The 116,015-nt window shown below is 37.8% G+C and overlaps 13 protein-coding genes and 1 non-coding gene across 20 annotated transcripts in view; 6 read left to right on the plus strand and 8 right to left on the minus strand.

Annotated features, from left to right (window-relative positions):
- LOC121888456 (microsomal triglyceride transfer protein) overlaps positions 1-6,529 on the minus strand; it is a 16,719-nt gene extending 10,190 nt beyond the window's left edge. Inside the window, exons 1-6 of one of the 3 annotated variants that reach the window (XM_042399984.1) lie at positions 6,236-6,529; positions 5,671-5,745; positions 3,318-3,517; positions 2,901-3,044; positions 215-322; positions 10-126 (exon numbers count right to left, since the gene is read on the minus strand). In XM_042399984.1, the coding sequence (XP_042255918.1) occupies positions 10-126; positions 215-322; positions 2,901-3,044; positions 3,318-3,517; positions 5,671-5,731 (630 nt within the window). In that variant the 5' untranslated portion in view covers positions 5,732-5,745; positions 6,236-6,529. Of the gene's footprint in view, positions 1-9; positions 127-214; positions 323-2,900; positions 3,045-3,317; positions 3,518-5,670; positions 6,039-6,235 lie in introns of those variants that run through there. The other 2 variants (XM_042399974.1, XM_042399964.1) reach the window with 2 other exon arrangements.
- Positions 6,530-11,084: 4,555 nt separating this feature from the next.
- LOC121885245 (tetraspanin-5) lies at positions 11,085-26,854 on the minus strand. The gene is made up of 10 exons (XM_042394521.1): positions 26,428-26,854; positions 21,108-21,158; positions 19,668-19,814; positions 19,384-19,554; positions 19,116-19,241; positions 15,452-15,499; positions 14,621-14,737; positions 14,469-14,530; positions 13,054-13,106; positions 11,085-12,938 (listed from the first exon to the last, which is right to left on the minus strand). Exons 1-9 carry the CDS (start codon positions 26,509-26,511, stop codon positions 13,094-13,096), a joined length of 819 nt encoding a protein of 272 aa, XP_042250455.1. The 5' UTR covers positions 26,512-26,854; the 3' UTR covers positions 11,085-12,938; positions 13,054-13,093.
- A 2,687-nt stretch (positions 26,855-29,541) lies between these two features.
- On the minus strand, positions 29,542-45,913 carry acer2 (alkaline ceramidase 2). Its single transcript, XM_042394243.1, has 6 exons — positions 45,554-45,913; positions 45,061-45,175; positions 41,460-41,601; positions 40,762-40,899; positions 31,368-31,505; positions 29,542-30,684 (listed from the first exon to the last, which is right to left on the minus strand). The coding sequence occupies exons 1-6, from the start codon at positions 45,665-45,667 to the stop codon at positions 30,498-30,500; spliced, it is 834 nt and encodes a 277-aa protein (XP_042250177.1). The 5' UTR covers positions 45,668-45,913; the 3' UTR covers positions 29,542-30,497.
- A 2,476-nt stretch (positions 45,914-48,389) lies between these two features.
- Positions 48,390-53,681, plus strand: rps6 (ribosomal protein S6). The gene is made up of 6 exons (XM_042398081.1): positions 48,390-48,496; positions 49,127-49,258; positions 49,999-50,209; positions 50,776-50,922; positions 53,016-53,173; positions 53,549-53,681. Exons 1-6 carry the CDS (start codon positions 48,491-48,493, stop codon positions 53,642-53,644), a joined length of 750 nt encoding a protein of 249 aa, XP_042254015.1. The 5' UTR covers positions 48,390-48,490; the 3' UTR covers positions 53,645-53,681.
- An 826-nt stretch (positions 53,682-54,507) lies between these two features.
- Positions 54,508-58,293, minus strand: LOC121908072 (perilipin-2-like). Of its 2 annotated transcripts, none has more exons than XM_042427773.1 (7): positions 58,202-58,293; positions 58,059-58,089; positions 57,526-57,730; positions 56,513-56,595; positions 56,121-56,370; positions 55,903-56,036; positions 54,508-54,958 (listed from the first exon to the last, which is right to left on the minus strand). In XM_042427773.1, the coding sequence occupies exons 2-7, from the start codon at positions 58,077-58,079 to the stop codon at positions 54,626-54,628; spliced, it is 1,026 nt and encodes a 341-aa protein (XP_042283707.1). In that variant the 5' UTR covers positions 58,080-58,089; positions 58,202-58,293; the 3' UTR covers positions 54,508-54,625. The 2 variants fall into 2 exon arrangements, with proteins under 2 accessions (XP_042283707.1, XP_042283699.1); XM_042427765.1 differs by having other exon boundaries at positions 55,867-56,036.
- A 99-nt stretch (positions 58,294-58,392) lies between these two features.
- LOC121908055 (WD40 repeat-containing protein SMU1-like) lies at positions 58,393-71,156 on the plus strand. The gene is made up of 12 exons (XM_042427742.1): positions 58,393-59,906; positions 61,163-61,373; positions 61,457-61,609; positions 61,694-61,810; positions 62,709-62,831; positions 63,408-63,527; positions 63,684-63,800; positions 64,689-64,816; positions 67,245-67,371; positions 68,321-68,482; positions 68,854-69,006; positions 69,270-71,156. Exons 1-12 carry the CDS (start codon positions 59,881-59,883, stop codon positions 69,366-69,368), a joined length of 1,536 nt encoding a protein of 511 aa, XP_042283676.1. The 5' UTR covers positions 58,393-59,880; the 3' UTR covers positions 69,369-71,156.
- Positions 71,157-71,253: 97 nt separating this feature from the next.
- Positions 71,254-79,904, minus strand: dnaja1 (DnaJ heat shock protein family (Hsp40) member A1). The gene is made up of 9 exons (XM_042427754.1): positions 79,806-79,904; positions 76,479-76,630; positions 76,124-76,313; positions 75,372-75,476; positions 74,903-75,130; positions 74,679-74,793; positions 74,225-74,340; positions 73,285-73,385; positions 71,254-73,178 (listed from the first exon to the last, which is right to left on the minus strand). The coding sequence occupies exons 2-9, from the start codon at positions 76,608-76,610 to the stop codon at positions 72,942-72,944; spliced, it is 1,224 nt and encodes a 407-aa protein (XP_042283688.1). The 5' UTR covers positions 76,611-76,630; positions 79,806-79,904; the 3' UTR covers positions 71,254-72,941.
- Positions 79,905-79,923: 19 nt separating this feature from the next.
- aptx (aprataxin) lies at positions 79,924-84,730 on the plus strand. The gene is made up of 7 exons (XM_042427782.1): positions 79,924-80,139; positions 81,584-81,630; positions 81,831-82,115; positions 82,273-82,332; positions 82,433-82,659; positions 83,656-83,759; positions 84,143-84,730. The coding sequence occupies exons 1-7, from the start codon at positions 80,010-80,012 to the stop codon at positions 84,295-84,297; spliced, it is 1,008 nt and encodes a 335-aa protein (XP_042283716.1). The 5' UTR covers positions 79,924-80,009; the 3' UTR covers positions 84,298-84,730.
- A 1,160-nt stretch (positions 84,731-85,890) lies between these two features.
- On the minus strand, positions 85,891-85,964 carry trnai-aau. The gene has a single exon. It is a non-coding gene; the product is annotated as a tRNA-Ile (tRNA).
- An 11-nt stretch (positions 85,965-85,975) lies between these two features.
- On the minus strand, positions 85,976-89,676 carry scpp1 (secretory calcium-binding phosphoprotein 1). The gene is made up of 9 exons (XM_042394454.1): positions 89,542-89,676; positions 89,118-89,172; positions 88,610-88,657; positions 88,179-88,232; positions 88,023-88,049; positions 87,851-87,892; positions 87,483-87,515; positions 87,317-87,376; positions 85,976-87,220 (listed from the first exon to the last, which is right to left on the minus strand). The coding sequence occupies exons 2-9, from the start codon at positions 89,169-89,171 to the stop codon at positions 86,648-86,650; spliced, it is 891 nt and encodes a 296-aa protein (XP_042250388.1). The 5' UTR covers position 89,172; positions 89,542-89,676; the 3' UTR covers positions 85,976-86,647.
- Positions 89,677-92,917: 3,241 nt separating this feature from the next.
- Positions 92,918-101,290, plus strand: sparcl1 (SPARC-like 1). The gene is made up of 11 exons (XM_042398119.1): positions 92,918-93,068; positions 94,092-94,147; positions 94,340-94,405; positions 94,503-95,681; positions 96,290-96,398; positions 96,753-96,874; positions 96,962-97,082; positions 97,184-97,320; positions 97,762-97,910; positions 98,796-98,944; positions 99,415-101,290. The coding sequence occupies exons 1-11, from the start codon at positions 92,933-92,935 to the stop codon at positions 99,441-99,443; spliced, it is 2,253 nt and encodes a 750-aa protein (XP_042254053.1). The 5' UTR covers positions 92,918-92,932; the 3' UTR covers positions 99,444-101,290.
- Positions 101,291-102,698: 1,408 nt separating this feature from the next.
- On the plus strand, positions 102,699-104,852 carry scpp9 (secretory calcium-binding phosphoprotein 9). Its single transcript, XM_042397014.1, has 9 exons — positions 102,699-102,725; positions 102,888-102,940; positions 103,057-103,071; positions 103,165-103,401; positions 103,900-103,968; positions 104,076-104,138; positions 104,253-104,309; positions 104,408-104,458; positions 104,619-104,852. Exons 2-9 carry the CDS (start codon positions 102,896-102,898, stop codon positions 104,673-104,675), a joined length of 594 nt encoding a protein of 197 aa, XP_042252948.1. The 5' UTR covers positions 102,699-102,725; positions 102,888-102,895; the 3' UTR covers positions 104,676-104,852.
- Positions 104,853-106,034: 1,182 nt separating this feature from the next.
- Positions 106,035-110,681, plus strand: odam (odontogenic, ameloblast associated). Of its 4 annotated transcripts, none has more exons than XM_042394217.1 (11): positions 106,035-106,346; positions 107,243-107,322; positions 107,485-107,550; positions 107,637-107,672; positions 107,772-107,819; positions 108,003-108,251; positions 108,362-108,418; positions 108,510-108,641; positions 110,084-110,116; positions 110,242-110,325; positions 110,467-110,681. In XM_042394217.1, exons 1-11 carry the CDS (start codon positions 106,229-106,231, stop codon positions 110,500-110,502), a joined length of 939 nt encoding a protein of 312 aa, XP_042250151.1. In that variant the 5' UTR covers positions 106,035-106,228; the 3' UTR covers positions 110,503-110,681. The 4 variants fall into 4 exon arrangements, with proteins under 4 accessions (XP_042250151.1, XP_042250154.1, XP_042250155.1 ...); XM_042394220.1 differs by having other exon boundaries at positions 110,087-110,116; XM_042394221.1 differs by having other exon boundaries at positions 108,069-108,251.
- A 54-nt stretch (positions 110,682-110,735) lies between these two features.
- Positions 110,736-114,953, minus strand: LOC121885251. Its single transcript, XM_042394530.1, has 15 exons — positions 114,903-114,953; positions 114,721-114,789; positions 114,564-114,638; positions 114,337-114,465; positions 112,811-112,936; positions 112,284-112,313; positions 112,173-112,193; positions 112,031-112,057; positions 111,911-111,937; positions 111,785-111,814; positions 111,660-111,686; positions 111,531-111,566; positions 111,373-111,408; positions 110,958-111,020; positions 110,736-110,866 (listed from the first exon to the last, which is right to left on the minus strand). Exons 1-14 carry the CDS (start codon positions 114,951-114,953, stop codon positions 110,967-110,969), a joined length of 738 nt encoding a protein of 245 aa, XP_042250464.1. The 3' UTR covers positions 110,736-110,866; positions 110,958-110,966.
- Positions 114,954-116,015: the final 1,062 nt, after the last annotated feature.

The raw sequence follows: 116,015 nt of genomic DNA on the forward strand, positions 1-116,015 counted from the left end.
TTGACTAACCTGACTGTGTGTGGTGAATCCAGTCTCAGCAGTCTTACATGTCTCCAGCATCTTGGTTCTTGTCACTTGACCCTTTACTGCCTGGTACTCGATTGTGCACCTTCCAGACACGTCATTCTGTTTCCAGACATGAGTCAAGTTTGTTATCATTACTTAAATGCATTAAAATCAACAACTGTGATGGGATATTTATCATGTAATTTACCTCTATAACCTTCCCAGTGTTGAGCTGTACTTGCAGTAAGCTGGCCACCCCTCTTTTCATGTTCTTGATGGTTGCAGGCTCTGCCCGGTATGAATAAAATGCTTTCACCTACAGTAGACATGTAAAAAGAAAGAAATATGTTTAATAGAGTTGCATGCTTCAAACAATGGATGGCAAGAAACTCTGACTAGCGGATAAAGCAGCTACTTGAGGCAGGCAGCCAACAGTACGTGCCGCAGCTCACAATGGCTTTCATCAGGGTGTCACTTTTCCTTTGCACACTTGTGTACACAAACATGTGCATGACATCAGAAACTATTTACATCACATACAGAATTAAAATGTATTCTTTGAAGTGCAGGTCAAAAACAAAACAGAAATATTTTGCTATTAGCACATTGGAATTAAAAATAGTCAACCTCCATAAATTGCCTCCAAATATTTTACACCAACCAACTGTGAGGATGGATCAGTGATATGTTTGCCTACATTCCTGTTATCCTATTAGAGTAATGGAACCAAAGCTCACGTGATTTTAAGGAATATCATCAATGATATAAAAAGTTTTCCAACGGGGCTTCAGTTTGAATCAATAATGGACTCGATGTCCCGGTCATGAGTGCAGAAAGCAGCATATTACATCATCCTACAGTGTCTCCTATACAGTATGTAATTTATTTGTGGCGCCCAACCACAATATCAGATAGGACCACCATAAATAGACGATCCACTGCTACTCTGTGTATTTTTCCTGCCCCAGCTTGCCATCAGTATAAATAACCTTACAACACCAGGGGAGACACAGCTCGATCCTGTTTCACACCATCTAATGCCTCTTTCTTCCAAACTGTACTCCACTAGATTAGCATGAATCCCAAGGAAATGTCTGTGTAATACTTGTCAAGCTTTACCGTAAACTACTTTTAAATCAGTTTTAGTTTCAGTGGGTGTACAACAGTTACACAACACACATACAGTATTTATTATATTACATACAGTCTGATGGATTGAGTGAAACCAATATGAAAAACAACCAAGTTCACTGCAATCATACAGGATATTAAACTACTTTCTAATAAGGCACCTTTTATAAGTTGTTTTTATTTATGGTTAATAAAGCATTTACTATGCTTTATAGATCAATTTTAAGCCATTAATAAGAATACATTTTAGGTTGCCAGATTGTTGAGAATTACTTTCGCTAATGATTATCTGTCCTATTTGGTAATAAAACAATTATAAATGTTTGTAATCCTTTAATAAATGTTTAATATAATTCTAGATTAACCTTCCACCAGAGATTTGACTCAAATTTGACTCAGTCAACTTCAGTGTCCTCTTCTAAATCTCTACTAAATACCTCCTTTTATAGATTTGCTTTAATTTAATCTAATTATTTTATCTTATTTATTCACATATTTTCTCTTATAAATCTATTTATTTAACATGTATTTTATCTGCTCCCATGATTGTTCATATTCTTATTTTGAGAAGTAAAAGAATAAATAAAGATTATTATTATTATTGCCCTTAAATTGTTAATAGGGATTATGGTCCATATCCCTTGCAAAAACACAGTAAGTTGTAATTACAGTCCAATCAGTCAAAGTGTTTTTTTATAACCTGTCAACTCAAAAGTTGTTCCTGTTTATGGTTTGATATAAAGCTTTGGTAAATTATTTCTTGATAATTAGTCATACTAAAATCTTTACTGTGTGTCTGAACAGGTAATCAAAATCACAAAACGTGCTCCTGTAAGCAGTTTTCTTCAGCAGTGTTTAGCCATAAACCAGCGCCAGTTTTAATGAGATACCTTTTATGTCTATTATACTTAATAGTAAACAGTCACAATAAAGTGATTGTAAAGAAGTAGTATGAGCCTTATCCACGTAGTACCCAACCCGCAGCTGTTCTTTAAGTCAGGCTTGCTTGTTCATTCATTAACCCTCTGAACCCGCTGACCTTTGCACGCACACACATCTGTTTGGTATTTCCCCTTCCAGCATCATCACTCCAGCACAATGAAAATAAGCTCATTAATGCTCTCAAGACAACAACAGTGCTGTCAGCAGTGTGCTGGAGGTACACCACTGACTCTTTACATTACTTATGTAAGCGTCTCTCATATGAATGAGATTATAAATCAGCAGAAAGCAATTCACATCATATTCAGGAACTGCTACTGTTGTTACTTAGCTGGAGTAAAAATAAAGCACTTTAAAGTTTATTTTAGAGCTGAAACAATCAGTCGATTGAGCCATTAGTCTTGACAGAAATGCAATCATTTAAATCATTTTTTCAAGAAAACAAGCCAAAAATTCTCTGGTTCCAGCTTCTCAATTGTGGGGGTATACTGCTTTTCTCTGTTTTATATCATTGTAAACTGAATATATTTGGGTTATGGATTGCTTGTCTGACAAAAGAAGCCATTTGAAGATGTCAGCTTGGGCTTTAGGAAATTACGACGGGCATATTTGACTGTTTTCTAACAATTTAAGTAATCAAGAAATGAAAAGAATCAATAATTGTAGCCTTAGTTTAGACCATAATAAAAAGTGCTCATTTTCCTTAAGTATGACAAAAAAAGAACAAGTGTGGCGACTGACCTTAACAATATAAACTGCTAAAAATTATGTGCTGGCTAAAAACCATCAAGGAGTGCAAGTGGTTATGCTAATGCTCGTACCTTTCCATTTTTCAGATGCACCAAGAAAGGTTTCGTCAGAGCCTCTAGTCTGGTTTTCCCCAGGAGACTTTCGGTTGTGGAACCATGGAGGATGTTCTTCTTCTCTGATTGTTTGGACACAGGGTCAACTCTCACATTTGAGATCTATTGATGAGAGACAGGAGACAGGTCAAAGATGTGTGCAGAAGCCACCAGTTGCAGAAAGAAAGCCTCATTTATTAAAAACAGAATGTTCACTAGTCGTTGATCAGGATCTAACTAACTACATTTTAGTGCCATATTCATCAAAACTGTATATTCTAACCTTAACCCAATTGTTCTGTCTAATAACTTATTAAATTGGTTAATTAAAAGATTCATAAAGGCACTAAGTAATAACATCATCCTCTCCCTCCACGTGTGTTTGGACCAGCATACCGCCAGCTGTATCAGTTGGTCATCCTTGCTGCTTGGATCTCTCCAAACTAGGTGGACATCCACATCACTTGAGATCCTGCAGCCGGCACTGCCCACTTTTGACCCCCTGGCCCTGTCCACCAGCACCTCAGTGATGTAGTTGAATTTGTACAGCTGGTTGTTATTCAGCCGGGGTCCCAAAGCAGCACCTGAAGAAACAGCTGGTGAACACACACAAGCAGAGAAAGTGGGAGTGATCTACAAGAAGACTCTCAGCTATGTTCATACTACATACTGTACGTTGAACTAACAATGTCATACCGCTGATGTGCTCATATGTAATGCTTTACATTAAAAAATAAAATGTTTTCCAAAGCATACAACAGCTTTTTAGGCAGACAAATGCATTTTCCTATCTAACTTCTGGTTTCAGTTCATGGCAGTTGAACATAAATATCCAATAGCAGAGGCTTGAAACTTGAGATAGTCAATCCATCACAGGGAACATTCAGTGAAAGTTGTAGTATCATCGCATGATGATACAGTTGTTAGCAGCAATTCTTCTTTATTTGAGCATTTAATGTCCAAAATCCGAGATTTGGCTGCAATGAAGATGTGTTGTCAGCAACATCACGGACATCATGAAGAGGATAATGTGATTTTGGCAGCTTCTTAGCAAACACTCAGATGTCAGAGTTTTCCACTAGCAAAGGGGCACACATCTTAAGAAACTTTTCAAAGCAAACCAGGCTTCTGTTATTAATGACAAAGTAACTTTGCCACGCAGAGATGACTAAATGTTCACTGTGATGAATAAACTCACATCAGACTGGAATTTCAGCTCATTTTAACAAACCAACACGTTGAAACCACTGACTAAATTCTGGGAAAAGGCAGTCAAAATGTTGAAATAAAATAATGTACAAACTCAAACATGCTATTTGTAGTGATTCAGAAAAATAAGTTATATGAACTGTAAGTAATTGATCTTTTCTATAAAATCAGGACGTGTAATAACAGGTACCTTAATAACCTTTCATGTGGTCTATTTAGCTTCCCAAAGACATATGTATCGACATAAAATCATTTCAAACAACTTCCACTGAACTGATCTTTCTTTTCTTTCATTTTTTCATTTCCCCCACAGTGCTGAGGTGATTCAGTCAGCGGCCATTTAACTGGGTGTGTTCAACAGGAGAGGAGATAAAATGCTCTCCTCTGCTCTATTAATGACAGAGTTTCCGTTAGATATGACATTTGGCCACGAGGGAAGACAGACTGACGTGTCAGTATTTGATTTCATCACCGGTCAACTAAAGTAAAAACTCTGGGTCATTGCTGCATGACTGACAACTGACTGCGATATTAGAGGAACATCACAAGCAAAACACCAACCTGCCACCCAAATAATATTTATATATGATGATTTATATAATTATAATTTTTACTCTTTCACCTCTTATCAGCGATGTCACCAAGCAGCACTATGTGAGGCTACTCCATTGACAATGAATAGAAGACTGACATTGTGGGCTCTGTTATATCACCCAGCGTGATTTCCTACCAGGATCAATTCATTTTGTGTCTCAGCGACACAGTGCAAAGGAAGCTTGAAACCTTATGAAAACCCAAATAAACACATGAATCTGTAAAAGAAGTTTGTTATCTGTCAGCAAAGTTTTAGGTGTGAAAATACTCATTTTAACCTTAATCCTACCGACTGGGACAGACCCCTGAGGTTTACTTTTTGTCATATCTCACAGGTGATTTATTCTATCATTCAAAATGTTCACACTTTGTCAATCAGTTTGTTCCCAATGACTTCATATCATTATTTTCTGTTCCTGTTTTAATTTGTGCTTTTTAAAAATACCAATGATTTTGGGGTCCTTGGGGACCACAGTCAAAAGCACCCAATTCTGCCTCTGCAGTTGTAATAGATGGAACTATTTATTGAGTTCATGTTTGCCATGGGTCCTAATTGAAAGTATCACACACTATCAGGGGAGGGAGGTAGGGGCACTCTGACAGTCATTTTGAAGGCTTTGTGGAAAGATTGTACTTGGGATAAAAGCTGCAATTTGTATTAAAGAAAAGTATATATTTTTGTTTGACAGAATATGCAAATGAACTGTAACTTTCCTAAAACAATATTAATCAGTTTTTTTCAGATGACATTAATTACATAACTAATAATGTTTGAGGGTTAAGCTCTTACGTCATTCTTGTCCCATTAAAAGAGGACATACTACATTTCATGCTCCAAATGAACCAAATCAACCATCATTAAGCGATCTACTGGAGGCCCTTGATGGCCCCAAACATCTCAACTATATCTACACACATTAAAATCCACAACAACCAATCAACTCACCTTTGGCAGAAGTTGAGGCACAGGAGGCTGCACAAAGCAAGAACACAACAAGAGTGAACATTGTGTGTCCTCTCTCTGCAGCCATATGGATCAAAACAGACACAAAAACAGGAGTCAGTGGCTGAAGTGACACTAAAGGGCCAAAAAGAAAAGGCAACGCGAGTCCAAGCGCCTCCTATTATGTTTTATCTGAGGGGAGGGCAGACTCCAAACTCCACGCTCAAGTACTAAGTACGAGGTAACCTGCGAATCATTAACCTGAAGAACACAGATTTGTCAGGGACTTCTGCTAGTAGTATTGATAGGTACAACCAGGTGCCCTTTTTTAATACAAAGCGGCTCTAACTGCGTCTGCGCGCGACCATGTGATAGGTTAATCAATGAAATGGAATTATCTGATTGATTCAATTCATCACGCGATAAGTGAGACTTGTCGACTGAATTTTAATGTGAAAAAACAAGCCCCGACATGTCGGTAAACAGCAGGGTAATGTTAATTTGGTAGAAAATGCTCCAAATTAGCACATATCTGAATTAACACATAAGAACATTAAGTTATATTTACCAAACTGTGGCGCAGAGACGTCTTCATGTTAGACACCTTTCACCTCATTTCTTCTCGGGATCAACAGTAGGTACTTTGTGTCTTGGTTTGAGGAAATGGGCAGTCTGTCAGTGAAACCAGCCCCTGGCTCATATTACAGCATCTCAGTGAGCCCAAAAGATTTTGCAAATCTCAGCCGTGAATCAGTCACAAATATGGGATATTTTCGCACAATATAAAATATATGTGGATTAGTTATTTAAGACTGCCCTTTAAGTTGATGTATAAGGTTTTGGACACACAAAAACACTGTTTATTTTCCCAAATGCAGTCTATGTGAATCTATAAATCATTATGTTACAGCTATGTAAGATGTTGCAACCTCAGCCTGTTTAATTAAATTATGGTACATATTATATGGCCGGTGTGTGTATGTGTGTGTGTGTGTGTGTGTGTGTGTGTGTGTGTGTGTGTGTGCGTGCGTGCGTGCGTGTGTGTGGATGAGGGTTAAGGAGGGGGTTAGAGAGACAGACTCTCAGGGGCCATTTTAATCTCAGGGGCCTTTAATCATTTTCGTCAGCAGGGATACTTCACACTCTCTACTGTCTTTATTTGGATGAAATAGATTAAATGATATCTTACTCTTATAGGATTTTACACCATGTCTTATCTGATGACGTGTCTTCATTTTATTGTACAGTAAAAGTGTAAATTAACTTTATGCGTCTTGACATCAGCTTGATGATTAGTTTTTGTTGACTGTGCAATAGACTCAAAACCACTGATCCAGTAATCTTATACATAGTTATAAATTACAACTGTGTGAATACCATGAAGGTTACTAATAACATTTTTCAACAAGCACATATACTTTCATTTTAGCTCACTAATGTTTATCTCTTAGGTAAGCACACAGAACATTTTTAATCACAAGAGAGACAAGTTTGTTTGTGCTCAGACTGACAGGCGACGGTCCAGCTGTGAGCATCATCAGCCCAGATGTACTGAAAATACAGTAAAGGAGATATACAATAGGGTCAAGTCAAGTGAATGGGAAAGTGGTCTCAGGCTTTGGGCCCTACTGTACATAGTTATACATGCTTATAACAAGATATTCAGTCTGTCAAATCTTTTACAGTTAGAAAAAAACAAACAAGGCGGTGAAACACAGCTACTACTGCTGTGACTCTTTCATTGGCAAGAGAAGTATCCAGAGTCTAAGTAAAAGTGATGAATCTGAGTCCTGAGTCGTACTGAAAACAAATACTGTGAGGTCACGTCTGACGTGTCTCTGCCGAAGGTTTGTGTCTTCAGGTTGAGATTGTGTAATCCTTCTCAGAACATACAGTAGACATCATCTCAGCTCATCTTATCTGATGATTCCTTCACTGTCCTGATGTTAGACGTCTCCAACAATTAGGAAGCTGGTCCGTTAGGAGATAATAGTTCTGGATGTCAATATCCAACTTAAGCCAGCAGTCAGGAGTCGCTGCTGGGCTTCTGCAGTATTTGTCACGAATCATCTTCCACAGATAAAGTATCAGGAAGTATGTCATAACCTGTGACACACTGTCTTTTTTATCAATGAAAGAGATGAATAGTTTATCTTTACTTTTAAACTAACTTTTAACTACAAATACTGGAAAAAGACGATATTTCTGGTCATAATTACAGACTACAGTAGAATAACTTCACCAGACTTCATCATTATGTATATCAGCACATGTACATGTACCAAACAATGCAACAGAGTACAAAACAAACAGATTCAATACAAAACAATAAATTCAAAACATATTCACATTCAGTTTGTCAGATAAACACGTACATGATGCCTTTTCCTTCACTGAAGGTGTAAAGAACACAAACAGATGTAGTATACAAGTATGAAATATAAATAAAAAACACTTGAAGACAGTAAGACAGTCAATTGAAAAGACATACAGCATGTATAGATACAGTACACCATCTTTGTGTCCCAACTACTTTAACAAGTAGTGTTGTATGTTCATAAAAATGTAAATGTAAAGCACAGATCAGACTGGGGGACTTTGATTGATTCAGGTGAAGGAGCTCAACAGATATTTATTGTGTAAAAGCTGCTGTTTAGCAGTTATCAAGGGAGTCAAGCTTTCTAACAGCTTCCCTGGTTGTGTGCTAATTAATGAAATCAACTCCTATAGTGTATATCTAGCGTGAAAGCTTGATCATAGCTCGAGGAGTGAACCACAAACAAAACAGAAAATCTTTTTTTGATGTTTTTTTGTCAGAAACACCTCCTGTGTAATATTTGAATAACAAAAGGATCAGATGGATAGAGAGTATTTAGATGCTGACAGACTAAATAACTTATTAGGTGTACTCAAATGAAAAACTAAATTATTTAGTGCTGATGATCAAAACTGGTTTATGAATGGAGGGTAAGTGGATGTGTTTGAGAAAGAAGAGGCTGATCACATCAGTGGGAACGACTCTGTCACTGTACTGTGACTCTGCATCCCAAGAAAAGGCCTGGAAGTGACACTGAGACATCTGATCAAAGGTCAGATCAGAGGTTTGAAATCAATCCCTGATAACACGGCAAACAGATATGCTTATCAAAGCTGAGTATCTTAATTACAAATTATCTGTGATGTGTTGAAAGAAAAGTGTATGTGTGTGTGTGTGTAACCTTCTAATCTGTGTTGGTCTCTCTTAGACGATGAGGTTTACTGAAAGAGAAAAACAGCAATGTGGCTTTTCCACTCTGACTGTAGCCAGAAAACCCCGACTCAGTCTAATCATCAAATTAGGGAAATGAGAACAGTCTGAGATGACAAATGGAAAGCAGAGAGACAATTTCCTGCTCAGAAACTAACCTCAGTTCTATGTATTTCCCATATTATTTTCAACAACTTTTCAAAAAAAATCTTGTTGTTAATCAAATTTTCTGTGGAGCTTAGATTTCATAGTGCATATTCTCTTGAATGGATATCTGATGTTATTCTTGCTAACAACATTTTAACATCTTGTTGTTTAAGTTTCTTTATCTCCTTTCATAATAGCTAAAAGTGGAATAAAATTATATTTTTACTTTTTTTTTCACTGTCACACCAAAACTGGTGAACAACTAAGAAGCTGAAACTTTCTAGAGCAACTAGAGAGAGAGAGAGACAGAGAGAGAGAGCGAGAGAGAGAGAGAGAGAGAACATTTGTGTGTGTGTGTGAGAGAGAGAGAGAGAGTGTGTGTGTGAGAGAGAAAGAGAGAGAGTGTGTGTGTGTGAGAGAGACTGTGTGTGTGTGAGAGAGAGAGAGAGAGAGAGAGAGAGAGAGAGAGACCGTGTGTGTGTGTGTGAGAGAGAGAGAGAGAGAGAGAGACTGTGTGTGTGTGTGTGAGAGAGAGAGAGAGAGAGAGAGAGAGATGGCACCACTTTTGTCCAAACTTTTATGTCCTAACTACCTCATTCTCTCTCTGGCTTTTTGAAGCTGAACAATGAATCAATTAATGCCTTTTGACATGTCGTAGCAGTAATAGCACAGATGTTAATAATAAAATGAATGATGGCTGATGATCAGTGATTAGCTGCTTCAGTTTCAGGGTCCTGATATTGTGCATGTTTTGCTCACTGACAATATGTCATGACTTACTGGGACACTTGAATACAACAGAGACACTTTTAATGATGTTAGCAACACCTGTGCTTTTCCTGCTATGACGAGTCAACATGTCGACTATGAAAAGGCCCATACAGAGGCGATGACATGATTATTATTATTATTATATTATATTGATTTTTACAAATAAACTTATTAAGGTTAATACATGCTTGAGAATTGACTTGAGAATTGACTTGATCATGTAACTGTCAACCATAATGTCATTTAGGACTGCTCCTATTTAAAGCAATTTATTATGTCATCAAGTTTAAAACATGAAGGTCAGGCATGAACAGAACAAGAGGTACTAGAGGGGGATCCATTTGAAATTAAATCCTCTGTTTGCAGGAATTATCAGTAAAAATGGATGTCAAATGTCATCATACACAACATGAAATAAAGGTGAATTGCTTTTCCTCTGTAGAGAAAAGTAAACTATTTTGTTGGCAGAGGTCACTAATATTATTTGCTCAGACTTCCAGTGCAGCAACACTATGAATGATACAGTAATATCTGTTAGAAACAAACACTAGGTGGCGGTATTTAGCAATCTGTCACCTGATGGCAAGACTGTGATGATTAAACTGTGCTTGATCATACAGTATGTGGCCTCAATTTACATTATGGATAAATGTATAGCATGTATTCATTGAATTTGACAGGAAATGTTGCTCTCAGTTTCATTTAATTAATTTGTTTGATATTTTGTCAAATTTTATATTCATAAATTAAAATGTACAAGCAAAAAGCCAAATTTCTTTGAACTGATCATCTATCAAACATTTCATCTATAAATTAATGTACTGACATAAAAAAGCTGTGAAAACATACAATACCTGTAAGCTTTACAAGGTTTTCATGTAAATATTCTTATTTCCTTCTTTCACTATTTTAGTCCTCCTGGTGAATTTATCAACAAAGCTGTATACATGATGTTTGTTTTTTTTACTTGCTGTATATTTGCTATACCTGTTTCAATAAAGCTCTTTGAAAATACAGATTAAACTATGTGTTTCTCAATAACTGCAATTCTGTAAAGCATATTACAAAATAAGCAAAGATGGGTTACTCACTATCAACTAACATCTGTGTTTCACTTCTTCTGTGAGAAAGCTGTATTTAAAAGTAATATTGTTTTTACTTTTAACTGTTAGTAAGCTCAACTAAAACATTAACCAACAGTCTATATATGGTATGTACAGCATGCTCACACAGTGACAAGACAGACACAAAGTATAGAAAGAACCACATTTATTCAGATATATATTTACAACTTGTCACAATCCAGTTATTTACAAGAGCCAGGAGTACACATAAAACAAAAGTAAAGTTATAATCAGGAATCAGGAATATGTAGAAATCACAAGTATGGCACTGAGCGGTAAGAAAAAGTGTGATCAGTCAATATCAACAATCATGGGATGTTTTTAGTGGAAAAAGGGATATTTGACACCATCGCTGCTTTATAACGTAAAAAAATGTAGAAATTAATTGTAGGACATCTTGTGTGAGGATGCTGAGTTCAGTTCATAAAGGCTTCAGAAGATTTGACTGCAAAGGATACTGCAGGTTCACATTGTCTTTAAATGAAATGGCTGCTTTTAATTCCACTAAACAGGTTTTTTTTGTTTGTTTTTTTTAAATATCACGCTAAATTATATGCTTACAGGTAATGTCTAAAAGGAAAAACCTACACATTGTAATCAGTTTGCATTTTAAATAATGCTGGTGATAGGGTCTGTACTCTACTTTCAAGTACTGCATGTATGATAGCTATAAATTATTTCTAAATTCAGTTAAGTGCCTCCAAGAAGTACCAGCATGCCATTCGTTATAAGCCTTGGAAACAGCTTGTATCCTCATTTTCCAGTGAAAACTTACAGGTTAATACAGAAAAAAATTCAAACACAACCAACAAAGGTTCATCATCAATTAGGCATCAAAGAAACACATTGGCAATGATCAAAAAATAGAGGATAATGAATGAATAAACACTGATTGACATTAAGATAATGTGCAAGGAATGAACCAAACAATAGCGTGTGAAAACACATTTTCTGTCAAGCTGCTTTTGGACAAAGTCGAGATGTTTCTGACAATTATGGAGCACCAAGAAGTTACAGATGCCAGTTTTAAAGAAAGTGGCCCCTCCAGTTGCCGTCTGCTTGACTAAAACTAACAGTCCACCATGACAAAAGCTGTGTGGCTGCGACCAGCTTTCATCACTGTTCTATGAAGATTAAAGTGCTTAAGGCTGAGTTTTGATTTAGACGCCATATCTTCAGGTTTCTCCCAATATATTTAGACATTATTTTAATGTCACTGCCAAAACTCATACAAACTGCAACTTTAAAAAGCCCACCACATCCATCATGTGTCTTTATTATACTACATGTTACTATATCCACCTCAGCCCCACAAAACTCTGCAAACAAACTGTATCTGTATGATATAAGTGTGATCTCACAGATAGAAATAAATCTAAAGTTAATTTTTTGTAGCTTTGAGTAGATCCCATTAAACATTTCACAAAGTGCTAACCAGCCAATTCACTCTAAACTAGTGACTATTTTACAAATATTTTTAAAATACTTAACATTAATGAAATACAGTTAGGAGAGCCAAATGTCCTACCAGTAGACAATAGGCATGCAGTGCATTTCCAGAATCACTTGATCTTTGTACACAACCCTTACATGCAGCTTTAAAAACTGCAGTTGTGAGACATATAAAATCGAGGCTCTTTTCTAAATGAAGCACTTACTCTGAGAAAATATCAAATCTACTTTATGACCTTATGGCTGGCTCCTCAGCTACTCCTACCACAGGACTGTGGATATATGTCATGAGCAACTTTACTATCATAGCTGCTTATATTGCAAAGAATTTGCATCTGTTTAATTTCGTATTGTACTGTATGAGGGATGCAATACTTTTCAGAGGTTGTGCTTCATTCAAAAACAGGGCCACAAATAACTCTAAAAATAACTCTAAATTTATTATTTACACAGAAATGAGGCTCTTCATTCTGGACACGTCAGCTGATTAATGTATTTCCCTTCATTGCTGGCGCTCGATCTGAAGAGTCCTGCAGAAAAATGCATTTCAGTATAAAAACGTACAAAATGCATAGAGGAGGGAGAGGGGATCAATGTTAATGATGAAATACTGTAATGTTAATGATGAAATCTATAAGTGCTAACCTGGTACATCCTTCTTGCCTTTGGAGATTCTGTGGTGGTCTTAGGTAAACAAACTGCATAAAACAAGAGACAGATTTAAGAACAGATGTCATTTAAGCTCAAGGCATAAAATGGACAATTATGTAACAAGACTTGCTAGTGGGTTCTGTGATGTTGTGCTAAGGTAGAGTGTGAGTTTCTTGCACAACTTCGTCTGCTTGCAAGGTGAATGGACCCCAAGGAGGGCCAGAAGCCAAAGTACACTGGTCTTGCAATAAAAGTGTTCTTAATACTACAAATGTTGCTCGATTTTTATATCCCTTAAACCTGCATTAGCTGACACAAGTTGTGAACACAACACTATCATATCATAACCTTTTAAGTTGATATGGTGAATGTCTTAGTGAACAGTTGCTTATTTATACATTGAACAATTATGGTGCAACATTATCAATCATTTGGAGTTGTTTTTCTGTCCACCTGATGAATGTAGATCCAATATTCACTCTTCATTACCTCTGCTTTTGGTCTCTATCAACTCCTCGAGGAAATTTACATTTACAGAACTTTAGCTGCTAAATGCTCCACTATGTTCACCAGGTAGTTGCTAACTGTGACTGTTTGCCACTTGGTGCTAAGCAGAAGTGTACAATGGGTTTTTAGAGCTTTTTCTCTAAAAACAGCTGCCTAAAAACAACACCATGAGAGCCCTGAGAGTGAACCAAAACAGTAAAGTTGCAGCCTTACAGCTAAACAATGAGCTGAAACTCGCTATAAATCTTTGTAAAGCCGAAGAGAGCCGCAGAGTCTGGTGATAATTCTCTCACTATGAGGGACACCTCTGACATTACACATTGTCATTTGATACATTGTTAATATAAAAAATATCAATTATAGCCACTTTAAGAATGTTCATAGGCACAGTAGTGCTTTGTGCTAATGTCAGCAGCTAACATGCTCACAATGACAATGCTAATATGCTGATGTTTAGCAGGTATAATGTTTACCATGGTCTTAACATAGTTATATCTTAGTTTAGCATGTTTGCATGCTAACATTTGCTATTTAGCAGCACAAAACACAAAGTTCAGCTGAAGCTGATTTGACTGTAATTAGTTTTGCAGATGTTTGTGCATACACAAAACAACTGTATACATTGAAATGTTGACCTGCTGATGGCACAAGATAAAAAAAAAGTCAGGGGATCACCAGTTATTGAAAGTTATTTCAATCATATAGTGAACATTTATGTTTGGACCAAATTTAATGTGAATTTATCTAATTATTCCAATCCAGTTGCTGAGACATTTCAGTCCAAAAAAAGTTGAAACCATGCAGATAAAGTTATCTTATCAGTTTCATTATCACTGATTATTAAGAAATACTGTTCCTCCCTAATGAAGTTGTGTTTGGATTAACAAACAGTCACCACCTACCAACTCTCTCTAACTGCTTCAATGTCGCTCACGAGATTCTGCGCTAAACAGATGCCAAAAATCTAAAAGAAACAAGAAAAATTGTACGTTAGGCAAATGAAAGGTTGACGGAGATTGGACAATAAAATAAAACTGCTCACATTGTTCCTCACCTGTAGTAATGCAATCCCAATAAAGATGCCTGCAACCACTGTCAGGTTGTCTTGAAGCCACTTCTCAAACTGTGGGACACATCCTTTAATGTAGATGAAAGTCCTTTGCTCAGAGTCCTGGAAGCGCAAACAAAAGACACATTTAACATTATAAGATTGGATTTTTCTGGTTTATAGTTTGCTATTTCTTTACATTTTTATTAATCTTTCAGTCACTGTACTGGATGTAGTCATGCTGAGAATCACTTGGTTCTACAACAAATGTCTCCACAGTTATTTTTAATGGGAGCACATGATTTTCCTTTTCATGTTGTGTTCTCCTCAGAAACTCTTCGTGATAAAATCTCTCTGAACTTATGTGACCCGGTTGTTAACACACACTCAGCTCACTGTTTTCCTGCTCTGGCCCTTGTTAAAACTGCTTCACTTTGGCTTCTTCTTCACTTTTAAAGTCAAGAAAACAAACACAGCCTTTTCCTTACATTATGCTACTATGGAGTAAGACCAAAGCTAATGATGGGGGAGGGGTTTCAATACCCATTGCATTGCTGCAGCATGAGTAATACAGCACGGCCCAAAAAGTACTGATGGGGAGCCAGCTGCAGTATTTTGAAGAGTGAGGAGTTGGGAAACATACTGAAAGAAGAATATTTTATCCAGGGTGGAGTACCTGCTGACTTCATGCAAAGTAAATGAGTCAAATAAATCTGACTGAGGCAAACTAAGTAAGAGCAATTCACAGTTTCTACTCCCCAAACTGTGTTTTTGTTACACAACAACATCTTACTTTTAGATGAGGATCTCTGTTGTAAGTTTCTGTAAAGAACTTACCGTTTTTGCTCGGATGTCGTATCCACACTGAGTGTTTATGACATCCTCCTGGGAAGAGAAGATGGTTCATATTTATACATTTTTCAAAAGTTAAAGGCATTTGCTTGAACAATTGTGGTTGGTTAATTGTTTATAAACTTTTGTCACTTTTTATCACTGTTGTGATCATTAAATTCTACCTTAAGTTCACCAAGAGCACTGCTGTCCTGTGCTTCAGTTAACTGAACCTGCATAAAGCTGCATATAATCATCAGATCAAAGTCACAAAATTGAGGACTTGAGACTTGACTTAAGTGTTGACCGGGTAAAATCCTGTAACAATAGAAAACAAAAAGGACAGCGGCAGGCCTTGCAGAACCACAAAGCTTGAATATTTAATTACTAGTCCTATGCACTGAAAGGTCTTTGTCAGCTACGTCAAAAACACCATTATATATTCTTTTTTTCTTTTTATTGTCAACAAATCCCATGAAAAGACCAAAACTAAAAATGAATTGATACTACTAATAAGTAGCCAAAGACTTCCAATGTTGTCCCAAAAACAGGAAAAGGAGTCAATGTGCTGTTTATATTCTATTCATTCCAATTTGAGAAACGTTTGCAAAACACTACAGTGCCCCCCTAGTTCAAAAACTTTCATAGCCTTCTTTAAACATGAAACTAAATATTTGTGACCATTTTTTAAGATTTTGTCTACAGTAGGAACCAATGGACTTGGGGCTGAGTGCCACAAACAGGACGGGGACGTCAAAAAGTATTGAGAGATAGACTAACACGTTGTTGGTTTTGGTATTTTTGTGGGATTTGTTGACAGTAAGAAACACAGAATAATTTCAGCCTCATCCTTTAAATGTGGTGTCAGTTTAACTGTACACATTCAGACACCTAAAAGACTTGCATCTGCAAATTTCTTATGAGGGCTTGTGACATGAATTTGCCTCAAGTGAAGTCAAGTCAATTTTATTTGTATAGCACATTTCATACACAGTTAAGCTCAATGTGCTTTGCAGTACAACACAGAAAACATTAAACAAATGAAATAGAAAACACACATAAAATACTCTACATAAATAAAATAACCTTTCAGCCACCAATACAACACACACACACATACATACAGTTTTTTTATAACCGCTGTCCTATTTCTACTGCAGCACTCACACATGGACTACAGCAGGCACACACAAAGGCACACACACACACACACGCCCACACACACACAGTAATGTGTTGTATTTTCCTAGTCCCAGTTAGCACTCTGGCTGCAGCATTCTGAATGAGCTGGAGCCTACTATTGTCTTCTTGGGAAGTCCTGCAGAAAGGGCATTACAGTAATCTAATCTGCTGGAGATTAATGCATGGGACAATTTGTCAAGAGTAAGACCAAGAGAGGAGGCTCCTAAGTTTGGAAATGTTTTTTAAATGGTAGAAAGCGGTCTTCGTAAAAGTGGTGATGCGATGCTGGAAGTTAAGATTGGCATCAAAAATAACACCCAGGTTTCTGACATGCTCACTTAGAGAAAATGATGATAACATGGATATGATATCCTGCTTTTGTACTTTTGGGTTTTCTTTGAAGTAAGTGGCAAACTCCTTACGTTTACCTGAAGAGAGGAGTTCAGCAAAGAATTGATCTGGTGGGATTTATCAGTTTATCAATTGTGGAGAACAAAAAGCGAACTTTATTTCTATTGTCATTTATCATTTGTGAGAGGTAATGCTGTCTTTTTTGTTATAGCAGTTAAGTGTACTTTTTATAGATTTCATAATCTACCTGCAGCTTGGTCTTTCGCCATTTACATTCAGCCCTTCAGTAGGATACTGTCAATGATCTGACTTACAACAGAGTTGAAGTTGTCCATCATATCATCACATGGTGACATGGTGGGCAGTGTATGCTTTGTGTATTCATAAATAAAATTATCTGAAGTATTGTCATGGATAAAACGCTTCTTTATGAATCTAACTACATTGTCATGTCTGAGATCGCAACATCCAGAATGGCAGTAACTGTTACATCAAGGCCTTTAAAGATAACCAGGTTGAGGGTGTGTCCTTGTTTATGTATGGGCCCCATAACATGCGGTGAAAGTCAAATGTTTCTAACACATTAAGAAAGTGTTTTTGTGTCTGAGTTAGTGGGATTGTCAATATGAATACTGAAGTCACCAGAGATGATAATGCAGTCATAGTCAATGGAAATTTTTGACAGCAGCTCAGCAAATTCATCTAGAAAACCTTTTTTGAGCTTAGGGGGGGTGATACACTGTAAGTAGCAAGGTAGGAAATACAGATTTAACAACCATAGCTAGACATTCAAAAGTTGAAAGATCACCAAGAACTATTTTACAGTTTAAGTTTCAGTATAGAGAGCAGCTATCCCCCCGCCCTTTCTATTACTTCTTGTGCAATGTGAAAATTTAAAATTAGCAGGTACTGTTTCAATCAGCTCTGTTACCTGTCTTGTCAAGCCATTCTCTCAGTGAGCCAAATGCAGTCAAGTTTATTTGCACATATGATGTCATTAACAAGGAAAGTTGTGTTATCTAAAGATCTCACATTGAGCAGTGCCATTTTCAAGGCTTAGGTGTAGCAGGTTTAATATGAATAAGATTTTTTAGGAGTGCCATGATGGTTTACAGATTGTATAGATTTTACAATCTGCCTGCTGTTGATCCTGACTGGGATTAACCCAGGCAGAGAACAATCTGACTGACTGGCAGATTCAAAAGAGTACGATTTAAGAAGCCAGACTGGCCCCTTGAGTGGTTAGAGCAATCTATTGTGTCCATGCAATGGAGATGAATAATACAGTTACCTTGTGGGGCTCTGGTGGGCATTTTTCTAGGTCATCCAAGAGGGCAAAGTTCATGTTTGCAGAGAGCATGCCTGGATGAAGGTCATCATGTTTATAGTAATCACTATGATTCCAGGATTTAAGACTTTACTTGAGACTGACTTTGACAAGACCTGAGTCTTGACTTGAACCAAAATACTTAGCTTGCCTCTGTGTAGAACTCAAAGACTGAAAAAGTGTGGTTTTTTTGAACAAAGTCTGATGTTTATCAAATTCTGAGAATCCAGCCTTCAGTGCAAGTCATACCACTGGGAACATCATGCAGTATTTCACTGGAATTTCTTAACTACAGTATGATATAAGTTATTCATTCTTGCTCTGAAAGAGGATGACCAGAACAGCATGTCCTAGGGTCAGCAAATAAAAAGGTCTCTTGTGCAACTTGCATTGCAGTGAAGCAGCTGTTTTTCTGAAGCAGAGTGCTGTCACTGCTTTGCACAGAGTGCAGCAGTTAGAGCATTTTTCTGCCAAAAACGCCTTGGTCAAGATAACTCCTCCCAGCCGCATTCAAACTGTGCTGTGCTGGCAGAGTCTGAGAGGTCTAAGCACAGAGGCCTCAACGTCCTGTTGGAAGCCAGCCATGATAGTTGACAGCAGCAGCCAGCCTTCTGGAGGACACAGATAACCGAGCTATCTGTCACTGGGAGGACCTTCACGACCTCCCCACCAGCTACCAGAAGTTTAAAGGTTTCAAGATCCATCCTCAAGTAACCTACGCATTTTGAATTTCAGCTCTTGTTGTGTTTTAACATGAATGGGAATGAATTGGCTGTAAATCAAATGTGGCGTGTTTTTGGGAAGACATACCGCTGGATCTTTGGTGCAGCAAGAAAAGGGCACTCCACATTTCTCACGACTCGGGTTTGAATCAGTGCAGTTGAAGTAGATGTTCAAATTCCAGTCGTCAGCTCCAAAAGCTCCACAACACTCCCACTACAAGGATAAACAGATAACAAATCCTCACATACTGTATGTGTCAACAAAATTCCACAGAAATGAGCAACTATGATCCTCCCAAAGTAAAAAATACACTAGAGTGAAATGAGTGGTGTGGATGAAAAAACATAATTCTCACATATTCCTGAGTGAAGTCTATCAGGTTCTGAAGATCAATGTCATCTCTGTAGGCTCGAATGTTGTTGTTAATGAAAAAATTGAGCTGGTCTTTGATCCAGTCTTTGAAGACAAAAGCCAAGACTCCTGCAGTCAGCTCCAGGAAGAAGATGATACCCAGGAACACGGAGAACTGAAAATACAAAAAACATTCACAGTTCTTTGTTATTATGAGACCAAGGAAGACTGAAAAATCTCTGAGAACAGCTTTCTTATTCCCTCACAATGTTTGGTTAGGAAACCTACAAATTTGAGTAGGAAAGAGTTTTCTCGCAGCGCTCCAATGCAACCAGCGAATCCGAGGATGAACATTACACCGCCCACCACGAGGAAGAGCCACACAGGGTCAAAGCCCCCCAGGTCTGTGATGGACGAGATGTTGGACAGAACACCCTGGTGAAGAAGCATAACGAGGCAAGAGTGAGGGGTTAGAGGCTTGAAGTCTGAAAATCTGTCCACAGATTTTAGGTAAATGTGTGTAGAACAGAGAGAAAATAAACAATAAGATAACATTTTGAAGCACAGTAAAAAGGAAAATAAAATGATAGATAAATAGACAAAAATATAATAGAACAGAAATACAGCTGTAGTGCAGAAAAACATTTGAGATCATCAGGAAGTTGGTTCCATCTGTCTGCAGCTTTATAGCTAAAAGCAGTTTTACTCTGTTTGGTTCTGGCTCAAGGCACTATCAGCTGACTGCTTCCTAAAGATCTTTAGGGTAGGGTTCATATCCTTCAAGCAGATCAGAAATGTATTTTAGGTCGAGGTTGATAAGTCATTTATAACCCACAGAGTTTAGGTCAGTTTGAAGGGACATAACATGCACATTTCCAGGGCTATATTTATATTCTGGGCCTCTAATGGAATATCTTTGCAAATCTGATCTGAAATATGCGAGTGGATAATGTGAACAAGCAATGGAACAACCTTAGCAATAGAAAGGCTACAGAACGGACGGCCATTTGTGGGCATGCATGAACGATCTGATGTCACTTCGATGGGGAGGTAACTTTGCAAACTGAGTGTTCAGACCAGGTTGAAGCCCTGGCTTTTGACTTGAAGGAAAATTTTTTAAATACGTTTACCTGAAGTTTTGGAACTTCTGTTTAACATAGACATCCAACATCATAACAGTATATAAACGACAGAAAATCACAAGAAGCACGTTATGTCCCCTTTAAGTGAGTTATTTGAATAAGCAAAAATGCCAAATATTCTCTGGTTTCAGCTTCTCAAATGTGAAGATTTGCACTTTTCTCTGTTTTAGATTATTATAAACTGGGTATTTTTGTGTTTTGGACTGTTGGTCGGACAAAACAAGACAATTGAAAACATTGCATTGGGCTTTAGGAAATTGTGATTGCTATCTTCAGTGAAACTGAAAATATTTTAGAACTCACTAGACTTTCTGTCCCCCCCACCCCCAGCACTCAAAGAAAACAGTGAATGAATCTGTGAAATGCATCAGATTCATTGAGTCCATTGTTCAGAAGGGCGTCCCACCGGAAAGTATGACATTCCTTTCTAAGTCAGTAAAGTCACTGTGCAGACAGATGAGTGTAAATGACAGTGATTTATGTAACCGAACTGCTTGGTTTATGGATTATTTGCAGACATCAATAAGTGAAAGGATTCACACAATTAAAATGACAACTTCTGATCCCACAGGGGCATAAAACTTACCTTCTCGCTCCATGCCCACAACCCAATGCCAAGGAACGCCACACCAAGAAACTGACAAAAAGAAGAAGAAAGAGACAAGAAAGGAAGATTATTCTGCTGTAACTACAACATGCAGTCATCACAGAGAAGCACCAGAGAAAGCCACAGAGATTTTCCTGGCAGTGGTCCATTACTCAATATTTCTCATCTCAGTCTGCAGTATCAGCAGGAGACTCCAACAATAGAAAGCATCTTTAAACAGCCTGAACGCATTATGTACAAGTTTCAACCTACATTTCAACTACAGTGCAACAGTTGAAAAGTTAATCAGTTAATCATTGTAATTAACTTATTATAAATGTGTAATTTGTTCTCATTTGCTAGTTACAAATGCTAAAATTTTCTTACTTTTCTGGTTCATATTGTAGTATCACAAATAATGACAATTTTCTTGTGACAGACATGCATAACTCATTTTTAAATTTTATAAACTCATTGATCAATTAATGATGCAAAAATATAGTGCTTGGTTTGCTATTAGATATAAACTACAGAGATAAGAGAGAAACTCAAATATTTTACTGTAGGTTTGTAAAACTATAGGTGTAAAATTTTTAAAAAAGTGTATGTAATTTGCATGTTACATATCACACACTAGAGGATTAAGGGTGATTCAAATGGGTGTAATTTCCACAGTGGACATGTTTCCCTTTTTTTTAAATCCCAGTTTTGCCCCTCCACCAATTTATATAATTTTACAGTTGTAGTCTGAATGACTTCTTAAGGTCTCTGGAAACAACATCCTTTGTTCAACTGTCAGAAAACAGGCTGATTAACTGGTAACTTAATATGCTAACAATAGGAACCAAAAGTCTGTTTCTGAGACAAGAACTGATGTGTGGTGCCAAAGCTGTATTTCAGATTAAAAGTAATTGCATGCTGCATTTATTCTATGTGGCTCAAAATGTAAATATGGCTGCATCTCAGTTTTCTATAAATGCTACTAAATGTAATTTTTAGTATAAGGTTAGTAAATCCTGGTAGAAATACTAACAGGGACCTATTATGCTCATTCCAGCTCTATATTTTTTTCTGGGACTCCAATAGAGTAGCTCTGAATGATTCACAGTTCAAAAAACTCCTTATTTATCTTATACTGGCCCTTTATGCAGCCCCTCTGTTCAGCCCCTATCTCTTAACAGCTCCAAACTTGCGCGCTATGTGTTGAGCAGATGACCATTTAAAGAAATCTGTCATAAGCTGACGTCAGCTCGAACTGAAAGTAGAAAAAACCACTGGAAACCGAGCATTCAGAGCAGTCTGAACCCAGTGCTTTTTGCTCACAGGAATTACTTCTACATATGTTTACCTCATTATTTGACACTTTGGCCACATTTAATAAGAACATCCAACATTGTAACATTATATAGATGACTGAAAATAAGGAAAAAGCATCACAGGTCCCCTTCAAAGATATTTGAAGCATTTTGCAGATAACTGTTCAAGCGCTTACTTATGAAACAGCTGCAGAGGAAGTTTTGTTTTTGACAGCCAGCTTCCTCCAAAGATATATGAATGGAAAAGGGGTCAGAAAGTCATCGCACGGTTGGCTGTGAGCCTCTGTATGGCCTGACAGGTGGCCTTCCTCCTCAACCGTCTGAGGTCCATTACAGGCCACAAACACATGGTACACACGGTATTTATGGTACAGATTTCAAATAGGGATATACCATATATATGTACAGCATATATACATATACTGTGTGACAATGAAACTTTGTTAATCATCAGAGATTTTTCTATACAGTTTATAACGTTATAGCTATCTCTTTACTATCTCTGGTTGTATGAGTCTATGGGCCTTTTTCCCAGAGGACATTTTGACATGATACAGTAGGTAAAGCACTGACAATTAAAGAAGAAAACGTACGATATCAAGATTAGAGCTGCAAAATTTAATCAGTCAATTGACAGAACATCAGTTATAAAGTAAAAATGCCAAACATTCTCTAGTTCTACCTTGACATATGTGATGATTTGCTGCTTTTCTCTTTGTTACATATACAGTAAGTTAAATATCTTTTGGTTTGGACTGTTGCTTGGACATAACAAGCGATTTGAATATGTCACATTGGGCTCTGGGAAATTATGATGAGCATTTTTCGTGTCAGAAAATGATTAATTGTAAAAATAATTTATATATTTATTAATATTGAAAAAATAATGTTTAATTGTAGCTTCAATCATGATACAAAGTGACACGACAGAGTGCTTCTTGTTGGCAGCACCATTTAATTTACATAATGTAATACAAAAAGTGCTAGACAAATATACAATAATTTAAGACTTTTAGGAGGACACCTACATGTTCTGTTTCTGTTTTCAACAGCTGCCGTCACCACGACACCCACAACACATTCCCCTGAAAGTCCACAGATCACTGGTCACTGGTTAAACTGAAACACTGGCTGGGATGCTAACCTCAGCCAGCCGCTTTAACTTCCTGCTCTGGCGTCACACGGCCACAAAAACTCTGAATAACAGTAACTGCTGTGAACTGAAGTTCTTAGAAACAGGAAGAGAGGACAGAAAGATTTAAAAGATTTATTAATAGTGCAACTAAAAGTGTAAATGCGACAATTGTTGCTGACAACAAAACAAACACCGCAACTTTGGTTTCCCTTAGGAGCAGCAGAGATACTAAACAGGAGATGATGTCTCACTTCACGCTAAATCTAGACACCACAAATGGACAAAAAAACGTACAAACAAAGCGGGAGTTTTTTTTCTTTCCTGTGGATTTTTTTTTTTTTTCCCGAGCCTCGTGGGCCCTTTCACGTCATTGGGCCTGGGGCTTGAGCCCTGGTAAGCCCCTGTATTAAAATGGTGTTGATGCCGAATTCTCCTGGGGGGAGGGGGCAAATTCCTGGATGGTTGGGCCTGGCCCCCTAGGGCCCGCCCATAACGCTGGAACTGTCTTTATTAGCAAAATTGACACCTCCACCTAAATCCAAGACCAATCAGCCTCTGTTAGAAGTGTTAATATGTCCTCTTCTTCTGTACCCAACTCCTGTGGAGTACCACAAGGCTCCATATTAGGCCCTATTTTATTTTCCCTATATATGTTTCCTTTGGGGTCTATTTTCAGAAAATATAATATCTCCTATGATTGTTATGCCGACAACACCCAGCTGTACCTTCCACTGAAACCTTGTGATCCATGCAGTGTTAACTCCCTTACTAAACTGCATTGAGGATGTAAAATCCTGGATGGCAAAAAACTCCCTTCAGCTAAACCAGAATGAAACTGAGGTCCTAATCTTGAGCCCACCAGACAACTCTGCATCCACAATCAATGCCTTCGGTCCTCTGTCACTGAATGTAAAGTCCCACGCAAGAAATCTCAGTGTTATCTTTGACCCTTGTTTAACATTTGATAAACAAATCAACTCAGTTGTCAGTACTGGCCTCTTCCATCTTAGATCACTCGCGAAGTGTAAATCATTCCTATCTGTTAATGATTTGAAGACTATAGTTCACACTTTTCAAATACAGCAACTCTCTCTATAGCTCCATTCACACATGCAGTCTATCCCTGAAATGTTCAGGAACATTTCCTGCATAGGAGTCATGTGTGAATGGGAGCAGGGATCAATATTCAGGGAACTCTATACCGCTAATTTCCCACCTCAAGACCTAGTAACATTTCAGGTCATGGTAAGGCTGTGTTGTGAATGAAAGCAGTAACATTGCAGGGACAAGCACGTAAAGGGTTATGTCAGTGAAATGAAAGACGCTTTCACGTGGAACGAGCAAACGAATCACAAGACATGACGTGTGGGTGACGTACTGTGAGTTGGGCGGTGCTTGGTTTTGGCTTGTCTGTTTTCAACATGGCTCCAGGTTACATCTCTGAACTGCTTATTCCCTATTCCACCTCCAGACTCCTCAGATCTACTGACCAATCACTGCTCTCCATTCCATGCACTCAATTAAAAATCAAAGGTGATCAAGCATTCTCAGTTGTTGGCACTAAATTGTGGAATAGTTTGCCACTAGAAATGAGATCTTCCCCCTCCATTGATATCTTTAAAACCCATCCAAATACCCATCTCTTCTCTTTAGCCTCTCAATTGTCATCTTGAAAACATGTCTGACCACACTCTGGCTTTTATTTGTTTGTATTTTATCTGCTGTTTGTGTTGTGATTTTGACAATATAGTCTATGCTTTCATTGATTTTATTTAATTATTATATGCTTTCATTAATTTACTTATATCCTTTTATTTATGTCTGTGTTTGATCATTCATGTGTTTTTCTTTGATCGTAACCATCAATCAAATTATTCCATAATTTAATCTCTCTGTGACGCACTTTGGTCAACGTTTGTTGTTTTTAAACGTGTTCTATAAATAAATTGACTTGACATTTGTTATTCCTAATAACCCTTTTTAAAGCATGCCATTCCCCATTTCCTTACTAGTGTTGACAGTTTCAGAACAAACAGCTGACCAGGTATAATGTTTACTAAACTGGTAACTTGAGATCATTATCTCAAAGTGGGATGTCTAGAGCAGTGGTTCTCAAAGTGGGGTTTGGGGACCCACAAAGAGGGGAATAATTTATTTTCACTGTAATTCCATCCATAAGTATCACAATGACAGAATGTATGACTATTTTGGTCATGGGTTTCATACAGTTCTGTTATAAAACATCTAAAAGCAAAAACCTTATGAGATGGTGGCCCTGGGAAAAATTCTTATCAGATGGGGGTCTGTGGTCTAATTTGTGTCAGTTTAGGGGTCCTTGACATGAAAAAGTTTGAGAACCACTGGCCTATTGATGCTTGATGGGGTCACTGGTGGTCCAAAGGATGAGATGAGGTGTTTGTTCTGGCTGTTCACTGCACAGGAGAAGGAGAGGCGACGAAGATGTTCTGATCATAGTTTGCCTCCCTCGCTCCACCCCCCCCAAAAAACACAAACACAACATCACAGAGACTTAAAAATGTCCTCACATGAAGGTACCTTGATGTAAACAAGTGGTGTATCTGTGATACCTAACAGTCAGGAAAGCCTTTTATCTAAGCTCCTCACACACTGATGCTGTCCACACAGAAACAAAAGCGTGCTGATAGGTGACAGAGGGAGCAAGTGCGCTGGAGCGGCGAGTTTTTATTGCAGGGATGAAATCATCGAGGAATAAATGAACAACCCCACGACTATCACATAATTAAATTAAAGCCATTGTTCAAAGAGGAAACACAAAACGTGTCATGTCAATGTGTTCAAAATGCGGATACACCAGGCCTGAAGTCGAAAACAGCAAAAGGGGACTTACCCAGAATATGATGTTGAAACCGAAGATGAAATACTTGATGCAGCAGCTCACTTCATGAGCCTTGAAATGCTTTCCGGACATCATTTGGATGGATTTTTTTTCTCAAACACCGTCCGTAGTGGGAAGGAATAACATCTATGGTCTTCTTATGTTTGACAGCCTGGTTGTGGAAACACCCTTTTTATTTTTTAAGGCTCGACAAAACGCGCCGTCAATTGTTTCAGTGTCTAATAATAAACATCATCCTTTTTTTCCGCAGACAAAAAGGCGCAGATGAGGCCGGAGAGCAGCGTTTAGTCTGTCAGAGTGTCTGTCAGATGTCAATGTATCCCTGGTATGGCTCTCCAGAGGTATAACGGTGAAATAAACCCACAGAAATCAACCAGATTAAAGCCGATGGTCTTCTATCTGACCCATAATCTAGACATGGCTGTTAGTCATTGACTGGTGCGGGAGCCAATGAGCGTCTTTATTGGTCAGAAGAGGCGGGACTTCCTGCAACGGAGGCTCCATCTGCACTCATGATCGTAATTAATACAGTGTAGCATGAGATTCAATCACTTCTGATATAATTTATTCATCCCTGCCTAATTAATTCCCCCTATAATAGAATGGAAGACTATAAAATTCAATCTTAACTTAATAGACCTATAGAGACTCAAAGTGTTCAACGCTGAATGAATTATGGAATAAATAATCATATAAATAAATATAGACAACACATCTGATATAAAAATGGAAATGTTAAGTAATTCAATACATTTTTAATGCTTTTCGTTTCATAGAGTTCATTACTATTTACAAGATTAGAGTTTAGATTTTCCCATTTTCCCAAAGATCCAAGTCTTTCTCTGTCAGCCAAGACTGAAACACTTTGAAAAAAGGACATATTTAAAATAATATAAACTACAGGAATAAAATTAAAATGGCCTGCAATAATAAACTATGAAAATAAGCAGAACACAATAACATTTTGTAATCATGAACTAAGATTTAATGGATTATTTCACAATTTCATTGATATATATTTTGTCTGCATTCATTCATATGATTATTTATTTCATAATGTCATTTATTTATTTTATATTGAACCATTTGAGCTTTTTTTTAATGTAAAGCAATTTATCTGTAATCAAATGTATGCTATAAATATAAAATTGCCTTGTCTTGTGTTTATAATACATACAGGGTTCAAGACCCATGTTGTCGAGACAAATAATACACATATAGACACATATAATGTTCTACAGTTCGATTCCAGCAGGGGACCTTTGTTGCATGTCTCATTCCTGCATTTTCTCTCAGTATCTCTACTTTAAATATCAAATAAAAAAGGTAAAATGTAGAAGGCATTGTGTACCTCTGTCTATGCGCAGACATAAAGAAATGCTGTATGTTTCAAATCTGCACATTTGTATGTGTAAAACCTCAACGGCACTGAAGTAGAGTGTTTGGTTTTGTAAATCAATTTGTGAATGAAATCCATTTTTAACAGTTGTAATTATCTAATGCTGAGAAGTGAAGATTGTTTCTGGGGTTCTCTGTGCTGCAACTGCTAAAATTAAGTAGAAGTGGAAAAACTTTGCCCCCTGGTGGCACTGTCACCTGCATAATGTAGTCACAAATCTATTCAGCACAAGTCAAAGAAAGATAATACTGGAAAAAAGTTATAAATCGTGTTTAATGCTTTTGATTGATACATTACTCCACGGATGTTGTGTATGTCTGTAACTTGGGTGATTAATAAAGAAAACAGCAGTAGTCATTGAGAGTATTGGCTTGGGTTTATTGCATAAAATAAAATACTAATGTTATAATCTAATACAAATTTGTTTACAAAACAGGATAAATTATGAAAATAAATACTTCTGTGCAGTTTATTTGTATTGTCAATGCAGGCAGAGAAAAAAATTGAGATTTATATACACAAATGTCCTTTTAAAAAAGACATAACTCACTGTTATGTGATCATAATTATACCTCATGCCAAGACAAATATCACAATTAAGAGGGTTAGCATTAAACAGGCTGCCCTGTTCGCACAAAGTCGTTAATTAAAGTTGTGCATATTTTCTCTGCATCATAAGAACAACCCAGTATCATGGATATCTTGTAATAATTTGCAACACAATGTTCTGTTCAATTACACTGTTCAAACTGTAAATACTGTCAAAAAGTTTCTTCTGAAGCTACAATAAAAAAGAAACAGTTTATAAGAAGGTTTGGCGATACAAAGGTAGTAATAATAATAATAATAATAATAATAACAATAATTATAATAACACATCAAAATCATTCACCCTTTAGGCAGTTGCTTTAATTTTGGCAGATCTTCACTTGCAAAAATATAAATTGTTTTTGGATTTAACAAAATACTTCAAGTAGTTAAAAAATAACACTTCAGAATATCAGAAAATTTGCTGTTTTCCTTCTAAATCCTGATCCTTCATTTGACCCTTGATGTGTGCACAAGTTATTTTATCGGTTTCAGAAGCTGCTGCAGGAAGACAGGTTTCTTTCCCTGGCAGTAAAATAATATTTGTTGAACAGCTTGAGGCAGTTTTCACGAACAACATGTGCAACAATGGTTTGAAAAAACTTTGGTGATCCTTGTCTTTTAGGGGTACTGTTTAGCTTTGCAACACCCAGCATAATTCCCTTTTAAATTCTGCATACAGAATCTCGATCCATTTTTCTCTTTTTTCTAAATTAGACCTAATTTCTATAAAACCTACACCTTACATCCATTTGTTACTTAATGCAATCAATATACAGCATTTCCCCCTTTAGAGCAAACAGTTTGCTTTGTTACTCCATCATCCTTTTTGCTTAAGGCTTTTTGCACAGTTTTTATAGTTTAAGCATAAAGTCTACTGAGCCTGGAATAAATAACCCTGAAGATCAGTTTGAGAGTTGAGATGTCTGCGTGAAATAAAAATCAGCAGGGAAACTTGTCAGCGGTTGCTGTACATAAGGAAGCAAATTTGAAAAATTTAAAACAGTTAGACTGTTAAATTATTTCAATTATCATTCATCTGAATTGTTCTGATAGTGCTATGCACTGTGCTCTTAGCCAACGGCTCTGAGAACTATTCTTTATTCTGTGCAAAATAATTTTTTTTTTTTACTTTGGGTTTTGGCCAATATCAAAGGGTACCTGTTCATTCAGTAACATATGAATGACTTGCTTTTCCTCGGAAAATTACACTATGAGTTAACAAACTATATACAGGAATATATTAAAACACATTTTTCAAAAACTATCCTGAACAATCACAGTTGCATGCTAGAAATACAACATAACGCACCAATCACAGAAAGAACCCTATTATGTTTATGACTTTTTCACCAAACTGGTCGTTGACACAGATGGCAGGTAGAACAGCTTGAATCTATTATATATTTAACACACATAAGGCTTTGTGTGAATTACCTTCCTATAACATTTCTGTAACATCTTATGAACGAGCTGGTTGTTTCATTGAGCATAGTAAAATTGGCTGCATTATGCATTAATCACAGTTAATGTATCCAGTGCTTTATATTTTTTCTAAACCTGGGTTTGAAATGGCCAGACTGCACCTATGAGATGCTATATTTGTGTTTATAAAGGCAATCTAATGCTTTATAATGAGGTTTTCTGAGTTACTATAAAATGTACAAAATCTTGTCTTTAATAAAGCATGAAATGCATAATACTAATACTTTCATTCTTAAAAGATTACATGATTCCCTTTGCAAAGCCTGAGAACATGTTTAGTACACTGAAAAAGGTTTCTTGGCTCTGATATGGTGTTATGTAAAGAGTCACCCTGTGTCACCAAGCCAGATAAATTTGTGACACCTTTTGCTCTTTGACAGAGTTGCATAAACACTGTTGAGTAATGAAGACCAGACCAGGGAAGGAAAAGGAAAAAGTAAATCCTCATGTTTGACCAAAATGTGCATTGCCCACATCTTTCAGTCACTAATGGAGGCATTTTGACTCACAGACATGGTGGTGTTTCTTGCTGGGACACATCCTTGGGAGACAAGTAAAAGCACAACCAGCAGAGCAGACCCGGGTGACCTTAAGTCACCTTGATAGCAGACTTCTTGTGGACACAGAGCAATGAAACATAGGGCACACCAATAAAAGCCCATTTCTCGTTGGGCCAGAACATGATGACGGGACCTCGCTCCGGGGCCTCAGTTGCTACGTCAAAGTAGGCGAAGCAAACGCAACCCAAGTAGGAAGCCAGACAAATGAGGATGTGCCTGTAAAAGCAAAAGGGGTTTGAATGAGCCAGACCACCTGGGAAATGGCTCACTAAATATATGCATGTACAAGTATAACCAGCAGCTGGTTAGCTTAGCTTAGCATAAAGACTGGAAATGGGGGAAACAACTGGCCTGTGTCTGTCCAGAGGTAAAATAATTCCACTACCAGCATCTCTAAAGATGCTATATTTCGTTCTTTTTATCCATACAAAAACCTGACCGTAAAAACAACAATTTATGGGGGAGTTATGTGAAGTACCCCTTTGTAAAAAAATCCCAATTTGTTGTTTTTACTCTTTGTTTTTTGTACTGATTAAACAAACCAGCTATAACTTGTAAATAAATGAGCTTTAGAGGTGCTGGTAGTCAGATTTTGTTACCTGCGGACAGAGCCAGGCTAACCGTTTTCTCATCTCTAGTCTTTAGCTTAACTAAGCTAACCGGCTGCTAGCTCCAGTTTCATAGTGAATGGACAGATACAAGTTGAGTGGCATCAATCTTCTCACTTAACTCACAACTTAAACTACTGAACTATTCCTTTAAAGAAGAAAACATATGCCTAAAAGCATGCACTTTTAATAATATTAATTTCCCTTTTAATCCCACAAAGTGCATCTTAAGTAATAACCTCCAGAGTATCCCATTAAATGCAGAGTTTTCTGAGTTGGCTTTGAGCTTACCAAGCACAGTGTAAGTAGGGAAAGTTGACAGATGACCACATTTCACAGAAGATCCTGTCACTGATCCAGCAAAGCAGAGCCAGTGCCCACCAGATCCCTGAGATCAGGCCCAGCTTGAACACACGTGGGTTTTCACACCTGCAAAGACCAAACAGAGCATCGAGAAATATTCACAACTATGAAAACACACACAGTTTTTATAACTGCAGAAAAAACAAAAGTAGACTTAAAGTTAACGTGTTACCTAATGTTTTTCATTCACTCTTACATACTGTATATATTTTTATCATCTCTGTTACCATATAATCATCCTCCAACCACATACTCAGTACATACAGTATACTGTTTTTTGTACTTTTCCATTTACTGTGCTCAGTCTTGTGGATGCAAAGTTTTAGTGCATGTGATCCGTGTATGCAAAACACACAAAACCATAAACTTCAAGACAACAAATTTCTTGGCATCTCTAATGGGCAAGTCACAAGAGCAACAAAACAGTCTTTTATCTTAAAAAACTAAATTTAAATTAAAAAATAAAACAACTGTGAAAACACATTACTTTTTAACATCCTTTATATTCTGTAAATCTACAAATAAAGTTAAATGCATTAAGACATAGAACATTAGAAACAACATTTGAAATGTTATTTATTTTTAAGCCATGGGTACTCTCCACCAATCAGCTGATACATGTGAGAGCATGGAAAAAAATAACAAAACTGTAAATAAAACAATAATCAAACTATGACATCATGTTTAAAGTTCCAGTTGCGTTGGGACATTTTGCAAATATCTTGCTCAAGGCATCATAAAACGCCTCCCAGAGGCAATCCAAACTGATCATACAGGGGGCGGATGATGTGTTTCACAATGCATCTGGCTTTGTGTTCAATTCTGATGGCATACAGATCTCCCAGCTGGTTCTGAGGCTTACCAATGAGTTTACAGTCTGTTTCAGCCACTGTGGAAAGGGTGTTTTTATATCTATGAGATGTTCAGACCAGGATGTTAAAACTGTAGGTTAACATATTTCTCTTTAGATAACTAACAGAAATGTGACCATGTACCAAGTACTCTGGTCTACTTCTCTGCAAAAACATCTCCTAGTGGACACACCACTGACCTACAGAGACACGTGCTAATCCAGAATGCTGCTGATAAACTATTCTTAGTCTTGTGCTCCTTGGACATACCAGTCACAGCCCTGCTGCTGGCACAACAGTGTGGTCACTGCGACACAGTTTGTCACCCTTCCTCAAGACACAGCATGCTATGAAGTCATCCCACTTTACAAGCCTTTCATTCGGGCTACCATTGTTCCAAAGAGAGAGGAATGTTGGAATGACACAAACTCAACTTCCAGAAGAACTACAACAAAATAACAGATGATTAACAACAAGTATTGCTCAGCTATGGAAAGGCGATGGAAATTTTTAAGTGTAGCCTTAAGTTAAGGAGGAGCAGTAATGACGGCTATGTGGCAACGGAAAGAGAAGCACAAACATTATGCCAGGTTAAAGCTAGCCTATGCAACTTTTAGTGAATAGGAGTCACTGTGGCCGCAAGCAACAACTAGGGGACAATGGTTAAACTTGGATTTTTTGGCCAGATGGGGGCAGCGTAACAAGCTGAAACAGAAAGAGCCAAAGTTAGTTCTGCTCCACAAGTAAGGAACCCTCATTCCCAATCAAACTGGCATTTGTAATAACACAGTTAAGTAAAAATCCATCTTTAGAAGACCTCCTCAACTGTATGTCTTGTGTTTCGCTCCATTTGTCTACATTTTAAACAATATTGTTGTTTATTCAATATTTCTGTTTTTCCAACATTTAACAAACTCCATTTCCCGTAAGTCCTAAACCATGGCAATCAAATGTCACTGCTCAATCAATAATGGTCAGAAAATGGTGAAAAATGTTGATTACAGTTTTCCAAAGTCCAAGATGCAACCTAAAATGTTTTCTTTTGTCCCGTCCAACAGTCCACAACCCAAAGATATTCAGTTTATTATCATAGGGCAACAAAGAAACTAGGGGAAAAAAAATCATATTTGAGGAACAAGAGAATTCAAAATTTTTCGTAAAAAATGACTCAATTATTAATCAATTATCACAATAGCTGACTGAACACTGTAGAAGTTTTTAGTCAGCACAGACTACAGCTAATAAATTGGGGGAATGACTTTAGAAGAGATTGTTGGTAAATTTTATAGATACAGACAAAGTGATTTTGATGTACAAGTGTAATACACATGCTGCCATACGGGTAAATTTTCATGGGAGTTGTAGTTTTTAGCATCTCACAAGGTAATCGTTGTTTAACAACAGTTTCACTTATGAGTGCTGTAGTGGATGCCAATTTGTCCTATAGTATGGAGAGTAAAGCCCATGAACATGTTTAATTTTTTCTAGATAGACCAATGAAAGAAATGCTCACTGAGAGATTGCAGTGAGTTACAGAAGTTGATGGATCAGAGTCTTGCCCCGTCATGATATCATGACCTTCGACTTCCTATTATCACCCTATTAAGCTGTTAAAAGCTGAAGGGAACTGCAGTGTCAGGTGGTAATTCGCTGAGTGACCCCTTTCAGATTACAGTAGTCATCTGATCTATTGTTGATATTAAGAAAATATTGATGAGTGCAGCTTTAGTGCTAAAATGTAGTGTAACAGTATAAGTAGATAAGAGGCATAAAGACAGCAAACTGTCTAAGATATATAAATTAGACAGCAATATCGAATTCAATTTGCTAACATTAGCCGCCATATTCTACTGGTAATAAAGACCAAGTAAGGCTGAGTAAAGGTGTGTTTGTTATGAGTTAAACTTTTTATTTGTAAGAGAAAGATTTCTTCTTTCAAAAGTTACATGGTCTCAGTTTTAGTGAAGTTAGTCAATTAATGAAGCAAACTAGAAAACGGTCTCTATCTTACATAATTGGTCCAGAGGGTGAGAGGAAAAAAATCTGGTGTCACGTCTACTCATCAGCCACGGGAAGTGCAAAAATAGATGGCTAATGATACCTACTCCCAGAAGGAAACAGGCTATTAAAGTGTCATCAATATTATATTAAAATTTAAGTGTTCCAATTGATTATACAGCACTCACACGGGACCAAATCCGGACATCCTGTGCAGCAGGTACTAAGTCACCTAACCTCAGTATCTGCCTTTACATGCACACAGTTTTAAGTCATAAGTCAGCCACCACCCCTTCCTGCCTCCAACAAACGTACACTGACAAGACCACTGCCATACAGCCGGATATCTGGAATACTGTGACTATCAGCTTAAACAGAAGCATGTAAGATAAGAAACGGCATGAAACCGGGACTTCTCCTCGAAGACCCTGAGGCAAGTGAGTGTGATGGGGAGTTTGACTGTTGGAGGAAAAGATAAGTGAAGGAAAGGGCCTGCCTGTCTGTCTGGGGTGGAGTCCCGCTAGGATGCTTCTCTCACTCGAGGGAATAAAAAGGAAGAGGCTCCATAGGATCATTGACACAAAGCCTGATTCTCATCAGACAACACTGAAGACAGCTCTTCACAAGGTCTAGCTTGCATGTTACATGTCAATACTCCAGTAGACAATATCAAACTGGATTAATGAATACCAACACATCACACAGTGCAGTGTTATTTAAGTTAAAACGATCATCAGCTACATTATGTTTCTTGTAGGGATGCACTGATCCAATTTTTTTTCTTCCCACACAAATCCGATACCTCTTCTCAGGTTATATGTCAATTCTCTATACTACACCAGACTACCAACAAGCTTGGCAAATTTTGGGAAATTTGGAACATTTTCTTTATCTTTCTGGATAACAATAATATGTCTAATGCTTTGAGTGCCTTGAGTATGATGAAGGCTGCTGTGCCTTTTGTTTTTTTGTTTTTTCTTTACTTTTTTTTTACTAATTTATTTACCTTTTAAATTTCTATTTATTTTTAACTGTAATGTTTACTTATTGCTGAGTTGAAGGAATCTCTTGCGCTTCAGCCACTCCACAGGCGGAGGTCGGTGCTCACAGAAAAGGACAAATTGTAACAAACAGTTCAATGGGCCACTTCTCAAAGACCGCACCCAAAGAAGATACTGGAGCACACAATTCACTTTAGCAGATTATTAAGGTGCAAACGACTAACATTTCAACATGCACAGCGTCTTCAGAGTCAAACAGTAATAGTATAGATTGAAAAAGTTAAATACCCTCCTCCATACACAGAAAAGTCTCCCATTGGTTGTGTGGAACTTATTTGAATATTTTTTAAGTACGGTAACACAAGGCCAGGGATTTTTATGGCACTAAAAATTAAATGCATGTAACAAACTGCATGTAACTGATGAACAAACTGTATTTATTGTGGATCGTTCACATCACCCAATCTGGTTAATCAGATCATAATAATTAATCCGTATCTGCACCAACACCAATCCAGTGGATTGGATCGGTACGTCCTGAGTTTCTTGTTTGGTCAGACATCTTTTTAGGAATGTCACCACATACGCAGATCTCAGCAGTAAACTTGGTGTTAATTCTTATCACTATTGATATAGTTACTGACAGGAATTATAGCCAAAACTATGAAAATAATGCCTATGTCGTAATAAACTGGAATTATGCTTTAAGCACTCAGCACTGACAAAATATGAAAAACTTTGGTGTTATTTCCTTTTCCACTTGTGCTTTTAAAAAGCCAGAGTTGAATAATGAGTGGGACTTGTCAGTTATTTCAATCTAAGTTTTACATAAATAAACAGATGTTTTCATTTAGTCTATGGATGGTATCACCGCATTATTTTATCTATGTGAAAATTAACTTGCTCTCTCAATTTTAACATAATCGCTGTATTTGTATTACATTATACCTACTGTTCATGAATAATACCTGTCATAGCATGACTGGTATTAATTCCCCAACAATTCCACTGAATGGAATTCATGGAATTCCACTTTATGGAATTGTTGGGGCAACTTTACTGGATATCCTACATACGGGACAAGTTGTTTTTGTACAACTGGAAGTGACTTGAATAGGGGCCAGCAGCTGTACTGTACAAAAAGCAAACAACAACAACAAAATAGTCTGTCCTTTTTAAGGGCAAAAGTCCATCAGCCGGGGCTGCAGGAATTCTCTCTCACTTAGCAGAACAAAAACAAGCGGCCTCTATAGATAACTGGCACCGACAATAATGTCAAGAATTACCAACAGGTTGAACAATAGATGACTTAAGGTTACAAGACTAATGGTGGTGAGTAAAGGTTGTGGGAAACGGAAAGCAATTGAGCGTACTTCCACATTATGTGACGGAGGAAAGCATTAGAGACCAAAACACACACACACACACACAATTGGCTTGTTGTGTGTTTTTAGGAACATTCTTTCACATCATAAGTCCCTATAATTAGCTTGGAACAGACAACATGTCATCAGACAATGTAAGTACAAAAGGCCAAATGTTAATGTTAATGTACTGTGGACGACAGACATTACACGCTTCCTTGTTTCTTGTTAACTACTAAATATTGCAGCAGCTGATTTAACTGAGTAGGCAACTTTTAACTGCAGACATAGAAAAGAATCATTGATATCTGCTGCCGTACAGCTGTAAGTTCAAACTAATATTCTACTAACTGCAGGTGTAACTGTTGTGTAGCTAACTGAGCCAACTAGCTTGCTCACATATGACCTGTTTAGATTACCTGTGTAATAACAGTGTAAATTAGGAAGATCTGAAATTCCAACATGTTACACCTCAAATTACAAAAACAACAAACCACCAACATACCAACAATTTTAGACTAAATGACTGAATAAAATCAGTTAAGTTATGCAGTACAAGTCAAAAGTTTGGACACACCCTTCCCATTCACATGAATGAGAAAGTGTGTCTAAACCTTTGACCGGTACTGTAAGTAGGCCTATAAAGTTAAGTATAGTTAATTGGACATTTACCACTAATTCTAAACTGCACAAATACTGTTAACTCTGAAACACACACATTTCTCAATTTAAGTATAAATAAATAAAACAAAGTCATACCTACATCTACAAAGTATTATCTGGTAAGTTTAAAGTAATCATTTGGCTTCCTAGAGCTGTCTCACTAGAAAGGTATTTCACAGCTTGTGGAGCCATTTCAAGTGAAATAGCTAAGGACAAAGGGACTAAGGAACTGTGTTGTGTTCTGGATAACTATGGACTGACTCAGCGTGTGATGGAGCCCGCACGCAACAAGGGGCATGCTCTGGACATCTCCAAGGGTCTGAACATTTCTAAGGTTGTGGTAACTGCTCTCTCTGATCATTCCTGTGTTTTCTTTGAGAGAACTATCTCTGCACACACAAATGTTCTAACAGAGGTAATCACAAAACGCCATATCACTGAAAACAGTGATATGGCGTAGAGTGAAATATCTGTTCAAGCTCTCTCTTCTACACCTGCCCTCTCTTGGGTGTCAGTCAATGAGCTTGTAATTCTAAAATTACAAGTGTTATTGATGCCATTGCACCCACTAACATGAAGGTGGTCTCTGGTAAGAAAATATCTCCATGGAGAAATGCCACACTGGTCAGAACAGAAAAAAAAAAAAGAGAGAGTGTCAAAAAGCTGAACGCACGTGACAAAAAAAACAAATCTCCGGGTTCATTGTGACATCTATAAAGAGAGACTTCACATTTATAAATTGGAGCTGAGAAAAGTAAGGTGGCCTTCTTCTCTAACATCATCGCCAAAAACAATAATAATGATCATGCCTTGTTTACTAATGTCAACAGCCTAACAAACCCTCCTGTGTCAGTAGTCTCTGAACTTTTATCCACCGGAGCCTGCAGTGAATTTGCCTCCTTCTTCACTGACAACATTCAGAAAATTAGACAAGCAGTCAGTGCCTCCATATCAGGTAGAGGATATGTGTCCTTGTGTCACTTAAAATCAATTCAAATACCATGACACTATTTTCTCCGATCATAGAAACCTGGAGGACATTATACAAAATCTGAAATCCTCCTCTTGCTGCCTTGATATTCTGCCAACAGGCTTTTTCAAAAATGTTTCTAATTGCATGGCATCAGACCTTCTACAAATTGTAAACACATCTTTTCTCTCTGGTTTATTCCCACAGGCAATGAAAACTGCCGTCAACAAGCCACTCTTAAAAAAGAACAATCTACACACCTCAGTAATGAACAATTATAGGCCAACATCAAACCTCTTGTTTTAAAGTAAAACCATTGAAAAATCAAACAACTTCTTGACAGTAAACAATTGTTTTGATGTCGTCCAGTCAGGATTTCAACCACACCACAGCACTGACACTGCTCTTGTTAACATCTTCAATGACGCAGACATTGACAAAATTTTAGTCTTATAGTATTATTATCACTAGTATTATTGGATCTCAGTGCTGCATTCAACACAGTCGACCACAACATATTACTAGACTGACTGGAAAACTTTGTGGGACTTTCTGGCACAGTACTAAACTAGTTTGAATCCTACTTAAAGGACAGGGACTGCTTTGTGTCTATAGGTAAATACCCATCTGAGCAGACAAAAATAACATGTGGAGTTCCCCAAGGCTCCACTCTGGGGCCTCTTCTGTTCAATATCTACATGTTCCCACTAGCTCATGTTATGGAAAACAACCAAGTATTTTACTATAATTATGCAGACGACACATAAATTTACATAACCATATCACCAGGGAACTATGGTCCAACACAAGCACTGAGTAAGTGCATTGAACAAATCAACAACGAGATGTGCCAGAATTTCTTCAATTAAACAAAGACAAAACTGAAGTAATTGTTTTTGGAGCCAAGGAAGAACAATTCAAAATCAGTGCCCAGTTTTAAACGATGTTAAAAACCACAAACCAAGCAAGAAATCTTGGTGTAGTCATGGACTCAGACCTGAATTTCAACAGCCATTTACCTTCGAAGACTCGACAACTGCAACACTGTCTTTACAGGTCTCCTTAAAAAAAAATTGACAGCTACAGTTGATTCAGGACGCTGCTGCTCAAGACCAAGAAAGTGGATCACATCACTCCAGTTCTGAAGTCTTTACACTGGCTTCCTATCTGTCAAAGCATACTGCTGTTGGTTTATAAAGTACTGAATGGTTTAGGGCCAAAATAAATTCTGATCTTCTGCTACATTATGAACCATCCAGACCTCTCAGGTCATCTGGGACAGGTCTGCGTTCTGTTTCCAGAGTCAAAACTAAACATGGAGAAGCAGTGTTCAGTTTTTATGCATCACATATCTGGAAAAACCCTCCCAGAAAACTGCAGGTCTGCTGCAACTCTAAGTTCTCTTAAATCAGGGCTTAAGACTTTTCTGTTTGCTGCTACCTTTTATTAAATCAAATTTAGGGCTTTTGATTAATTTCTTGCACTGAACTGTAACTTTTACTCCCCTGTTTTATCTGTCTTATTCTATTTTAGCTTATTTGTATTTCCAATTTTACATTTTTTAATTATATTTAAATGTCTTTTTATATTGCCCTGTGTTGTTTTTACATTCTCTCGATGCCTTTTATGTTTTATGTAAAGCACCTTGAATTGCCTTGTTGTTGAAATGTGCTACACAAATAAACTTGCCTTGCCTTACAGCGACTTTCTACAGTACATCATTACATAGTTGACATAGTCAGTAGGATACATCTTCTGGGAATGATGAATGTCTGTAGCAAATTTCTGGTAGATGTTTCACAGGATAATAAAGCTTTCACCGGCTGAGGGTGCTGAGAGAATTACCAGTCTTCTGACTTTTCATCCTCTGGAGACCTGTATTAAGTTTCATGGCAATCCATCCAATAGTTTTTAATTCATTTCAGTCTGTACCAAAGTGGTGGACAAACAGACCAACATTTCCATCCCTAGAGCCTTGTTGCTAGCATGGCTACTTGATTGAACCTAATTGCTGACCCTGGCTCAAAGCCCTCCATGGCCAGGACTGGCGAATAAAGTGATGAAATGACAATGAAACATCTCACAGTCACTAGCCCTGATCCAGGACTGTCATACTATGTATTATGTAGAAAAAAAAAAAAAAAAGACGTGTGGAAGAAATCCTGCACCACCTTTGGTTTTTACTATGCTTGGTTTGTACTGATTTACATTAAAAAGATCCTTCTTGGTAAATAAGTAAATCATATTTTTTGTTAATTTTCACCTGTCTGACATCTTTTGTATTCTTTTACCCTTATAAGTTGATTACATGAGACGAATTTCTGTTTACAACATTCATCTCATTACATGTCCATTAAATGTCCAGGTTTCGAGGGGATGGCTATCCAAGACTTACATACTATGTGTACTATGACACTAATGGATCAGGGCTACATATTCACCCCTGCTGTTTGAAAAACAAATCTACTAACTCACCTTTTAAGCTCTGTAATGAGCAGTGCAGTACAGGGGATACCAAGAGTCATGAGTGACAATGAGTTCAGGACAGGTTTGACAAAGGCCAGCCCCGTGGTGATCCCTGACAAGATGCCGATGACCACTTTGAACCTTGACCTAGATTGAAAAGCAAAACAAGTTACAAAAACACCATTTGCAGCACTCTATGAACTGCATTATGAAATGCAGAAAGAATGTTGGGATGGCTCAAAACAGAAAGTCCTTTAACACACTAATAATAAACAAGCAACACTCAGCTACAAGGAGAATTGTAAGTGTCAGCCTGAAGTGAAAGGGCAGCCATGATGGCTCTGTGACAATGGAAAGAGAAGTAAAGACATGTGATGCAGCTTTTTCTGGTGTCAGCTATCTTGCACAGGCCTATTATTAAACAGGAGGCTCGCAGCAGTGAACACATTGTATGACAAAACAGTGGCCAACAGTGAGGTCAAGACACAAACTTGCTCAATACTAATACTGTATGTCTACCTGATGATGTTCTCCAATCATATGCTGGAAACTGTAGCATTGCATTGTTGTACAGTATGAAGGGCATTAGCCTGATATTTCACCTGATTGAAGACCCATAACTCAACTAACACGTTTATACACCTACACACCAGTTTCAAGTTCTTAAACCTAGTTATTCTGAAACAGTATCATACTCGTCAACATACCGATCCCTCCTGAACATCCTGGGTAGGTATCTTTTGGGGAACCACATGGCAATGGCACACATTAGCACCCATAATATGGCCAACTCATCCAGCATCTGGCCAAGGAAGCTGAGGGTGGCATGGAAGTATGTAGAACCAATACCTGAGAAAAGAGAAGAGAAAAGAGATCTAAACTGAAGATGTTCAGTGTGTTAAGGAGGCTGGATTAATGAGATTGCGTCTTAAAAAAAACACTTGATGTGATCAGTGTTTGATCTTATTAAATCTTTTGGAAAATGAAGGAAAATCAAAAAGATCTATTACTGAAAACAGTGGACAATTGATGTCACAAGCTAAAAACTTTTCGTGCCACCATGAAGTGTCCAAGTCTGCATATTTTATCCAGTATACAGCTGATATGTTCTCATTTCCATTTATCGAATGGAAAAATGAACCAAAACAATGTAAAGCTGCAACGATTAGTCAATTAATCAATTAGTTGAGCAACAGAAAATTAATCGGCAACTATTAAAATAATCAAATAATTGTTTTAGTCATTTATTAAGCAAAAATGCAAAATATCATAACATTTGCTGGTCGCAGCTTTTCAAATGTGAGAATTTGAAATTTTTCTGTGTCATACATGATAGTAAACATTTATATTTTGGGGGCTTTGACTGTAGAGCAGACAAAGCAAGGCATTTGAAGCTATCACAGGGACATTTTATAGCCAAAACAACTAATCAGTTAATCGAAAAAATTATTGGCAGGTTAATCAATAATGAAAATAACCATTAGTTGCAGCACTAAAACAATTAAAAATGTCTAGAAAGTTACAAATTTCACCTCTAAACAAGACCAATTCAAACAGACATCATGTATAATAGGAAACATCAAATATTTTGGGCAGACAAATAACTGACTATAGGGATGTGAAGGACAGGTCATCTCTAATGTAACTGCCAAAAACAAAAGCAGCTTAGTAGCTAATACAGAGAAATGCTGCTGTTTTAAGCAAAGAGCCAGAATGGAAATAACACGTTCATGACAAATACTATAGTTACCTTGAACTCAGCTTTAATATAAATGCAAGTTTGGATCATTCAGTGCTGCTTTGTTATCAAGGTCCAACAGACCTTCTATTATCAGTACAATCTGTTTTCATAACAAGCGCTCCAGGAGATTCCTACATTTCAACAAACTTCTTATCTAAAAGGGACTGCCGCTCTTAGTCTTATGTTACTAATAATGACAGCCTGTAAGTGCAGTTGTATATTATTGTCAGTCACAACAAAAATAATACAGAGACCATGTTAATTTTCTCATGGAAACACTGTACATGTAGACTGGTGGTAGTCAAGACCGTCTTTCCAGTCAAGACCGTCTTTCCTAACTGTATGAACACTGGGAACTCACCACTAAGGCAAAGGCAAAAGGAAAGCAGCTGGATGTTTTCATACCGGAGCCTATAAGTTTGTTTTCCTGCTCAAGTCAAAGGTCATCCCAACCACAGAGACAGTGGAAGAGAGATGAAATCATGTGACCCGACACTTGTCAACAGTATACAGATTCTTAAAAATGGATGCAGTTCAAAGCTCTTGAGTCGCACACATAAACATTTGTGGCCTGGACCAAAAACTGCTGGATGTCAAATGTGCTGCAACAACTTAAAGGAACAAACAATCTGATCTTCTTTCCCTTCAAGTTTCATCACTAGATGCCATATAAAATTATCTGAAAATGTTAGAAAAATATTTCTTATCTGACTCATACTTTCGGTTCAAGTGACTAAGACAGTTATGCAAATGATTTTCAACTGCTACTCTGTTTTTTGTGTGTGTGTGACAGTAAGGTCACCTCTCAGGAACAGTGGGAGGTCTGTCAAGTTATCTTTGCTGACAGTGCAACTGCTGTTTTGAAAAAGACAGCAGTAAGGGAACAAGGCACTGTAATCTCTCTATTACTATGCTGTCCATTTCATACAGTAGCCCCATTTAAGACCAACATACTGAGTCAAATCAAATGAAATCTAGGCAACAGGCTTATTCATTCAACCAATGAATAAGCCCAGTCATGATCAAATGTTTTTAGAAGGGTAAAATGATTCAGGATATCCTAAAGCTATGGCTAAGGACGGAGGAAGAGGCTACAGCTGAGGAAACCTAAATCTGAACACTGTTTAAGAATGCAGACTAGCAAGTGTGAGCACCTACAAGTGTATAAAATGTATAACTTGTGTACTTATATATACTTATAATGTTTGTGTATTTAAGGCTGCAACTACTGGCTATTTTTACTATCAATTAATCTGCAGGTTATTTCTAAATTAATCCATTTATCACTTGGTCTACAAAATTTCAGAAAATAGTGAAAAATGGTCTTTACACTTTCCGTAAGCCCAAACTGGCACATTTAAATAGCTTGTATTGTCCCACTACTACTAACTATCCAAAAAACCCAAAATATTCAGATTGGTATCATGAAGACTAAGAAAAACAGCAAAATATTCACTTAATTTTAGCTGAAACCCCACTGTGCCAAAGTACAGGCTGTACTTTGGCACAGTGGTGCTTTGAGCTAAATGTTAATGTATAAACATGCTAACAAGCTCAAAATGCTAGCATGATGTTAAGCAGGTGTAACATTTGCCACGTTACCCATCTTAATTTAGCGTGTTAGCATGCTAACATTTGCTAATTGGCTGTGAAGTGAATGTCATTAGTTTTGCAGGTATTTGGTCATAAAGGTATAAAAATACTGAAATTATTACAATTCATCCACTGTGGACCATGGATGTCTGTAATAAATTTCAAGACAATTCATCCAATAGTTGTCAATATATTTAAATGACAACCAAAAATGTGGACCTGCTGGTGTCACTCGCAAAGTCAGAGGGTCACCAAAGTCCGATTTATGCGCTGGAGAGCATAAAGGTCAGTACAAAATTTTGTGCCAAACTTCAAACTTTGTCCTGCTGGAGTAGCCAGAGTCAGAGTCAAAGTCATTAGGATTCATCCTATCAGGACCTTGAATGTTATGTAGAGAATTTCATGACAATCTAACAAATACTTTTCAAATACTTCACCCTGAACCACATGGTGGCACTAGAGTAAAAGTTAGAGGGTCATCAAAGTCAATAGGATTCATCCTCTGGGGACCATGAATGCCTGTACAAAATTTCATGGCAATTTTTCAAATAGTTTTAAAGTTTTGACAGACTAACATTGGCTAGAGTCATGCCACTAGCATTGCTAAAACATGAAAATGTGTTGATTCTTGATGCTGATTAGTTTTCTGTCAATCACCTTATCAATTAATTGTCTAAATTGTTTCAGCTCAAGATTTCATGCATTAAAATAAGCTTTGCATTTAGTTTAATACCAAAAACAGCACATATGCCTTAGGCTATGTTTTGTAAATGATAGTCTATTAATTATCATGAGACTATACAAAACACATGTACCAGCCTAATAGTGCAAAATCAATTAAGTATAAGTTTCTATATGGCTTGTTAGCTAAAAGAAGTTGAACTGAGATAATGATGGTAAAGCTGAACAGAAAGCTGAGGGGTTAAGAGGTCATCATCAAACAGTATAAAGACAATGTCAGTCAGCCAACTTACCAACCACAACTAGTAGAATCCATATGAGGTAAATCCCACTGTTGAAATGTGTTGCATATTCGCGAAACAAGCACATTAATATGGGCGGCAAAACAAAAAACAAGATGTTGCTGATCTGAAATGATAAACAAAGGAAAACCATGAGCCAAAAAAACATATCACCGTTGAACTGATCGTGTAGTTACATGACAACATGCTTATAAAAGTTGATCAGTGTGCAGGCCTCAGTGGTCGTTAAACTCAACATCTGTAACTTGATGCTAAAGCACAAACAGTAAACATCATGACGCTGAAGCTGAAAACCAGCCAAACTGATTAAAAACTCAGTCTAATTTGTAGCTAGCTATCTTGACAGTGCAACCTATAAGACAGCGGTGCAAGACAAAGAAAAACAAAGCCAGAGAAGCTGTGAGGAATTGCACACGAAAACGGTATTATGCAAAAAAAAAACAACAACATCTAGAGCTTAAAAGTCGAGCGACTTCAAACCGACCGTGTTGTAAAATTCAGCGATGCTGGGGTAAATAAGGTAATTGCCTTCGCACCAGTCCACCTCGGAGCTGCCAGCCTGCAACTGGTCCCAAAAAATCAGATTAACGTTACTCATGTCTGGACTGGTTCAGTCGGCTGGACCATGCAGAGCAGACAACACTCCACCGTCAGCTTTGGAGACAACAAACACTCGAGGAAAAGTCCGTATCTATCGGCTGCTAGTTCAAACTCTGAATCTTAACGATGCAGACCCGACACACACGTATTGTTCATTACTCGACGTGGTAGACCAGTGCAATCGTAGCTGAGCTGCATTTTAAGCCTCCGTTCCCCCACAAAGCCTCCTGCTTGTCGTGACGCTCAGCGTTGTGCATTGACAGCTGCTCCGTCTGGAGTCAAAGAGTGTCGAAGCTCAGAGAGGATTCACTCGCGCTCACTTCCTGGTTTGCTGAAACGCGGCAGGCCTGGGGCTGCTGAAGTACACATGCAGGTTATTTCCACTTGTGATAGATGGATGGATGGATGGATGGATAGATAGATAGATATGCATGATTTTAGTTATAACATATATATCCCTGTAGTGTATGCACATAATTCTGACCAAATTATGTGAAAAAAATCTTGAAAAAGTTGCATCACATACCTTATATTTCCTGTTTTTGCTTCAAAGATTATGTGCAGAGGTGGATGGATGGATGGATGGATGGATGGATGGACGGACAGACGGACAGGTAGGTACGTAGGTAGACAGATAGATAGATAGATAGATAGATAGATAGATAGATAGATAGATAGATAGATAGATAAAGTATACTTATATAACAGACAGTAGCTACAAATGTTGAGGAGAAGAAGCCTCATTTTGCCATCTGTATCCTGTAAAATAACAAAAGATGCATTTTGCTTCAAAAATACACATACACACATATACATGTTTAATGATATATGCATGATTTTAGTTAGAACATATCCATTCCTGTAGTGTATACACATAATTCTGACCAAATTATGTAAGAAATCTTGAAAAAGTTCATCACATACCTTATATTTCCTGTTCTTGCTCCATACGTTATGTGCCAAGGTGGACGGACAGATAGCTATCTATCTAGCTAGATAGATAGATGGATAGATAAATAGATAGACAGATACTTTATTAATCCCAAGAGGAAATTAAAATGTTACAGCAAGTCAATAATGAGGTAAAGGATACAAATGCAATTAAAGGCTCAATTATGTATAATAAATAAATAGAATTGCATAAATAAATAAATAGACCAGAGAGAATAGAATAGATATTGCTGCAGTAGTGAGGTGCATGATTGTCCATGGATGTCAGAATTGAGTGTACAAGATATTGATTACCAGAATAAGCTACACATTATACATATGATAACAGCAGCAAAGATGATCAAAATATGACTCTGAAATACAACAGATGTGATGGACAATGTAATGTAATAAAGGTCCAGGTGAGCAGGATTTCTTCACTGTCAGGGGACTTCCCTCTCCCAACACAGAGGAGAGTCATTGTGCAGAATGTAATATTCTCCAAATATTCTGCTAAAAGAGGAATTGTGTTAATACAACAATAGAAAGTGATAATTAAAAAAAACACATGAAAAAGCATGTTTACACCAGTGATGAATTACTAACCCCATGTTGCAATTCAAATGTCAATCAATCTATCAATAGAAAATGAATCGTCAACGATTTTGATAAACAATGCTGCCTTCAGCTTCTGAAATGTGAGGATTTGCTGCTTTTCTCTGCTCTACATTACTATAAATTGAATATCTTTGGGCTTTGGACTATTAGTTGGACAAAACAAGCAATTTAAAGATGCGATGTGGGGCTCTCCGAAACAGTGATTGAATTTATCACTACTTTCTGACATATAGGCTAAATGCTTAATTGATTAATGTTAAAAAATGACAAAGTAATGAAAAAACAATTAGAGCACATTAACTGGTAGCTTAACTCTGTGAACTCACTCCCTGATAAAATTAGAGACTTTGTTCAGCTGCTTTCATTCTCAATGCTTAAATATAGAGGAACCCCAGGAATAGCCTCTGTTCTGATTAAACTAATGGAAATCCTTATAAATTAAATTAAGTCGGCTATGACAATGTCATCAGATCATTGCATTTGTTAACTGATGGATGGAAATATGGATTTTATGGATTTGTCCAGCAGACAGTTGTTTTTTTGTTTTTTTTTCTCAAACTGGAGTGGGATGATAACTATCTTTACATCACTCTCTGGCTCTCTGGACGACGCATGCTCAGTGACTCAATAATATCCTTAATGTATTGTTAATACTCCCACAGCTATAGCCATTAATGTAGCCTAATTAATCACTCGATGTGATTTATAATCTTGCTTTGAGTTTTAGGACAGCTCTTTGGCTCGCCACATTTCCTGCACGGAGTTTACTTTCTGTTTTCTGTTCTTTTTTTTTCTTTTTACTTTTTAATGAAATTCAAATAAATCAAATTCATAATTTTTTAATTGAGCGGTTTTTATTTTTTTATGAAATGCAAATCAACGCTAATTTATCCTTATCTGTCCACTGATCTTTATGTGTTGTGTGTATGTGTGTGTGTGTGTGTGTGTGTGTGTGTGTGTGTGTGTGTGTGTGTGTGTTAGTGAATACAATATAAAGAAATAATAATAAATTAAATTAAAGAATAAATTAAAGCAGGAGGGCACAACTATTATTTTTAGATAATTATTTTTAATGACGTTGTGTTGGTTGACGTCAGTATGTCTGGTTCGATTTTTTTTTTTTTTTTTTTTTTTGCCTTTGCCTTTGCTTCAGCTTGACTAGAAAACTACAGCGAGGCAGTTATCGCGATAACATTTCAGGCCTATGTGAGATCACGGCGCGGATATCCGGTCTCTTTTCCGTGGCGGACCGTCGTTGGGTCGGTTTGGCAAAATGAAGGTACAATGTTTCCCTCAAAATATTTCTTAAAGTAAAACCATTTTCTCTTAAATAGTCCGACATGTTCAATGCCTTGATTGTGAACAGTAAAGCGGCTTAGTTTGATGTCGCATTTACGGCTCTGTTGCACAGGATGAGCTTTGATTATGATGAGAGCTAAACGCTGATGGACGCTGTCGGCGAGTGAGCCGTAGAAACATGGCAGACAAATGTGCATGGAGCTAAAAGTCTCTGTTCACTACGAGAGAGTTTTCAAACGTGTGTAGCCAATGATATATGAACGTCACATGTTACCAACGTTATCCGGTTGAAACGTTAACCGTTAAACTGGCTGTAACTTCAGTAAACTTTGATAGCCGGCAGGAAAGCTAACAGGCCTCCGTGGCGGTCTGTCACCCTCTGACCGACACATTATCCCACAAACGCAACGTGTGATAGTTACTGTTCTTTTGTGCGTTTATTAAGTCTTAATGTTGAGAAACGTTCATCAGCAACTCAACATTTATAACCTGTAAGCAGTTAAGCACCTGCTAACGTTACCTGCTACATCTAGCTTGTGCTAATTTGACAGAGGTGTGTTTAACTGAGCTTCAATGAATAACGTGTGATTTCAACCCTTTTGTGTTTCAGCTGAACATCTCATTCCCCGCTACTGGCTGCCAGAAGCTGATTGAAGTTGATGATGAGCGTAAGCTGCGTACTTTCTATGAGAAGCGTATGGCCACAGAGGTGGCTGCTGACCCTCTGGGAGATGAGTGGAAGGTGAGCGTTGAAGTTAACACTTGTGATCTCTTTTAGATCTAGTGTCACCTTGTCCAGACTTCAAGGAAGCAGCGCGCGGACTTGAGTTTGACATGTTGTAAATGTGTTGGATTGTAATGTGGCACACCAGTAGACCCTTTCTGATTGGTCTGTAGTCATTAAGGGGGGACAGCGTGTTGCCAGAGTAACAGAGGAGCTGCTTACCAGATGCGACCAGACCTGTAACCATGGATGGTTGAACTGCATTGCTCTCTCAATTCTCTACATCTACAACTAGTTACTTTACTAAGTTTTTATGAGTGTTCAAGAGATTTTGTCACATGTACAGCAACACAGCAGTTGGCAACATTGAAGGCTTATTAGAGCTCTAGTTCCTATTAGAGTAAATAACAAAATGAAAGAGGGGAAGGTAAGAGAGATGAATCAAAATAGACATTATATTGCACGTAAGCGGTAAATAGATTAATAGTGAATTGCACTAAAGTGATGGGAAGAAATGCTAGAAGTAGAGAAGCTCACAGGCCTATGTGCTTTGCTTCTTTAGACTACATAATTATTGAAAGGCAGTTGACCATGCAGTCTTAATCATTAGAAGCTCAAATGCTTTAAGCTTCATGTGTGGTCAGCATTTGCAGAAATGTCAAGTTTAAATCAGTAAAGTTTGATCTAAATGTTCTGTATCACTTGTCACTTTGAATCATTGCACGGCAGTCGGATAACTGCTTTCTCTGCTTTTGCAGGGTTATGTGGTGCGCATCAGCGGAGGCAACGACAAGCAGGGCTTCCCCATGAAGCAGGGTGTGCTGACCCACGGCCGTGTGCGCCTGCTGCTTAGCAAGGGCCACTCCTGCTACCGTCCCCGCAGGACTGGTGAGCGCAAGCGCAAGTCTGTCCGTGGTTGCATCGTTGACGCCAACCTCAGCGTTCTCAACTTGGTCATCGTTAAGAAAGGTAACATGTTTGTTTTTTCTGCAGGGCAAAGATTGGACCCAGAATTCAGCTGCTAACCAGTAAAACTCAAATTTTAAAAATGTCTCTCAATGAAAGATGTTGATGGCACACCAGTAGACCCTTTCTGATTGGTCCATAGTCATTAAGGGGGGACAGCGTGTTGCCAGAGTAACTGTGGAGCTGCTTACCAGATGCGACCAGACCTGTAACCATAGATGGTTGAACTGCATTGCTCTCTCATTGTCTCATTGTTCACAGTATTGAGTTTACATTTCTTTTACTGTCCCTTCAAATGTGCTCCATTTGTCAGGGGTTTGGCAGCATTATGTTTATTTCTTTGACACTATGGCAATTTTCTGTTGTTGCATATAGTGAACATGAGAAACAGCTTAAACTTTGCTGAAAGCAGCAGCCCCTCTTCTTCTTTGGAAAGAAAAACTCTGCTTGTCTGACAATTATATAATTTAGTGATTGTTGAAAATAATCTTAGTACTCAAGATGTAAGCAGTGTAAAGTTTCAGGTGAAGTTTTCCTTCATTGAACTGGATTGATTTGGTTTTTCTCAGGTGAGAAGGACATTCCCGGGCTGACCGACAGCACCGTCCCTCGCCGTCTTGGTCCCAAGAGGGCCAGCAAGATCCGCAAGCTCTTCAACCTGGCCAAGGAGGATGATGTTAGGCAGTATGTTGTGAGGAGACCCCTGTCTAAAGAAGGTAAGACTACAGATGTTAATACTAAGTCTACATATTTGTCATTGGGATGATTTTAAATGTAGGCAGCATTCATTGGCTATGGAGTTGGCTTGCACTTAAAAACAGAAGTATTGCTGCAGTTATCCAAATAAGTTAAAGTTTCTCTCAAAGATGTACCTGGTTGTTGCCAAAATATACTCATAAGATACTTCAGACAGTGATTGATGATGAAAGCAGTGGAGAAATGATAATATAAACACTACTTGGCTTTTAGCTTTTATTTCGTCTCTTGGTAATTCAACTCTTCTGACTTAGGTTTAGGTTTGTTAGAGAAAAACATTGATCTTTGGACATTCAAAATACAGTTTGGTTTGGCTTTAACAGTGAACAGTATTGATGAGATACAGCCACATTCTGCAAAATATTTCTGCAATTATGTATTGTGAAAGTAAAATCACTTTTTAAACTTATGTATCAAATCTAAATATTTTTAGTTTTTATTCTAGTATTCATGATTTCACTTGTCAGTATTCTCTCTCACAGGAACACTTGACCTGTCAGATTCCTCAAATCCTGCATATATTGACTCAGAGGAGCAGATAGAAAACATTTTTAGGTCCTACGACCCAGTAAATTGAGTTGAAAATGTAGGATTTGGGATGAACAAAGCCATCTTACAAGGTGTAACAAGGACAATACACTATATGAATTAATATTAGGGGTTTAACGGTACACACAATTCACAATTTGGCAAGTATCTTGGATGTGGGGTCAAGGTTCTTTGTTTTCAGTAAAGCAGGGAATAAAAAGAAAGGTAGAAAATTTTGAAAAATGTAAACCTCTAACAGTGGCTCATTGCCCGTAACTATTACTGAAGCAGATTAGTTTTGCTGCAGTCGAAACTGTTACTGAAATAGTTCACTTGTGCTGCAGTGGAAAAGGAAAACAACCTTTGTTTCCTGCAAGGAGTCAGGACACCTGCTGACAGCTGTTTTATGCTGATTTATCTACTAGCTCCACCTCCAGCAGTGATGTCGTTTCACTACGGAACATATTTTAATAAGTGTTGCACTTACCGGTCTTTTGTTTGTCATTCTGATGGCAGTGACAATACAGGGTAGCCAAGTTACCTTGGCTAAGCTGGTTAGCATAAATCCATGAGCATGCTACAGCTAAGTGGTGCCATGCCAAAATGTTCTGGGTGAATTATTGTTCCGCATGTTGGAGTATGTGGATTATTAAACTATTTTGACAGCTACTGTTTGGGTCACGGAGCAATCCAAACCAAGGAAAGTCACGTACTGAATATCCTCTATCGAATGGTTCAGAGCGACTACATGAACCGTTACACCCCTGACTAATATACACTGACTATTTGTCAAGCAGTATTTGTAATATTAGGCTTATACTCTGTTTTGGGGCCAAATCAAAATAAGCTGCTTTTTATATTTTTTACATCATCAACAATGCAAGTACTGCTAGGCAAGAATGGCATCTGACAACAGCTCTTCCTGACGAGTTACCTGTCCTCCTCCTCGTGACGCCTGTACACTGCTGCTACAACAACAATACAAGCATTACAGCCTTGATTCAGTATTACAAACCCTTTCTACACATATTGCACTGTTTACCATGGGGACGGCTTTTAGCTGTGGAGCTAGCTTTGGAGACTTGTTTTGTATACTGACTTCAGCAAGTTGCTGAGCTCATTCAGGACTTGTGGCAAAACAGTGAGCTGGGTACTAAAGTCACATGAGGGCCATACAACATACTGTAGACAATGTCGAGGCTTCCTGTACATAGTCAGGTGTATTGTGCTGTGACTGTTCAGCACTGCTGAACCTGCACACTAGAAAGTACTCCACAGTGAAGTGGTGATACTGGAGCATCAGGTACTGATGCTGATGGCCCCTCTTAAGTAATATATCACTGATCATTGTTAATGGCAAAAGATATTGTTTCCTCTTGGGGCTCATGTATCACTGCTGATGGCACACAGTGTTGGCTCCTTGTGTCAAATTCACCCTGAACACCCTGTGCCTCACCTTGGTAACCTCACCTGGTTTTTATTTGCATGATCAATAAACAACAACTCTCTTTCCTCTGTATGGTAGGCAAGAAGCCCAGAACTAAGGCTCCCAGGATCCAGAGACTGGTGACGCCCCGTGTGCTGCAGCACAAGCGCCGCCGCATTGCCCTCAAGAGACAGCGCACCCAGAAGAACAAGGAGGAGGCATCTGAGTACGCCAAGCTGCTGGCTAAGAGGATGAAGGTAGGTTTTATTGTTATCCTGTCTTATTAGTGCTTAGACATTTAATAAATATTCCAGAAAACTGAAGCAGCTCTTAATTATAAACACTTCTTATAAAAATACTACCCTACCTTTGCAACTGAGCACTAACAATTAAGGGGGTTTCAAATTGAATGAAATGTTACCATTTTACTGTTTAACATTTAACTTTTAAGTTCAAGTACAAAGTCGAGTTTTATTTATTTTTGAAGAATTTCCTTGCATTGTTTAGCTGTCATTAGCCCTATTTATTAAAAAATGTGATACGGATAAAGGGGGGTTTAACTTGTTTGGGTGTAAAAGGCTGTAACTTTGATAGTGTTGAAACATGTCTGACACATTTCTTCTTGCAAACAGGAGGCCAAGGAGAAGCGCCAGGAACAGATCGCCAAGAGGCGCCGCCTTTCTTCTCTGAGGGCATCCACATCCAAGTCAGAGTCCAGCCAAAAGTGAAATCAATAAGTCAAATAAAGTAATGTTTTGCTGAAAATTTTGTGTCATTGTGATTCATTTTTAATTGAGTCCAAACCATAATTTTTTTTTTTTTTTTTTTTTTTTTTGTCATCTTTGTTTGAATATCGTAGTTTTGATTGTTGGAAGCCAACTTATTTTAGGCAGTTGCCACAGTGCAGTTTGATAAATCACCATCTGGAATATGCCTGAATCAATATCCAAGGGCCAAAACATAGTTTAGCAGAATGTGTTTTGCCTCAGACAGTATCTTGCCTTAAAATTTTCTTTTATTAAAACTTGTGAATTATTGTCAATTGTCAGATTTTTGCAGTGAAGTATCACAAGCTTATTTGAACAGGTTCATTAATAAGTCACTACTCAGTGGGCTGCAGATTGAGCTCAATGCACCTTACAACTGCAATAGACCTTTTTCACGTCAAAGAGTATTTTATATAAGTTGAAGTGTTGATACCTGCATTAGGTGGTAATAGTGAAAATAACAGAAACAGCATGAGATAAAATTGATTTGTAGTGGAAAATGTTCATTGCAGCCATAAGCAGTAATGATTCAATAAGGTCCATGCTGGTCACAAAGATCCTCAAAGTAGCAGGAAATGGAAAGTTGTTGGCTTGAAACTGGTTTGTGGCAAAGTCCTACTGGTTTATAACACCCCATCTGTCTTACTTGTAATTTTATACTATAAATTCAGTATTTTGTTCACACTGGAGTGCTGGACAAATGGTTACTCAATTTTTCTCACACAACTGAGGTCTGGAGGAGGTGGTGTCATGTTTTGATTCATAAGTCTGAGTCACTTGATATTTTGGTGGTGTAGTTGTAAATAAGACAAGAGGAAGTTAAGTTCATGAATCTTCAAAAAAACTTTATTGTACAAAACAATATTGAGTTTGTAAACTTTTCTGATAGCTGTGTTAATTTAGCACACAGACATGTATATCAAATAATTACAGCAGCCTACATCAACGATTCAGACATCCTTTAATGTTACATCCATTTTCAAACACAGACATCTTTGTGGGCCTTCTCATCCGGTAGTTAGGTGGAACCTGTGGGGGGATTTTAACGACGTCCTTGTGAACCGAGGAGGCCTCTGCAGCCTTGAGGCAACTCCTGTCTTCACTGGAGTGGTTTTGTTGTGATGAATGGCAGCCTAAGTTGTACATCTGGGAGATAAAGAAGAACACCTGATGCTGGAGGTACTGGGGGAGTCCCTGGAGGCTCCAGGCCAAGGCCAGCCAGCTGGTTTGAAGGTCCTGAAGAAGACCTGAAGACCTGGACAAAGTCTCCATGACCTGTTAATAAAAGGACAAAAAGTACTAATTCAGTAAAAGTTGGATATATCGAAGACTATTTCTCTTGAGCTCATAATCAACAGGAAAAACAGGTGCTATAAGCCTTTTTTCCCCCCACAGAGGACATTTTGACATGTCACAGTAAGAAAAGCACAGGTGTAAATAATAAAAATGAATCATGACTATTGCATTTAGCTGCTTCATTGTCAGGTTCCTGGCATTGTGCACGCTGGCTCACTGTCACATTGTCATGGCTCACTGGGACCATTGAATAAAACAGAGCTGTTGTTATGTAATGTTATTAGTAACCTGTGCTTTTCCTGCAAAATGTCAGATGTGAAAAAGATCTATTTAGTAGTCAGTTAATCATTTGATTCAGAACAAAAGCTGATTTAAATACAAGCATAAAATAAAGACAATTCTAATACTTATATTTTCTTTGCAAAAGTTACATGTTACTTTTTGAACTTGAAGAGAAAAGGAGAACACGTCACATAGGATTATTTCCTATAAATATTTAAGAAAAAAAAAACTTCACAAGTACTGCACCAAAAACATGCGACTGCAAAGATTATATGTGTTAATGATCATGCCAGATTTGGTGAGTAGTTGATTTCAATCTTTTAGTTGTTGTGTGCAACACCAGAAATTCATATTGACAGGTGCATCTGATAAAAAACTAACTGTGAAAGACCAAAAAACATTGCACACTGTCGATCATTTATGCAGCTATTTATGTTGTTTCGGTCTTTATCTTCCTAAATACAGAGAGTACAAGTGATCAACAGTGCACATGATTTCCTGGACACAATGATTAAATGACTCCACTATGAAGTCAGTATCATTTTGAATAATTTGATGATCTGTTAGAACCACACATGCTAACAGTCTGCTTTAGACACACCCACCACTCTATCTCTTGTGAAACTGTACTGACAGCACACCTCAACAGACTGCATCTTGGCTCCAGCCTTGTGATAGGTTCTTCTGCACAGCTTGGCAGTGAATGTCACCAGTCGCACTGGGTAACTTCTCCTGAGTGTAGCTGCCTCAAAACCCTCCAAGCGGGCTTCTTCCTCTATAAAACCACCAAGAAGGTATTTTGAGGGACAGACGGTGGGTAGTGTATATATTGAATGTGACACCGGTAGCATCTAATTACCTTTTTCTTCCTCTGTAGGAGGAAGCACTCGGTCCATCAGAGCCTCAGATATGTTCAGAGCGGTGTCCAGTCCCACACTGACCACACTGATGGCTCGCTCCACTACTGCATGGTTAGCCTGCTCATCAACCTGCTGCATCCTCTCGATAACCCAGGCGACAGTGTGCTGTACACACTCCATAGTTCCATTAGCTACAATGTTCACCACATCTCGGATCTCAAGCATCTTGTTCTTGGCACCAACAACAATCTTAGTGAAACAGACCAAACGAAGAGAACACAAAGAGGGATCTGGCTTCTTTTATCTATATTTAGAATCTGTGTAATTTGTATTTTTTGTGCAATTTGTGTGAATTCAATATCGAAGGATTAAAAGGACAGGAAAATGTTACCTGCTCTGTGGGTGTGTGAAGCACTGGGAATGTAGTCTCAAACCAGTCAAGACTTTTACATGCAACATCATTTGCAATGGAAACTATGGAAATATTACAGACAGTGAATCAATACAACAACAACTGGCAGCTGCAGCCCCTGTCTTCATTTAGTTAATATGTTGACCCATTATGCATCATCTGTATCTTTTCTTGTCTGAAAAGCATAAAAAGTTATTATTAACACTTGATTTTAATTGGATATAAATTATTCATATGGATACTCATGAGTTTATGTATGAAACATATTTTTTAGCTGCATGACCTTACACGGATTAAGTGATCATCACTTATTAGTGATGGGGTTGTGTAACCTTTTGAAATAGGTTCAAGTTATATAATTTACAGTTTTTAGTTGATACATTATTGATCTTAAATTTAAAAACAAATATTAAAACATTTCTTCACTGCTCCATCCTGAGTTTTTTCTGTTATGGATCACAGATTTTGGAAAGCTGTGATACAGCCCCAACAAACATTTTATGAACATTACAGTCAAAACAATTAATCAATTAATTGACTTTGTCATCTGATGAAATTCATGTTCAACATTCATGATAATCAAGTAATTCTTAAAGGAAAAACTCCAAATATTTGCTGATTCAAGCCTCTCAAATGTGAGAATTTCCTGCTCTTCTCTCTTTTATATGAATGTAAGTTTAATTTCTTTGGGTTTTGAACTGATTGTTGGATAATACAAACAATTTTATGACATCACTTTGGGCACTAGGAACTTGTGATGAGAGTTTTTCCACTATTTTCTGACACTTTATTGACTGAATTAATTTTAAAAAATTGATAATCAAATTGTTAGTTGCAGTGATGATGCAAACTTACTGGCAATATCTTTTTCCCCTTTGCCTCACATCCACATCAGAACAGATTGGCATGTACGGATGAATATAAACAGGGAATATAATAAATGACAATAAAGCCTAAAAAGTCACACAGAAAATGGTTCCAACAACACTCACTTTGAGGCTCCAGTTTAACAATGACAGGTGACATCCTATCCGATGCCACTGTGCCTAAAGCTGTCACACTGTTCTCCAGCACCTCACACACAGACCTCAGGCTGGGGTGGCTGCATTTAGTGTCAATGTACAAGACTGACAGCTTGGCACAAGCGGAGCGAACCATGGGCAGCTTGGCCAGTCTGGCAGCTGCACTGGGGACCTTCTGTACGAAACCAGTAGAGACAAAACCTCAGTTCAGATCCAGCTTTTTGACTTTCATCTCCCCACCTAGTGCACAATTATTCTTTACAGTGTAATTCTAGTTATAACCAACCAAAACACCCAAAGGTCCTGGAGTGAAATATCAATATGGGAGTCCTTAGTGTTAAGAAAATACTTTTTATTTTTACGTTTGGGAACTTATCTAACAAAATATGACTACAAAATTCAAACACAAAAGAGATTTTAAGCAACTCTCTGGGTAAAAATAAAAATGTAAAACATTCAGCTGTTGATGCAGCATGAGGTTAATCTGACTCCATTGTACTCACCTGGTTGTTGTTCGTCGGCATATTTCGTGCACTTTGATGGAGGGGGAAACAGAGATAGGTCTTCATAAGTAGCACGTTTGGAATGTAAACTAAATGTAAGTTTATTGGCCTAAAAAGGAGATTCAAGAAAATACAACACTCACCCTGCAGAATGCTGCTTCTTACGAAAACTGTGGTTCACATAGCGTGCTCAGTCAATTAGCGTTCACCTGTTCTCCTCAACGGTAAATGTTAGGTTGGATCAGGCGCAAGGACGAACTCTCGCGAGAGAAACAGTTAAAAGCCAAAAAATCAAATACTTTTAAATCTAAATTTCGTATGATTATTATGGGAATCAGTTGGGAAGATGTCGAGTCCCACAAAACATATAGGTTTTAGGAGGTGTTTTGCTCTCTCTGTGATGATTGTCACAAATTTTAGGAACAATTCCTCCCAGCTGACATTACTCCCCACCAAATTGCACCTGATTTCTGTAGCACACAGAGGATTTACTGACCGCAGAGCGGGCCCGGTGTTTTGTTCCAGACCTTTGAGAAGTGATGCACAATGAATGCTGATTATCACTCCAGAGAAATTAAGAAATGCAGGTAGAGATTCATGGAACAGGACCAAATAGTCTTCCTATAGGGGCATTGACACTATACCGGTCTGTGAACAGAACTGTGAACCTCTGCAGATATAAACATGAGGAGGAAGAGGAAGAGGAAGCTCCGTTTGCTCTCAGTGACCAGCAGTTTGGATATAAAGTACAATATCTCATATTCCAGATGTTCCTTGTGGAGATTAATACAAAGTATCATATATCAAACCGATACATCTTCACACCTGAGTTGCTGAATCATAAACAAGATTGCTATATTTTGTCATTAGAGACCTTGTTTAAATTTCACTCCCTGGTGTGGGTGTGACTTTTCTTATGTATGGCAATTTATTGTGTTAAAATGTGGTACCATGCAGGTGAAAGTTAAAAATAAACCTAATTTACAGTATAGGCCTGCTCACATAATGCCTCCTCATATGTAGGCAGTAACTATTAATCCAAGTATCTATTTTTGTATGTGTAATTTGCCTCCACACTGGTTTGACAACAACGCCTTTGCAAGGTTGTTTTTCTAATGCAGGATTAATGCCACATGATGTCATGAAACCTCTGTTACGGATTCAGGAGGCAGCTGTTGTAGGCCTACAAGCAGGCACGCAGATGAAATACTCTTACTGAAGTGGCAAACAATTTATCTGTATGCTAAATACTCACAAACCACTACAGCATCATCCCCGCAATGTGTAATGAAATGAAAAGACAAGTAGTGGTTCTTAAGAAAATGATGCTCAAGGCAAATAAGGCACAGACGCACTCAGATCTGTATCTGCATAATGATGACTGGTACTGAGGTGATTTTCCGTTAGAGGACGTTGGGAGCAGTGGTTTTGGCTCCTGTACGATGGTTCCTAAAGGCGAGCACGCTCTGAGCCACGAGGGCTGTCCGTGGTGCTGATGCTGCTGTTGTCGTGGCTGAATGCCGCTGCAGCATCTCGCCGCGCAGCCGCGTCTGCTCTGCTGCACACAACGTGCCCAGAAAATGTTTCTATGTATCGGCATGCGTCAGGGAGGAGGAGGAGGTGTAGCTCCAAGAGTTTGTGTGGCGGCGGCAGTCTTAAGGTTTGGGACTGCTGGCCGACGCAAAAATACGAGACACAAGAGAAGCACGTGTAGTGGGTGGTCCTCAGCACACGGATTTCACGTGGCTCTAGCGAGCGCCGAGCCCGAGCCGAGCCGCCACACAGCCAGTCCGGTGCCGCAACAGCAGTGGAAAACATCAGCATGGCTGTGGAGATGGAGCCCGCGGAGTAAGTGCGCTTTTTTGAAGTTTTCAGTGATAATTAATAATGATAACAACATCTGTGTTATGATTTTAAAGAAAAACATTAGTTTTTCTCAAATGCTGGAAAGATGTGTGGGTTTTTTAATGGATAGGAAACTGTAGATCAAACCTTAAGTATCTCCTGTGATGCATCACTGACATTCCTTAGGGAAATTATAATTTTGATGCGATGTTATCTAAAAGTTTCCTCCTATCATGAGTGTTTAATTTAAAGAAATAGACAAATAACTCTAAATGACGCCGTTATTTATCATCTATTATCTGCGCAGTCTGTGCGCCCATGTGGCGTTTGTTTAATCGGTTGTAGAAGCTACCATCCAATCACAGATACGCTTTTATTATTTACTGTATATCCTGCATATTGTGGCCAGTCTGCTGTACACATGGCCAGTCTTGCCTGTGAGGCTGCTTTTTGAGCCATTTTAACCTCATGTGCTGATTGATTATGCTGAGAGAGAGGAGGGTCCGGGTTGTTTTGCAGTCTCTACACAATGTCTGCTTCATGTGCCTGTTGATCTAATACCATCTCCGCCCCTGGCCAGCACGTGAGTGTGCTTTTGTATTGGTTGATTCCTTAGTCTTCCTGTGGGGACACATGTGGGTGGGTTTTCTTATGGTGGGGGTTAAAAGGGAGTGAGTTTAAGCATAAAAAGTGCTTTTGAGCATCAGTGGGTGATGTTAATCCAGTCATCAGGTAATGTCACTGATCCATGCACAAGAGTGTGCGCGAAAGCCCCTAAAGCATAGTCCTGCAGGGTGATGCTGGCAGAGTGGCTGCATGTGATTAAGTTGTGAAAATACCCAGCAGTTGGCTATGGGTGCGACAAAAGTCCACATGAAACTGGATTCCTGCCATGATCCTTTCTTTTGATGGTTGTGCCAGAGAATCTATGACCACATCAGGAACAGCATCTGAAAATAAAACAGTTTTTTAACAGTGATCGCTCAGAATGACCAGAGCGTGACAGAAGGTATTAGTACTGACTTTGCCCTCTACATGCAAAAACACCCCGTACCAATAAAATGCTACAAAGAAATTGGTTGGTGTTGCTTGAATATTACGAAATTACCCAATTACCTGAACTCTCATAAAACAATGCCAGTGTTTACCTGAGTTCACACTGCACTTATTAACACTTCAGATATTATTCTACACAGTCTTTGTAGATATGATTATCAGTCAACGTGTGGTTGTAACATTTACCCTTTTTGTCCCTGTAGCGTGATCCGCCTGATAATGCAGTACCTGAAGGAGAACAACCTCTACCGAACACTGACCACGTTACAGGAGGAAACCACTGTCTCACTCAACACAGTGGAAAGTATCGACAGTTTCATTGCAGACATCAAAAATGGCCATTGGGACTCCGTCCTGCTGGCGATCGAGTCCCTCAAGTTGCCCGACAACACGCTTATTGACCTTTACGAGCAGGTGATTTTCACATTTCTCAGCTGATGGTCTTCGCTTGAATGTTTACATTAGCAGCTTCTGATGAACAGCGACCTCTCCAACAGGTTGTGATGGAGCTCATTGAAATGAGGGAGGTGGGAGCAGCACGTTCACTCCTCAGACAAACTGACCCAATGATCATGCTGAAGCAGACCCAGCCAGAGAGGTACATCCACTTGGACAACCTGCTAACGTGCTCCTACTTTGACCCGCGTGAGGTGAGACAATAATAGTGTGTACATTCAAACAACTCCATGTGGGCTTTATAAACCTTTATAACACCCTTTCACCCCCCACTGCAGGCATACCCGAAAGGCAGCAGCAAGGAGAAGCGGCGCAGGGCAATAGCCGAGGCGCTGGTGAGGGAGGTCAGTGTGGTGCCCCCTTCTCGCCTCATGGGGCTCTTGGAACAAGTTGGCGTGAGTAGGCTGATCAATATCTTCATCCGTATGAAAGTCTCTTATCTGCTCCTGCCATGTTAGAGGTTTTTAAAGTGCTGGTGACTGGTGGACTGCATTGTATAGATATAAGTCCAAAACCATTAATGTTATTATGTTTTTAATATTTAATGATTTGTTATAGGGTCTTTGTGTATGATAAAGTGAAAGATGCTAAATGTCTTGTGCAGATGATGGCCCCCTGTGTATTTTATACCCTCAGTTATATTCTGACGATTGAGTCTAGCTTGCATTAAATATTTTAAGACTAAGCTTGTGACTGTTACATCACAGTAACAGAAGTGATTCCAAAAGAAAGTCCTAAAGAAAATCACACTTATGCCATATATATATATATATAGAGAGAGAGTACATTTTCCCCAGGGGAACATTCTTGGTGATGACTAAATCCATGCAGTATAATACCACTAAAAAGTATTAATTATATACTAATGTTGTAGTAAGAAATTATTGTACTTGAGGAAAAGATAAAGCTGCCATTTAAAAGGGAGACTTTGAATCATTACTGCCAGTGTCAAATTAGAAAACTAATCAAAAAACAGGTATATTTGCTATGATTCATTATATATTATAATTATAATTCTTAATTATAATGAATTATAATTCATTGCTTTATTTGTTTCGGGAGTCGTTACACGAGTGCAGCAACGCTATTCACAATTTGTTTTTACTATTTTCCAACTGCAAATAGCTCCTCCATTTCGATTGTTCATTGCCTAGCAGGACAACAACACTTAAAAATATCCATTTAAAGATGCTGCTAAAGTTGGCATTTCTTAGCATTCTTAAACTTGATGGAGTAAAACAACCACAACTGCTTTATTTTTTCAGTTGATTGTTCCTCATTTCTCTTCCACAGTCAATGAGAATACAGCAGTTTGCGGGTCATCTCTCCCCTGACAAGGCCATCGACACATGTGGCAACAAGGAGAGACATGTCGAGAAAGAGAGCTTTCCCACGCAGCTGTACCGTCACATTAAGGTAGCCGACCACAGGTTCTTATTAACATAGAATTACAGATTATATACTACACTCTACATAACAGTGTTCAGGACTGTTTGCTTACTTTCACAGTTTGTTTTTGTAATTGTGAGAGTTGAAAAATTACATTTCTGTAGTTGTAAAAAAGTGGATTCACAGTAAAAAATAACCTTTTTATTGATGATTCGTTTCCAAATATACTGTAGTTTATATCTCCCTGCTCGTTAGCTCCACAATACATTTGGCAAACACATACATGCACACACAACTAATTGGTTTACTCACCTGAAGGCACTTGTCTTAGTCTCTGGCTGTGCTCTCATCTCCCGCATCCAGATGGAGCTGCCTGAGTTGCTTGTCCTTGCTTTTCTCTGCCCAAGGTTAATGTGAGCCTACACAACAGTAAACAGCAGCATAGTGGAGAACTTCATGCCTCCTTTGGGTCACCCGATATTAACTTGTTTTTTATATCTCAGTACCTCTGGATCACGGGCTGCAATCCGTACAGGCAAGCATGTGTTCTGGAGGGTGAAGGAGTGTTAATGAGTGGTTTCTTTATGTCATTTCAATTTGCAGTTTGGACGACGGTCACATGTTGAATGTGCCCGTTTCTCTCCTGATGGCAAGTATTTAATCACTGGATCAGTGGATGGGTTCATTGGAGTCTGGAACTTCAACACCGGTAAAATTAGTAAGGTAAATACCATGACATGTGATGACACCGCAAGTATATAAGTGCAGCTCATTAAGAAATGGAGACGTCTTAATGATCTTTTTTTATTTGGTGTATTTCACTGATTTTCTGCTCTCTCTCTCTCTATCTGTCTCCCTGCGTATTCATGGATGGATTAGGATTTAAAGTATCAGGCTCAAGATAGCTTCATGATGATGGATGATGCTGTTCTGTGTATGTGCTTCAGTCAGGACACAGATCTACTGGCCACTGGAGCTCAGAATGGAAAGATAAAGGTTGGACCATCTTTTAATTTCATAATAATGTTTGTTAGTTATCTTTTGTATATTTGTCTACTCGTGCAACCAACTGTTGTGTCCTGCTTTAATTGACTACTGTTATTACTAAACCTGCAACAATTAGTTGATTAATGGAATAATTCACAATAGACATAAAAACAAGACTTGTAATGATTTCACCTCAATATTTATAATATTGTGATGGACATTTTCTGTTGATTTATACAGACTAATTGATAGTGACAATAATCATTAGCTGCAGCCCCCCATCTTCTGCTGCTGCTCTACAAAAGTATAATTCAACCCATGTTAATTGCCTCCATTAGGAACAAACTCATGCACATCATACACAATGCCTTCAAAATTATTTGCCTTCCCACCCCCAACCTCTCAGACCTCAACCACACAGCCATCACACGTAGAGCAGGCAACATAGCACATGACCCCAGGCCCCCCCTCTACCCATTCTTCACACTGTTTCCATCTGGTCGCAGAGCACATCCCTGGCCTGGAGATGGGCACGTTATAGCAGAAGTTGTGTCCCCTCTACCACATTACTGCTAAACAAAATAACTGTAACTTGTGTATATATGCTATCTATGTGTGTATAAATGTGGATTAATCCTTTTATAGATGTCTTTCATGTTATGTTGTGGATGTGTACTGTATCTATGTATCTATGCGAGGCTCTGTACAGACTGTGATAACACATTTCCTTGAAGGACAATAAAGAATCTATCTAGTTATTACTGAATGTAAATGATGCCACAACAATGTCAAAACATTGAAAAAATGTTATCAGTTGAGTTAATAGTGAGCATTATTCAACTAGTAGTCTCATAAGCTTTTCTCTCCCTAAAATGTGTGTGTGTGGTCCTGTGCAAGGTGTGGAAGATCCAGAGTGGTTTGTGCTTGCGCAGGTTTGAGCATGCTCACAACAAAGGCGTGACCTGTCTGAGCTTCTCCAAGGACAACAACCAAATCCTCAGTGCCTCCTTCGACCAGACCATCAGGTGGGATGTAACGTCATCACACTTTCACAGTTAACACACTGCAGACTGCAGCTCTTGTTAGCCAGAGGATCTGCATGTGTATTTATTTTGTGAGACTTGTGGCTCTGTGTAATATTATTGAAAATATTTTGAAATTTGCATGAATGACAGATTGACAGGCTAATAATTAAGAGTACTCATATAAGCTAAAACTGACGTTCAGATGTGTACACATATATTCTATGGTGAGGACTTAGAGAACCTCTATCAACTGCTGGGTATTTTCACAACGTAATCTATTAACTGTACAGTACACAGAGAGATGAATGAATGACTTCAACGATGAGTAAGTCACTATATATATATATATATATATATATATATATATATATATATATATATATATATATATATATATACATAATTGTATCATATAAAAAGTTATTTATACATGATTACATAAAATAAAATGTATTAAGTACATGAATTAAAATTAGATGAAAACCTATTACAGTAAAGCCATAAATAACTGAATTTATAAATAAATTTAGAAATATATTATTAAAGGAGAAACAAAAAACATGATGGGAATCTTCTTCAATTTCTTGAGTTTTGTTGTGGCAAAACTTTGCTCGTTCACTGTGGGAGGAAGTAAGATCTCTCACTGACCCCAGACATGATTCACAGAAGTTTCAAAGGTGCACACATGGGCGTGAATTCAGCTGGGAGGTCTTTGTACAACCCACATTGGATTTGCAAAATGTTGCCACCAGTGGTGGGTCCTTTACTTAAGTAAAAGTACCAAGACAACAATGTAAAAATACTGCATTACAAGTAAAAGTCCTGCATGAAAAATCCTGCTTGAGTAAAAGTACATAAGTATTAGCAGCAAAATGTACTTAAAGTATTGCAGTAAAAGTAGTGGTTTGGTCCCTCTGACTGATATATTATTATATATGACATCATTAGATTATTAATACTGAAGCATTAGTGTGTAAGCAGCAGGTTGCTGTTGTAGCTGCTGGAGGTGGAGCTAGTTTGAACTACTTTATATACAGTTAGCTAGTTTAGTCCAGTGGTTCCCAAGCTAAGGGTCAGGCCCTACCAAGGGGTCATCAGATAAATCTGAGGGGTTGTGAGATGATTAATGGGAGAGGAAAGAAGAAAAAACAAAGTTCTGATAAACAAATCTTTTTTCAGTTTTTGGACTTTTTCTCTAATCTTTGATTTTTGGTGAAAAAATGGATAATTTCAACATTTATTGAAATGAAACCATGTGAGAAGTTTAGAGGGAAAAATCACTATTTGGTGGAGCTGTTAACAACTCACAGACATCTGAAATGTGAAATGCAACCTCGACTACACACTGCTTTTTGTAAGATGTCAAAAGTCAAAAAGGTTGGAAACCACTGGTTTAATCTTTAACAATGTGTTGTATTTTAAAAGCTTGTTATATTATCAATTGAGTCAAAAAAGTAACTAAAACTCTCAAATAAATGTAGTGGAGTAGAAAGAACAATGTTTCACTCTGAAATGTAGTGGAGTGGAAGTATAAAGTAACATCAAATGGAAATACTCAAGTAAAGTACAAGTACTTCAAAATTGTACTTAAGTGCAGTACTTGAGTAAATGCACTCAGTTACTTTCCACCACTGGTTGCCACAACAACATGGAAAAATACAATCCATTGATTTTCCTGTGTGGGACCATTAAAGGATTCAATTCTGATGCTTATTTAGCCGGCAATCAATATTTTCTCTTTCTTCATTGTCAAATGAAACATGAGTTAATTGAAAGAGAACTTAAATGCTTTTTAAACCTTTAGAAAGCTTCATAATTCCAGATGCAGACAACACACATTAGCAGTCAAAGCCTGATATCACATGTTGCTCACACACATAGTGCACCTGAGTGTAAATATGCAATACCGAGGGTGAGGAAGTCTTTCTTTCATTTGCTCTGACACACACACTCAACTCACACTGAATCCCCATCATAGTTGAGGAGTCGAATATCTATTTCTGACTCCGGGGGGTTGTGGGCTGCGTCTCTCTGCTGTGTTGGAAGCACATGTGCTGTGTGGGTGTAGCTGAGACACCATGTGTTCAGGCACAAAGCTGCAACGTGTTCTTCTGCTTGCTATTCCATGAGCTGGGAGTCTGAATTGTTTACATGCACTAACTCATCCTCCCAGAGACAGAGTCAATCAGTGAGCATTAGGCATTTTGTCATGGTTTAGCTAATCTGCACCCAGTCACACAGGAGCTAAAAATAACACAGCTCTGCGGCTCAGCAACACGTTTTTGTCTGCTCTCAGGAAAAAATCCCTTCTTCTGTTAAAAAAACCCCCTTGGTTTTATAAATGAGTCAGAGCTGCTGTTTTATTTCATTTTAGTATTTTTTTTAGCAGCTTTTATGTCAGTAAATTCTCCAACTGTGTCATTTTCAGGATCCATGAACTGAGGTCAGGCAAGACACTAAAGGAGTTAAATGGCCATTCATCGTTTGTAAATGATGCGTCTTTCACTCAAGATGGATTTCACATCATTAGTGCTTCATCTGATGGCACTGTGAAGGTATAATAACCAGATGAAATATGTTGACAAATTATATGACTATAATTTATGTCTGTGCTGCATCAGTCATATTATGTAGCTGTAATATACTGACTTGTCTTTCAGTATTTGGCAAGTCTGCACATTTCAGTGCATCAATAAAAAAAACTTACTGGGTACAAGAGAAGGAAACGAGAGGTCAGAGATTGAGGGGGTTACAACTTTGTGTTAAAGAGGGACTTTTAAATGAATTACACTGTAAGTAGTATTTTTAAAATTACTGAGAATCTATTCAATAACTACAGAGTACAATAATAATATTTAATATAATACATAAACAAGAAAGGAGAAAACTGATTAAGAGTGCCAATACTGTAATGGAATTAGTTATGGTATCCTTTATTTTCATATACTGACATAAATCCCACAATACTGGGATTTGGGAAATTACATTGTAAAAACTGTATAAACTATATATATATAAAGTAGTGTACATTATTATTGCTTGGGGACAAAACATTAGGCTAAGCCCGGGAAGAAGGGTGCACCTCTCTAGCTTATGATGAAAGAAAGGGAACAGAAAGGTAGTTTTGGGATCCAATGTAAGATTTATCTGACAATTATAACTGATGTTTGAGAAGAACCTAGACAAGCTTTTATATTCTGTCTGTTTGGCTCTTTTTCATGACATGCTGTATAGGATAAGCCTATTGGTCCCCTGTCTATATCCTGTAATTATTTAATATGTACAGGGTAATTAATAAAGTTTTTACAGTGTAATTGTTTTATAGATCCCCCCTTAACACCCTATAATACCCCTTATTCCCTGTGCTTCTTCCCTTGTACCTGCCAGTAGGTACCTTGCAAGTATTTCAATGGTACCTTGCATGTACAAAGTATTTACAGTTGGATTTGCATGCTGTAATCTAAAGCGTATTTATTAAAATATTATTCTATGTGCACATTTTAGATTTGGAACACCAAGAATTGTGAATGCATCCACACTTTCAAATCTCTGTCCCGGACATCAGAGGTCCCCGTCAACAATGTGATTCCTCTACCACAAAGTCCAGAGCACTTTGTGGTCTGTAACCACTCCAACATGGTGGTCGTCATGAACATGCACGGTCAAGTGAGAGATCTCTGACTTGTAATCCATTCATAATCAATATTCAAATCTAGGTTCTGGTTCTCTGATATAAAGATTGATTTTATTGACAATCCCATTATTCTGCCATATTCTTTGTTAAAGGACGAGTTAAACATTTCTTTCTGTTAGATGAAAAGATCAATACTGCACTCATGTCTAAGAATGGTATTGATCTTCTCATCTAACTCTCAGCATGAAAACAAATAAGTGTATGTCTCAAAGCATCTTCAAACTTGCATTATTTATGACACAATCTTTTCCTTTATGTTGTAAGTATTGGTATTTTGGTTATGCTTGCACCCACACTATACCAGAACATCTTTGTAGAAGCTTAATACTATCTTTCTCCTCAGACTGTGAAGACCTTCAGCTCGGATAGAAAGGAAGGAACAGACTTTGTGTGTTGCACCCTTTCGCCCCGCGGGGAGTGGATTTACTGTGTGGGAGAAGACTTAGTGCTCTACTGCTTCAACTATACGGCAGGAAGGCTGGAGAAAACGCTGACCGTAAGCTCAGCTGCTAATATTCACTCATCAAAGTCTGCAAGAGGAGGCGGTTTATCCACACTCATGTGAAATGTGATTTATTAAAAACTGCGCTGCCAATAGTTTTCATCTAGTTATTTTGGTCTCACTTGATATTCAGTGACTCACTGTGCATGAAATGTCACTGCTGTTGTATAGCAATCCTAGAGAAGACTAATAAGGAAACAGCATGGGTGATGGGTAATGGAGATTGTGTGCTGATCTGTGTTCCTCTGCACCCACAGGTTCACGAGAAAGATGTAATCGGCATCGCCCACCACCCACATATGAATCTGATCGCCACATACAGCGAGGATGGCCTCCTAAGGCTGTGGAAACCTTAGACTGTCGCCTACATCGAAATATGGAGGACCTAGAGAGCCTTACACATAGTTATAAAGCATTTTGTTAACTCCTATTTAAAAAAGATGAGCTAACACTTTACAAATGGAAACAGTTCTCTCTCCTCACTTCAAGGTCCCTTTAGTAGCTGTTCTGTAGCTTTTGATCATATTACAAGACCTTCATCAGCAGATGGAGTTGGCCCAGTTGTCATTAAAATTGTAGCTGTTCAAATTTCAATTTTTCCCCAGAAAGTACAGTTGAGGAATTGGTTGGTGGGGATCAGCTTAGGGGTTTGTAGGTCACAAAACAAAGTGTTGAACACATTGGAACGTGACTTCATGAAGGCGTTAGATGAAAAGTCAGGGGATCACCAAAGTTAATACACTTCATTTCAACAGAACCATGAATTTCTGTACCAAATTTCATGAAAGTTAATTGCACTTAAATCCAAATGAACCATGGTAATTTCTGCTAATCATTTCAAAGTATCAAGTTCTGGTGATAACAAAATGAGAACATCTGTTTGTGGGTTAGAGGGATTTTGCCACATTGTAGGAAAGGCTGCAAAATAACAGAGTTGTCAAATTAAAAAGTTAATAGGGGACTGTAAATTAAAGTGGAAACTGGTATAACAATAAAAAGAAAAAAAATATTGTTAAACCAATTTACAAACATTCCTTTCTTTTTTAATCTGCGTTATTGATTGATTGATTTGTAAGGTCTTTGCTTTATAAGCTTTTGCAACACTATCTAGGTCCTCCATACTGTCCACACACTTCCTCATGGATCCAAATTCAGCAGTGCAGTTTGAATCCCCCATTTTCATCTCTTCTGTCTTTAGACATGAAAATGCATGATGGTGAACTGTCGTGAAAATATTTATAATAATAAAAAAATTTAAAAAATGCCTCTTGTTTGGGCATAAACAAACAATATCAGGTATATGATTTGTCAGCTTTGGTTTATAATGATACTTTTGTAACTTTGATTCAATTACACAGATGTAATGATGTGTTTTGTCCTGTTCCCTGCATGCTACCTCAGTACACTGTCTAAATGTACAATAATTTTAGTACTTCTTAAATATGCATGATGTCTACAGATAAACCTCAATGGAGCTCCAGTGACACATTCTGTATCCTGTATGTTTCTATAATTAATGTATTTAACGTTGTCACATTACTGTCATGTTGTTGCATTGACTGTAACCAGTGTATCTGTGCATCAGTGGGACATGTTCGCCAGCAAGAAACAGAGCTACTGACTTGACCGGTAATTATTATTTGTACTATCTGACACTATCGTCTTTCTGTGATATCAACCCTCTGTCATTGTTGCACAATAACGATTAGTCATTACACTCTATTTTGTATATGATGTTGTATATAACACTGCCAGCCACTGTCAAGATGATTATCAATAAAATTCAAAAACTTTTACAGTCGCCAGTGTTTATGTGCCACTTTAAAAATAACTTTCACTTGTTATTTAAATGACAAAGTTATAATTTGGTTGTAGTTCCAAAAAAAAACAGATTTAGAGACATATGAAATCAATTTGGAAATGAATTGAAAAAAAAGTATTAAGAAAATCAATAATATCATGTAATAAAATAAAATGTAGATTGATTATAAAGTGCAGACTGTTAAAATAAGAGTTAATAAGAGACAAAAATAATAGTTACTCTAAAATTGTACAGAAGCATTGTTGCAGTTTAAAGGTTTTTTGGTTTTACTTTAAAACTGTCATCAGGAGAAAGTAAAACTGAAAGCTTCACACTGCAATAATGCATGAAGTAATCCCACTCATGTTTTAAATACATGAGTGGGATGGTGGATCTCCTGGTTACAAAAGTAAACATCGCTCACACACAGTAAGACGACATTTCAGAGAGACCATCAAACTATTTAATTAGAAAATGTGAGCATAAACAGTAGATGATTGGTCCTAAGATGCGCACATCAATTAAGAGCTTGACAACACTTGACAAATATTATCTTTTAAGGATGAACCTTGAAATGAATTCACCTGACATCATGATTACTCATAAACTTGCATCTGCTTCAACAACAATTGTGAAACAAGTTAAGGAGCTCCCATTCTGGTGAGCATAGTTTACAATATCCAAGGCAAAAAAAAACTGAACAAACTGAAAAAAAAATTGCATCATCAAGTAGCTTCAAAACAGGCAGACACTTTAATGAGGTATCAGGTGTGCCTCCACAACCCCCCACCGACCCCTTTGGCATTTACAGTTAGCGCTAGATACATGACGAAAGACACACTTAATAGCTTGTGGGACAACAAGTTTAACTTGCTACGTTGATTAAAATTTGTCATTTAAATTCCAAATGTAGGTCCTTAGATAGACCAGGGAAATATTTCCTCATGTTTTTAAAATCTCCAAAAGTGAACAACCAGTGACAAAGCAAACATTAGCCAATCTTTTTTTATCTCTCGCATAAAGAGGGAAATCATTTGCCATCAAGGCAGCAGGGGCCTATTATAAGAAGCGAGTTGTCTGGATAACTTTCTGCTGAGTAAAACCCAGACAAATTTGTTCTGAGTTTAAAGTCAATTAAGTTATCCATATAATCCTCTTCTTGATCTGTTAATCTTTTTTAAAGAAGAGTGGCTTCTTACTCATGTTTGACCATTTGTTTCTAATACCTACCCTGCAGACATTCTGTATTTGACTATCAAAATGGGTTGCATGTATCCAGACAAGGTTTCCAAAACAATTATTTGACATCACCACAGAAAACTGATGGCAGCTCAGAAGTTAAAATGTTAAAACTAAACTCAAATATTTAAAATCAAACTTTAAAAAAAATTAGTTTGAACAATTACTTTACAATTTTGTGGCTTGAACCTAAATAGTCCTACCTGCCTGAATCACTATTACCTTCACTCACAACTCACACCTTCTTGTCACATTTTCAAGATTGTTTAGAAAATAGCCCTTGAAAGGGTAAAACAGCATAAATGTTTTAACTCAAGTCTCAATGCACATCTCCACCACCATCTGAAGATTGGGTGTTCACACATTATGGATTCAACAAGTCATTAACAAGTGATTTACAACAACTGTTGATTTAGTAACACTATAAAAAAAGGTTATTTTAATATTAATATTGGCATCAGTTTTAGTGTAACTGCGTAAAAAGCAGGGAGTCCTTGTTTAGACAAAGAAGTTTGTCTTTCTTCTGATGCTTCTGTGACACCAGCCCTCGTCTTTAATCACAGTGTGATTGGAAGAAAAAAAAGAAAAAGAAAAGAAAATAAATAGGTCCCAGAGATGACGAGGAGTCCCACTCACCTGGATCCAAGTTTACTCCTGGAACTTTAAGATACTCTACTCCATCCAAAGATTATTACATGGTGCTAAAAACAATCAGGAGGGCGTTGGGACACAGTTTTACAATTCAGCTTGAAAGAAAACTTCAACAAGTAAACAGTAACGATTTTAAGAAAAGTAATAAAATAAAAAGTGCGCAAATTTCCAAAAAAAGGTGCTTTGTTTTAAAAGATGAGGGTTTGGACTTATGGAATAAGAACAGACCAGCTGTGATTTAAGACGTCTGGCACTGAACGCCTCCAGTGCTGGCGTAGTCATCTTCATCCATGTAGTAGTGGTGGTGATGGTGGTGTCTTTTTCTGTTGTCAAGGTCACAGTCCTCCAGGTCGGCGTAGATGTAGAGGTCGTCGTCCATACTCTCTGGCTGCTCTGCATCCATCTTCTCTGGGAGGTAGCGCTCCAGCTCCTTAAGCTTGTGCTTTGGGAGGAAGTTGGCTTGTGGGAACACCACCTAATGGTAACAACCATTAACAATTTAATTACAACAAGACTATAGCAGTGCAGCACTATGTCTAGTCAGTAAAATATTTTCATGTACATGTTTAAAGATGCCTTACAGAGAACTGAATGATCAGGCGTCCTTTCTCAAATGGTCTACGATGCATGGGCATCCCTTCATTCAAGACGCACTTTGTGTCTCCAGGCTTGATCAGTTCCCCTGTAGAGAAAAACACTCTAGAGTTAAGGTTGCATCTTGGGCTTTGGGAAAGGGATTGTCATTTTTCACCATTTTATGATATTGTACAGAGCAAACAACTAATCGAGAAAATAACTGACAGATTACTTGATCATAAAAATAATCATTAGTTGCAGCCCTAGTTCTCTGACAATCTGGCCAAGTCCTAATGTATGTGTACGTACAAGTAAGTTTTAAGTTGAGTATTGTTTTGACAAAACACCCTCCGCTAATTTTTAAGTACAGCCTTATAAAAAAAGGGTAAATTATATTGTATTGTATTTTATCTGGTACAGAATTCAGTCTATCACAAATACAGTACAATACATGTAAATACTTTTTCACAGATTTCGTAAAGGATGCATTGCATATTGCCTGGCCTTGTCTGTGGCACCAGTCTTATGCATAAGTTTACAAATACAGTGGTTAAATACATTATGGCTGATTAATAAAATGCCATTAATGTTAGCAGTGTAATTCTCCCAAATGTTAGTGTATAAATATTAGTGAGGCAAGCATGTCTATACACTGGAATGTACAAATATGTACACTGGCAAAAGCAAGCAACCCCCCAGAAAACACAACATCAGGTCAGGACTCTGCAAATATATTTTGTGTGAAATAGTAAAAGATGCATTTGTAGTTTAATAGTAGATATTTGTTATCTTCCAAGAGAGGGAAAACTTGCTCTTAATGACACATTATAAATAATATCAAAACGAGAACACTCAAAAGAACACTGTCAGGCATTAAGTCTGATTGCTAATAAATATTAAACAAATACATGGGGAGCTGTGTGGTTAAGCAAATATTTGAGTGACCTGGATGCGAAGTGACGAGGAGAGTTCTGTTATCCAGTGTCTGAACGGGCTTCTGGAAACCACACAAAGCTTCAACCAGCTGCAACTCCATCGACATGACCAGGTCCTCTCCTCTCCTGAAGGCAACACCAAAAAACGACTTCAAAATAAAGATCATTTTACTGGGCTGACTGGAGGATTTAATATAATGTAGGGTAGTGTGTTGATAAAATAAAAAAGGGTGAAATATCAAATGGGACTTTGAGTAATGATTCAGATTCTTACTGACCTCTACTGACCAGAAATGGTACTTCTACTTCGGCTCATTAAGCATTTCTGTATTTAATAACATGCAATATATCCCCAATAAATACTGCATATACTACGTACACATATTACACTAATTTCAACAGAAGGGAATCATACATTCACTACATGAGTCACAAAAGACCCTTAATAACAGAGAACATGTTACCTGGTGAAAAGTGGATGTTCTCGCTGGTCCAGGACAATGATGATGTCACCTGGTTCAAGTCCTGGCTCCTGATCTCCCTCTCCATGGAAAACTATCTTCTGACCATCTCTCATTCCTGTGGCAGTTAAGTGACGAGGTGATGTATGTGCAATATTTGTTTGCTTTTTTGTTTGATCTTCAAGCAATCACAGAAGCATTTAGATAAGCTTTCCCTCCACTCTCACCCTTATCAATGTGGACCTCCAAGATCTTCTTCTGTCGCAGGATCTTCCGGCCTCCACATGCTTTGCAGCGGTCCTTCTGGCTGATTCTCTGTCCTTGGCCCTGACAGCTGTGGCACACTGTGGACACTTGCTGGACCATACCCGGCGCTAGTTGGCGCACGTGAACCTGCATGCCGGTGCCATGGCAAGACATGCACATCTGTGCAGCTCCTTTCCGACTCCCACGACCTGTCAAGAAAATAAAATGTCAGTTCAGAATACATAAACTTAAACGAACTAGTAAGCAAAAACTGGGTCACATTTACAAGAGTGATGCATTTTGTTAAAGGACAAAGAGCCTTTTAATGACCTGCTTGGATTTGCTTGTGCTGAAAAGCCTGCTTGGATTACCAAACGAATCCGGTGACAAACTCTAACAACAGCATGTAAAAGTGATAAAAAGCATGTGGCTGTACAGCTAAAGACGTACCTTCACATCTCTCACAAATTGTATTCTTCTGGACAGAAAGTTTTCTTGTGGCTCCATTATAAAGATCGTCCAGTGTCACTGAAATCTGATGAACAATATTCTTCCCTGGAGGAATAAAACATTGCAATGTAAGACAAATCACAGATTTCAACAATACTATATCTAGGAGTAAGGTTGTCAGTCGGTAAGATTCTATCAATACTGATTACTAGTTTCTTGATACCTTAAAATCCATTTCCTTCCATAAATGATATAGAACATGTTTATATAAACAAACCTAAACTTGCAATTGAAAATATTTTGCTACTTAAACATCCAACCACTCCACAATGAATGTGAATAAAGAATGAAGACAGATATGGGCTCTGGGTGGGGAGCAGTGTGTGTTTACTTTTTTTTTGAGGATCAGAACAGTTTAAGCAACCAAAGTGTAAGGAAAAAAAATCAAATGTGGTATACATACAGGTAAGACCTATTCTCTCTAAAATTAGTCAATATATATACTGTTATTTCTTATAAACACACTGCAGGTAGAATGAGGAGAAGATTCATTAGATCATGAGAAATTCTTGTTTTGTTGCATCTAAAAAGAACAGCTAGGAGAAAATGAAAGGCCTCAGTCAGAGATGTTGTAATATGATCAATAGATCAATAGAATGCCCTGGCTCAAGATATGTAACCATCAGCAAAGATGCATTTTTGATCCCCAAAGTGATCTCAGCAAAGTGATTATTTCTCTAATATTTACGTACCTCTTCTCTCTCTGTGCATCCGACTACCTCCTCCGAAAAACAAGTCAAAGATGTCCATGGGTGACGCAAAGCTCCCACCACCACCACCACCAGTTCCTCCTTCCTTTATAGCTTTTTCACCTCCACGGTCATACAGCTCTCTCTTCTGGGCATCTGACAGCACCTCGTATGCCTGTGAGATCTGCTTGAACTACAAAGAAACAAAAATACATACTTCTTTTAGGAAGGTATATGACACAAATTAGCCTATTTCAATGTTATGAGGAAATTTCCATCGCAAATCTACCATTTCTAAGTGAGGAAAATTAACCTGCCACTGTTAATGCTGTTTAATGAGTGAATAGCAGGTTCTTACCTTCTCTCCTTCTGTAGGATTTTTGTCAGGGTGATATTTCAAGGCTAGTTTGCGATAGGCCCTTTTCAGTTCATCAGGAGTGGCATTAGGCTTCACACCCAATATGTCATAGAAGCCCGTTTCCTTGACCATGTTTGCTTTGGAATGATAACCTAACAAAAGTAAAAGAAAAACACATTTAGTATCTCAATATTAAGTTCCACTGAAGTTCTACAACACTTCTAAAAACTACTTCACCAATGAATATCCTTTCAGACTAACCTTGCCTATAAATATTTAATCTCTGAACAAAGGATGAAACAACATGGTAAGAATGTGAATATGTTGCAATGTGAAAAAACAATCTGTAATTTGTTATTATGGCAAAAGGAAAGTGAATAATAAATACAAAACCAAAGCATATCATCATGTGGCCGAACTCCAAACTGCTGTGTGAGAGTGTTGCTGGTTGTGGAAAAGTTAGGCATGGGGCCTCGTTTCAGCTCAAAACCATGTTAGATATGAATATGATCTTTCCCTTAGTAAAGGAAATGAGAATAGAGAGGTCTTTCAAATATATAAAACACCACCACTAACTACAGTCTAATAGTTTATCACCAATATATAATTGATTAATCAACTAATTGTTGCAGCTCTAAAGTATAGCTATGCAGACACTTACAGAAAACCAATCTACCTTACTATCCACACTACATTATAGAGATATACTCATGCTGCCACTACCCTTAAAGCATGGGATGCCAATTACCACAGTGTCATTCGATTCATTACTCAAGACAGCTATTGCACTCATCACTGTGATATAAAGTACCAGTCAAAAGTTTGGACGCACCTACTCAAGGGGTTTTCTTTATGCCATAATGTGCCATGTAGGTTCAAAGATCACTGATGTGCAAATGAGAGATTATGGTGTGTTACGTTAATATAACATGTAATGTCCATGGGGGACATGCATCCATCTTCACTGTTTAACTCTAAGTTGTTTTGTCCGCACCAAGTTACCAGATGGTCAATCTCCCACCTGTAGGCAGGTTCATCCCCACCAGAGATGAGCCTAATGAGGGCTGTGTCATCCACAAACTCCAGGAGCTTGACTGACTGGTGACTGGAGGCGCAGCTGTTTGTATACAGGGAGAAGAGTAAAGGGGAATGGATGCAGCCTTGAGGGGAGCCGGTGCTGATGGTCAGGGAATCAGAGACATGTTTCCTCAGCTTAATGTGCTGATTCCTGTCAGACAGCAAATCTGTGATCCACCAGCAGGTAGAGTCGGGCACGTGCAGCTGGGAGAGCTTGTCATGCAGCACGGCTGGGATGACGGTATTGAAAGCAGAGCTTAAGTCCACAAAGAGGATCCTGTGTGTCCAGATGTTGGAGGATGAAATGGAGGGCCATGTTTACAGCATCTTCCACAGACCTGTTAGCTCTGTAGGCGAACTGCAGGGGGTCTAGGAGTGGGTCTGGGATGGATTTGAGGTGGGACAGTACAAGGCGCTCAAAAGACTTCATTACCACAGAGGTCATGGCAATGGCGTGGTAGTCGTTGAGACCTGTGGCCCTTAGATTTTTTGGGACAGGGATGATGGTGGAGGTCTTGAAGCAGGCTGGTATGTGGCATGTCTTCAGGGAGGTGTTAAAAGTCTCAGTGAACACCAGAGACAACTGGTCAGCACTGTGCTTCAGGGTTCTAGGGTGAGGCAGAGTCTGGTCTGGCTGCTGGGGTAGGGGTGGGGGGGTGCTCAGAGGTGGGCAGTTGTGGGAAGGCCTGGGCCCTTTCTGAGATGGGGGAGGTGGGGAAGGTGATCTGGGGTTGACGAATGGAGTCACTGAGAACGGGGTTGGGACTGTCCCATTATGATCTTATCCTCACCAAGTTAACTGCTGAGATGTTAGTTGAGTTCAGAGCTGAAGACACCATGACACCAGATCACAGAGCAGGTTGGCTTGAAAAGTTCCTCATACAAACTCTGAACTGGGGAAGACTGGTTTCTGGTACTATGCACCTTACTACTGGAATGAACTGCAACACAGCTTAAAGACACTTGTTGCTCCAAGGGACTTTGCAGTTTAACTAGCTGTTATTTTCCAGAATGTTTGTGATTGTTTCAAGTAGTGTCTATTATGATCCTGTGTGTATGTGACCTGTTCTCAAGCCTCTCTTGCAAAACAGATCTTGACCTCAAAGAGATTTCTTGAATAAAACAAGCTTAATAATGATAAAATAACATGTGTCGTGTAATAAGCAAAAAAGCATTGAACAAACCAAAATATGTTTCATATTTTAGATTCCTCAAAATAGCCATTGTTTGCCTTGATGACAGCTTTGCACACTATTGACATTCCTCCAACCAGCTTCATGAAATAATCACCTGGAATGGTTTTTAATTAGCAGGTGTGCCTGAATTTCTTCCCTTCTTAATGCAATCAGCTACCTCATCAAGCTGGTTGAGAGAATGTCAAGAATGTGTGAAGCTATTGTCAGAGAAAAAGGTGGCAACGAATACAAATGAAGAATCTAAAATTTAAAATATATTTTGACCTGTCACAAATCACAGGTCATCACTGACATCTAGAGTTGAGAAACCAAACAACCTTAGTTTAGTTCAAAGAGAACAACCAGGACGGCAGATCACAGAGTAGTTTAGCTTTAAAAGTTTCCTCATCCTGGGGAAACACAGTGTTCAGTATTATGCACCTGTTAAGTGCAAAACAAATTGAAGATGGGACACTTGAAGATAAGGTAGAGAGCGCAGTTAATCTTACTTCAGGTGTGGTAGTTTATTTACCTACATTGTAAATAAATAACGCAAACTGATAATGATGTTGATTATTTCCTGTGACATGGATGATGATTGTTTGTAATCTTATCTATATTTTCACCCTGATCAATATTTTGACCATAGGTCTGAGATAAAGTGAAATGACTAAATAGCAGATAAAGGAAATAAACAAACAAACAAACAAAAAACATACAAAGAGGTTAATTTATACTTTCACGCGTCATGCTTGTTTTAGTTACATTAGTTAGTGAATTTCCCCAAATCAAAGCTATCAACCACGAACCGTATGACCACCGCAGATTAAATTTTTGGCTGACATGAGTTTTAATCAATGTTTATACCTGAGCAACTAGCTGTTACTATATGCTCCTGATGAAAACAACAACATGATTTCATCTTTCAGGCCCTACGTACGTTAGCCACTTAGCCATGGCTAATGCTAACAGGCTAGGCTACCACCGGCTATCTATATTTCTGACGTAAAGCCAACAATTTGACTGTGACACTGGTATAAACAAGATACGTAAAGTTGAATTAATATGTTCTCACCTGTATAAAGACAGTAATTTCAATCCTCAGAAGTCGAGTCAGACTTGAGCTCCCGGTTCTTCCAGAATCTTCGTACTAAGGGCGAACATGTGACTCAGTGACGTCAATTTCGTGAGACGAGACGAGTCAACAAAACAAGCGTGGGGGCTAGCGGCCACAGCTTTGTTAGCTCTGTATGAAAAAAAAGCTACAAAAGATGTTAAAATGCCAATTTGCTGGCTTATCAGCGAGGAGGGAAATCATAAACCAATTCAGCTGCCTCACCTACAGACAGTCGTCCTGGGTCGAGGTCCAGAGACGACTATTAAAGACAAAAAATGCTCCCGGCAGCAAGGTAATCTAAGGATACATTGTATATTTGATACACTGTGGGCAAATACCATACTCATACATCAAAGTGGAAAGGCACCGAACCCTTATTTACTTTGTTATGGATTTATTTTGTTAATTATTTTAAATCACTTAAATGTGTAACAAACAAAAAACAACAACAAAAGCTCTAAAATTATTAAGGCTATGACTCCATGCAGCTACAAGACATTGGTGTTTCCAAGTCATATAAAATTAGAGACCAAAAAAAGAGGAAACAATGGTTACTGATACAAATTGGTCATATAAGAAAATGATTATCAATACTGATAAAGAAAAGCATTATACATCTTGTGTCTACACTTTATTTTATTACCATATTATTTATTGTACACAACATATTTTCATGTATGTTTATAGAAATATCTCTCACATACTGTTCATATTCTGACCTTCAGTGTCCCCTCATAACTAGCCTCTCTACCAAACTGAACCACAAATCTATTTTTCATTCACACAGTAAATACCTTATCACTAATAAATAAATGGGTGATGAGTCCTTAATTCAGCTTTCAGAGAGCAGAGAGAAAGTGTGTTTTTAGGTTTTACGCCATTTGTTTATGGACAATAAACATGCACAATCACATTATAATATGGTCATATGTTACCTAAAGCAGGAGAACATAACAGCCATCATGATTTCAATTAATGTTATTGAATGCAACAACCCTTTTTTGAATGGCGACTTTTGAATAAACACGGGTCAGTTTAACCTGGAACACCCTCTATGTACAAATATTAAAAACATTTTGTATATTCTGGGTCACTTTAGGTAAAGTCAGAAAATTTCAGGCTAAAAGAATTATGTTTAGGGTGTTTTTACTGCTCGTAAATGTAAAAATGGGTGAAATTTGACCTGAACAGTGTGTAAGGGTTAACATCCAAGTCTGATTTTACAAATACTGTTAAGTCAGAAGCTCATGTAATGTAATATATACAATAAAATACTATCAGAAATTACACATAACTTATACATGATGAATACCAAATGTTAATGTCATTATAACATGTTGTATTGGGTTTATTCTCTCACACACAAAAATAGGCAATAAGTTGCTAGATTTATTTATTTTTTATAACGTTTGCAGTGATTTCTCACAGTACTTCTATAATGTGATGTTTGGTTTCCACAATTTCTTCAAATCTAAAAATACACAAATTTATAATGTAAAGGTAATTATGTATGTTATTAGCTAAATACCATGTACTGTACATAGATGCAAATTTCTTGATCTAAACCTGAATTCTTTGTTTTCTTGAAGACATTTGAACATTACAGGACTTTTTAATCTGCTGTTAACTAAAAACCTTTTCTTCTAACTTTTAAAGTATAAATAATAAAGTTTAAACATTGAAAGAGTATTAATAACAAACTTTAACCTTTACAAATTTCATCCTTTCTCAACCAGTTGAATTGAAAGCAGAATGCAACAAAGGTTATATCAAAGTTAAACAGGTAAGAAAGAAATGAAAGAACATTTTATTTGCTTTGTGTGAAACTAATAATGTATTGATCTTGAATAAATACCTGTAATTCACTCTGCTACTTTGGATACACATTGTTTTTGGACCCATATGCTGTTTCTTTTAAGGGTGCCTGCAATAATGACGAATTATTTACGACACTATGTCTCATTTCTCGTCTCTATTCCACAGCTGGGCGTGAACCCCACCTCCATAAACTCTGTGGTGGTGGGTAAAGACAATGAGGTCAAAATGAAGCCCGGACAGCAGCTTCATATTGTCAATCAACTCTACCCATACACTGTACAGTTCAAGGAGGATCCCAACGGCAACCACAGCGGCACCAAAAGACCACGAGACACGCCTTCAGAGGATAGAGAGAGTCACAGAGAGGCTCCGAGCTTGAAAGCAGCCAAACAGCCAGAGAGAGAGAAGGCATCTGAGTCTGTCAGCCATGGAGAAGCCACAAAAACCAGCGTAAGAAAAGAGAGAAAGTTCAGCTTCATCTGGAAGGGCTGTGTGGATGTGCTCATATTTAAAATGTTCTTTTTATGATTTTGATGCTTTCAGGTGTAATTATTTTCTTGCATGGCATAATTATAGACATGAAACAGGTGATTGAAATCTGTTGCAGGAAAGTTTTGGACATTGGAGCCAAGGCCTGAAGACGTCAATGCAAGACCCCAAGATGCAGGTAGCTGTTTTAAAAAAAACTACCATTGGTTAATACGCACTCATTTAGATCACAGCTGAATTTTTGACTGTTAAATGTCCATATTTTCCCATATTTCCAGGTGTATAAGGATGACAAAGTGGTAGTAATCAAAGATAAATACCCCAAGGCTCGCTACCACTGGCTGGTCCTCCCGTGGCAGGCTATTCCTAGTCTGAAGGCCCTGCGTGATGAGCACTGTAATCTGGTGAGACACATGCAGAAAGTTGCTGACCAGATGGTTCAGCAGTGCCCACATGCTGCCACGCTACGCTTCCGCTCAGGTTACCACGCCATCCCCAGTATGAGGTAAGTGATAACTGTTTGAGCAGTGCTTTTGCACCAAAAGATCACACTCCATTCAGTGCAAATTCTGTATATTTTTTCATTATTTTCATTATTGCTATTTTATAAAGCAAAAAATATACTTTTTTTAAATGGATGGACATGCAGTATTTATCTACCTTTAACGGATTTGAGTTCAAGCTTTTAGAGTATGAAAATTAACTTGAGTGACTTGAAACTTGATTGACTAACTTGAAAGTCAGAAATGATCTTGTTAGTGCAAGAAGAGGTCAAATTCACACCTTTCTTTTAAATAAAATCCATGTTTGCTTATTGTTTTTCTTCTTGTATTAAGTTTCAGACACTATAGCTTGTAAATTAATTTTTGTGTTTGTTTGTCAGCTCAAATCTCAAGTGTCACCAAAAAAGATGTAAAGGATAGAGGGAACTTCCTGTCTATCTATACAGTAATTCAAGTTATAAACTTTTGTATCTAACAAAATCTGATCTCAGAGGTCAACTTTCATGTTCTCCGCTGTGACTGAACATAAAAACAATTTTCATTATCAACCTTGGACTTACATGTTTGGCTGTCTAGTATTTATTTCTGTTTTTATCTTTGTAATGTATAGCTACTCTGCTGCTTTCCATTGTGTTTTAATATTTAATGTTAGTGTTTAATTTTTCCTGTTTGTTTTAATGCATAATTACAAGTGCAAGTAAACTTATCTTGCCTTGTCTTACACAGTATAGTCAGAGTAAGTCCCTCGTACAGTGGAATTAAAGGCAAACTGAGAAAACTCTATTTATTACTACCCTGAACTCAACACTGCTTCAGTCCTGTTTCTATAGTGGTGACTCTGACCTTTACTGCCTCTGTGTTAAGAGTCACAGGCTTGATAAAAGAGAAGTGAAAGTACAATATACATTGCAAAATGGAGTCTGAAGCTCCTGAGGACACGTATGACGCACACACACACAAATAAAAATAACAAATGTTGTGTCTGTACTCCTTTACAGTCATGTACACCTGCATGTTATCAGCCAAGACTTCGACTCACCTTGTTTAAAGAACAAAAAGCACTGGAACTCATTCACAACTGACTATTTCATTGAGTCTCAAGGTGAGAGAAATGTCTGGAGGGGTTTTTGTTATTGTTTCATACACTAACTTTCCAGTTTATTAGGTGCACTTAGATACAACTATAAAGCAGTATTTAGTCTACCCTAACTCATATTATTTGGATGGACAAAAGATTAGAAACATCTGTCTGTATAACCTTCAACTTCAGCCTCCAAAATGGCAATAAAATAAATCAACACGTAGAAAACATTACAACCTTCATAAAGATAGGTTTTATTGCAGGGCTGTTTTATTTATACTGCATTCGTTTTATCTAGGTGTACCTAATAAACTAGCAAGTGAGTGTAAGTAGTTGATTTGAAGTTTACACTGCGTCTGTTTTATGTGGGCACAAACCACACTATGCTTTTTTTTTTCTTGCAGATGTCATTGAGATGCTTGAAACAAATGGAAGAGTCACCGTCAAAGAAGGAACGAGTGAGTTGCTGAAACTACCTCTCCGCTGCCACATGTGTCGCAAAGAGCTTCCCACTATACCGGCGCTGAAGGAACACCTGAAGTCTCACTTTCCCAGCTGAAGACGTGTCTTCAAATTCAAAACAACGCCACATGGGTTCAGGACTCTTGATATATTGGTTATTATTTTCTGCCAGTTAGTTATGATTCATGGCTATATAGAACATATAATGTATTTCATTAAAAATTTAATTATGGTAACACAATGTCCATCTACAGGTTTACTTGCATTTTCAGTGTGTTTGTTTGAGAGCAGTGTCACTGTGAAGATATACAGTGTATGTCGATTATGTTGGATGTCATTTGTTTTATTCAACATGTCAGGGCAAGACAGTCCTGAGATTGCACCTATTGTTCCTACATTTTCAAACATGTTTAAATATGTTGTATGAAATGTTTTGTAAGAACTAAATAATGTTTTTTTTTCTCCACAGTACAATTTTTGCTCAATTTCAATGCAGATTAAAGAAAAAATGTCCCATATCTCTTTTCAAATATAGGTCTACGTTTCATTTTTATACAGCCTTATGTGAAATGATCATGTAAGGTGTTACAGTTATAGTAACACTTAAAATTTGCCACTCTATCATGATTTCTGCATGTAGTAATAGGAAAAATAGCTACATTAATTTGTTTCAAATGAGGCCTTATGACCATGTGTTTGTATGTTTACATTGAAGACAGTAAGGATATTTGTTTCAGGACTCTTTCAAAACTTGTACTGAGGGTGGCAACTATAAACAAGAAAAACTTGCCTCATAAGTAAAACTTAATTGATGAATTAACATGATGTCAGCCTGGAAACAGAAGTGGGATGACCAAGTGGGATGCTGTAGACATTACACATGTTACTTTTCCACACAAGTGGGTTTGGAGGAGCTGTCAGACTTTTTGTTATGCTGTGAAAACAACATTAATATTTAAGACATTTGGAAGAGTTGGAGCATTACCTGACAGTCAAAACAAAGAAAATGACCACTGTTATAGAGAAAGGTGCCATTATAGAGGCTGGTAGCAAATAAGCCTCTCAGCAACAATGCTTGGCGGAGTATTCATCTATGTAAATATTAAAATGACTAAAATTGGTACACTTAAAGCCTCTACACCCACAGTGCTTATCCCTCCCTGTCACATCTCTCTTGCTGTAGTTTATTACACCTGTAAGGATGAGACAGCTTTACTTTTATCATTCTTGTTAGTACAAAGAGTTTGATGATTTCTTGTAATTTTCACCATAGCAGGTCTAATCATCCAAAATAGTGAAAACGTGTGTGGCGGTTTCCAAGGCTGTCAGTAAAATGAACAGCTCAAAATTTAAAGTCAATACGGCATCTAGTAAGGTATCTAAATACATACTTAAAGAGTAATAAAATATTTTATTTTCGATTGTGTTTCAGTCACATTTAAAATATTAATATGAAGAAAATGTCAGTTCATTTGTAGTGCAGGAAGTATTGACTTGTGTTGGTTAGTTTTAGCAGATGTGTTGCCTTTGTCGCCATCCAGTGTGAGTTTTTATACAGGCAGAGGTACAAAGCTCCAGGATTTAAGCTTCGACATTTAGCTTCTGCATGTTATTTAATGATAAGTTGTTGAGTGTAGTGTATTAAAGCGTCACTTCACAAGTAAAATGTCAAGAGGGAAAAAAAGCTAGTTGGCCCGTACGGGGATCGAACCCGCGACCTTGGCGTTATTAGCACCACGCTCTAACCAACTGAGCTAACCGGCCATATTTGTGGATGTGAAAATAAACCTATATATCCATGATAAGTCATACCAGATACTTTTATGTGACTAATTGTTGTAAAGCACAACATTACCACATGCAAGAATTACTTAAAACCTTTACCATTTATTTAAGCATCTTGAGTTCTTCATCATCACAGCTAAAATAGCTAACGTTAGCTAATGCTATTCTGTCTGCAACTGAAGCACAAACTCGTTTTTTATTATCTAACGTTCCCAAATCTAATCATAGAAAATATGCAACCACCCATTATATGATTATCATTTTTTTATTTATTATTATAAAAACAAAGTAAAGGCTTTGACTACATCATAATTACAATAATAATCACACACACAAACCAATCAACTGCAGGTAACATTATGTTGCCAAAATCAACATTCAGAAGCAAGAGGCAGGAGCAGATTTGTCAACCTGAAGTCCTCAGGTAGGTCATTTAACCCTCATCCTACCAACATATTTAACATACAAGGCTGGTGTCCCTGAGGACCCCAAGAATAAACTATTGTAACAACCATCATAAAATATTAACTTATTTCTTATCAAAAATTATTATTTATATAATTCATTGGAATGATAGAATAAAGCACCTTTGAGATATGACAAAAAGTGTAATGGTGTTTAAGTTCATTGTGGGAAATGTAACATTGCACAAGGTCATGTCATCATCTCCTGAGGCTGAGCTCTCTGTCATCCTCATCTGGCACCATCAGATTGTCTACTAAGTAATGGGCGTCATCTCCTATATCCTGGAAGAAATACTCGTCACTTTCACAGCTCTGAGTTCCATTCACACAGTCTTTGGCTTTGATCTGATTCAGCTCGTTGCTGTCACTGGCATTACTGTCCTCTGTGCTTTTGCTGGAATCACTGCTGTCACTGGCCTCACTGGTCTCCTTGCTTTCACTGCTGGTACTCTCACTGCTGTTGTTGGCGGCAGCCGTGACACCAGTAATGTCACTGGTGTCTGCGCTGTCACTGGTGCTGTCACTGGTGCTGTCACTGGTGCTGTCACTGATGCTGTCACTGATGCTGTCACTGCTGTCAGTGGGGTTGTCCACCAGCGGCAGGTTGGAGTGACCCTGAGCAGTGTTGGTCATCTGTCTGAAAGTCGTGCTGGTGGAGGTGTGAGTGGACTGATTCTCAGTCATGTGCTCTGACTGACCTTTGACCTCTGTGCTGCTGTTGTCCTCTGCACTTTGGACTTTGATGACACTTGCAAACACTCGAACCCAACTCTGATGTAGAGAATAAAGAGGATAAACTCACGTTTAATCTCAGCTAAAGTAGGACATAGATTTAAACCACATGAGTGTGTAAAATGTTTATCCCACCTTTCGAACATTCTCCTCGCTGCCCATACTGTTATCTCTGGTTTCAGCCATAGCGTCTGTCTGTGGAAATAGAGTGAACAATATGAGCAAAGTGGAAACCAGAATGACGACGTACCACATATTAACAGTTGGCAAATATAAAATACTCAGTTTCATTTCATCTTACCTCATCTGATTGACTGTTGCTCTCCTCAGAAGTCTGTTTGTGGATAAAAAAGGAAAATATGTGAAGTTTTCTGGAATCATCAAGTAAAGCAGCAAAAGTGCTGACACTATAAGAATGTACATATATATTTCTTTATACTATCAATGTATACCGTATTACTGTATTAAAGACACCTTTTTTCTTTCTTTCCTTTTTTTTCCTGTTCTATCTTACTACAGTTATTTGTTTGCACAATTACACCCTTAACTGTAAGAAATATGATGAATTGGAATTTATGAGCCTAACAATAACATGTTTAAAGGAGTAAATTGAAATATAAAGTTTAAAAAATGCATATAAAATACACATATATATATATATCAACCCACCTTGTCCTCTGATGTGGATTCTAGTGAGTCAGACTCTGAACTCTGGAAAAAAGGCACATTTGATAGAGTGAATTCAGATGCATTTACAGCACATGAACAGGCTTATTAAACCTGTGTGATTAGATTTTGCTTCTTGTGTCAGGCAGACGACTGACAAATCAAAAAGACTCACTTGATTTGATGAATTTTCTTCAGAGCTCTGCAACACAAATAGGAATACATATACATAAGATGAAAACCAGCTATCAGAAAGTAATGCAATCCTCTGCATCAGAAAATGATCATTTACTAATTACTAGATTAAATATATAAATGCAGTATTTGTTACCTGAATCTCTGAGGTGTCATTTTCAGATGATTGTGAAATAGACATACTTTCAGTCTGGGAGAGAAAAAAAAAAAAAATGAAGCACACACCACAATAGATTTAATGATACCTTTCAACTGTAAACAATCATCACATTCATTTAAGATGTCAACCATTGCCATGCAGGCAAGCTATTGCAGTAAGAATGGGTGCAGACGTTATAGTAAACAATAGTCTCCGACAAGGGAATTGTCAGAGACATTGAAATGTCTGGAGAACATTCAAGTAACCGCACCTATTGTTATGTTTTCTGCTGACTGTGTCAGAGGAACACAGCTTGACTGCAGTTAAATTATTTATGTGTAAAGCAGTTTTTGGTTCCTGCATTGCACAGCACCACTGAAAGTCAAGTGAGATTCAAGGTTTGAATGAAGGACTGTGATGGCACTCACCGTGTTTGCATCAAGCTCATTTGATTCCAAAATGGCATTAAATGAAATCTGTCAAAGAGGAAACACATAGATGAGCGTCAGTACAGAAAACACCAGATTTATTAATATTTCCATGATGGTGGATGTGCACAAGATTACTGTGGATCAATAGGTATTTTGTATTATATTATTTTGTACACTCATTACAAAAGTCACATTAGAAATGGACAGGGGTGATACTTTTTATTTCTTATGCTAACATGAATACAAGTGGAAAGCCTGAGAAATCACAATGAATGTGAGAAGAAAAGGAGGCTGCTGTTTAGTTTATTTAATCTCCACACAATGTATGAATGTCTGCGCTCATACATGTTTTTATGCTGTTAATTGTGAGAGAACTGATATTTGATTTCAGCTGTAAACTAGTAAACAAGTACCTGAACTTCAATGTATATACTATACTGTAACTATCATATTATGTAAATATAATTTGTCGATAGAATCAAGTAGAGATTTTTGAAATACTTACCGGGTTGGCAAAAACTACCCCGATCAGGCAAAATGTTATCATGGTAACCTTCATTCTGTAACAGAAACATGTAATAAATATTGCTACTAATTTAATTCAATTTGAGATAAGATGGTTTGCAAACATAAAAACACAAGAAATTCTTTCACACACTTAATACAATCTAAAAATACAAATATGTTTATGTAAAACTAAGTTAAAATGTTCTTTACATATTAGTGTGCACTTGAACTACTAAACATGTTGAGGAGAATGTAACACAAACCAACAAACATGTTTTATTAGTTAAATAAGTTTAAGGCTTTTAACAGAAATATAAGCTTGTAAATACTGTAACAAAGAACAAGCTGCTGTTACACAACTTATGAATCAAAGCAAAGAGTGTAAAAATGATGTCATAATCAGTCAATGAATAATCAATTACCTCTTGGTCCGTAAGGTGCAGAGCTGGTGTAAGAAGCTGTTAGTGGTCCTTGTTCAGTGTATATAGCGACAAACAGGAGAACCCAGAGCCTTATTCTGAACCACGTATGGACGCTGGCTGTTGAGACAGTAAGAGCACAAAGTGTGGATATGCTGAATGAAACTCAGACTGCCTCTGTATATAAGTAACTTCAATTAAGGTGGTTGCATCACTTCCTTCCGGATGTCTCTCTTCTGTCGACACATGAAGGTGTATTTTTTCCGGAGAGCGAGCTCAAAACAAACCCATATTGGCAAGATGATGATTGCATATACACACTACAGACACACACACACAGTTATTTCATTCACTCCCTACATTTCCTCCACCCCCTCCCATGTCTTAAGTGAAATATAGTTTAGATTACTGAACCATAGGGTTTGTGGCCTGCTGGAAAACAAACTCACCCACTCAGGGAGGAAAAGAAGGCCTGGCAGGGTCATGCTTGTTTCCGGTGCAATGGATGTCTTTTTCTTTTTCTCTCTGTAGTTTACCAATTGCTGCAGCTAATTGTTTTCTCTTTATCAATCACCAGGAGCAGAAAACTTCACTAACTAAGTCACTGTCAATGAGGCAAACAACACTGAAAATGCTCTTACAATTAATGACTGAAGTCATATTTTTGTAACCTGTTGTACCTCAGTGTTCTCACTGTTTTTGGAACAGGGCATGTACAGTAAAAATCCTAAATAAAGACCTCTAGATTTCCTCCCTGGGGCTCATAACTGTTTCCTGGATATCCATATATGGTCAGGCTTAAAATAAGATTACAGAATTGCTCGTTTAACCTCACTTTGGATTTCAACCTTGCAAAAGAAACATGTAATTAGACTGGGAATGTTCACTAGTCTGGAGCTGTTCGCCAAAAACCACAGCTACCAGTTTGTAAGGTCCTGCTTTAGAAAGGGGAGGAGTAAGGAGAACATGATTGATGCTTGTTGTGGCAGTCAAAAATGTCTGCACATTCAACCTAAGGTTACTTAAGTTTTTATGATATATTGACCATTTCAGCCAGGCTTCAGATGCACTACTGATTTTCTTAATGTGAGTGGACATTTACAAGAGTGGTAATAGAGCAGAGGAGCTCAAATCTGACCCTGGAGGACCAGTGTGCTGCAGGTTGTTTTTCCTCCTCGGTGTTCAATGAGCCACAGCGGGGCCAACTGTGGGTTATTAGCTATCAAGAAGGAACAGAAATCTGCAGGACACTCAAGGGACAAAATAAAGTGCCTCGCCCTAAGCTGTAAAGAACTTTGCTTGAATATTCTAAACTTCTATAGCTTGACTCAGATGTAGCACTACAGTTTCTCTAATAATAATATTGAAGTTATCCATGATGGAAATATTCTGATTGTACTAAAAGCCACGTAATGTCATTGATACACAAGTAGTAGCTGAGGTTCAAAGTTAATTTTTGAAGTTGGAAACAGCGATTCCATGCCAACTAATGAAGATGCTGTAATGTGATTGAAAGCCTCAGAACAGCCACTTTTAAGCTCACCTTTTAAGTCAAAACATGGATGAAAAATCCTTGAGTGCTCCAAAAAGAAAAAGGAAAAAAAAGAAAAAAGCTAATTTGAACATCTATCATGGGTAAACTCCATCTTCTGATGAAGATCATGTCATATGATCAAAAGCTCCAGGACAGCTGCCAAATTGGCCTGGAGGTGAGATTGTTGTGTCAAATGTTTTATAATAAGTGTGTTTTAAAATGTGTTTAAAAAGACAGATGATGCAAAAGTGAACTAATGATTACTATTAGTAATCTGCCTACCGTCTTGACTTGAGACAATGAGCCGTCATGTTTTTACTCACTATGTCACTATGTCAAAATGATTAAGCTTCATTAACATTTGTCATTGGTTTTATCAGTGGCTGTCGAGGAATTGCTGGAGCTGGTTAACTCAAAGTGAAGAACTCATCAGCAGACCAGGAATGTCTTAAGCAGGAACATTTATTGAAACTCAATCAAGGAAAACAGAGTTACAAGTGAAACACTGTGCAATGCCACTCAATTGTGCCGTCTACTTCTGGACAATAGTATTTAAGCCCTTCACTAAATCCTTACCCTTACTACCTCCAAACAAGGTTATTCTTCACACATCTATGCCTCTATTGATTATTGAACTATAGACAAGACACTATGCTGATTAAAGTTAACTGAAGTCACAAAGTCTATACAAAGGTTACTTGCTACCTTGAGATCAGTCTGACCGTCACAGAAGCACAGCATATCTCCACTTGACCTTGGTTGCCACGGGAGACAGCTAGCCTTATCAAGACAGCTGCATATCTGAGCAAACCTCAGCAGACGGAGAGAAGAACTACTCTGAAATAAACAGGTCATGACCTACTGCTCTCAGGATAGAAAATGACCAGAAAATGACCCGTGGAACACAAATATTTCCCCCACAGTGGCTTTAAGAAGCACAAATGTGACTTGAGATTGACATTAGTGGCAAAACAAAATTATTGATCCTGCTGTGAAACCATGTTTTACTGACAAGTTTACTTTTAATTCATGATACAGAGAGGAGGTAAGGAGTAATATTTATTACACTCCTTCTGTCCCTGTCCTTCCAACTGGGTTTACTCACATCCAATGGAGCTCATTTATGAATTTACCTTTCAAGCTTTTCATCTATAACAAATCTAAATTTAATTAACCTCTTAACGTCCACCGGGTTGCCGGTGACCCGCTTAAGCCAGTTGTCAGTGGCTTGGTATCACACAGTAATGAATAAAAGCAATTGGCACAATTTGGCCACATGGAGACGTTTTGGAGAGGTTCAGGGACACCAGTGACACCACAAACTGAAAACTCCCTAGCTCCCATAAGGTTAGGCCTAGAGGTCTGGAATTTTATACAGATGTGGTTGACAAGATGTAGAAGGTATCTGGTGATTTGCATAGTTCTGGCATAAAGCATGTCTTAGTTATTGTTATTCAAATATGACTCATTATAGACAAGGACAAAAAACACTTTTTTGAGCCATATTTGAAGTGTAGTTTTGGTTGTGTTTTAACCACATGCTAAACAAGCACATTTCCAGAAACTAGAAGATATTATATTTCAAATGAAGCCTAATACATGCATTTTGGCCTTACAGTTCTTCTGTTATAAGCTTTTCCATTCAGGTATGCCAAATAGGCAAAAAATTTAAAAAAAAAAAAAAAAAAAAAGGATGTTAAGAGGCTACGTCTGCTCAGGAATTTTGTTTTTTTTGTTTTTGCACTGCACTATCTTTCTGTCTTTCTCTCCCTCACTCTGTTTCTGTATAGCCCAAAAGACCCTCCTCCGCCTCCAACCCCCAACAAAATTGTGTGTATGTGTGTGTGTGTGTATGTGTGCATGAAGCATGCCAGTTTGAGAGGACAGTGTGAGCGCTGTCTTGAATACAAAAGGACATCTTCACATCAGGTTCAACACAGGCACACACTGGTATTTTGTGCGGAGTTCTCATTTCTCTTGCAACTATCAGCCTCAGGTAATATCCTCATTACTGGAGACTTTTCCAGTGTTTTGACATGTAATATATTAATGACCAAAAGAGATATGTGTGACATCTTGTTTACTAACTAGTTTGCAGTTCAACCTTTTTTCTGTGTGTACAGGGACTACTGGTTTTGCTCGTATTGTAGCCCCTTTTGTGATCGTTGAACGTTTGCTTTGATGCTCTGATACTGTCATTGATGCCTTCATGATTTTTGTACATATCAATAGGTAGTGACTATTAATATGCCGTCTGTATTGAAATATACAAAAATACACTGTATAGACAAATTAAAATGTTGCTTATTTACACCTGCCTGTGCATCATCTATATAAGAATGCAATTTATACAATTATATAATATCCTCAAACAAGTTGAATTGATTGTTATTAAAGTGTAAGAAATACATTGATGCCTGTTGTGTAATATTGCTAGTATATAAAGCTGAAATGTTTTATTGTCTCAGAAATATAAAGATAAAAAAATATTGAGATATTTATCGCTTATTATTAATTTTTATACATACCCCTCCTGCCTGCACCTATACTGGGTTTACTGGGCCGAACCAGAGAGCTATTGTTCCACTGGACAGGCCCAGTAATGTCTGTTTTGTTTCCGTCCAGAGAGACAAAAAGTTTGTGGACTTAGTCAACTTTTTCCAGTCTGGTAGCTTCTGATGTTTACTTTAGCTCTGAATGTGACTTTTGAGAGAGAGGCGCATCTCAGAGGCCTGTAACCTTGGCAACAGTGGAGGCCAATCCTGCAGCTCCGCTCGTCACGAATGTGTTGGCAGCATACAGATGCACTCGTCTGTTTTAACTTTGAAAGATGTGCCAAGTTCAAGTCTTTGTTGTGACCAGTTAGAAATCAGGATATAATATATTTATTGTTCATAATGTGTTTTAAGCTGTTTGTTTTATCTGTTTATCAGATTTTAAGCCCTGCAGTGATTCACAAAAATGTAAATTTGCAAAATATTTTTGTCCAATGTTTAAATTATTCATTTCAATGTTCCAGGTATGAGGGCCTGCTTAGTATTCATTTGCTTACTGGCAGCAACATTTGCCTTGTCTGTGAGTAGCAATGCTATTAATGTTTTTTCTTAGTTTGACAAGTAAACTAAACTTAACTTAACAAGTAGACTTAAGCAACTAAACTTTTGCATGTAAGAATTTCCAGACAAATACATATCAATATCTTTGTTTACTGCAGTTTTGTCAGTCACTTAATGGATGATCATTATTTGTTATTCCTGTTGTATCCAGGTAAAAAGCAAACCTCATGGAAAACACCATGGATTGCATAAGACTTCCCACAAAGCCAAAGAAAAGGTAGAGCAGGACTTTTAAAATTATTTTAAAAGTTTTATTTGAAACATCACATGATTTTATATTGTGAAATGAATATTTTCCTTTTCTCTTGACTAAGGACATTATCACAGAGGAGGCCAACAAGGCACAGATCTTACCCACTTTAGTCACGTTTGAGGCCAGCAGCCAGGAGCAGGAAGATGAGGAACTGAGCTCTGAGGACAACGCTAATGCTAAGAAGGATGGAGAGATTGAGATGAGAGAAAGGAGTGATAAAAGTACAGCAGTCCTGCTGAGTGAGGAGGAACTGGTAGACCTCCTGAAGAAGGAGGCAGAAGAAGAGGAAGAAGCAGAAAAAAGAGAGCTGGAAGAAGATGTGGAGGCAGACAAAGGCAAAAAGGAGTCTGGTGAGGCTGTGGGGATGACTGAGGATGAGGAAGCTGAGGGGCAGGAGAAGAAGTTGGGTGACAACTTGGAAATGGAGGAAGACAGCGAAGAAGTGACAGAGAAGGAGGAGGTGAAGGAAGAGAGCGCGGAAGATGCTGAAATGTTGGAGGAAGAAGATCAGCTGGAGGAGGTGGTGGAGAAGATGTCACCCAAGGAAAAGGAGCAAGAGTCTGTCAGCAAAGTGGATGATAGAGAAGAAGAAGAAAGGGTGTTGCTGGAGGAAACAGATGGCAGCACAGACTCAGAGATCCCAGTCGATCTCGACTACGCTGCGGATAGCAGCATTTTACCTTTACATATTTTTTCAGCTAAGGTAAAACCCCACAATGATGACGACCAGCCTATTTCAAAAACAGATGTTCCAGATGCTAAAGACAAGGAAATCAGTGAGAAAGGACTCCCTCACCCACCCTCCATTGCAGATGATTATGAACAAGGCATACAAAACACAGAAGCATTGGACAGTGAGGAATCATCTGACCAGGATGACCTTGAAGAAGGAAAAAACGACCATGGCAAAGACTCCCAGGCTAAATCTGAAGAAAGAAATGGTGATAAGAAAGTACCAAAGGTGGACATGGACTCTCAAGAACCAAAGAGCAGCATGGACCTTGAATCTGGGTCACGACTGGCTGGAAAGGAGGAAGAGAAGAGTAAGAATGACAGTGGAAGTCACACCAAGGGAAAGACAAGGAAGGAAAAGAAGAACCAGAGGGCAAGGAAGCACTCACCACAGAGGGAGGAAACACAATCAGGACAGGAGCAGAGCGAAGAGGATCCTCAGGAGTCTGAGGACAGCAGCATCGACAATACAGTCCACAAGGCAAAGAGAAGGAGGGCAGGAAAATGGGTACAACATTTATAATGTGTATATTTATTTTCTTTAAAGCAGCTATAATCCGTTGGTCGGGACAAAACAAGACATATTAGGTTGCATCTTGGGCTTTGGAAAATGGTAATTGAAGGTTTTCAACATTTTCTGACATTTTACAGACCAAAAGACTAATCAAATAATTGAGAAAATAATCAACAGATTAATCGCTAATGAAAATAATAGTTAGGGAAAGCCTTATAAAGATCCACATATCCCCCATGAGTTGGTGGAGACCAAAAACAGAGCTAGAAGGAGAAGGAATATTGCACTTACATTTGCCAGGAGGCCAGAAACAAAGCTCTAATGTTGCTCTGTATCTGCTGGATGTGTACTTTTTGCTAATAAGTTAGCCATATGAACAAAATATGACAATACTGTTTATAATACTGCTATAGCTTGATTCTGGTGCCCCCATGTGGCAAAAAAAAAAAAAAAAATCAGTTATTGCAGCTTTAACGTTCTCGTTAGGGAAATGTGAAGTATCACTTTTGCTGTGTTAATACAGCTGCAATCAGATGTGGCCAGTAGTAGTTGGAACATTTTTTATGATTTTTTATTTACATGTCTCTTGTGTACTTTTCCAGGGTCCTTTAGTTGGTATGAATCCAGTGCAGATAAGAGCCACAGTGGATCTCTACCCAAGTTCCAGGCCCTCTCTTGGTGGAGGCATACATCACCCAGAAGCCCCTGCCGGTTGGTGTTTGGTTAATTCAGCAGCTGCAGCCACATTCACCATACTGACTAATACACTATCCCAACAATCTCACAGAGGAATCTGCTGACTGGATCATTTTGCTAAAACTTCCGCATGAATAGCACCACTCTGCTTCACAGTCACAACCAAAACACAGCTCTGCAGGCTTAAGGAGTGAATAAGAGAGATCAGGTTGAATTTAATCACTCTACAAACTCAAATGGCAGTGGAATGTAGGGGGATGATGTGTAGTGGTCCGGTTATCACACTGTAAATAAATAGATTATTGACGCTGACAGTTTTTGAAATTCACATAGGGCAAAGGTCATTGCAGTGTTTGTTTCTTGTTTTAGATCCATGTGATAACTTCCGCTGCAAACGTGGAAAGACGTGTAAACTTGATGCAGACAATAAGCCAGGCTGTATGTGTCAAGAACCATCAGAGTGTCCTCCCAGTGTGAATGAATTTGATAATGTAAGTATGAATGACCTGGAATCCTTTTCAAAAGCTGCTGTATGGTATTTGTCTGTTGCACCATTGATTATTGTTCAATTTCTGTAGGTCTGTGGGACAGACAACAAAACATATGATACATCGTGTGAGCTCTTTGCTACCAAATGCAACCTGGAGGGCACCAAGAAAGGACACAGACTTCATCTGGACTACACCGGGCCATGCAAATGTGAGCGTTAACTGCAGCATAGAATATATATTAACAACAACATTTGTAAATGAAGTATAATGCAGGAAAAAATGTATTTAACCCTACTCTTTCTCTATCAGTAATACTTCCATGCGTGGATACTGAGCTGGTCCAGTTCCCTCTACGAATGAGGGATTGGCTGAAAAACGTGCTGCTGCAGCTATATGAACATGACTCCATGTCTCCTGGCTTCCTCACTCCTAAACAGCGTTTCAGAGTAAGTTGAATGGCTCAAAATGAATATGAGAAATATATTTAAACATCAAAGAGCTGTCATGGTGTCTTGTTAATCTGAGTATGACTTTGTACTTTTGTTTATGAGCATAGGGACAGTTCCACATGAGTTTTAGAGAAATGATTATACATTTCAAATGCTTTTTATCCATAATTAAATACATCAATCGAAGTAACCCCAAGATTAAGAGAAACACTGCTTTTAATAAATCTTAAAACTGTATATTTTCTACAGCTTAAAGCAAACATACTGTATTATTTGTCCACATTTTGTTGTAGAAATCCAATCAATCAATGAATCAATGAGTCAGTCAGTCACATAGCACATTTGGGTAAAGAAACAACTGTATAAAATGTATGTTGTCAACATTGTAGTGTTTTAGGTAATAAAAATCAACCAAACTGTACCAACTGTATTCTGTAGGTGAAGAAAATCTTTGAGAGTGAGAGGCGTCTTCATGCAGGCGATCACTCTGTTGAGCTGCTTGCACAGGACTTTGAGAAGAACTATAACATGTACATCTACCCAGTGCACTGGCAGTTTGCTCAACTGGACCAACACCCTTCTGACAGGTACGTTATTTGAATGCATTGTGTTTCCATTTGCTCAAGCATTATGCTGAATAACATCCAAAAAACCCTCATAGAATGGTTACCATATAAAGTTTCAACAAAATCACTGACTTCAATATTAATCCTTGTGAAAGGTATCTGAAATATCACATGTGGAACCCATTCTGATGATATATTTTTTAGCTATTGACCAAAACATCCCTTTTTTCCTGTTGGTATTATAAACCTGCCGTAGAACAGATAATGGGAGATTCCGATTGTACATCCGTGGATTAGATTTTGCACAGGCTTTAGTGATGATGGAAAAATAATATGACCACTGGATGGATGATTCACAAGACAGGACAACCTAGCCACCCCTGACAGAGCACTCATGGATACATTATTTCAAAGAATGTGATATATCAATAAGCTCTGTCAACAATTAAATATATTAGAATAATAACATGTGCAAAGAAAGTGAAATTGCATCTGTCATATTGGAGGTGGACAACAGGATTAGGTAATCATCAGGGGGCACTGGCACATCCTTGAATGATTTTTACCAATAATACGATGTAAAATGCCCACACACTGCTATCTTGTTCTCAGGTCTTCTTGCATGCTACACGTACATGGAAACTTTTTGATTGCTGGTATTTGAGGTTGAAACATTGTCAGGTGCATGTAGGATAAAAGTACAACTGGGAACAAGAATGCAGTGTGTGGGTTTTTTTGTGTCTTTTCAGACAGCAGGATTGACTAATCATTTTACAAAAAAGCCAATACAAGTCCAGTATATCAAGAAACCTATTATAAGCCATATCAGTATCATGATGCACACACACTGTGTATTTATGTACACTGATCAAAACATGATGTTTCTTTTTTTTTTCTTGTATGCAGATTCCTGTCCCACTCAGAGCTGGCACCTCTCAGGGTCCCTCTGGTGCCAATGGAGCACTGCACCTCCCGCTTCTTCCAGGAGTGTGATGCTGACAAGGACAAGCAGGTGTCCTTTACAGAATGGACTTCCTGTTTTGGTATCAAGGATGGTAAGACAAGCAGCATTTTACCAACTCAAACATACACTGATAAACAAATTGTTACAACACTAAAACTTTTCTGTGCATTGAGAAAAGATGGCTTTAACATTTACTTGTTGACAAAACATTCTGATTGAGACTCTCTATATCTTCACATAAAATATATACTTAGTCAACTATTTAGGCACATTCTTTATTTTAATGTGTCATTATTTTAACTGATAGCAGCAATTTAAAACCTCTTTTTTCTCACAATTATGTTCGATAAATGTTCCATTCCAGTAATAATGTAGCATTAAATACTAGCAATTTGTTTCTGTAATGGATTTTCAGTGAAAATACATGACTAATTAATCCATAATTTATTTGTATCTGTCAGTTTTAATGATAATGCATTTCTGTAGCCTAGCAAACTGTATCATAAAATGCTGTCAGTTATTTCTGATCCCATTAATGCCTACTATCTATTTTCTCCACAGATGATATCGATGTCAACCTGCTATTCTAAAGTTCATTTTGTACCTCATCCATTACACCAGCTTGTGGAAGCTGCTCCAACAGGGCAGCTTGAGACAGAAGCCTCTGTGTTACTGGTACAGATGAAAGAAATTCATTTTTACCTCCTGCTATAGAGGGCGAGTGTTGGTGGTCATTGGTGTTTCTTTATGTCAGGCTAAGCTTGGACATTTGATCCTGTTCTATAATTTAGACGCAGCTGGTAGAAAAAAAAATAGAATATCAGAAAGAGTTATGTTTAGCCAGTTTTATATAAAATCTGTTTTCTAAAGCATTCCAAACTGGGGAAAAGTTTACAACAGCTCATTAGTTGAAATAGTATTGTACAGTATACAGTGCCAGGCTTCACATGAACTGTTCATGTATGTTAGAGTGATTTAGTGCAGAATTACTCTTTAAATAAAAGTTAAATGGATAATTTCAGACCCCTGTGTTACACTAGAAAATGTAAAACAATAACTGTGTTGCTTACTTTTGTTGCGATTGCTGTAAATGTTTGTCTTTGCATCTTGTGTTTCATTATAGCTCTAATTAAAGCTCTATGGAAAGCAATGGATTCACAGTATAATGACATAGAATATGTTAGTGCACCCTGCTGTTAATGATGGTTATGACCTGTGTTTCTCTACAGTCCTGAAATAAAGTTATTACATCATATTGGTGGATCCCATAGACCCCAAAAGGCCCTGGGAAACATCAGTTTGTGCTTTAATATCATGTTTTATTCGCGGGTCGGTCTTCCTGATGTCACCATGACATGAAGAAAAATGAAAATATGACACTTGCAACAATGGTTTTGAAAATGCAAGTCACTGATACCTGGTTTGGGTTAGCCACATAATCCTGAATAATGGCCCTCTGTATGGCAACAAAGCAAAAAATAGCCTAGCAGCACGGTCATGATGATTACAGTGACTTGTTGTTCTGAGATAAAGCACTGGACTCTGATTGGACCTGTCTTAGAGATGGTTGAATCTGACGCTCTCTATATAAGCGAAGAGAGGGACGGCTCTTCACCTGTCGACCGTCTGCTGTTACATGAGATCAAACATGTTTTGCATACTGTGGGTGATCTTTCAGACTTTGGCTGTTGTGGTGGAGGGTGGTGTGTCTTCAGGGAGTGCGGAGGCACTCGCCAATGCAGGAGTGAATAATAATGGGGCAGCAGGTGGCAACAATGCCAACCCTGGTGCTCAAAATGGGGTCCCACTGAATGGTGAACCCCTTTTGGCACAGTTAGTCCAACTTGATGGGTCATTTTTCATCCAGCCAGTCAGGAACCAAATAGGTCAGGCACCTGTGCAGCAGCTGATTCCTACTGGAGCTCTCCAACAAGGTGGGCCATTTCTTGTGGGTCATGCAGTTGGAGCCAATGTGAATCCACAGGGGCAGGTGGCTCAGGTTGCCGGGGGTGGGCCGGTCATGCTGTTTGCTGTGCTGCCACAGAGAAATGCTGCAGGAAACCCACAGGGTGCCTTGTTGACTCCCGGCCAAGTGCAGCTGATCTTGGTAGCCGGACTGAACAACCAGCAACAGCCAGGCGCTGCTGGTGGAAGGGCGGCTGGCAGAGCGAGGTTCCAGCGTTCAGTGGCAGCTCGCCTCAGGAGGACACAGTCTCCGGTGATGAAGGTGAAGGCAGCTGAAGAAGAGGAAGAATGCTCTGGAATGGAGACTGAGGACAATCAAGCAAAATGAGACCACACAGCTGTCAGACATCACAGATATCTCATGATTCATTCTTCAGTTCTGATCCTGTCTCATTACTAACTGTTCATGCATGTGTGTTATCTTTATGAATCATTGTCATCATATCTAATCACCAATAAATGGTTGAAGTCATTCATTGAATCTTTCTTCAGTCTTTTACATCAGTACATTACATGTTTGATTCCACATGATCTGAAGCTTAAAAGAAGCAAAACACTGAGCAACAGTAGCCAGCGTCATGGGTGTGGCTCCTCTGAAGGCAGTTATTTTTGTATGAGATTGTGGTACAAATATGTACACATTTCTGTTTACACTGCACTGCTTGTAACGTGGTAATTTAGGTCTCTAAATATGAAAAACATCCTAAACACATTACTCACATGTCAAAAGGAACATATTCCTATTTATAAAGCCTTTGACATAATGAAATAAAAGACCCCAAAGTCCTCTATAAAATGAATCAGACATGTAAAAAAGCACATATTTAGACATTAAGAAGTGTCATTTGTCTTGACAAGAAACTGCAAACAGGAAGAAAATCTTTCTTAATTTGAACTGCATGACAGTGTGTAATTAGCATAAAACCTCAGACCAGACTACTACAGAGGGTGTCTACCTGGTTGGCTGTACGGTGCGTGTCAGCGGCAAAGAAAAACCCTTTTTTCCCCAGACACCCTCAATATGTGATAACATACTCAGCCGACCACACTGGGAATGAATGTAATGGCTCCAAACATCTTGAGAAAACATGCCGATGAAACATGACAGACACATATCTGTGGCTGTCTATCAGTAATACCAGAGGTTTTTACTTTTAATTAAAAGATGTCTGGAATTGTTGCCTTCATAGTCTTCATAGTTGAGTTGGTAGCAGGATATGTGTAGTTATTTTAGGGCTGGTGACAGTAACAAAATCTGCTTGAGTCTGTTATCAACAATGTAAACCCGAGACAGATTACAGTTGGGCCTCCGGTCATGCCTGAGGCAGCAGGAAACATGAAATTCACAGCAAGACATGATGCTGTTTTCCTGATCTCAGAATCTTTTCTTCAGCCCAGACAGTTTGCTGCATGCTAGGTAAAATATTTTAATTAAATTTAAGAGCGGACAGCTGTTATTCATAGTTTGATCATGAAAAGCACTTGACGATGATGTCAGTTATTTGTCTCCCGGTACCACAACCCACAACATTTAGATGGTTCATACTAGATTTAAATAAGTGCCCTCTAGAAACCCCAAGACACTGAATCATTCTGTTATTGTTTGTGGTCACCCAGCTGTATCGAGAACAATATGATAAATGGCTGAACAGAATGAAGCATCTTTGAAAAGAGATAGCTCACTATGATGCATTTCTTTGAATCTCGTCGTAAAAGAAGAAAAGAAGATGTCATACCGCAGGTTCCCATGACATGCAGGTGACAAATATAGTTTGTGAACAAGTCAGTCTTCTCCTCTCTAATTGGCTCATAATAATCTCTGGCACTGATAAAAGCTGTCTAAAGTCAGAGAGCAACCATAGTCCACCTTGGCACATAACGTTTGAAGCAAGAACAGGCAATATAAGGTATGGGATGCAACTTTCTCAAGAGTTTTTATATAATTTGGTCAGAATTATGTATATACACTACAGGATTAGATCTAGTTCTAACTGAAATCATGCATATATTATTAAAAATGTGTAGATATTTTTGAAGCAAAATGCATCTTTCGTTATTTTACGTTTCAGACGGCAAGATGAGGCTTCTTCTTCTCACAACATTTGTAGCCACCGTCTGTTATGTGAGTGTACTTGTTTATCTATCTATCTATCTATCTATCTATCTATCTATCTATCTATCTATCTATCTTACATACAAAGCAGTGAATTTAACTTCTTGTCCCTTTGCTTATTGCAGGTCAATGCAGGCAAGGTAAGAAAAATTCAGACTAATCATCTATGTGTGATCAGTGCAATACTATATTTTAATATATAAATAACACATAACACACTTTCCACTCCACAGAAACAGCGGATGATGGCAGCTTTGAACGGAGGAGGATTGCTGGGAGGTATGAACGGAGGAGGATTGCTGGGAGGTATGAACGGAGGAGGATTGCTGGGAGGTATGAACGGAGGAGGACTTCTGGGAGGTATGAACAGAGGAGGATTGGGAAACCCTGGGCTGATGGCTGGAGGCCTGAACCCACCCGTGGTAGCTGGTGGTGGGGCAGGTTTGATTGGGCAGCCCCAGTTTGCTCAGGTTAGTCCATCAGGTTATTATTTTTCATGACTTCAGCTCAGTGTAAATGGAAATCATGTCATTCACTACTGTATTATGTTTATTGTGTGAAATATATAAATAAATAAAAAAGTCTAATTTCAGTTTCTAATGAACTAAAAACTAAAAGTAAGATTAAAACTGGCTGCAAAAACATTTTTGTAGACAGAAATACAAATGACACTTTGGCATTGTGAGAACAAATGTGCTTTCCAAACACACCACAAGATGGTGCTCTCCTGTTAACTGACTTGTTGGTTTCTGATGTCTTCATCATGAGCACATGGCATTATTTTAAGCTCAGTGGTCTGAATTCAGATTGCTGTTATGTTATCCAGCACTGATTATATTATCATTATACAACAATATGTAAGAAATACCTGATCTAGACTTTTCATGTAAACTTTTTGCAGTAATACTGAACTACAATAATCCTGATAAGAAGAATTAAAGTTGTAATCTTCTGTCTTCCTCTCCAAGTTTGTTCCTGGTCTTCCTGCTTTTGGTGCCCCCATTCCAAATATGTTCCCTGTACCTGCAATCAACATGGTTAGTGTGGCACATAGAGTAGTTGTGCTAAAAAACATCACAGCTCCTTTGACATTGTTTCAGGTTTAATGAGTGAAATATCTGATTTCTGTCTGTTTGTTTACCAGCAACTTCCTTTTACTGGAGTCCCTCAAATGGCACCAATGAATCCTGTCCAGCAACCTCTGATGGTAATCACTCATCATCTCTATCACTGACTTTCAGTCCACAGCATCCTTTTATTACGTTACATTATGATTAGTAAAAAATTTAATAAATCCTGCTGTCTTGCTGTCTTTATTTAGGCGCTCACAGGTGGCGCCGGGCAACCCCCCCAGCCTGATCTGCTCCAACGATTCAGGGTAGGAAAGAAGTCATTTACTAATTTAACTTTTACATCAACTGTATGTGACTATTGATGAAAAATACATTTTCTAATTGTTGTTCTTTGGATCTCCAGCGTCAGCTTATGAAACAGGAAAACACGTTGAAGACCACTGTGGATACTCAGGTAACAATGAGTAATTTACAAATATAAAGAAAGAAGTTTCAGTGTATGAGATTGCAAACATCATCAACACTGTGTAAAGTTTTTCTGTGTGTTTTTGAGCCTTTTCAAATTCTCTTAAAGGTTTCAATCATTGACTCACGTTACCTTTTCATTTCCTCAGATTCCAGCTCCTCCTGAAACAACAACAACTCCCTGTGATGATGATCATAATAATTAAGATGCCACTGTTAACAACAGCTTTTAATGAAATATACAAGAACTATACAATATGATAATAAACCTGCCTTAAATGATTTTGCCTTTCACAAATGACCATGGATGCTGCGTGTTTTATGCACTTTGTGATGTATTATATAGAAACTGAGCTGTAGCATTAATCTCAGTTAAAACCAAATCATGTATTTTCTTGTGTTTGCTTTATAATAAAATTAAATCTACTTTAAAAGTAAGCTTGTTTTGTAGAATTCTGATTTCACAACAGATCATTTTCATCAGCAAACTACGCTCTGAATGCAATTGACAGTAGATCTCTGCTGCCATCTAATGGATAACAAACAATAAAGTCATATGCAGTATAATGAAATAACATGAAACCACAACTAATGTGTCATGAAGCAGAATAAAAAGAGGTCAGTTGGTTCACTGCGCTGAGTGAAACCTGAAACCCTCCTAGTTTTGTTCAAGGCCTGCAATAAGACGAGCTTTTGGTTTCTGCATCAATAATTCTGATTGATGAAACATGCTGGTGGACTTAGAGTACATCACTGACCCAGATGTGACCTCTGCTGATGCGTCATAAAAAATCATAATTCTGACATGTCACAGTAAGAAAAGCACAGGTGTAAACAATATTGTTACTGATGGCTGAATTTTGAATTTAAGCTGCCTCAGTGTCAGAGTTGGACTTGCTGGCTCACTGTCATGACTTACTGAGACACTTGAACACAACTGAGACGTTGTTAATGTTATTAGCAACACTTGTGCTTCACTATGAAGGGTCAAAAGGTCGGCTGTGAAAAAGGCCTATTGGGCACATTTAAAAACAAGGTAAAGTTGAAGTTTATAGTTCTTCTCAGTCACTTTGGTACATTTCACAGATCAGAATTCAAATTCTCAAAACTACTTGTTCAACCTCCACATCGTCTAGTCACTTGTGCACATCATAAAAGCAATTTCTCATTCTTTTGAATAAATTGCGAATGCTTTGGCACATTCATGCAAATTATTATGTACAGTTGTCCGCCGTTTCCTACAATATCAATGGCTTATGTCATGTTGATCAAAATGTATTATACTGGTTCTCTGTAGAATAGTCTTACCACCCCCTCCCCCCAAAATGTCTAGGCATGAGTTCATTGCATCAGTCATCACATGCAAAATGGTTGAACCAGTTGTCATAATATATCAAGCATATTTTCTACACATTTCTATTAGACTTTTTATGTAAATTTGTCCTGAATTGATTAATTGCTCTCAGGTGAATCTTGACTTTCACTAATGAAGGGGGAATGTGTGAAGTGTTAGATCAACCAATGATCGACCAGTTCTCTAAAATAGCTCAGAGGTACATATCATGAACCTTCAAATAGACAGAGCACAACACAGTGTTACAATTTCTGACAATGGAAGTGAACAAGGAAATGTCCAAGGTCAACAGTCGGGATGAAGAAGAGGAGTAAGGCTGCATGGAGAAGGGTAGTGAGGCCAAATAGAGGAAGAGGTAGAAGAGGCCAAGGACATAGGCACTGATGAAATTCATAAGGGCCACATATGTGGACCACGTTCTCAATCATGGCCTTACAATGGCCGAGGCTGGTCGAAGGATGCAGCCACATGTTGGGAGAACAACCATGTCCTCAATCATTCAAACATTTCGTGGACAGATCGGGTATGTAATCCAACAATGTGCACTGTACTATAATACTTTATACTTACTGTAATGCTTCGTATTACAGTATTTCACTTGCATTTTACAGTATACAGTAAATATACTTTATACAGATACATACTGTACATATACTGTAACACATTAACACACACACACACACATATGTATGTATACAGCAATTGTAATTTCAACCTTAAAAAATTAAAGCTGAGCACAAAAAACATGAAAACTTTGAGGATCAAAAAAAACCAAAAGTGCATGGGTGTATCAAAAAAACGCACTGCAATAAAACATCTGACTTAGTCATGTGTATTATTTCAAATGTCAGTCTAAAACATTTAAACTAATAAACATGCAGCTCAACTTCTCCAGATTGACTCACAAAAACACATTGCTGGTTTGCTTTTCCAGCTTTCTTGCTCAACGTAAATCTCAACACAGTCAACCATTGATAGGCATAATTTACCAACGAGATCTCAACACCAGTCTGAGCACGATGAACAACTTGTGACAAATGTCTGATTATAAGCTCCCGGCTCCTGTTTTCCTTTTTTTTCTCATGACATGCCAAAATTCCTGTTGTCTTAATGTCTGTAATTACATACTGAAGTGCAAGACTTTTAACACATCAACATAAACTTTACTTTATACACCAGAAACTGAAAGTCATTCAGTTGTGGCTTATAAAAGCAAAACAGTCCATAAAAAGTTCACTATAAGCCTATACAATAATAAATTCAGACACTTGACCAGACCATGTAATAGTGTTTCGGAGACATGATTTACACCTAATAACATACTTACCTGACGCATGTTGTAAGTGTCTGAGTCTGTTGATTCTAACACCATGAGAAATGTCTGTCACACTGACCACAAATTGTCTGGATGGGTTGGAGGTGGACCATGTAGAGAATTTAAAAGGGATGTGGACAAGGTGAGGAAACACACAGAAAGCGAAAACTGTACCAGAGAAAAGGTAAGACAATTTTGTAACACTTACATTCAGCGAGAGTTTCACTCTTGACTTGCATGGTTAATAAAGATTGAAGTTTGTTTTTTTTTAACAAGACTGACAAAAATGTTTTAAAATACTGGATGTTTTTTTGAAAGACCTGCCTCATCTTTTTACACAATGTAGGACATCATGAAGCTGCAGACTGCCCTTCTGTTGATCTGTCTTTTCAGGACAAGCTTTCCTCTTCCAGTGAGTTACATCTCTATGTTGCTTTACTGTATAGCTCATATAATGAAAAATAAGAGAGACAAAGTGTTGTTCTTTTTGTTTTACAGTTGCAGATTGGAATTCTTGCAAGCAACAGCAATGAAGTAAATAAAGCTGCTTTAAAGTCTTTTGGATGACAAGTCAAATCTTTGTCATTTAGGAACAATAGTTCCAAATCTAATCCAACACTTTTGTGTGTTCAGATCCTGGGACTGAATGGACTAACTCTTGCAGCTCTTGGACAAGCACAGGTACAGGCAGTGCTCAAAACTCTTCTGCTACTGTGATGCTTCAGGCTAACCATCACTTATCCATTTACTACCTCCAGTTATTGAATTTATCAAAACCAATATTATGTGTCTTCCTCTGTCAGATTATTGTAAAAAGCCTAAAAAATATATAAAAACCGAACCAAATCCCTTCTCACTCTCCAGGCATCTTCACTATTACCACAGTTTGTGCTGCAGCAGCAGCGGCCTGAGGTGCTTCTCACTCCACAGGTGGTGAACTTGAACCCTCAAGTGGCTGGTCCGTTTGGCGGCCAGGGACCCCAGCTGCTTTTTCCCGCACAGGGCAACCAGCTGACACCTGCGCTTCTCCCCAACGGTCAGCAGGAGCAGCTCGGGCCTCCACAGGACCCCAACAATCCTAATGGCCCCCAGCAGGCCCAAAACCCTGTGCAGGTACACTACAGTGATCGAGTGGTGCAATTATTTTGTTTAATCATTAGAGCTGCTGCAAGGCTCCTCATAGTAATATGGAGAAATGTGTCATTGTTTTGAATCTCCTACAGACGTTTCCACAGTTCCACTACCGTGCTTATGGATTTCCTCAGTTTCCCAGACAGCAGGTATGAAGTCAAACATATTGACCTCAATAAAAATATCAATGTCTCTATTTAAGTGCCCTCTGCAGATTTTAATGGATTCTGTCATCTACAGGGCTTCCAATACTTTGTGCCTTCTTACGGCTACCCCCAGCAGAGGAATAATGTGGTGCTGCAGCCCAACAACGGTCAGGTGGCTCAGCAGAACCTGGAGAAAACTACACAGAGGCCACAGCTCCCTCTGCAGGTGAGACATGCAAGATGACATGAAGTAAAGAAAAGAGGGTTTCTTTGTGCTCATTGGTAAAATATAAACATTTATTGTATTCTGAATGTTTAAAGACACGGGGAACAGCCACTATGAAAACGTCAATCTACTGTGCCTAGCAGAAGCTTTAAATAAAGTTTAAGAACTGATCCAGCAGACTGTGGTGACTGAGGTCGAGACTTAGTGATAATAACATATCTGCAAATGTTGATTCATGACTGTATGGACGTGGTCACTGTGATGTAATGATGACTGTCTGTCATTTTGACCACATGCAGTCTGTCTGGCTTAACGGTGGGCTGCTTAAGTCTTGTCCCCCCTGTTCCTTTTGGGTGTTGAATAATTGATGAAAAACCATAAGCTGTGTATTGATATGTGTATTTTTTGTCATCTCTCAGTATTACTGACACTACCTGTAATAGAGATGTAATAGGTATGATTTTGTGTTGCTTATGTGTGTTTTAATATTATTTTATAGTGATTATTTAGTAAGGCTTTATTTTACAGGTCCTTTCATTTTATATTGATTTTCTGGAAAGGAAAGGTTGACTTTTAGGACATTTTACAGAGAGGGTAGTGCAATTTGGAGAAAAAAACAGATAAAAGTGTTGACTTGGTTAGTTGTTAAGTGCTGATTCATTATATTTGGGTTCATAAGTAGTTAAAGTAGGTAAAGTAGTAGCAAATATTCTTAATAAATTAGACTCTTAACTCTTTGACTGACAGAAAAATCTTAATTTTCAGTGTGTAGTTTTGTTTGTCGAATTACATATCAGCATATTAGGTTGTTTCTTAAAAACTATACTTTTTATACTATACTGCCAAATTGCATAACCCTTTCAAAGAAATGTTCCAAGAATTAACAGTTACAGAGCAGCTACTTTCAGGAAATTATACTGAAACCACCTAAAATGCTAATATAGTGTTTGACATACAAAAGTACACATTGAAAACTAAGCATTTTCTGTCAGTTAAAGAGTTAAGAGTCTAATTTATCAAGAATTTTTGCAAATTAATCAATGAATCATTAATGAATCAGCACTTAACAGCTAAACCAACTTAACACTAATGTTTTTTCTTATAATTTGTACCACACTGTAACACCCTCTGTAAAATGTTCTACAAATTAATCATTAAATTCCTGCAAATTCCTCAGAAAATTTCCAGAAAATTTGCATAAAATAATTGTTACTGATTGTTTTGTTGTTGTATATTTATTCAAGTTTAGTTTTTATTGTCTATTGTCTGAAGACTCCTTCAAAAACAAGATGGGGTTAATCTTCAAATTTAAAAATTTGAAATACAATACACTTAGTTGATAAATAATATATATATGTATATACTATATAATATAGTATATACTTAATACATGGGTAAATTATTTTTGGAATCTAATTGATATGCATTTCATCCCACTGCAGCAGGGTTCCCAGACAAAGGTACAAACAGAGAAAGTGAGTGAATTATGACCATCACTTATTTTTTATAATTCAATTAATGATGCAAGAAATGTGAGGATTTTGCATCAGTTTGGTCTGACTGCTATGTGTTAACTTTGTCTTACTGTGATCTATATCAGACATGGCCAATGGGGACACAGAAAGAGTCCACTACCATTCCTCCTGATCCTCGTGGTGACACCTCTGGTCCTGGGGTCGATGAGGTATGACTTTATATGATGACACACAGCCTTTATAGCCTTCATACTTTCACACAAATGAACAAACTTTGATATGTGTTACATTATCATTGTCATTTCATACGCAGGATGTGATTCTAAATATTATTTTTTATGTTTCTCCAGGGTCAGTCCAATTTCCCCTTCCTGTTTGAGCCTTAGATTTCACCTGGGAAATAACAACAAAGTGATTTGGCAAAAAATAATTTCTGTGTGTTTGGCCACAGTCGCTGCAATCTCCTCCAGCAAAACACGCTGTAGGGTGCAATTTTTCCAAGTGCTTTTTATTTGTACTTAAGTGCTTCTTGTATATTAAACAGAAATTACCTGACTTTTTTCAGGAGTCTGCTCCTCGCTGTAACAAAACATCTAATAAAGAACTTTGCCAAAGTGAATTATTTAATAGAAATTTATTGTGCTGCACAGAACTTTGGGTTTTCTGGGAAAATACAGAATTACATTAATGATTTTCCAGAGACTTCCAGTCTAAAGTAGATGGATCAAACTTGGAGCTGTTTGTTTCCCCCTGAGAAAAGTGTGAAATAAGAAATACAGTAAGCATCAGTTAGCAAATTGATATTCAGGTATAATAAGCATTACTGTATTGACACACTCACCTTTTATGGTCAGTAATCTTCTTCTAGATTGTTTTCCTCTCTGAAAAGCTTACCAGGATTTGTCTTAAATATAAGAAAAATATTCAAATTAATCCCACAATGCAGATCTCAAGTTAATGAAATGTCAGTTAATGTGCTGAAAATGACTTTTTGTCACTTGGCTCATTCCAAATCACGTTCATTATATTCCAGTTCAAAAATTACAAAATTGCATACTGCGTCTATGACTGGCACATTTACTGGTGATTGAATGCCTGCACATACTAACAGAAAGCTTTGGGTAAAAGTTGAATGAGAGGAGGGATTGGAAGCAAGAATTCCACATTTTAATTAAAATAAAATTAAAAAAAATACATAAAGAATTGGAATTAGACACATATGTAGTGCAACAAGCTAACAAATTGTCTGTACTTACAGGCTTCAAAACCCCATACTCAATGGAGACTTTGTTCTTCAAAAGGAAAAAGAAGAATTATGGTTGTGGTTATGACAACATATTTAAAAAACAACAAATCATATAATACACAGTTAACACAGACATCAGCTTCATTTTGTAGTGAGAAAGGAGGTTACCGGCTCTGTGGCGTTGTAGATGAGCTTCAGATATTGCTGAAAGAAGAAAAACAAAAGAACAAAAATCTGAATGCAGCTGTCTTGAATATTAAATCAAACATGAAACCAAACTAAATTCAGTCAGTATACCTGTGTTGGAGGCCCATGATTTCCTCCCTGTGAAACAAACAGTAAAAATCAAACCAGCTGAGTGTCTGATCTTTGTTACTGTAATAATTGTTCAAGTAGAGATATAGTATGACTTGTTTTTATACCTTATGATGATGATGTCCTCTTCCACCGTGCTATGGATGGATTGTCAATCATTAGTATTATCTTGTGATTCTTTACCTATGATAAAACTGTAACTGTGTATTCGGACTGCATCCTCAGTTACCTACCCTCGGCTGCAGAAATAAGTTCTCCCCCTGCAAGATGAGAGGGTGAGAGGGTGAGAGCAATCTTAAAATTTAACAAAAATAAAACATAAATTAAGATACTGATTTAGGTGATTTGTTTACCTCCTTCAGTGGTGCATTGGTGATGTTCTAGAAACAAAAGCCACACATTTAGTTGAAAAAATGTCGATGCCAAATGTCAAACAAATAAATACTAACTAAACTAATAAATACCAACAAATACTACAAACAGTTCAGGTCTTACCTGAACTGTCACGCTGTCAACCTGAAAAAGAGTTATAAAAACATGAGTGTTTTCCACCTGTCCTGTATAAGTATATTATGAAATCATATTAAGAGACAACATCAGTCCTACCTTGAAGATTGGGGAAAACACCATGTTGCCCTGAAACAAGAAAGAAGTAATTGTAGATCATATTTTATCATAAGACAGAGCAAATACCATGGTTTAGCTGAGATGCTTAAATAAGTGAGTGAAGTTTATTTGTAAAGCACATTTCTACAGGAGATCTCAAATAGTGCTTCACCACAAAACACAAAATAAAAATGTAAAATACAGATACAATATAAAAACAAACAAAAAAAATAACCATGAAAAGGAAAACAAACAAACAAACAAAAGTAGAGATGAGTATAAAGGGCTTTTTAGAATTTAAAATTTTCCTCCAATTTAAAGTCTCAAAGTCAAGAGCAAACTGAAGAGTCTGATGAGAGAGAGAGCCAATTAACGACACTTCTGTCTTACTTTTTCATTTCAGTATAGACAAATTCATATGGGACATTTAATATACAAGGGCAATTCAAGGTTCTTTACATAATGCATTAAAAACATTTAAAAAAGAAAAAGCTATAATGACAATACTAATTTCATTTTGAGCTTACCTTTGCAGCAGGGTTTCTCATGTTGGGCCTCTTGCCTCTTGGAGGTCCTCTGGGTCTCCCAAAGTGCCTGCTGGATCCAGGATGAGGGACTCCAGGCTCATCAGTCATGACACCAAAGTCAGGAGCCTGTGTAAGCACATGTAGCACATGTAAAGTAATGCATGCATTTCTAGTACTTTTATTATTGAAATCCATCCGTTTGTTTCTCACAGTTTATTGCCTATGTGTCTGTTCCCCCAATATCACATCTGTCTTCACCTTTAGATATATAGATTCCAGCTTAGTGGCACTTATAAAGTTGATTTACACAGCTAGATGCTGCTAGCTTAAAGTTAAAGTTAACTTAACGAACACATCCATTTTCCATTTTGTTTATTTCTGTTTTGTAGGAGCTGGAACGGCATTTTATCATCTGCCTCTGTCAAGATAAACAAAGACAATCTCCAATGAGATCCCACATTCATGGCATTTTCATTACCAACCAAATCAACACAGAAGCCACCAGTTGTGTTCATATCAGGAAGCCAGCAAGCAAATTCATCTAGCATTTTTCAGACAAAAACTAAGGTTGTAATCAGAGGAAAACAGCTAGTCTGGATCTCTCCAACACCTCTAAGGCTCATGAATTATAATTCTGTTGCTTGTTTGATGCCTATATAAACAGAAATATAAAAAAGACATTATGTGGTTTTAGGGAGCTATGGTGCAACTATTAATTGACAAAGTCACCACACCTGCCTGTTGCTCACCATGAAATAGTTACTGGAGGAGCCTAAATGCAGTTTATTAATGTTTGATTAATTAGCATGCAATAATTTAAGTTCATATAATTCAAACAGCAGTAATTTACATGGTTCATTGATTTAGAAGGAATTGAAAGGAATATTTACAGTACTTACAGGTTGATGTATTTACAGTTCCTATTAACAGTAATGTAACAAGTTCATTGTTTGATTCCTTGCACTTAAAATATGTGTGGATAGTTTAAAATGCATAAAATCTCATTTACATTAAATTTGTAATATTTGGGAACAGGTGACTGAGATTGATGCTTCCTAGTAACTGTGCACCTTTAATTGTCTTTGATACTCTCACAGGAGGAGAAGGTGTGGTAATTTGGGGGGAGTCAGGCAAGCAGTGAGTGGAGCCATACAGTTTTTTGACTTCTGTCCTTTTTATCTCATTAATGATTCTTGCTTGAGTTTGGTTCAGTAATTTGATAACTCTGAAAATGGAAAATTGTTCTTTTGTGTTGAAGTAAACAGTTCAACTTTACCAAGTGGTCCTCTAGATTTTTTGGTGTGGATTTGGACAAGAGGAATCGTTAGAGCATCAAGCTTAAGCTTCATTTTTTTGAAACCTACAGTTACAGCCTATAAAATCCCGGTAAAAAAACAAAAATATGTTTGCAGTTATGAAACAGACAAAACAAACTTTTAGAAAGAACGCAAATAAACCTCTCTTCTGAAATTTCAAACAATTCCCTAAGTGAGACTACTAAACATATAAGAACTGGTTTTAAATACCTGTCTTTTGCCTCGATTAGATGCCACAGAAGGTCTTCCCGTCTGGTAGTCACTCCAATCATGGGTCATGGGTTCCATACTTGGTTCTTTAGAGGGCCAGTTTGGAAGTCCAGTGGGCATCTCATGTGACTGTCCCAAACAAAAAAAAGGATTGTGATCACTGATCATCTCCAACCACCATTTCATTATGATTAGCCAAGTTTTATAAGACTTGAAACACCACATACCCATTCTGGACTGCCTCCTCCTGACCCTGTATGTCCATCTTCTGGGGAATTTGTTGCCTGCTCATCATCACCAGGCTAAAAAAAAAATTCAAAAAATACTGAGAGTAGTAGCAGCAGCTCTGGACCTGTGTGTCTATTTATGTTTATTCCCTGTTACCTTAAAGTCCAGCTGGGGATCACCTGTAGGTGGAAACTCTTTATCCTGCCATGGCGTCTGGGAATCTGGCTGAAAAAAAAAGAAAAAGAAAAGAAAATTACAAATGACCAGCTTAAAATCTGAAGTTTTAAGTCTTTATGAGTGATTCTAAGGTCACCAAAAGTATCAAAAGAAACACTCACATGAGCAGCTACTGCTGCCAGAAGTAAAGCTGTGATACACAAGAACTGCATTGTCTCTGAAGAACCTGAAAGAAAATATTATAAAATTGAAATGAATATAATTAGTCTATGCCCTAAAATAGACCAGACATTTCATAGAGCATGTCGTTTATAGCATCTACTGTAGCACTCACCTGCACGGTGCAAGTACTCTATGTGTGTGGCCCATCATGCATTGATACTTATATCAGGCTTCAGACATTGAGACACACTACACATTTCTCAGAAAACCACATCTTTGTTACGCTTGATTACATGCTAAACAGCAATTACTTCACATGTTGTTTGCTAATGTCTTGACTTTAATCCCTGCTTTTAGCAACAGCACATGAAGACAACGACACAACTGGTAGCAATGATAAAAAAATGATAATCAGATAGAAATTGGAAATAGAAAACATCAATTTTATGTGTATAGCACAATGTCACAAATCACACATTTTCCTCAGGAAGCTTTACAGTCTGTACAGCAATACAACATCCTCAATTCTTAGACTCTCGATTCAAATAAGGAGAAACTCCCTAAAAAACTCCTTTAACAGGGATAAAAAGGAAGAAACCTCAAGAAGAGCAACACAGGAGGGATCCTTGATAGACAGACAATAGATAAATTTTAAATGAATGTACTTTACATATAGTGCATTACTTGAGTAGCAGAGTTACTTGATATCAGCAAGTTATTTCCTAAAACAAGAGGAGTCAAGAAGAAATGTATGCTTATTTGGGTGTTGCCTGTTACCTGTTTAAGCCACTAATTTACCTGATTTGTAATCATAAGACCAGATAATCCAATTTGTTTTCTAATACTGAAGGGTGGAGAGTAAAAAGATGGAAACTATACATCACAGTGTTAATATAAAATATTTTCTGAATGTATTCCAACTTTTGAAATCAAATTACAATCTTAGACAAATACAGTAAAGTGTAGTACATTATTTTTGATCTGGACTATTACATAAATGCCACATATTACATGGTGCAGGTGTGGTTATTATATGTGATCCTTAGGCATACCGTGAAATGCGTAGGTGGGAGATTTCCTAAATTGCAATTTCCCAACAACGCTGCATATGC

The sequence above is a fragment of the Thunnus maccoyii genome, chromosome 2 (genome assembly GCF_910596095.1).
Source record: "Thunnus maccoyii chromosome 2, fThuMac1.1, whole genome shotgun sequence".
Classification (NCBI taxonomy): Eukaryota; Metazoa; Chordata; class Actinopteri; order Scombriformes; family Scombridae; genus Thunnus; species Thunnus maccoyii.

Coding starts and splice junctions, on each gene's coding strand:
- LOC121885245 (XM_042394521.1), bottom strand. CDS start 26,511: ATGATGTCCGGAAAGCATTTCAAGGCTCATGAAGTGAGCTGCTGCATC. Junction 19,815..21,107: donor TGTGGGCATGGAGCGAGAAG/GTAAGTTTTATG, acceptor CTTCTTCACCAG/GGTGTTCTGTCCAACATCTC. Junction 19,242..19,383: donor TAGACTTCACTCAGGAATAT/GTGAGAATTATG, acceptor TTATCCTTGTAG/TGGGAGTGTTGTGGAGCTTT.
- acer2 (XM_042394243.1), bottom strand. CDS start 45,667: ATGAGTAACGTTAATCTGATTTTTTGGGACCAGTTGCAGGCTGGCAGC. Junction 45,176..45,553: donor TCGCTGAATTTTACAACACG/GTCGGTTTGAAG, acceptor TTATCATTTCAG/ATCAGCAACATCTTGTTTTT. Junction 41,602..45,060: donor GATTCTACTAGTTGTGGTTG/GTAAGTTGGCTG, acceptor CTCTTTTCTCAG/GTATTGGTTCTACATACTTC.
- rps6 (XM_042398081.1), top strand. Junction 49,259..49,998: donor CTCTGGGAGATGAGTGGAAG/GTGAGCGTTGAA, acceptor CTGCTTTTGCAG/GGTTATGTGGTGCGCATCAG. Junction 50,210..50,775: donor CTTGGTCATCGTTAAGAAAG/GTAACATGTTTG, acceptor GGTTTTTCTCAG/GTGAGAAGGACATTCCCGGG.
- LOC121908072 (XM_042427765.1), bottom strand. CDS start 58,079: ATGCCGACGAACAACAACCAG. Junction 56,037..56,120: donor TCCTACAGAGGAAGAAAAAG/GTAATTAGATGC, acceptor GTGGTTTTATAG/AGGAAGAAGCCCGCTTGGAG. Junction 54,959..55,866: donor GTTTCACAAGAGATAGAGTG/GTGGGTGTGTCT, acceptor TTTTATTAACAG/GTCATGGAGACTTTGTCCAG.
- LOC121908055 (XM_042427742.1), top strand. CDS start 59,881: ATGGCTGTGGAGATGGAGCCCGCGGA. Junction 62,832..63,407: donor AGCTGTACCGTCACATTAAG/GTAGCCGACCAC, acceptor TTCAATTTGCAG/TTTGGACGACGGTCACATGT. Junction 63,801..64,688: donor CTCAGAATGGAAAGATAAAG/GTTGGACCATCT, acceptor GTCCTGTGCAAG/GTGTGGAAGATCCAGAGTGG.
- dnaja1 (XM_042427754.1), bottom strand. CDS start 76,610: ATGGTCAAGGAAACGGGCTTCTATGACATATTGGGTGTGAAGCCTAAT. Junction 75,131..75,371: donor AATTTGTGAGAGATGTGAAG/GTACGTCTTTAG, acceptor TTTTCTTGACAG/GTCGTGGGAGTCGGAAAGGA. Junction 73,386..74,224: donor CCTCGTCACTTCGCATCCAG/GTCACTCAAATA, acceptor TTTTCTCTACAG/GGGAACTGATCAAGCCTGGA.
- aptx (XM_042427782.1), top strand. CDS start 80,010: ATGCCAATTTGCTGGCTTATCAGCGAGGAGGGAAATCATAAACCAATT. Junction 80,140..81,583: donor AAAATGCTCCCGGCAGCAAG/GTAATCTAAGGA, acceptor TTTCTCAACCAG/TTGAATTGAAAGCAGAATGC. Junction 82,333..82,432: donor TGCAAGACCCCAAGATGCAG/GTAGCTGTTTTA, acceptor CCATATTTCCAG/GTGTATAAGGATGACAAAGT.
- scpp1 (XM_042394454.1), bottom strand. CDS start 89,171: ATGAAGGTTACCATGATAACATTTTGCCTGATCGGGGTAGTTTTTGCC. Junction 88,233..88,609: donor ATGAGCTTGATGCAAACACG/GTGAGTGCCATC, acceptor TTTCTCTCCCAG/ACTGAAAGTATGTCTATTTC. Junction 87,893..88,022: donor AAGAAAATTCATCAAATCAA/GTGAGTCTTTTT, acceptor CCTTTTTTCCAG/AGTTCAGAGTCTGACTCACT.
- sparcl1 (XM_042398119.1), top strand. CDS start 92,933: ATGAAGCATGCCAGTTTGAGAGGACAGTGTGAGCGCTGTCTTGAATAC. Junction 96,399..96,752: donor TCACCCAGAAGCCCCTGCCG/GTTGGTGTTTGG, acceptor TTCTTGTTTTAG/ATCCATGTGATAACTTCCGC. Junction 97,911..98,795: donor GACCAACACCCTTCTGACAG/GTACGTTATTTG, acceptor TCTTGTATGCAG/ATTCCTGTCCCACTCAGAGC.
- scpp9 (XM_042397014.1), top strand. CDS start 102,896: ATGAGGCTTCTTCTTCTCACAACATTTGTAGCCACCGTCTGTTAT. Junction 103,402..103,899: donor GGCAGCCCCAGTTTGCTCAG/GTTAGTCCATCA, acceptor TTCCTCTCCAAG/TTTGTTCCTGGTCTTCCTGC. Junction 103,969..104,075: donor CTGTACCTGCAATCAACATG/GTTAGTGTGGCA, acceptor TTTGTTTACCAG/CAACTTCCTTTTACTGGAGT.
- odam (XM_042394217.1), top strand. CDS start 106,229: ATGTGGACCACGTTCTCAATCATGGCCTTACAATGGCCGAGGCTGGTC. Junction 107,323..107,484: donor AAAACTGTACCAGAGAAAAG/GTAAGACAATTT, acceptor TACACAATGTAG/GACATCATGAAGCTGCAGAC. Junction 110,326..110,466: donor CTGGTCCTGGGGTCGATGAG/GTATGACTTTAT, acceptor ATGTTTCTCCAG/GGTCAGTCCAATTTCCCCTT.
- LOC121885251 (XM_042394530.1), bottom strand. CDS start 114,953: ATGCAGTTCTTGTGTATCACAGCTTTACTTCTGGCAGCAGTAGCTGCT. Junction 112,058..112,172: donor TTGACAGCGTGACAGTTCAG/GTAAGACCTGAA, acceptor TTTTGTTTCTAG/AACATCACCAATGCACCACT. Junction 111,687..111,784: donor GAGGACATCATCATCATAAG/GTATAAAAACAA, acceptor TTTGTTTCACAG/GGAGGAAATCATGGGCCTCC.